Genomic DNA, 130648 nt, shown 5'->3' on the forward strand with positions numbered 1-130648 from the left:
CCACACGGATGCTGTAACTTAACAATCAACAGGTGTTTACTGGAGGAGGGTAGTCTCAAGACTGGGGTACAGAGGCATGCTCAAGGCTTATATACAGGTGTGGTCACTGCCGGTACTACAGTATACAGGAGCTGTAAAAGTAGTTCTCTCTTAAAGGTACATACACTACAATTCCTCCCCTTTTAGATTAGTAGTACCCATAATATTCAAATAACAATTAACACTTTAACATGTACATTAAACAACAACAGTCCATTTATAGATTCAGTCTTTGGGGCGGCTTCCTGATCCTTTCGGGATAGCGCCTTTCCTGAGGTTCTTGTTCTTGGTGCGGAGGCGATTCTGGCCCCTTTTCATCGGTTAGTTCATCGGGTTCCACTGCTACTGGTTCGGAGGTTGTCGGGTTCATCCCCAGGTACACAAGACATGGGGTTGACTCATTCCTGTGACGCTAAGATCTGATCAACGTGGCGTCTCACAATGTTCTCCCCGACATCCACTGTGTACATTAATGGCCCCTGCCTTGTGCATATCATTCCAGGTTGCCATTTCTCTGTTCGGTAGTCACGGGCCAAGACTGGTTGTCCTACGTTGAAGCTCCTTGTCGGCTTCTCATTGATGTGCTGGAATTGTTTATCCTCAACATTTCTTCACACATTTGGTCTGAGCAAGTCCAGACGAGATCTCAACCTTCGGTTAAAGAACATCATGGCTGGGGTCTGGTTGGTAACTGCATGTGTCGCGTTTCGGTAGGCTAATAAGAAATTGTCCACCTTATGCTGTAGTGGAATTTCATCGTCGCACATGGCCTTTATCGCCTTCTTAAAGGTTTGTACGAACCTCTCAGCCAATCCATTTTAGGTATTTCCTGGCCTTTATATATCACTTTCACCCTTATTTTTCCTTTGGGGTAGACTTTTTGCCCCGTGTACGTCTTCAAGACAATCTCTGTAGCTTTCAAGGGTATATGTGAAAATAGCCGCTTGTAGTCCCTTTGGTTTATGACTGTTAGGGCTGATCCTGTGTCCAATTCCATTTTCACTTGGACTCCGTCTATCTTGAGTGTAACCCAGATAGTCTGGTGATCCTCCATTTTGGTTACATTATGTAGTTTCAGACAACCCAGCTCCTTGCTTCCGGAGTCTGTGTCACTTTTCTGTTCGTCTGAACTACTGTCCATCACCTTGTGTACCTTTTTGTACTTCTCCTGTAGAGATTTCTTACTGTTGGTTTTCTTCCCAGACCTGCAGACTCTTGCTATGTGTCCTGCTTTTCCACACTGTCTGCACACTTGGTCCTTGAACCAACAATCCTTCTGGTCATGTGTTGTTCTGCCGCAGCGATAGCACTTCCCTGTTCCATAGGACATTTCATTGGTGCCATATTCTTGCGGTCTCCGTTGTATCTCTGCAGCGCCCCTTGCGGCTGCTTCGTGTGATACTGCCATACTGAAAGCCTTGTCCAGCGTAAGATCCTTTTCTGATAGAAGCCGTTTCTGGGTTCCTTCACTTTGCAGCCCACACACAAACTTGTCCCTTAACGTATCTGCTCGTCCTGCTCCAAACTGGCAGTGTTTTGATAGCTTGCGCAGTTCCGTTAGGTACTCAGCATTGCTTTCGTCTTTGTGTTGGTTCCTTTTATGGAACTTAAATCGTTCTGCTATCAGCAGCGGTGTGGGGTTTAAGTGGTCCTGTAGAATTTCTACTATGCTTTCGAAATTCTTGTTCACCGGCTTCTCTGGGGTTATTAGGTTTCGCAGTAACCCATAAGTTTTTGCACCCATGGAATTTAACAAAACCAGTGCTTTCCTAGCATCTGGCACTTCATTCGCCCTGCAGTACACCTCAATACGTTCCACATATGTCGCCCAATCTTCGACTTCATTGTCGAACGTAGAGATACTGCCACTCTTCGGCATCCCTGGGTGTGATTTAACTGTCAAAAATGGCATCTCCCGCGCTTCCCCTTCTTCTCCGCTGGCACAAAATGGCGTCTCCCGCACTTTCCTTCCTTCCCGCGCTCGCCCTTCTTCTCCGCTGCGGCTTCTAAAAATGGCATCTCCCGCGCTCTTCCTTCTTCTCCGCGGCTCAATGGCATCTCCCGCGCTCTCCCTTCTTCTCCCCGCGGACACTGTTCAGCCCTTGAGCCCTGGCTGTGCTCTGCACGTTCTTTTTTTTTGTGTGCCTTTCCCGTTTCCGCCGCTCGGCCCTGAACCCGGCTGTTGCTTTACCCTCTCTCTCTCCGTTTTGTTTTTCCTCGACGCCGCTCGGTTTTCAACCCCCGGCTGCACCCTGTGCGCTTCACCCTCTGTCTTACCCCGTCGACGCGACTCGGCTTTCTCTCCGCCGTCGGTCGGCTCCAACCGCCGCTGTCCGGGAAGGGTCTGCGCTGTACCTGTCATCAGTCTATTGCTGATCGTCGTGGCTGGGGAACCAAGCCCGGCTCTCCACAGCCTCCCCTGCGATGTTCACTCTCTGCCGGACGACTGGGCGGTTGCTCGTGGTCGACGCCCATGTTTCTGGCCTCGACTTTCTTCCACCGCCCTCCCGGAGCAAATCCTCGAAGGGAAATGCAGAGTTGCAGGTAGATTCGAATCGACACTCGTCGTCACTGTTAGATCCGTGATTCTGAGAGTATGATGTTTTTCAATAACCACACGGATGCTGTAACTTAACAATCAACAGGTGTTTACTGGAGGAGGGTAGTCTCAAGGCTGGGGTACAGAGGCATGCTCAAGGCTTATATACAAGTGTGGTCACTGCCGGTACTACAGTATACAGGAGCTGTAAAAGTAGTTCTCTCTTAATAAAGGTACATACACTACAATTGGGAGCAGGCAGGGAAGTGGACGTGAGTCTAGGTTCGGATCAGCCATGATCCTATTGAATGGCGGAGCAGGCCCAAGGGGTCGTATGGCCTACTCCTGCTCCTACTTCTTATGTTCTTATGAATGGGCAGAGAAGGAGAGATTAGGAGAGAGGGATGGAAGGAGAGAGGGATAAGAGAGGGAGGGGAAGAAAGGAATGGGGAGATTGTGTACAACCATGAATGTTTTTCGATGCTTTAGCAACATAAGATGTACCTTGTCATGCCAATAAAGCGATTTGAATTGAATTGAATTGATTAGGAGGGGTGGGAGGAAAAAGGGGGAGAGCGAAAGAGACCTCATCTGGAATCCTTCAACATCATGAGGCTCTGGTCATGCACAGAATATTCAAAAAAGCCCCACTAATATTGAACAGTCTACAGATGGGCCAGGCTGACTGGCTTTGACCAGGCTGGCACTCTCTGCCCAAAGCCCCTTGTGTCATTTTAAATGAAGGGACGGTGGACGGGGAGCGGCTCCTGCTCTAACCCGGGGCCCAGGACAGCACTCCCCTCCCGGCTCGGCTCTACCGGCCGCCTCGGGAACTGCCTTCACTCCGCAGACTGCAATAAATCGGGTTAAAGTGCGGGCCCGGCCTCAGTCAGCGTCACAACTACCCGAGCCCGCAGGCCCGAGCTTTCCCTCCGCGGACGATGCGCTTCGTGTTGCTGAGGCGGCTGCAGCCCCGGGCCGGACATCTCCCCGCCCGCCGGTACCACGGAGCCCAGGCCCAGCCGCCCCGGGACCCGGTACGCACCGTCGACCTGCGCAGCGACACCGTCAGCAGGCCGGGCCCGGCGATGAGAGCCGCTATGGCGAATGCCAGGGTCGGGGACGATGCGTACGGGGAGGACCCGACTGTGAATGGTAAGGAAAGGCCGAGCTCCGGGAGGGGCCTTAGTAACCGTGGCAGAGGAGGCAATAGTAACCGGGGCAGAGGGGGCAATGGCAGGTGAAGAGGGGAAACCATAGGTGTGAGAGGGATGTGCAAAGGAGAAACCAGAGGTGGGAGGAACTTTTTTTCCACCAATAACTCCCTGAAATGGCACTGCTAACTAGAGCAGTGCTGGTGACTATTGGATTGCCCTGATAACCAACTGTAGTACAATAACTCACTGATATCCTACTTGTAACTAGGAGTAATCCTATAAAATGTAGTTGGCCATGCATGAGATAAATCTTATATGACCACAGTCCCACACTGTTAATCTAGATCAGTGCTGGTAAAGATCAACCAATATAAGTATATCCCCTGTCCTTGCAAACTACCGCCCCATCTCCAACCTCTCTTTCCTCTCCAAAGTCCTTCAGCGTGTTGTTGCCTCCCAAATCTGTGTCCATCTTTCCCGCAACTCCATCTTTGAACCCCTCCAATCAAATTTCCGCCCTGCCACAGCATTGAAACAGCCCTTATCAAAGTCACAAATGACATCCTATGTGACTGTGGCCGTGGTAAACTTCCTTTTTCATCCTCCTCGACCTGTCTGCAGCCTTTGACATGGTTGACCAAGCCATCCTCCTCCATCGCCTCTCCTCCGTTGTCCAGCTGGGTGGGACTGCCCTCGCCTATCTATCTATCTAGTCATAGCCAGAGAATCACCTGCAATGGCTTTTCTTCCCGCTCCTGCACCTTCCTATTTCTCATCTACATGCTGCCCCTCAGTGACATATCCAAAAGCACATCAGGTTCCACATGCACGCTGACGACACCCAGCTCTACCTCACCACCACCCCTCTCGACCCCTTCACTCTCTCTGATTTTTCATGCTGCTTGTCTGAGATCTAGTATTGGATGAGCAGAAATTTCCTCCAATGAAGTATTACATAGAAACATAGAAGATAGGAGCAGGAGTAGGCCATTCGGCCCTGCTCCGCCATTCAACGAGATCATGGCTGATCATCCAAATCCTAGCACCCAGTCCCTACACCGACAGCCATCCCACCCAAGCCCTATCCCCGTAACCCCATGTATTTAATCCCCCCTAACGCTAAGGGCCAATTTTTATCATGGCCAATCAACCTAACCCGCACATCTTTGGACTGTGGGAGGAAACCGGAGCACCCGGACGAAACCCACGCAAACACGGGGAGAATGTGCAAACTCCACACAGACAGTTTTGGGAAGACCGAAACCATTGTCTTCGGTGCCCGCCACAAACTCCCTATCCACCGACTCCATCCCTCTCCCTGGCCACTGTCTGAGGCTGAACCACACAGTTTGCAACCCTGGTATCCTATTTGACCCTCTAGCTGAGCTTCAGCCCTCCTATTTCTCTCCATCACCAAGACTGCCTACTTCCATCTCCGTAACATCGCTCCTTAAAACCTACCTCTTTGACCAAGTTTTTGGTCACCTGTCCTAATATCTCCTTATGTGACTCGGTGTCAAATTTTGTTTGATAATCTCTCCTGTGAATCGCCTTGGGACATTTTACTATGTTAAAGGCGCCATATAAATGCAAGTTGTTATTTTAAGCACTTAACCTCCGCCACTACAACCCTACAAAGATCTCTGCGCTCCTCCAATTCTGGCCTCTTGCGCATCCCCGATTTTAATCACTCCACTATTGCCGGCTGTGCTTTCAGCTGCCTAGGGCCTGAGCTCTGGAATTCCCTCCCTAAATCTCTCCGCCTCTCTCTCTCTCTCCTCCTTTAAGACGCTCCTTGAAACCTGTGTGGCTTGGTGTTAAATTTTGTTTGCTAATGCTCCTGTGAAGCATCTTGGGACATTTTACTATGTTAAGGACGCTAAATAAATGCAAGTTCTTATTTTAAACACTTAGCAACATGAGCACCATTTACTGTTAAGTGAGGTTGAAGGAAGTTGTGGTTGGATACCTAAAATTTGACTCTGTTGCTCAGTAGAACCTTGTAGAGCGGCTAGCTGTAGGGCAGAGGAAGACAAGTACCTGTACTTGGGTTAGGACTAACCTAATACAACTATTTAAATAAAAGACAACAAATCAGTACCTCAAAAAATGATGGGGGATCATTAAGACTGCATTTAAGATGGTTAATGGCTCCTTTAAGTACAGGATGGTAATACAGAGATAGTCCCCAAATGTTAGTAGCAGTCCCCAAATTAGTAGCAAAAGGAGTTAATGTGTCGTAGACGCGTACAAAAGGGTTTAAGTGGTTACAGTAAGAGGACTTCGAGGTTTTGTTTCCTTAGAAGAGAATCTACAAGTGTATTTTGTGAACTCCGCTTACAGTTTTGTTACAGGGTACTTCCAGGAAAGAACATGGGCACGCTGGGGTAATCTGTACAGTTACACACATGCTGAGAGCATCGCGCTGCTTGGGGTCAGGTTAATTTGATAGATAGTCCCTGAGATCAGTTGGCTGAGGCCCTGACTACATAGTGAAGGCTTTGCAAAATTGGATCGTTCCCCTTTGTGGAGCACTGGCGAGGGCGGGTGGGGGTGGTGGTGGAGAGGGGGCTGTTAGTTGTGACCCCATTCTGACCTCCTTGGGGACAACAGGGTACTGGATGTGATTGTGGGAGGTTTCTGGGACAAATGACCATTCAGGAATGGACTTCAGACTGCCTGGTACTTCTCGAGTTCCAAGCAGAGTCTGAAAATTATACTCTCCCGTTTCGTCCAAGATTGTTGTGGTGAGGTTGCACTTGGCATTGTAGGGAATGGAATCTATTGCAGCCAGCGGTAGCAATTGTTCAAGCCTTAACTGGACCAGCCACATGAATACTGTGGCTACAAGAGCAGGTCAGAGACTGGGTATTCTGTGGCGAGTGTCTCACCTCCTGACTCCCCAAAGCCTTTCCACCACCTACAAGGCACAAATCAGGTGTGTGATGGAATAATCTCTGCTTGTCTGGATGAGTACAGCTCCAACAACACTCAAGAAGCTCGACACCATCCAGGACAAAGCAGCCCGCTTGATTGGCAATCAATCCACCACCTTAAACATTCACTCCCTCCACCACCGGTGTACCGTGGCTGCAGTGTGTACCACCTACAAGATGCACTGCAGCAACTCATCAAAGTTTCTTCGACAGCACCTCGCAAACCCGCAACCTCTACCACCTAGAAGGACAAGGACAGCAGGCGCATGGGAACACCACCACCTCCAAGTTCCCCTCCAAGTCACACACCATCCTGACTTGGAAATATATCGCTGTTTTTTCATTGTTGCTGGGTCAAAATCCTGGAACTCCCTCCCTAACAGCACTGTGGGAGTACCTTCACCACATGGACCACCTTCTCAAGGGCAATTAGGGTTGGGCAATAAATGCTGGCTTTCCCAGCGACGCCCACATCCCAGGAACGAATATAAAAAACCCTGTGTGCTGCAAGCACTTGCTCTCCTGTAGGTAGATCCAACAATTATACCTGTAGGGTGTATGAGGTCCATTATCTTCTGGCCTCCTGTGCAGAATGTTTGAATGTGGGGCATGAGCAGGTCACGTGTAGCTGTGTACCCCTCTGCTACAGTGCTTTCTACATTCATCACCCAGAGGGAGGGAAAAGGCTTCTTGTACGCAGATTTTACAAATTTTATATCTATCTATATCTCCCCTCCCCTCCCATCCCATCCCATCCCATACGTCCCCTGTTTCCAGGGACAGTCTCCGGATGTGGTACTGCGTCCCCGGAAGTGTCCCCAATTCACGAAACTCATCCCCAAATAGACTAGAGCCATATTCATTGGAATATATGCATATCGTACCGTTAGACAGAATCACAGCTTCAGGTCAATGGACTGAACAATGTTACTGTATTATTTATAAACAGTTTCTGAATGCGCCTCAATAGTGTGACGTCACATCCGCGGTAATTATATACACTACAGATGCTATGCATATGTGCAACTGGTAAAAATATAGGCTGCTAAAAGTTGCCCTGCTATGCTGCGCAACCTATATTTTCCGTCCTTGCTACTTTGCTGTGCTTGTGTGTCCCTGGATTCAGTTTAGAAAATATGGTCACCCTATTATAAAACAACCTGCCATCCAACATTCTACAAGCAGTTTTATTGATTGAATTGATTTAAATGTGCGTGCAATGCTTGTCTGTCACACCACAGGTCACCTGTTTGCTTGTAACATTGGCGGATTTGACAAAGTATTGCCAAGGGGCAGTTTCAGGCTTTAACCGTGGTTGTGATTTTTAGCTGCTAACCTGGCCTGTGCCTTTAAGGCTACTACTTTAACTAGGTAAATCCTGGCAATGGACCGCAGCAGTTTATAAGCAGTTACCTGGATTTTCCTATTTAGACCATTTCCCCATACAGAGAACTCACACAGTGGCCTTAAAGGGACAAGCCAGCTAAACATCATGATCGTGCTCGAGACCACTGATTATCAGTGAGCAACACCACAAGTGATCTACTAATAGTTTTAAAAAAAACTCTTGTGGTGGAAACGTGAAATGTGCGTCTTTTTCAGTGCAGAACATTTTATGTGAAACCATAATAAACCTCTTAGCACGGGACAAAAATGACAAGTTTATCAGTAGCTCATGCAGTGGAAGCCTGTATTCTTCACAGAAAGTGAGCACTTCGCAAAGGACAAGTGATAGTGTAACTGCAGAGGGGAGCAGTAAGAGACATCATGGAGAAGGCCATCTTGCACTACGTTGACTTGACACCACAGGGCCCATACCGAGTTTTAAGTGTGTTCAGGGCTTCTTTAAACTTTCTGTCAACTTTATAGATCAAGACAGAACTTATTTAAATGTTTTGAGAAAGGGATTCCTCCCACCTATTTGCTCAAATGCACAGAAAATTTACCAGCTGTGATGAGTATCTGTGCCTGGGTATAAGCACATAGCTGTGCAGATTTGTATTTGCAGTGAAGCAATATAAATAAGTGCCGCCAACTGCAAATCAGTACAGTAACATCTGATCTGAGATTGGTAGCCACTGGCCAACAGTGCCTGAAAAGAGAAGTTATAAATGCTGGGAATCAAACGTAAAACCAGGAAATGCACAGCAGGTCCGTCAGCATTTAAAAACAGAAAGGGCAAAATACTGCGGATGCTGGAAATCCGAAATAACAACCGAAAACGCTGGAAAAAGTCAGCAGGCCAGGGCAGCATCCGTGGAGAGAGAAACAGAGTTAACGTTTCAGGTCGAAGACCTTTCGTCAGAACCCACTTGTGGTGTTGCTCACTGATAATCAGTGGTCTGACGAAAGGCCTTCGACCTGAAATGTTAACTCTGTTTCTCCACGGATGCTGCCCTGGCCTGCTGACTTTTTCCAGCGTTGTCTGTTGTTATTAAGGGCAAGTTAATGTTTTAGATGGGACTCTTTTATCAGAATTACTGAATGATTCTGGGAAGGATCAGGAGCACAACGCTAACCTGACTTTCTTTCACAGGCTCACTAACCTGCCTGTGTGTTTCTGGAATGTTCTGCTCTTTATTTTGGATAAACTACGTGTTGATGAGTAAACCAGATAGGCTGGCTTTTATCCTCCTGCTGTTTTGAATGGGAGGGGTATGGATGCAGTGCCTCTTTTTTGTTTATTCATTCATGTGGGTGTCACTGGCAAGGCCAGCATTTATTGAGAAGCTGGTGGTGAGCCGCCTTACACATCTGAGTAGCCTTGCGAGGCCATTTCAGAGGGCAGTCAACCAAAGAGTCAACCACATTGCTGTGGGTCTGGAGTCACATATAGGCCAGACTGGGTATGGACAGCAGATTTCCTTACCTCAGTGAACATTAGTGGGTTTTCACAACAATCCGATAGTTCCATGGTCACCATTACTGATGCTAGCGTTTTATTCCGGATTTATTTAATTAACTGAATTTAAATTCCTCAGCTGCCGTGGTGGGATTTGAACTCATGTCCCTGGATCATTAGTCCAGGTCACTGGATTGCTAGTCCGGTAACATAAGCACTGTGCTACCGTACCCAAAGTCAAGGTCTGAAACATCCTGCGTGGGCGGTAGGAAAGCTCTGTTGGTGGTAACTACGCACAAACCACCAGAGTTACCACAGAGCTCTAAGAATGCACAGTTTTGCACCTGTGTGTGGTAATCTATTGCCGGGGTAAGATAGCACAGTGAGGTGACAGTTCAGTGGAATTGTGCAAATTAATTAGCAGCCAGCAATGAACACGTTGACCTATGCTTTTTTTTAAATTTGTTCATGGGATGTGGATGTCGCTGGCAAGGCCAGCATTTATTGCCCATCCCTAGTTGCCCTTGAGAAGGTGGTGGTGAGCCGCCTTCTTGAACTGCTGCAGTCCGTGTGGTGAAGGTACTCCCACAGTGCTGTTAGGGAGGGAGTTCCAGGATTTTGACCCAGCGACGTTTAAGCAATAGTGATATATTTCCAAGTCAGGATGGTGTGTGACTTGGAGGGGAACTTGGAGGTGGTGGTGTTCCCACGCGCCCGCTGCCCTTGTCCTTCTAGTTGGAAGAGGTTGCGCGGGTTTGGGAGGTCTGCTGAAGAAGCCTTGACGAGTTGCTGCAGTGCATCTTGTAGATGGTACACACTGCAGCCACGGTGTGCTGGTGGTGGAGGGAGTGAATGTGTGCAGTGAATTGTACACTGCTGGTAGAACAAGGGAAATGGCATCGGGACCCAAACTTAATTAAAAAAGCATTTTATGTTCCGACTTTCTCCCCTCCTTGCTGGAGTATAGTTCCATGGATGCTGGTTTCTCTCAGGTACTTTGCTTTAAGTGTCCATGATTCATGTGCAAGTGCTGGCAGGCTCTTCGACCATGGGAGCGACTGTCGCTTGCCAGGTCCATTGCTTCCCCTTCTCCGTATGCACATGTACAGCATGGTATGCGGGTAGTAATCAGAAAGAAGAACCTAAACAATGTTTTAACCCAGGAGTGCTGAGCTCAATTGCAGCAGTTCTACTGCCACTCCAGCTGAGATCAGATAACTGAACACAGATAAGGAACTGAACCCTGTGAACTTCTTGCTCTGTGTGCTTATTTTAAGAAAAGACATAATGTGCTTCCCTAAACAATTGCCTACAATGCTGGGTGTCATCCACTGTGCTAAGATAGCTGAAATCAGCTACACATCCCAAACTATAGGAGCCTTGTATGAACAACCCATCATCACGTTTCCACTTCTCCCTTTCTCCAACTTCCCTCATTGTCTCCTGAAAGCATAGACTTCAGTACCTCTTGCAATTTGCCGTTATTCATGTGTGATTGTCAACTAGAGGGGCATCACAATTCAGTTTGATTGCACCTTACTCGACATCCACACACTGCGCTTCAACAGGATTAACCTGATAATCAGGACATGAAAACTGGCCATTTTTGTTTCATCTACCCTAAGCCAGGGTCGTTGAGGCTGTCCTGTCCTGTTCCCTAGCTAGGATCAGGTAATTCAGCATGCGCTGCGGTTTCCACCTCTATAATTCAATTGCGCACTGGATCAACTTGCTGAGCAATTGTGAAAGCCCCAGGGTTGTATCTTGCATTGTTGGAGAACTGATGTTTAGAAGGATAACACAGCTGGTGGGTGTGGGGGGGGTGGGAGTGGAAGGCGAATGAAAATAGGAGGACATCACATCATTTGCAGCAAGCTTCTAAGGGTTTCTTTTGCAAAGAGTGAGAGCAACTAAACATCAGTCATGGGAGTCTCGGTGATGGTCACGATGGAGAGTTTTGCTAACACCATGCACAATACGTAAATTTTAAGCCATTTAATGGGTCTGGTTCAAATTTTATTTAAGAGCTTTGGAGACACAAGATAGGAGGGATGTTAAATTGAACAGCAGGTTTAAACCGTAGGATTTAGATTCATGGGCTTATTGAGTTAGATGGAAACAAAGATTTAAAGAATTTATTAGAAGCCAGTATAGCTGAGAAAAGGGCTTAACTGTGTATGTGTGTGGGGTGGGGTGAGGGCATAATGAAAGAAAGAGAAAATGAGAGGGGTTAAAAAAAATTTCAGCAAAGAAAAGGAAAGCTGAGCTGAAGAGTGGGACCTGGTCTTACGAATGGAGGAGTGTAGGCAGCTGCTGGAAGTTGTGTGACAGCAAATTAGGCACGAGTCTCCCTCCGTGTGGTGAAGACCCTGGTTCCATTTTGCGTCTTGGCATAACAACAATATGGAAAAAAAAAATGTATTCGCTTATGGGATCTGGGCGTTGCTGGCAAGACCAGCATTTATTGCCCATCCCTACATCTGTAAATGTTCCCTGGTGCAGAGGTTGTGAGCCTTTCTCCAGATGTTCCCTGGTGCAGGGGTTGCACGCCTATCTCCAGATGTTCCCTGGTGCAGTGTGTCAGAATATTCAGTAGCACACAGAATATATGGTGAAGACCTGTGGGCCATGTTTTCCATCCCATAAGTGAGCTAGCCAATTACTCGCAAAGAAGTAAACCATCTCTTAGATACAAATTATATCCCATAAGTCTTTATGAGGTAGTTTATTCTTGTCATGTCAAAAATTGATCTGTTCAAGAAGTAGATAGAAGTTAAAAGTAAATATCGGTTTTAACCCTTACAGTGCTGTAAATGCGTTTTCTCAGCAAGCAGCCGTATAGAGCTACGATAGATTGGCATTACAACAACTGGTAAGTTTAACAGAATCTGGCAACTTGCAATTTACCTGAAGCTATCGATTAAGTTATAGCCTTGTAGCACACTTCAGACCGGTATATCATTGTAGTATAAAAATATAATACATTTTTCTTGTATTCTAGTTCTATGGTGTGTTTGTAACCCAGTAATGGTCATTATTTGTTTGTAAAAGTACGTATGTATATATATTTTTTTTCCATCACATGATAATGTCCATATTGTGGTCCAGAAATCATAGCTGTAGCAACCATATTTTCACGACTTGTATCATTTTGATGATTATATAACTGCTGTGCCTATCGTGTGGTGTTTTAAAAAAGAAAGACTTGCATTTATAGAGCGCCTTTCACGACCACCGGACGTCCCAAAGCGCTTTACAGCCAATGAAGTACTTTTTGAAGCATGGTCACTGTTGTAACGTGGGAAATGTGGCAGCCAATTTACGCACAGCAAGCTCCCACAAACAGCAATGTGATAATGACCAGGTAATCTGTTTTAGTGATGTTGATTGAGGGATAAATATTGGCCAGGACACCGGGGATAACCCCCCTGCACTTCTTTGAAATAGTGCCATAGGATCTTTTACATCCACCTGAGAGAGCAGACTGGGCCTCGGTTTAATATCTCATGCAAAAGACGGCACCTCCGACAGTGCAGCACTCCCTCAATACTGGAGTGTCAGCCTAGATTTTTGTGCTCAAGTCTTTGGAGTGGGCCTTGAACCTTCTGACTTGGAGGCAGGAGTACTACCAACTGAACCACTGCTGACACAGGTAGGATAAGAACAACAGTGCTCGAGTTTACTGTCTGTGTTACAGAAGTTGCACTGACCTTGGTGTTTAGCAGAATAGGATCATCCAGCTGAGCCATGGCTGACAATGCAACTTAAGTGCAAAATTAGAAAATTAAAGAAAACAATGATAGTTTTAATCTGAGGTAGTGAGAATCCAGGGTAGGGTTTGAAGGATAAAAAGAGCTGGGGATTAAATCTAATTAAGTAATTTCCTATCCAAAAATAGAAATCCCTGAGTTCATCCCTTTTAATAACACTATGAAGATCCTTTCTCACAGGAGTATAATGTATTTTGCTTTGGGCATGATGAGGAATACGTTGTCTTGTAGTGATGTGTGGAGTCATTTTAACAAAGTGTTTTGCAAAAGATTTCTCTTGTAACCAATCAGAGTAAGATCTGCAGCTGCCCTCCTATGGAAATTCAGTACCTTTAAACATAGAAAAATATTTTCCACTGTTCTGTGTATTCAGCTTTCACAGCTTGTAGCTAACATTATTTGGTTTTCCTGTTCTATTTTGGTATTTCTAACAATACTTGTAATGAAATGTATTTTTTTGCACTTCTTCATGCAGATGTGCTCTAAGCACCTCCACCCCCTCAGCTTTGGTTACTTGAAGCACAAAGTACTGATGCTATCAGTTTTCCATAAATCGTGAGCTCTTCAGTTTTTTCCACACAATCTTGTTCTCATGAGCGTGTTTCTATTTACAGGTACATGCATTGTGTAAACCATCTGTCAGCATTGTTGAGAGGTTTGCCTTTGTGGGCCACTTAGGCACGCACCATGGAGTCTCGCAGACTACATTACCAAGATTAACTGGATGTTCCCGGTACTTTGAATACATATCAAGTAGTGGCGAGTAACAGTACAAGTTTAGCGTTGTTGAGAAGCGGTTTCAACTTTGCACCAACACCAAACTTGTGGAGTGTAAATTGTTAATGTCCAGAGTGAGACCACCTCCAGGGCTCTCACTTAGATCAGGCCCTGACTCTGGATTCAGGCTGCATTTGCACTATAACTGCAGCATTGGTGTAAAGCAAAACTGCTTCTCACCAGCACTGCAGTTACCGTGTGAATGCACCCTTACAGATTTCAGTGTTCTGATTTAGAATTAATTCACCACTGAGGAAATTGCCCTAAGATAACAATTCTTGCTAAACCTCCAGGCCCACAAAATTCCAATAGAATAAACAAGTGAGTAAGAAATGCAAGCACAAATAGAACTTGAGTTGCGTAGGCTTCATGGGTTGCATATGTCTATGGGCTATAATTTGAATTTGGAGACGATGGTAGTGATTTTCTATATCAAAAAGTTAAAAATGCATTTAGTTTAGTGACATATTCAATTAAGTTTTGTCTTTGTCATTCTGCCAGTGTTATTGAACAGCGCTGGACATTTACAGAATATGTAATTTTTTAAAGATGCTTCTATGGGTAACGCACAGTTATTATGCATAGAACCTTAGAAAGGACAGCATACAGAGGAGGCCTTTGGGTCTTTCGCAGTCCTAGGTCTTCACCTAGAGCTATCTACTCTTAGTCCTGTTTCCCTGCCCTTTGCCCAGTACTCAAAAGTTAATTCGTTTGTGCAGCATATTTAATTCTTACTGCTGCACAGGGTGCCAAAACTTTTACATGGTTACAAAAATGTGAAAAATCCTTTGAAACTACTTTTTAATTTAATGTTGGATAAAATTGCTAAGCGATGTGTTCATTTTGCAATCAACAAAAGGGAGAAGTTGGAAAGAATTTCCAAGAAACCTAATTTTTATATGATTCATGGCTTCAGTAACCCGGTTTCAGCCTGTTCGGTTTTTATTAGGAATTTGTACTGTGCCAATTGCATGAAGGTGTGCAGGTTATAGGTGGTGTGAGTGACGGGCAGCATTGGATTTCTTCCAGGAACTCGAGAGTTCCATGTACAAATCAGTCTAGATTAATGGAGTGTAACAACATGAGAAACCTTTGCTGCAATTTCAAAACTGAGATTGATAGGTTTTTGTTAGGCATTGGTATTGAGGATTACAGAACCAAAGTGGGTAGATGGAGTTGGGGTATAGATTAGCCATCATCTAATTGAATGGCGGAACAGGCTCGAGGGCTAAATGGCCTACTCCTGTTCCTATGTTAAAACCTGGTGCCAACGTTGATGCAACTTTGAAACCTTGTGCCATGCATTTCAAAACTGTTTCTTTTTATTTCCCACCTCCTCCTCTTATCCTCATTTTTACTTTAACATGACTTTTATTTTTAACAAATATACGCTATGTCAACTGTTCTGTAATTATTTATTTTTCTAAATGGGCTGCAATTGTTTTTCAATCAATTGATGCCCAGGAGTGTAAAGTTTGGACTGACTGTGACACGACCACATCAGCTTTTGATGTCTGTTCTGAATTGTCATAAATCACTACCACTCCTCAAGTTATTTTGTTTGTCCCCATTTAATGTTCCAATAAGATGCTGTGGTGACATCCTGCTGTGGCTCATGCTTCCAACCTATTTGGAGTTTTCAGTACATTAACTGATGAAATCGATGCTTTCTGTTGATGGTACATAGGATTTAGCAGTCTGTTTAAACCTTTGCTGGAATTTCCAAAAACGGCAGTAACATCATCCGAATATGCGTTAATGTTCAGACCACCATTTATGTGTGGCGGCAGATCGCAACAAAAATGGCAGTTAGTTAGAAAATGATTCCCAGTGCTTCTGGAAGACTTTTAGGTACCATTCAACTTGGCTGCAGCAAACTTAGTTCATTAAAAGTGATTAAATAATGCTAGGCTCAGTATTACAAGCAAGTTACTCTCCACTTGCCTGGATGAGTGCAACTCCAACAACACTCAAGAAGCTCGACACCATCCATCAGCCCACTTGATTGGTACCCCATCCACCACCTTAAACATTCACTCCCTCCACCACCGGCGCACCGTGGCTGCAGTGTGTACCATCTACAAGATGCACTGCAACAACTTGCCAAGGCTTCGGCAGCACCTCCCAAACCTGCGACCTCTTCCACCTAGAAGGACAAGGGCAGCAGGCACATGGGAACACCACCACCTCCAAATTCCCCTCCAAGTTACACACCATCCTGACTTGGAAGTATATCGCCGATCCTTCACCGTCACTGGGTCAAAATCCTGGAACTCCCTCCCTAACAGCACTGTGGGCGCACCTTCACCACACGGACTGCAGCGGTTCAAGAAGGCAGCTCACCACCACCTTCTCGAGGGCAACTAGAGATGGGCAATAAAATGCTGGCATTGCCAGCGATGCCCACACCCCATGAACAAATTTTTTTTAAAGTTGCACCTGTAATATAAAAAAGGGGAATTTTTTTTATTTTAATTACTTTTTAAAGGGCTTAACCCTTTAAAGGGCCAGTCAAATTCATGCATTTTTTTTTAAGTGTCAGGCCTTGACACAATCCAAACAATTCAGTACAATACAGCAGAACCTCAAAGACATGTTGAAAACTTTAAATCTGAGAGGTAAGCATATAACCAATGATCCCTCTAATTTTTTTGGGGGGTCCACGGCCCCTTTAACAGGCTACGCGGCCCATTCAAATTTCTCCGCATGTGCGGCTGCGCGGGACCTCCAGACCGCCGCGGGCTTAACGGGAACATTGCATATGACTCTTTTTTCATAGAACTGAGACTGCCAATTTTCCGGTGACTAAATAATAATGCAGTCTTTAATTGTTTAAGTACTGTGGAGACTTTGACCCACTCAGCACACTCTGATTGCTGAGACTACAAAAGGCTTCCAGGTTTTAAATGCGATTCTTGCATTTGTGATGTGCCCACACCAGTCTTTAGAATCTGGACTAATTAGATGTAGAGAAGATGTTTCCACTTGTGGGGGAATCCAAAACTAGGGGTCATAAATATAAGACCGTCACTAATAAATCCAATAGGGAATTCAGGAGAAACCTCTTTACCCAGAGAGTGGTTAGAGCGTGGAACTCGCTACCACAAGGAGTAGTAGAGGGGCATAGCACAGATGCATTTAAGGGGAAGCTAGATAAGTACATGAGGGAGAAAGGAATGGAAGGATATGCAGATGGGGTGAGATGAGAAGGGGCTCATGTGGATCATAAATACTGGCATAGACTAGTTGAGCCGAATGGCCTGGTGTTCTGTGCTGTAAATTCTATGTAAAAACTGGAAACACAAAACAGGCCCATTAGCCTCTATTGGGCTTACACACTCCTGGTAGGGGGAGGGGTGGTAAAATCAGCCTAGGATCCTGCGCCTGATTGCTGTTCGTACTGACGGGACACCTGCAGAAATCAAATTGTTAGATCGGGTAATTAATTTCAGTGGACCACACTGATCTGAGGTCAACACACTAAAATAAAAGTTTGCGAATCCGGTGGTAAGTTTTAAATAGTCGATTTATTGCATCACTTGATTTACACTGTTTGACTTCCTTCATCCGACTAACATCATATTCAAAATGGCTGGTTTTTATACAGCAGCAGATGTACCCACCCCCTTTATTACCATTGGCTCAGCAGCATGCATGCAGAGCTATGGTTGGTTCAACTACATCACACTGATTGGATCTCTAATACATCAATCATTCCTTTGTTCTCTAGTTAAGCAGAATCATCACTTTCAGTCTTAAGCTAAGATCAGCACTTTCACAGTTTAAGCTAAATCAGCATTTTCATTGTTCTCAGTTTTTAAGTCAGCCGATGTGACGTTACCAGCTGTGATTGGATCTGATACATCACACCATCCTTTGGCATGTGGTCAGCTTAAGCATAATCTGATTTCTTTAAATCATTAGATTTTAATCATATTAAAATCTATGTTCTTAAAATATATATATATATATATATATATATATTCCCTAACACTCCTCCCTTTGATTCTTTCAAAAATTGAATCATAAAAATAAAGAGTCAGATTAAAAATATAATCAATCATTGCTGTGTTTTGCCACTGTCCGGATCAGTGGCTTTTGCACAAATTTACATCAACCAGGATTTTATGTGGCCACAGTAAAAGCCTGGTTTTAATAAGTTAATTGATTTCATGATCTTAAATTAATTAGTGCATCTTAAAAAGTGGGAGGAGCTTCCCTCAGCTTATGGCTTTGAAAAATACATTCAGGTAAAAATTAAAAAGTAAAAAGGTACAAAACAATCTAGCAACTAAATATAACATGCCCCTTTAAGATGTAAAAACGGTCTGCGGCGACCTGCAAGGCGTCTTGGCCGCGGGGCAGCAGCCGCCTGGTGGCAAACACATTTAATCAACAGAAACACACAATTTGATCCCCATCCTATTGTACAAGGCCTCCCTCTTATCTTTCTGAGGAGTGTTTTGTCAAGATTCTTCAATGGCATTTTATGGCTTCGTGGCTCCTTGTTATCTAGCAGGTGCTATCCTCCCTGTTTCCTTGCATTTTACCATTCCCTTATCATTTCTATATTTGTCTTTTGATGCTTGATATTCGACCTTGCTGGCATATATGCTATCTTTTTCCGCTTGCCTGTTGTCAGTCCCTGGTCTAAGAATTAAAACCCATCTTTGAATCTAACAGCTATTTCTTACAATTCCCTTCTTTGAGAAGGAAATATCCTTATTGATTTCTCACAATTGGCTCTTGACTAATCTAGCTAGCTCTTATTGCACTCTCAACTTGGGCGTTAGTTAGTAGGGAGTCTTAAAGATTTCTCCCTTCCTTACAGTCCATTCCTTTGAGGGGGAGGAGCAACCTCTGACCCCTTACTCAAATTCAATTCACTGTTCCGGTGTTCCAATTCTGCCCCGCCTGGGTAATCCTCTGTTTCTTCTATCTTTCCTGATGTTACCCCGCCTGGGGTCTCCTCTACATTACTTCGGATCTTCTCTTTCGGTGTGCTCAATTAATTTGTTAGTGCTTGTCAGTCATGGGCATGAGTACCCAATTGGCTTATGTATCAAAGTCTTACTACACACGTTACATATATCAAATACACGATTATTACAAGTTGGATAGCTACCAGAGCATGTGAAATAATACGAACCTAAGGGTGTGCTGATGTATTAAGCCCAATATCCCACCAATGTGAGTTGTCCCCTATGCTGTCAATTTCAATATCTATTCTCGTGTTGTCTTGCTCCAAAACATAAAAATGCTTTAGGGAGGAGTTCAGTCACATCATGAGCTCACTGAAACCCACAAACAACAGGGGAATGTCGTATCCGAGTATCCGAATTGTGCCACATAATTGTGTAGCTCATACTTAAAAACATGTTGATTGATGGGACAGGTCCTGTTAGACCCGTAAAGCATGGTAATTGCAGTAGTAGTGACACAGGAGACACCACTAAAATCACCTCATACTGGATTCGTACTGGTTTTTCCCACGCTCTGTTCCCTACAAAACACAATTATTACAGTCACAGTTAAATTCAGTCTTACAATCATTTCAAGCGACATTACAGTTTAAAATCTAATCAACATATCATGGATTTAAAAGATTCTCCAGATCTCTTTTACTCGTATCCATCTTGTGGATAATTCTTACTAAACATGATTTCTCCTTGGCCCTCAATTGTCCCAATCCAGATTCCATGTAACTCTCCGCTTCAACTTCAATTTCAATCCCTCTAACAGGTACCAGTGTGTTTAAATCTATTCTGATTGTTTCATCAATTAGATAGTTTCTCGATGGAGTATGTGTCAATGCTTTAAAAGTTGTCTCGCTCTCCTGAGCCACATTAACCATTTCATGTTTTGCTGTTGTCAAGTAACTGAGCATGTCTGAGACCCGTTCTTCAGTGTAAACTCACCATACATTCCTGGATGGTAATTACTTCATACGTAACAAATCACATTTGCACACTCATACCGGTATCTCACTATCATGTCACCCATGCCATCCGATACAAGCCTTTCTCGGGCTTTCAGGTATCTTATCGAAAGATTGTAGTCGTCTAATGGCTGAATACTTCTTCAAGGTCTTACTTGCTGCTATTTAAGCTTTGACCCGAGCTCTTGGCCCTCTGCCTGTAATCTGGCCACTTCAGCCTGCTTGATTTCAAGCTGATTTTTAGCAGTAACTAGCTCTACATTAATCTCTTCCATTTCTTTCTCCTGAAGTGCTCTTTCCTGTAGTTGAGCTTTCACTAATGCAGATTTCTCTGCTATTAAGCTCTCTAAAAGCATAATCTGTTGCTTAAAGTTATTCTCAAGATTCAACTTTTCTTTTTCCACGGTCTCTATTGTTGCCTGACTTTTCTCAATGTTTTCCGAAAACTGCTTTAACCTGTCAACTTTTTCAAGTAAAGCATCTTCCTTCTCAGCTAGAAGGGAGGCAAGAGAATTTTCATTCTGCTTTGACTTCATTAATTAGTTTACAAGATAACTTCCATTTATCAAATCATAATTTTCCTTCTATCACTGTGGGGAAATATTAACTTAAAATTAAGAAACTTAAATTTAATAATGTCCCATATCTTTAAATTTCATACTAAAGTTGTTGCTTGGTGAACTTAAACAGCTGTCAGTGGAAAGGATTAACTCCTTTGCAGGTTTTTAAGAAGGTGGAGTAAAACATTATCCGGCGTAATTGCGTCACTTCACGTAAATTAAAAAAAACTTTCCTGATCGAAAAAGACAGTTGTGTTTTCACACTTAGACGAACAGAATAGATAAAACAAAACAGCACATTCTTGCAGAAAACAGTAAATTACGTCATATTTCTTATTGTCCTTTCTTCAAATGTCTTTCCAAAATACTGTAAAAACATAACTGGAGAAAAATTAGTTTTTCACATTTAAACAAATCAAATCAAACTGCTTTAGAAGATTTCACCATAGCAACCGGGACTCCAAGGTTAAATCTTAGACTGAAACTTAATGTAACATTGTACAGTTTGCACTGCAAGTACAAAAATCTATCGCAATCTTTTGTTAAGCAAACTTTTTGTTGCTCTTCTCAGTTTTTACACACCAGCTTAACTTAAATTATTTCAAAGGTTTTTTTTTTCAATTCTTGGGGCACAATCTTATTCGCACATTCTTAAAATTTCAAAATCCAAGACCAGACAAAAGATTTAAACGCTTTTAACACAGAGAAGTGGGTGGAGCTAAAACACACATAACAGAATCTTTCTTTTAAAGAACATCTAATCAGACAAAAGAAATACTGTAACTTCTTAAACATTCATAGTCATTTTTCAAGGTTCCTTTCACTCAGCAAATCTTGTGTTTTATTTGTCTCAGCACAGATGTTAATAACTTCCATGTCAGTAAAACTTTAAGTTTCTCTTTTTTTTCCCCTCTTTTTCCATCGGTGTCTCAGCATTTCCTGGCTTTCCAAATCCCTGTTTTTTTTCTTCCTTTGCTGAGTTTTCAGATTGGTTAGCCTGCAAATTAGCTCTTTTTCCTTCTTTATCTCTCCTGTGTTCAGCCCTGAGTGTTCCAACCAGTTAGTTTTAAATCGCCCGTCGTACTCTAACACTTCCTCCGTCCCTTTCTGTTGACAGGCTATGATCTTTCCCCAATTGAAAAAAAACATTGAGAAAAGTCAGGCAACAATAGAGACCGTGGAAAAAGAAAAGTTGAATCTTGAGAATAACTTTAAGCAACAGATTATGCTTTTAGAGAGCCTAATAGCTGAGAAAACCGCATTAGTGAAAGCTCAACTACATGAAATGGTTAATGTGGCTCAGGAGAGCGAGACAACCTTTAAAGCATTGACACATACTCCATCGAGAAACTATCTAATTGATGAAACAATCAGAATAGATTTAAACACACTGGTACCTGTTAGAGGGATTGAAATTGAAGTTGAAGCGGAGAGTTACATGGAATCTGGATTGGGACAATTGAGGGCCAAGGAGAAATCATGTTTAGTAAGAATTATCCACAAGATGGATACGAGTAAAAGAGATCTGGAGAATCTTTTAAATCCATGATATGTTGATTAGATTTTAAACTGTAATGTCGCTTGAAATGATTGTAAGACTGAATTTAACTGTGACTGTAATAATTGTGTTTTGTAGGTAATAGAGTGTGGGAAAAACCAGTACGAATCCAGTATGAGGTGATTTTGGTGGTGCCTCCTGTGTCACTACTACTGCAATTACCATGCTTTACGGGTCTAACAGGACCTGTCCCATCAACCAACATGTTTTTAAGTATGAGCTACACAATTATGTGGCACAATTCGGATACTCAGATACAACACAGGTGGACACAAGTTTGGGCTTGGCTGTGATGCCCTACTCAGTGGAATAACCTGCGTTGATACTCATTTAGGCTGCCGCATAAAGAATAGCCACTTGGCAAGTATTCAGAGATTGGTGCCCATGGAACTGCCTGCAGCAGAGGAGATGGGGGGGAAAATTGACTGAAAAAAAGTGGGGGGGAATGAAATTGTCTCCTGTTCGAGAAGGAAGACTTCTTTGTAGGGCAGAACTCAAGTTGTATGTCTGCGCAGCAGTTTAGGAAAAGGGTGCGGGGGGGGAGAAGTTATGTAAGGAAAACTCTGCTCATCCCCTGCCCCTCCCGACTTTCTCTCTCACCACCCCCACCCAAATCTGGCCTGTGTGTTGTATCTGAGCCAGGTGGTTAGTGCTCTTTATCTGCTGGACACACAGTCTCAGAGGTTAACACATCTGAATCTTCAATGAAAGTGTTTTTATATGCAAATAATGAGCTTACCACTGCCAGTAGAAAATAATTCTGGTGGTAACAATTGTCCTCAAGCAGTAAACCTATATTGACCACCAAATAGAAAATCCCGGTTATGGCTGTCTACAATCTCTTCAGGGTTTGCTGTTTTTTTTTCCCTCATTCTTCACTCTGCTCCTCAGTACTATGTTAGTAATTTCAGACTGATTTTAAGATAAGTTTTGAATTCTCTGGAGTACAGCTGCGTTTTATCACTCAAAACGATACTAATGAGGACTTTCACTTACCACTCAAACTGCAGGTTTATATCTTGAGCAGGCTATTAATAACCACTGGCATTTAGACAGCGCATTCGATGTAGCAAAAAGCCCCAAGGTGCTTCACAGAAATACAAGGGTAAAAAAGAAACACCAAGCCCAAGTAGGAGGGATGGCCAAAAGCAGTCTCGAAGAGGTGAGTTATAAGGAGGGCCTTAAAGGACAAGAGAGAAGTGGAGGCGTAGAGTGAGGGAATTCATGAGTGGGGCTGAGGCAGTTCAATCCGTAAAAAGAAAGACAGACTTGCATTTCTATGGCGCCTTTCACGACCACCGGACGTCTCAAAGTGCTTTACAGCCTATGAAGTATTTTTGAAGTGGAGCCACTGTTGTAATGTGGGAAACGCGGCAGCCAATTTGCGCACAGCAAGCTCCCACAAACAGCAATGTGATAATGGCCAGATCATCTGTTTTAGTGATGCTAGTTGAGGAATATATATTGGCCCAGGACACCGGGGATAACTCCCCTGCTCTTCTTCGAAGATGTGCCATGGGATCTTTTACGTCCACCTGAGAGAGCAGACGGGGCCTCGGTTTAACGTCTCATCTGAAAGATGACACCTTCCAACAGTGCAGCACTCCCTCAGCACTGCAGTGGAGTGTCAGCCTAGCTTTATGTGCTCAAATCCCTGGAGTAGGACTTGAACCCACAACCTTCTGACTCAGAGACGAGTGTGCTACCAACTGAGCGACAGCTGACACTGGCCATGGCTGATAATAGTGGAGCGAAGATAGAAGGGATGCACAAAGGGCCAGAGAGGAATTATTTTCTGCTGCCAGTGGTAAGCCCATTATTTGCATATAAATAATATTCATTGAAGATTCAATTGTGTTAACCTCTGAAACTGTGGGTGCAATCTTGCCAACCTTGGGGAGGTGGGACTGCCGGGAAAATGGCAGAATTTGGGGGCGGGTGCTTAACGGGCAGAAAATAGGATTATCCCCTTTTTGCCCTCACAAATGCGGGCTTCCCGAAGGCTCCGAAACCTGCCAGGTCAGCAAGGCAAGTAAGGGGTCTGTAGGGGTCCAAAAGTGTGCTGTGAAGGTAAGTGATGGGTGCAAGTGTAGAGAGGTGAGTATCTGAGGTAAGTGCAAAGTGTTAGAAAATGTTTACTTACCTTTGTTTCTTCCTGCAGGCTTCAGTCGGTGTGTATGCGGAGAGTCTCTGACCTCTGCGTTGGAGATGACAGATGGCCGTTGCATTCTCCAATGCAACAACCATCTAATTTCTGCAAAAGAAAGAAGTTTGATGAGGTCTTGAATTCTTGAAACTACAGAGAATGTCACTGCTTGACAGCTTCACAGAGCTGTCAAATGATGACAGTTCTGACAGATGAAACGTCATACGTTGACGTCCTTGCAACCGGCTTTCCCTTAATTGGCCTGCTAAGCCCGCCCAGCGGGCTTAACAAGGTCAATCAAGGGAAAATTGTGTGGGTTGGCCAGAAGTTGATGGAGGCGGAACTGAAACTCGACAAGTGGGAGTCCCGCCTCCAAAAGTTCCCCATTGAGAAAATCACCCCCCATGTGTCCAGCAGATAAAGAGCACTAACCACCTCGCTCAGATATAACACACACACCAGATTTGGGTGGGGGTGGTGAGAGAGAAAGTCAGGCGGGAGGAGCAGAGTTTCCTTAAATAACTCCACTCACCCCCCACCCCCTTTTCCTAAACCACTGAGAAAGGGTTACAGAGGGGTGAGGCCAGGTAGGGATTTAAACATGAGGATGAGAACTTTAAATTTGAGGCGTTGGGTAACTTAGAGCCAATGTAGGCCAGCAAGGACAGGGGTGAGGCCAGCGAGACTCGGTGCAGGATAGGATACGGGCAGCAGAGTTTTGGATTAGCTGAGGTTTACAGACGGTGGAGGATTGGAGGCCGACTAGGAGAGCACTGGAGCAATCCAGTCTGACGGTGACGGAGGCATGGATGAAGGTTTCAGCAGCAAATCGGCTGAGAAAGGTGGAGACAGGCAATAATACGGAGGTGGAAGTAGTAGATCTTGGTGATGAAGAGGGTATGGAATCAGATCCTCCGCTCAGGATCAGATAGTTGCTTGAACCTGAGCCAGTGTCCACGTAGGGAGATGGACTCGGTGGCGAGCGTACGAAATTTGAGGCACGGCTGAAGACCACGGGTCCACTGCATCTGTGCTGTCAGAGTGCTTGCCTGACATGTAGTCTTTGATGAGCCACAATTTCCTCCAGCTAAACATTGGGAAGGCTGAAGCCATCGTCCTTGGCTCCCTTCACAAACTACTTTTTCCAATGACTGCATTTTTCACCCCAGCTACTGAACCAGACTGTTCGCAACCAAGGCTTCCTATTTGACCCTAAACTTCTAACCACATATCCTCTATATCACAAAGACTGCTTACTTTCGCCTCAATAACATCACCCACTTTAGGGAACAGCAGCGTAGTGGTAATGTCACTGGACAAGTAATCCAGAGACCTGGACGTGAGTTCAAATCCCACCACGGCAGCTGGGGAATTTAAATTCAGTTAATTAAATAAATCTGGATTAAAAAGCTAGTCTCGGTAATGGTAACCATGAAACTATCGGATTGTCGTAAAAACCCATCTGGTTCACTAATGTCCTTTAGGGAAGGAAATCAGCCGTCCTTAACTGGTCTGGCCGATATGTGACTCCAGACCCACAGCAATGTGGTTGACTCTTAACTGCCCTCTGAAATGGCCTAGCAAGTCACTCAGTTGTAACAAACCGCTACGAAACATAATAAGAATGAAACCGAATGGACCACCCAGCATTGACCTCGGCACCGGCTACGGACACGGCAACGGCACACCCAGCCCAGTCAATCCTGCAAAGTCCTTCTCACCAACATCTGGGGACTTGTGCCAAAATTGGGAGAGCTGTCCCACAGACTAGTCAAGCAACAGCCTGACATAGTCATACTCACAGAATCATACCTTTCAGCCAATGTCCCAAACTCCTCCCATCACCATCCCTGGGTATGTCCTGTCCCACCGGCAGGACAGACCCACCAGGGGTGGTGGCACAGTGGTATACAGTCGGAAAGGAGTGGCCCTGGGAGTCCTCAACATTGACTCCGGACCCCATGAAGTCTCATGGCTTCAGGTCAAGCATGGGCAAGGAAACCTCCTGCTGATTACCACCTACTGCCCTCCCTCAGCTGATCAATCAGTACTGCTCCATGTTGAACACCACTTGGAAGAAGCACTGAGAGTAGCAAGGGCACAGAATGTACTCTGGGTGGGGGACTTCAATGTCCATCACCAAGAGTGGCTCGGTAGCACCGCTACTGATGGAGCTGGCCGAGTCTGGAAGGACATAGCTGCCAGTCTGGGCCTGCGACAGGTGGTGAGCGAACCAACACAAGGGGAAAAACCTACTTGACCTCATCCTCGCCACTCTACCTGTCGCAGATGCATCTGTCCATGACAGCATTGGTAGCAGTGACCACCGCTCAGTCCTTGTGGAGACGAAGTTCCGTCTTCACACTGAGGACACCCTCCATCGTGTTGTGTGGCACTACCACCGTGCTAAATGGGATAGATTCAGAACAGATCTAGCAGCTCAAAACTAGGCATCCATGAGGTGCTGTGGGCCATCAGCCGCAGCAGAATTGTATTCCACCACAATCTGTAACCTCATGGCCCGGCATATCCCTCACTCTACCATTACCACCAAGCCAGGGGACCAACTCTGGTTCAATAAGGAGTGTAGAAGAGCATGCCAGGAGCAGCACCAGGCATACCTAAAAATGTGGTGCCAACCTGGGGAAGCTGCAACACAGGACTACATGCATGCTAAAAAGCGGAAGCAGCATGCTATAGATCGGGCTAAGCGATCCCACAATCAACAGATCAGATCAAAGCTCTGCAGTCCTGCCACATCCAGTCGTGAATGGTGGTGGACCATTAAACAACTAACGGGAGGAGGAGGCTCCATGAATATCACCATCCTCAATGATGGTGGAGCCCAGCACGTGAGTGCAAAAGACAGGACTGAAGCATTTGCAACCATCTTCAGCCAGAAGTGCCGAGTGGATGATCCATATGGACCTACTCCTGAGGTCCCCACCATCACAGAAGCCAGTCTTCAGCCAATTCGATTTACTCTGATATCAAGAAATGGCTGAGCGCACTGGATACAGCAAAGGCTATGGGCCTCGACAACATCCCGGCTATTGTGCTGAAGACTTGTGCTCCAGAACTAGCTGCGCCTCTAGCCAAGCTGTTCCAGTACAGCTACAACACTGGCATCTATCTGACAATGTGGAAAACTGCCCAGGTATGTCCTGTCCACAAAAAGCAGAACAAATCCAACCCGGCCAATGACCGCCCCATCAGTCTACTCTTAAATCATCAGTAAAGTGATGGAAGGTGTCATCAACAGTGCTATCAAGCGGCAGTTACTCACCAATAGCCTGCTCACTGATGCCCAGTTTGGGTTCTGCCAGGACCACACTGCTCCCGACCTCATTACAGCCTTGGTCCACACATGGACAAAGGAGCTGAATTCCAGAGGTGAGCTGAGAGTGACTGCCCTTGACATCAAGGCAGCATTTGACCAAGTGTGGCATCAAGGAGCCCTAGTAAAACTGAAGTCAATGGGAATCTGGGAAAACGCTCCACTGGCTGGAGTCATACCTAGCACAAACTAAGATGGTTGTGGTGATTGACGATCAGTCATCACATCCCCAAGACATCGCTGCATGTGTTTCTCAGGGCAGTGTCCTAGGCACAACCATCTTCAGCTGCTTCATCAATGACCTTCCCTCCAACATAAGCTCAGAAATGGGGATGTTCGCTGATGATTGCACAGTGATCAGTGCCATTCACAACTCCTCCGATAATGAAGCAGTCCATGTCCGCATGCAACAAGACCTGGACGATGTTCAGGCTTGGGCTGATAAGTGTCAAGTAACATTCACGCCACACAAGTGCCAAGCAATGACTATCTCCAACAAGCGAGAGTCTAACTACCTCCCCTTGACATTCAACGGCATTACCATCGCCGAATCCCCTACCTTCAACATCCTGGAGGTCACCATTGACCAGAAACTTAGCTGGACCAGCCACATAAATACTGTGGTAACAAGAGCAGTTCAGAGGCTAGGTATTCTGCACCTCCTGACTCCCCAAAACCTTTCCACCATCTATAAGGCACAAGTAAGGAGTGTGATGGAATACTCTCCACTTGCCTGGATGAGTGCAGCTGCAACAACACTCAAGAAGCTCGACACCATCCAGGACAAAGCAGCCTGTTTGATTAGCACCCCATCCGCCACCTTAAACATTCACTCCCTCCACCACCGGTATACCGTGGCTGCAGTGTGTACCTTCTACAAGATGCACTGCAGCAACTCACCAAGGTTTCTTCGGCAGCACCTCCCAAACCCACGACCTCTTCCACCTAGATGGACAAGGGCAGCAAGCATATGGGAACACCACCACCTCCAAGTTCCCCTCCAAGTCGCACACTGTCCTGACTTAGAAGTATATCGCCGTTCCTTCATTGTCGCTGGGTCAAAATCCTGGAACTCCCTCCCTAACAGCACTATGGGAGTACCTTCACCACACGGACTGCAGCGGTTCAAGAAGGCGGCGCACGACCGCCTTCTCAAGGGCAACTAGGGATGGGCAATAAATGCCGGCCTTGCCAGTGACACCCACATCGCATAAGTGAATATTAAAAAAAAAACTTCCACACATACCTCAGCCAATCTGTCACTGATGCTCTCATCCATACCTTTGTTACATCTAGATTCGATTAATCTCATCTCGCCAGGGCAGCCTCCCATCCTCCAGCCTTCAGCTTATCCTAAACTCTGCTGCTCATGTTCTATCTTGCACCAAATCCTGCTAACCATCACCCCCTGTCTTTGCTGACCAATGTTGGTTCCCATTCTGTCAACATCTGAAATTTAATATTCTCATCATTGTGTTTGAATCCCTTTGTAGCCTTGCCTGCCTCTAGCTTTGTAACCTCTTCTAGCCCTACAATCCCCTCCCAAACTACGTTTTGCTTGACGCTGGCTTCTTTGTGCATTCCCACCCCACTATTGGTGATTGTGTCCCCATGCTCTACACTTTCCTCCTTAAGCCTCTCTACCTCCCTCTCCCCCTGGAAACACCAGTTTCTGAGCACATCCTTTGGCCCACAGATGGTGGAAGCATGCTGGGGGAGGGAGGGGGGTTGGGAAGAGTAGTGAGACGAAATCCATTCCATAGAAGTAACCCTTCCGTTGGTCAGTTAATGAACAGCGACGAGAGCTGTCACTGACCTGTGAATCAGCTGTCCCATTCTGCCAGCTGAGCGAAGAACACTAGTAGTGCGGTGTGCACAGCAGGGTGATCTCGAGGGGGGGGGGGGGGCGGAATAGAGAATGGTCTTAAAAATATAACGGGAAGAATGGATTCCACATCAGAAAAAGCGTACGATCATTTTAAGAATGTGTATGTCTTCCCTCTTCCTCCCATTTTGTCTTGAAGTGCAGAGGGAAGATGAGAGGTTTTTTTTCCCCCCCACAAGGATGTTTTAACTTAAGATTTTTAAAAAAACCTTTAGGGAAATAATATTGCTCGTTTGGTGTGCAGTGTATCTAATACTTTGAAAGGCTTCACAGAGTAGTGTTTTGTTCCTTGTAGGCTAGCCCTGAAACTCTGTGTGGTAACGTTGCATTTTCTTATCTTGTATTTTCTAGGTAACTCCATTCGAACATAGATCTAATCAAGATTGATCTAGATAGCAGAGTTCGCCTTTAATAAACCAAGCTAACAATGTGTGTAACCTTTGAAGCGGTAGCACAAATGTGCACAACTGCTGAATGAGACATTGTCTTTTGCTCTATCAACATATTTTAAAACAACCCCCTCCCAACCCATCCATGAACTTATATTAGCCTGAATAAATCCACACGGTCCTGGAAGAACAAAAATGAATACAAGATTTCCCCCCCCCCCCCCCCATCTGCTGTGGTTGGCTTCCTTGAGGGCCTGCAACCCTCCAGTAACTATTCTAAGTGTCTCTCTTCGGGACTAAGCGTTGGCTGTGAATGTTGGCCGCTTATTTGGCCATGGGAGACATCACCCGCAAGCCTGACCCCGTCCTCGCCCACACGCTTCCATTCTCCGCCATCACCCTGACCAGTGCGTTGTTAAAGATCAGCTGAGCCAGCACAGACCAGGGCTTGAACCTGGGACCTTTCTTGTCCTAATGGCTCAGCACCACATCAACGTGTATTTACCCATTGAAACATCAGATGGAGTGGATGTAAGATTTTTGTGTCCCAGTTCTCTGATCTTTTGCAGTAATACTGTCAGGGTGCTTCGCAATGAGGGTGGCTGTCTCTTTAAGAACATTGCACAATATTTTTTTAAAAAGAAACAACGTGGGCAAAGCAAAAGATGCAAAACATGTTGGCCTCTTGAATGGAATGCCCAAGGCCAATCCTGCACCACTCCCTTACTACGTAAACAGAGCTGACACTTGTGGGTTTCTTCCAGGGAATGAATTTACACCTCCCAGATGGATCAGCTGAAGAGGGAGAGTTGGGGAGGGAGGGTTGGCGGGGGGGGTGGGGAGGTCACCAAGTGGTGCCAATGATGGGGCTGTGTGCAGAAGTCCGCAGCTGGACCACTTCGCTCTCCTGACTAAGTTGTGGATTCAGGACTTTTAACACAGAGCGAAAAACAATGTACAAAGAAAGCGGAAACTTTTCCACCCTCCGTGCTGCTAATAACTCTTTAAAAGATCATTACTCATTTCACCATTGATGTGTGTAAAAAAAACAAACAATGCAAGTAAAAAGAAAAGATGAGTATCTATCGTGGGCTGAATTACATTCCTGACTTGTGGCTCAGCTATTATTTGGTACTTTGAAGTCCCATTCTCACAGGGAGCAAATGACAGGACAACAATCTTAATGTCTGAGACTTCTGATGACATCTGGTAAACTATAGCCCTGTCAGATAACAAGAAACTGGTAGCTGGTGAAGGCAGTGAATTGCAGATTTGTATCGTCCTGAAAAGTCCTGTGCTCAGGCAGTTGCCCTTACCGGGAGTGCTACAATTGATCTCTGCCTCTGGATTAGGGAGGGGGATATTGGCCAAGATTCCTCTTGCCGATCGCTATCCAGAAACCCCTGCCAGAAGAACACAGGGTGAGGACATGATTCTTCCTGTAGCTGAATAGCCTGCAAACACTCACTGTGAAAGAACACACAAATAATAGCTACTTAGATATGATACCAGAGGGAAATCCTTACTTGTAAAAACATACCGCAGTAAGGGCCTTCAGGAGAGAAGGCGGGGGGGTGGGTGCAGATTGGATGTGGGTAGATCCCACAATTGGGTGTCAGCAGCTACTTCTGTGTGATAGTTTGAACTGCTTTAGAGCCAGTGGATTGAAAAGTATAGATATCGCACAAAGGACTTCAGTGCAGTAAAAAAAAACACTCGTGGTGAACTCAGGCACAGTACTGTTGGAGGTGCCGCCTTTCAGATGAGTTGTTAAATCGAGAACCTGTCTGTCCTCTCTCGGGGGGGGGGGATGTAAGTACCCGAGGTGCTATTTGAAGAAGAGCAAGGTAGTTATCCAGGTGTCCTGGTCAACATTTATTCCTCAAACAATACCACTAAAACACATTATCTGGTCATTTATCTCTGCTGTTTGTGGAACCTTGCTGTGCACAAATTGGCTGCTGCGTTTGCCTATGTTACAATGGTGACTACACTTCAAAAGTAGTTAATTGGCTGTGAGGCGCTTTGGGACATCCTGAGGACATGAAAGGTGTATATATCCCAAGTTTGTTAATCTGAAACATTGCATAAACTTAATAGCTGTATATCTACTTGTTTTAATGACATGTTGGATGTCAAGTCTTGGTGGTATCTCCACTGTGGTGAGTGATGTATCTCTGTTTGCTCCCTCTGCATTAGGCTGGGTGGATGCCGGTGACACCAAGTGTATTTTCATTATCTGGAGCAGAGAGGCTGGGCGCATCTGCAGGTTCGCCTGTTTTCAGAAACCCTAGTTGGTATCAGAACTACCAACTACCGGTTTGTGAGCGAACATCAGGCACTCATCTCTGCACATGTTTTGGGACAGTGACTGCTTACCGCTTTTACACATTATTACTGTACACTACACATCAGGAGTTAGTCTCTGTAGGTCCTGCGTGTAATAAAAGTCCCAGAGTCATAACCCGTGGACCTGGATCCGTACATTTACTTCACTGATAACAATGGTCTTAACCAGGCAGCACACTCATAGACCCCCATTTTTGTGGGTCAGTGATATTTTTGGCACCTTAAACCTCCATTCATTTATTCTTCGGCGTGCAGCCAATGGCCGGTTTTCCCCTTCCTCGCCCAGTGGCATAGAGATCACTTTCCACCTCTGCTCACCATAGACCAGGGGTCAATTGCAAGACTCTTTTGTACTGCACAGATCAACTATTTACTGCTTTAACCAGCTGACCAGTTTCTTGTTATCTGACAGGGCTACAGTAATAGTAAGTAACACAGTAATATTGGGAACAAGGAGTAGGCCATTCAGTCCCTTGGGCCTGCTCCACCATTCAATTAGATCATGGTTGGTCTGCACCTCTACTCCAACTTTCCACCTTTGCTCCATACCCCTTACCTAACACAAATCTATCGATCTCCGTCTTGAAAGCTCCAATTGACCTAGTATCCACAGCCTTTTGGAGGAGAGAGTTCCAAATTTTCACTACCCTTTCTGTAAAAAAGTGCTTCCTGATTTCACTCCTGAACGGCCTAGCTCTAATTTTAAGATAATGTCCCCTCGTACTTGTTGTGTATGTAATATGTGTGCTACTTTGAACCTATGGACAGGACTGCACTACTTGTAGGGCGTAGTGATACGCAGTACCACTCCTGGCCATAGGGGTATAAATAGTACTGTGGGTACTGATCTCCCCTCAGTTCCCGCCTGTGGGCATGAAGTAAAGACCTACGTGCAGTCCCTACCTCCAACCAGTAAAGACCTGTTTGAGTTATACGTTTAAGTCTTTGTGTTAATTGTTCAATACAATACACATACTTAACATTGGCGACGAGTCGGTTCGAACCCTGCGGCAGTTATTCCACGGCGGCTTCGTCCAAAGACAGGACGTTGAAGAGAGGTTTCAATCCTCAACACCCCACTGAAAACTGAAGTGCAGCAGAAATCCTGACAGCTTCCAGCGACTGGAAGCGACAGGCACTAGGACCCTGAAGCCTCCATAACCTCGTGGGTAAGCCGAGCAGCGTTGGCTGCAAAGACAGGGCCACCGATCGGGAGATAAGGGCGATCGCAATCCCTGATAAGAGCCGCGGTGAAACGCGCGAGCGGGTAAGCCAGAGCCCGGGAGGGAGCGAGCGAGCAAGAGCCGCGCGAGCGGGTGAGCCAGAGGCCGGGAGCCGCTTCAAGCGGGAGGCGCTTAGCGGGCCAGCGATCGCACCGGTGATAAGGGCTGAGAACCGCTTCGGGCGGGCGGCGCACCAGCGATCGCACAGGAGATAAGGGCCGCAGTCGGGCTGAAAGTCAGCGACGAGAAGCGTGGGAAAACCGCCATTGAAGTGGGCGGGGAGAGCGAGAAGCGCGGGAAAGCCGCCATTTTTCGCGGGAAAACCGCTGGGGAAGAAGGCAGAAGCGGGAAACCGCCATCTTAGAAAATTAATAAGAATTTTCAGAAACAAGAAATAAGTGAAGCAATACTTGTGTTGTCCTCGAGAAGAGAAGAAGATGCCTAAACACGGGAATATTAGCACCTTTGATAGTGACCTCGAAGATTGGGCCATATATGTTGAAAGAGTAAAAAATTATTGTAAGGCCAATAAAATTCGTGACCAAGATAAAGCTCTAACATTATTAAATTTAATGGGTGCGAAGACATACGGGCAATTGAAACACCTGTTATCACCAGATGAACCGGCAGATAAGACGTTCGATGAGATTGTTACTGTCCTGAAAGATCATCTAAACCCCACGCCGCTGATGATAGCGGAACGATTTAAATTTTACGACAGAAGGCAGCTACAGCATGAAAGCAATGCTGAATATTTGCTGGAATTGCGTAAATTAGCGAAATATTGCCAGTTTGGAACGGGACTGACAGATGCACTACGAGACAAATTTGTGTGTGGTTTATTTAAACAGGATACACAAAAGCGACTGCTCGAGGAGAATGAGCTGACGCTTGAGAAGGCGGTCACTATGGCAGCAGCACACGAAGCCGCAGCGAGAGGCACGGCAGTAATGCAGCTACGGTCACCGGAGCTCAGCGCACACAAATTGGGTGTGAGTTCTGGCAAATGTTATCGTTGTGGAAAGACAACGCATGATCAGAACCAGTGTTGGTTTAAAAACCAAGAATGTAGAACTTGTGGTAGGCTTGGACATATAGCTAGAGTATGCAGGTCAGGGAAGAAGACCAGCAACAAGAAGCCACCGCAAGGAAAATACGCAAAGGTACACAAGGTGACCGAACAGGAGTCCGATTCAGACGCTAGCAGTAATGAACTGGCTAGCTTAAGAGTACTCAACGCTGGTAAGGGTGCAGACCTCCAGACAATTTGGGTCACTCTTCAGATAGAAGGAGTCCAAGTAAAACTGGAATTGGACACTGGATCGGTATTGACGGTCATAAATAAGAAAGATTACGGAAAGTTATTCCAACATATTCCCCTACAGGATACGGGGATTATATTGAAAACATACACGGGGCAAAGAGTGTACCCCATCGGGAAAATTGAGGTCACAGTGGTCCACAAGGGCGAAGACAGTCAAATAATGGACTTATATGTGATATCTGAAGGAGGTCCTCCACTACTAGGACGGGAGTAGATTAGGAAAATGAATATGGACTGGCATTTCCTACAAACAATAACGAGTGAGAACTCGGTGAACATAATCAACCCAGACTCTGGAACTGATGATGGTAAGAACAACCCATGTGCAAAAGACAAAGTTTCAGCACAGAATTCCACTGAGATAGAGAATTCTGAGTCTGTCCAGTCTACTGACATGCACATTTCTGAGGGACACCGGGCTCGAACTCAACTCCATTTCAAACTGCAACAGCAATTAGAACAAATGATTCGCCGTTTTGAGCAAGAGATGAATGCGACGAAAGAGTTCTTTGATATAGAGTGGGAACATCTGGAAAGACAACAGAAGCAGCTGCTGGAGCAAATGGAGCAGGAGCACACAAAACGTCTGATGTCAGAGGAGTTAACGGTCAGCCAACTCCTGCATATGCTGAAGGACAGGACTCTGAAATGGGAAAAACTTGAACACGAACTTCAATATTCAAACGAAAGGGGTTCGGAGCTCTCAAAGGTTATTGGAAGAGCTGAGGTGGCAACACAGACTGAGATGACTGCAACAGAGCAGCCCTTGGATGCCAAAAGTACGCTGACTCCCGTCAACGTAGAACAACAGACCGCTGAAACAGCTGCTCCGGTAGAGGGATTGAATAGTCCGATCAATCAATCTCCAAAAGAAGTTGAAGTAGTAAAATCTCAAATGAGGTCATTAGTAAACGACTTGCTGAAAGCCCAGAAAAAGCTGGATGAAGAGGTACGCATGAAGAAGTCTCTTCAGGAAAGATGTCTGGACTTGGAACAAAAGCTGGCTAACGCCCAGCTGGGTATGGAGGAAATAGAAGACCCTCTCGCTGGCCTAGATCAGGACGACACCGAATATTACTGTCCTGTCCTGCCCAACTTGTAACTTCGACTCCCACCATACAGAAATCATGGAGGAGCACCGAAAGTCTACGGAACATCGGGAGAAGGTGGCTCTACTACGGAAAAAGGAGGAAGAGAAGGAGGAACTGCGCATGCAGCTGGCAGCTGACAGTGGAGCCCAGAGAGTCTCCAAGAAGCAGAAAAGGAAAAGTCGAAACAGAAGATGACCCATCTGAACCATTATTACCTCTACCAGATCACACACGTGGTCCCTCCGAACGGAGCCAATTCAGTTCGGAAGTTCAAACTGTTAAATCCATGGAAGGACTGTTGAATGAGTCACTCCAGCAACGTGAACCGACTACACCACAGAGATTGAATCTGTGAACTGTTTTCCGCAGAGACTGAATCTGTGATCTGTTTTGACATGAAGTTATCTATGTATCTATGTTATTCTGTTATGTAAACCTGAAGTTATATATGTATATATGTTATTACGTTATGTTAAATGGGGAGATGACTGTAAAGCTAAGAAGGGAGGAATGTTGTGTATGTAATATGTGTGCTACTTTGAACCTATGGACAGGACTGCACTACTTGTAGGGCGTAGTGATACGCAGTACCACTCCTGGCCATAGGGGTATAAATAGTACTGTGGGTACTGATCTCCCCTCAGTTCCCGCCTGTGGGCATGAAGTAAAGACCTACGTGCAGTCCCTACCTCCAACCAGTAAAGACCTGTTTGAGTTATACGTTTAAGTCTTTGTGTTAATTGTTCAATACAATACACATACTTAACAGTACTTGATTCCCCCACCAGAGGAAATAACGGAGAAAAGAAGCCGGAAGCTATAGACATTTGCAGCATTATCCTAAAGTAGTGCATGGTTTTCGCAGAGGAGTGAGGTCCAGTGGAGCTTGATGTGATCGATCTTGGGAACTCTGGTGTGGGAGTCCAGAACAAGGGGGCATGGTTTTAAAATTAGAGCTAGGTCATTCAGGGGTGGAGTCAGGAAGCACTTCTTCACACACACGGGAGTAGGAGTCTAGAACTCCCTTCCCCCAAAAAAGCTGTTGCGGTTTGGTCAATTGAAAATGTCAAAACCCCATCGTTTTGCTCTGCTGTGCAAGATGCAACAGGAAGCAAAGCATTAGGAATTCTCAGTACTGCTGTACTGTCAATGACTCCCCAATGTTTGCCAGTGGCTGTACTCTTATTGTGTAAAAATGCTGGTAGGTAACTGCTTGTTCCTCTTTTGCTGCTCATCAGGCTAATTCATGCAGGCCCTCACAAGTTTGTGTTAGCTTTCATGAACATCATTTCCAGTCAGTCCACCTTTTTTCTGCGATAGCAAAATACTGCAGATGCTGGAAATCCGAAATAACAACAGAAAATGCTGGAAAAACTCAGCAGGCCAGGCAACATCCGTGGAGAGAAAATAGAGTCAACGTTTCTGGTCAAACCCTTTGTCAAGACTAAAGAAGCACAGGAAATGAAATAGATTAAGAGGCCAGGCTGGGAGAGAACAAAAGAGAAGTGAAGAGACATTAAGAGGTATTCAAAACGAGACGAGAGGGCGATAGGACTAGTGGAGACAAAAGACAGCTCTAGATTAGGTGTGAAATGCGCTGGCAGAATGGGAGACAGCTGCCATGTGGGAGAGAGGAAAAAAAAAGGAAAGGAGGGGAGGGAACCAAAACAAAGGTGTGGATAAAAAATATAAGTAAAAATGTAATAGGGGCCGAGGTTATGATCTGAATTTGTTGAACTCGATATTGAGTCCGGAAGGCTGCAGAGTGCCCAATCGGAAGATGAGGTGCTGTTCCTCGAGTTTACGGTGAGCTTCCGTGGAACAATGCAAGAGGCCGAGGACAGTGAGGTCTGAGTGGGAATGGGGCGGTGAATTAAAACGACAGGCGACCGGAAGCTCGGGGTCACCCTTACGGACTGAATGGAGGTGTTCCGCAAAGCGGTCACCCAATCTGCGTTTGGTCTCCCCAATGTAGAGGAGACCTTTTTTTCTGCTGCTGTTTCCAGTTCTGCAGATGTGGGATCTTGCATCAAGTTGATTGGAGTCAGGTTTTTTGGTTACTTGTAACTGACTGTTTACTGCCTTAATCTTGGTGAACTTCTAGCAATGAGTTGTAGATCGAACTGGTGAAACAGACCTTGTTGGAATGGATTATTTGGCTAAGAGCCCAATTTTGAGGGTTTGCATTTGAATTCAGCAATTTATTTGCATTGTGTGTATTAGCATAGTGCACACAATTGGTTACCATTACTGAATTCCCACGACTGCATATCTCTATCAATATTATCACTGCTATAAGTGAGAGTCATTCATAAAATCTAAATCTCAACCAACCAGGAATGAACTGAACATAATTTTTCAGGGGGAAAAGAGTTGATTTTCAGATCTCTGTCTTAAACTAGGCATCTTCTTATCGTTAGTCTATATTATTTTCTCATACTATATCTACAAATGAATGGTTCACACACAGAATAATTCAAAGGTAATCCTTCGGGTCCCTTTATTTCAGTACGTCCTTGTACTTTTAGGGATTTATGTTCAGTGATTGATTTTGTTTGATGGGGCAATTGGTCGTGATCTGTTTTTGTTCCTCTTTGTGTTTTTTGCTGTTTCTTTCTGGACCCTAGTTCTGCAAAATTTGTATCATTTGTGTTTAATAAATTAGGCTTGTATCAGTGCTGGTGAATATTCGAATCTGAAAGTACCAAACGATTTATCTTGTGGTGTTTCTCATTTCTCCACCCCTGCTCAAATTAACACAACCTGTTATTTTTGTGGTTGATTTGGTGTAAAGAAAACACCAAAATGAACACCGAGTGGATAATTAGAAAGGAAATGGGCCGAAAGATGACTATCTAAACCGTGGGGCGTCTGAGTAACTGAACATGGCTTAATTTGTGCTTAAAAGACATCTATGAACCAGCTCACTGTTTTTCAGTGAGTGAAAACCACATGAACGAGTGTTACTGGACAGTCAGACATTACCAGTCCTTGTGGAATCTTTGTGGTGTTGTTTTATCGATGACTTATACCTGACTGTCTTGTCTTTTAAGCACAGCGGTGAGAGTAAACCTCAACATTCCACATCGATTTGATGTGTGCCAGCGACCTTTTGACCACATGTCCAAGGTAACCAGCCTATTAGTTCCTTATTCCAATAAGGTCTGTTACTGATAATTACACAGCAAATAGTATTTGACCAGAGATTAAGGGGCTTGTTTTACTGGTTGTTAGTAAATCCAGCTGAAGAAGGTTTTTTTTTTGGACAGGTTTGCGTTTTGAACAACAACAACTTGCATTGATCTAGCACCTTTAACACAGTAAAACTGAAAGTAATTAGTATTAGTAAAAAAAGAAATAGTACTGGAGAAATGAATGGGACTGAAAGCCGATAAATCCCCTGGACCTGATGGCCTACATCCTAGGGTTTTGAAAGAGTTGGCTATAGAGATATTGGATGCATTGGTTGTCATTTTCCAAAATTCCATAGATTCTAGAACGGTTCCCGCAGATTGGAAGGTAGCAAATGTAACCCCACTATTTAAGAAAGGAGGGAAGAGAGAAAACGGGGAACTACAGACCAGTTAGCCTGACATCAGTAGTAGGGAAAATGCTAGAATCTATTATTAAGGACGTGGTAACAGGGCACTTAGAAAATAATAATAGGATTGGGCAGAGTCAGCACGGATTTATGAAAGGGAAATCGTGTTTGACGAATCTGCTAGAGTTTTTTGAGGTTGTAACTGGCAGAATAAATAAGGGGGAACCAGTGGATGTGGTATATTTGGATTTTCAGAAGGTATTCAATAAGGTGCCACACAAGAGGTTATTAAACAAAATTGGGGCTCATGGGATTGGGGTAATATACTTATATATAATAATTAAAAAGAGCGAGAGCCGGAGCGGAGAACAGTTTAAAAAGAGCGAGAGCCGGAGCGGAGAGCAGTTTAAAAAGAGCGAGAGCCGGAGCGGAGAGCAGTTTAAAAAGAGCGAGAGCCGGAGCGGAGAGCAGTTTAAAAAGAGCGAGAGCCGGAGCGGAGAACAGTTTAAAAAGAGCGAGAGCCGGAGCGGAGAGCAGTTTAAAAAGAGCGAGAGCCGGAGCGGAGAGCAGTTTAAAAAGAGCGAGAGCCGGAGCGGAGAGCAGTTTAAAAAGAGCGAGAGCCGGAGCGGAGAGCAGTTTAAAAAGAGCGAGAGCCGGAGCGGAGAGCAGTTTAAAAAGAGCGAGAGCTGGAGCGGAGAGCAGTTTACTGGGACAGGAGAGAGCTGTTCGGTTGGGACGGACTTCACTGCCAGTGCTGGGACTAGAGTCCTGGCAAATTGAATAACTAGGGCTGTAGAGAGGACTTTAAACTAATTAATGGGGGGAGGCCCCGGGCCGTCGGACCGTGGAGCCGGCGACGGTGAGGTGGAGGCTGCGGCAACTGGAGGATGTGTTCGGCGAGTCGGGTGGAGGCAGCGCAGTGCATCGAGCAGCAGCCGCGATGACTCGCAGTCCAACTGGGAGGAGGGGAGCCGGGAATGGTGGCCAGAGGGCGAGCGGGAGAAGCAGGCCACCACACGTGGAGCCGAGCCGGCAACAGTGAGGAGGAGGCTGCGGTGACGAGGAGTACGGAGCGGCTGAGGGACATCGTGCTCCCACTGCCACTGGATGTCAAAGAATTGACTTTCTGAACACGGCGCTGTAAGAATAGCTGACGTGTCCCTACGGGGAGTAAGCATTCCATTGTACTTGTACCATATGGCAAATAAAATTGAATTGAATTGAATATACTATCATGGCTTGAGGATTGGTTAACGGGCAGAGAGTAGGAATAAATGGGTCATTTTCGGGTTGGCAGGCTGTAACTAGCAGGGTACCGCAAGGATCAGTGCTTGGGCCTCAGCTATTCACAATCTAAACCAAAGATTAGGATGAGGGGACCAAATGTAATATATCCAAGTTTGCTGATGATACAAAGCTGGATGGGGATGTAAGTTGTGAGGAGGATGCAAAGAGGCTTCAAGGGGATACAGACAAGCTAAGTGAGTGGACAAGAACATGGCAAATGTAATATAATGGGGAGAAATGTGAAGTTATCCATTTTGGTAGGAAAAATAAAACAGCAGAGTATTTTTTAAATGGGGAGAGATTGGGAAATGTTGGTGTTCAGAGGGACCTGGGTGTCCTTGTACACGAATCACTGAAAGTTAACATGCAGGTACAGCAAGCAATTAGGAAAGCAAATGGTATGTTGGCCTTTATTACAAGAGGATTTGAGTATAAGAGTAAAGATCTCTTACTATAATTATATAGGGCCCTGGTGAGACCACAACTGGGGTATTTTGTACGGTTTTGGTCTCCTTACCTAAGGAAGGATATACTTGCCATAGAGGGAGTGCAACGAAGGTTCACCAGACTGATTCCTGGGATGGGGGGATTGTCTTCTGAAGAGAGATTGATTAGACTAGGCCAATATTCTCTAGAGTTTAGAAGAATGAGAGGTGATCTCATTGAAACATACACAATTCTTACAGGGCTTGGCAGGGAGGATGTTCCCCTGGCTGGGGAGTCTAGAACCAGCGGTCACAGTCTCAGAATAAGGGGTCGGCCAATTAGGACTGAGATGAGGAGACATTTCTTCACTCAGAGGGTGGTGAATCTTTGGAATGCTCTACCCCAGAGGGCTGTGGAGGCTCAGTCGTTGAGTATATTCAAGACAGAGAGCGATAGATTTTTGGATATTAAGAGAATCAAGGGATATGTGGGGGTGCTACCGGTGAATTTTGGGTGCGGGGGTGCTAACTTTTTTGGGGCGCTTAGAGTAGCTCCCCGGCGAAGTTAGCGCCCCAAAAGGGAGCGCGATCCAATTTTTCCCCCTTAGTGTTTTGGGTTCTCTTTTTCAGATGCTGACCAGTCCGGCCTATTGTCCATTTCGAGCACTTTCTCTGTTTGTATTTCAGACTTTCAACATTGGCTATTCTGTAAAACATTTTTGACAAGTGGGAACCCAAGCCCTACAACCCTCCAAAATGTCTGCTCTCTTCCAATTCTGGCCTCTTGCGCATCTCACATGTTAATCACGCCACCATTGGCGGTCGTCCTTTCAGCTGCCGAGGCCATAAGCACTGGAATTTCCTCCCTAAACCTCTCTACCTCTCCTCCTTTTAAGATGCTCCTTCAAACTTACCTTTCTGACCAAGCTTTTGGTCATCTGGCCTAATATCTCCTTATGTGGCTCGGTGTCAAATTTTGTTTGATAATCGCAACTGTGAAGCACCTTAGGATGTTTTACAGCAAGTTGCTGCTGTTGTCTCAGTCATTCAACAGGCCTGCATCCTGGCTTGGTCTGTATTAAAACAAAGAATTTTCCAGTATACGATTCTGGCACTTGGGGAGCAGCCGAATTTAAAAACATGATACGATTCTGTAATTTGGTCCATTTTATTTCCTTACATTAATAACTGCACCCCCCCCCCCCCCCCAAAGCTGCTGATTTTGTAATGAATATGTTGAAGTGAGTGGGCACTGTAGTGTATGTACCCGTCTACCTTTAAGGGAACTATTGAATGTAACCGTTCACCTTTAAGAGAACTACTTTAGGTGTGGCACTATTTGTTTGGCTTCTGTATACTGTAATACCGATAGTGACCACACCAGTATATAAGTGTTGTGGCAGGATTGCTGGGGCAGATTCGCCCGGACCTTCGAATAGTAAAGACCTGTTTTGTTTGTTACTTCTGAAGTCTGTGTATTTATTAACTGCACAACCCACAGACTTTACAGTGGCGACGAGTCCGATCGTACCCTGCGGCAAGATTACCAAAGCAAGAAGAGCGTCGAAGAGAGGCAACCGCCCTCGTCGTGCTGCTGGAAGAAAACACGAGGCTGCAGCAGGAGAAAGGTGGAAGACTTTAGCAACAAAAGCTTCCATTAGCAACAGGCACTGACTACCCTTCTACCACGGTGCGGAGTGAGCCGATCAGCAGGGAACAAGGCGGCCGAAGAAACTGAGTAGGGGAAGGTGTAGAAGTATCTGGAGGATAAGGGCAGAGCACTCGACCTCGGTCGAGGGGGAGCTGTGCCGGCCAAAAGTCGGGTCCAACGGCGTCGGGTGACAGCCGGACCGCGATCGGCGGGAAAAATCCGGGCAGCGACCGCAGCCACGAAGCGCTGAGCCTGCGAGTAGGCGCGGGAAGAGAAACCCAGCTGCAGCCGGGGAGGGAAACACCGGTCTGCGAGAGGGCTGGGGAGGCGAACGGGAACCGTGCGGGTGAGAGCCGGGTGCGGAGAGAGAGACTGCGAGGAGCCAGTCCAGCGGCTGAGCTATTCTCCACCAACGGGGTACTCGGAGCCGGCAAAACCGAACGTGCGGGAGTGGGTGAGAGACACAGCCGAAAACGGGGTGAGAGACTGCGCGAGAGCCAGTCCAGCGGCTGAACTGTTCTCCACCAACGGGGTACCCAGGGCCGGTAGCACCGAACGTGCGGGTGAGAGAGCGACAGAGCCGGGTACGGAGCGAGAGACTGCGCGAGAGCCAGTCCAGCGGCTGAGCTGTCCTCCGTTAACGGGGTGTACCCAGCGCCGGTAGAGCCGTGCGGGCGGGAGGAAAAGACATAGCCGAGTAAGGGGAGTTGTGCGGTAGCCAGCCAGCGGCTGAACCTGTCTGCTGTGGGGGAAGCGTACCCCTTCCACCGGGAAGAAACGTGGGAAGCCGCCATTAGGCGGAGAAGACGCCAGAAGCGGGAAACTGCCATTGAAGTGGGCGGGGCGAGAAAGGAAGAGCGGGAAACCGCCATTTTCGCGGGAAAACCGCCATCTTGATTGACATACCGCCATTGAAGCGGGCGGGGAGAGAAGGAAAGAGCGGGAAACCGCCGATTTCGCGGGAAAACCGCCATCTTAGAAACAAACAAATAAATAAGAATACTTAAAGAAATACTGGTGCTGCTCCAAGGGAAGAAAAATGCCTAAGCGAGGGAATATTAACGACTTTAATTCTGAAATAGAAGACTGGGCCACGTACGTGGAACGCATCGAGATCTATTGTGAAGCCAACAAAATAGAGGAAGACGACAAGGCGATAACATTGTTAAACTCGATGGGCGCAAAGACATACGGGCTCTTGAAGGATTTACTAGCACCAGCTAAACCGGCGGATCAGTCTTTCGAAGAGATTGTGGTTGTTCTGAAGGACCACTTGAACCCCACACCGTTGATGTTGGCTGAACGATTCAAATTCTATGCAAGAACGCAACGGAAAGACGAAAACAACGCAGAATACTTGGTCGAACTGCGTAGGCTAGCGAAATACTGCCAGTTCGGAGGGAATCTGACAGAGGCACTGCGAGACAAGTTCGTAGGCGGATTGTCCAAGGAAGGGACGCAAAAGCGCCTACTAGAAGAGAACGACCTTACACTTGACAGGGCTGTCCTTATAGCCGCATCACACGAAGCCGCAGCGAAAGGAACGGCGGAAATGCAACTAAAGGCGGCGGCGCTCGGGGTGGACCAAATTACCTCGAGTACAACAAAATGCTATCGTTGTGGGAAGACAACACACGACCAGAATCAATGCTGGTTTAAGAACCAAGAATGTAGGAAATGTGGCAAACTGGGTAACATCGCTAAGGTATGCCGGTCAGGGAAGAAGACCAACAACCAAAGGAAGCCATCACAAGAAAAGTATAACAAGGTATACAAGGGGGCTGAGAAGAGTTCAGACGAACAGAATCCAGACTCCGATCCAAACGGCCAGGAGCTGGGTAGTCTGAGTATCCACCATGTGAGTAAGGAAGCTGACCTACAAACTATCTGGGTCATGCTAAAAATAGCTGGAGTCCAAGTGAAAATGGAGTTGGACACTGGATCAGCTGTATCAGTCATAAATCGAGGGGATTACCACCGGCTATTCTCACACATACCCTTAAGAGATACCAAGTTCGTATTGCAGACATACACGGGCCATAAAGTATACCCCATGGGAAAAATAAGAGTCAAGGTGAGAGATAGGGGTAAAGAACACCCAAGAATGAACTTGTATGTACTACATGAGGGAGGACCACCACTTCTAGGACGGGAGTGGATCAAGAGAATAGACATGGAATGGCACTACCAACAAGCAATGACGAGTGAGGACTCGGTGCAGACAAGCAGCTCAGACTCTGAGCCGGAAGACGATAAGTCCAGCCCACGTATGAAAAACAAGGTTAACATGAACTCACTGACTAAGGTTGGAAAAACGATGGCGTGCATAAAGACAGAGAATTCTGAGTCTGTTCAAGTCACAGACATATGCATTACGGAGGAACACCGAGCTCGAACTCAACGTTATTTCAAAGTACGACAACAATTCGAACAATTAAGTTACCGTCTCGTACAGGAGATGAACACAATGAAAAAGTTCTATGACACCGAATGGGAGAGTCTGGAAAGACAACAGAACCTGCTGGCTCAAGCAGAGAGCGACCATAGAGCCATCGTGACCAATTACCGATCACACCTCCCTTATGATGTTCAGGAGTTAGAATATTTGCATGATCTAGAGATACAGCATAAAGGCAAACCACGCTACACTGAGGATTTTGTTCTGCAATTGGAGACGGAGCTAGTGCAGGCAAGGTTAAGAGAAGCTGAATCGCAGTGTGCACTTAAAGAGATGCAGAAAAAAATCTTGGACATGGAAAAGAGAAACGCTTCTTTACCTGATGTGAATAATGTGGCCATGTTGCAAGAGGAGCTTATCACTCAGTTAAATGAAAATAAAGGGAAAATGACTGAGATAGACTGCAAGAATAAAGAAGATTTGATGGCAGTGAGACTTCAAGAGGCAGATAGCATAGCAGCCTTGGCTGAACTCCAACAGGAAATTGCGAAAGAAGCAAATGAAGAGGAATCTTCAGGAAGCCGGGATTTTATTCCAGTTCTTCTCTACGACTCCTTACAAGCAGAGTGTGAGAAGTGGAAAGAACAGTATGAACAGGCCCAGGCTACAATTCTGGAGGGGATTAACTCGGCAACCTCCGAAAAGCTAGTTTCAGTAGAAGCATATGAACAACTAAAGGTTGAACATGAGCAAGAAGTCCAAAGGCTGCAGGAAATTCTTGATGAGCTCAAGGCCAAGACAGACTCATCGGTAGAAGTTCCATCCATAGATGAGAATTTAGCGGTGAAAGACATGGCAGAACATGAAAGACAAGATGTCCAAGAACTCATTAAAAATATTGGAGGAAACCCAAGACAAATATGAGGCGGCAATGACCGAGGTTCAACGACTTGAAGAGCAGAGTCAACTGGGAATCCTTTCAGTGGAAGGGAAGGAAACTGTAAGAAACACAGAGACTGTAAGAATGGGCTCTGAACATGAGCTTGGGAGCATCAAGGCGCAACTTCTTCGAGCGCTTGAAACCAAAGTACAAGAGGAAAGGAAGGTGAAAGCATTGGAGGGAAAGGTGGATGAAATGGTGAAGACTCTGATCCACAGAGTCCCCGCGGAAGAGTTAACGGTCAGCCAACTCCTTCACATGCTGAGAGACAAGACTCCACAATGGGAACACGAGCTTCAATCTGCAAAGGGAAGGAATTCGGAGCTCCCAAAAGTTATGAGGTGGCAACACAGATTTTGTGTTACAGTTTACTCTATGAAGAGTTCGTTGAATCACGTCAATGTGAACAGAAGAATGTTGAAACAGCTGCTTCAGTAGAAGGATTAAATAGCCTGATACCGCAATCCCCGGTGGAAGGGAAGGTATTGAACTCACAAATGAGGTCAGTAGTGAAGGAATGGCAGACAACCCAGGAAGAGCGGGATGAATATGAATGCATGAAGAAGTCTTTTCAAGAAAGATGTCTAGGGAAGGAACCACCGTCAGCTAACGTCCAGACGGGTGAGGAGGAAGAAGAAGGCTCTCTCGCTGGCCTAACTCAGGACGAACCCGAATATTACCATGACCTGTTGAGTGACACTGAATATTACGAGGATGTGGTCTGCCCAGCTTGTGATGAAAACTCCCAAAGTGCTGAAATCCGGAGGAAGCACTTAAGGTCTAAGGAACATAGAGAGTTGGTAGCGCTACAGCTGGCAGCCGAGAAAGGAGCTCCGAGAGTTTCAAAAAGGCAGAAAAGAAAAAGAAGAAGCAGAAGATAATAACTGTCTAAAATATTAGCACTTCTACCATCTCAGGCGGAACACTACGAAAGGAGCTAAATTAGTTGAAAAACTGGAAAATGTCAAGACAGCCAGTTGGTTGTAAAAGTCCGCACTGCTGGTTCAACGGGACGAAAGTTCAAGCTGTTACGTCAAGAAAAAGGCTATGGAGGAGTCACGCTAGCCAGGTGAACCGGCTACACCAAAGAAATGTTGTTCGGAACGAGTCAAGATCAGAGACTGAATCTATGAACTGTTTCCGCAGAGACTGAACCTGTGAACTGTTCCCACCGAGATTATATCTGTAAATTGTTTTATATGACATTGACTCCACCGAGATTATATCTGTAATTGTTTATAGGAAGTTGAAGATATGTATGTTTAACGGAGACTCTGTAAGTAATAAGCTAAAAAGGGAGGATTGTAGTGTATGTACCCGTCTACCTTTTAAGGGAACTATTGAATGTAACCGTTCACCTTTAAGAGAACTACTTTAGGTGTGGCACTATTTGTTTGGCTTCTGTATACTGTAATACCGATAGTGACCACACCAGTATATAAGTGTTGTGGCAGGATTGCTGGGGCAGATTCGCCCGGACCTTCGAATAGTAAAGACCTGTTTTGTTTGTTACTTCTGAAGTCTGTGTATTTATTAACTGCACAACCCACAGACTTTACAGGCACTTTGACAGAGGAGGAGCCACATTCTGACTATGTTTTGCAATGTAGTATCTTGCAAATCCTCAACGTTCTTGTGAAATTACTGTATGGCAAACCCTTGGAAGTTTTCACAACGTGTTGTCTCCAGCAAAGTGTGATTTAAAGTAAGATGATTACAGTTTTTCCCAGCTCAATGGGCTCTAGGCCATTAACAATAGACAGAGCCACTCTAGGATGCTGTGTAACACATGTCACTGGAGCAGGTTAGGAGACTTGAAATAGTGGTTTGCTAAGGTGCTAAATATTGTTCCTAATAAGCAAAGGCTATTGTGATTTTTGTTACAGACACCATTGGCGGCCTAGGCCCTAAGCTCTGGAATTTCCTCCTTTAGACATAGTCCAGGACCTTGATAGGCTCATCATCCTGTAGCACAGCAAGGCAGGTGCCTTTGTAACCTGGATAAACAGCCAGGGTCACTTCTTTCACATTGCCTGTGGGTGGTCTGGCGTGACACATCGGTCTGTCGCTTTGGAAATGTAGCCAGGGCTGCAGGACGAACATGCACAACTCAGCAGGTCAGGCAGCATCTGTGGAGAGAGGATGGTAGGGTTAACGCTTCAGGTCGATGACCTTCTGTCAGAACCCGTACAAATGGCAACCAGTCTTCACACACAATGGCGGCCTTGGTGGAGAATGTTACTCAACTTTTCATATAAAAATATATATATTTTTTTTAAGTCGTGGTATTGCAGTTTCTGTTGTTTCTCCCGTCAACAGTGCCTATGACAGGCATCCGTTCTTCAACATTGAAAAAAACCCCATCTTGTTAATGCTGTAGATATAAACTGTCCCATTTGTCTTGTGCAATATGCCAGCCCATACCACACCACAGCAAACTGTTTAAACAGCCCGTAGTATTTTGAAACAATAGATAACATCTGCTCAGCAGCACTTTGTGTGAAATACATACAGAGAATGCCACATAGTGTTAATCACCCTATCCTTCTGGTATAGTGACTCATTAAGGGCCCGAAGGCATGGCTTGCCAGGAAGGAGAAATCCTGTTTCTCTTAATATGTGGGAAAGAGATGTGAACTGTCCTTCCCAGCAAGTATTACACACTTATGCAAACTTGCTGGAAGTACAATGAGTAAAACAGCAAATGTCATCACTTGTGAAATGAATGCTCCAGGAGCGGTTCCTCCAATGTCCTGGTGTATTCACCATCTGTAAAAAGCATTCTGCACCTGCCCATCAATCCATTGAAGGCAGTGCCAAGTGTGGGGGTGCTTGGATCTGAGGCTCAGCAAAGAAATACCACAATTTCACAGCCTAAATTTAAAGTGCCATATTTTTTGGGTTGCAGTAAAATGACTCAAAACAAAAGATAAATCACACCTGTGTAGAGTTGCCAACTCTCAGGTGTTTTCCTAGAGTTTTGATCACGTCATCTAATCATGTGACATCTGATCACATGACCCTTGTCTGCAGTTTGGAGAAAATACCAGCGGTACAAGGGAACCTAAAAATAAGTCAAGGGGAAGCACTCAGTAGATTTAATATAAATGTAAAAAAAATGGTAGTGGAGAAAATAATGTGACTTAAGATAGATAAACCTCCAGGACCTGATGGTTCCCACCCCAGAGTATTAAAATAAATAAATGAGGAAATTGCAGCAGCGGGAGCAGCGGCTGTAGGTGAAAATAAAGGTTGGTGATTTTCAGGCCCAGTCGAGCAGCGGGAGCAGCGGCAGAATTCGAGAGTGACGTCACAGTACAGAAAGTGACGCCAGCGCAGGGGAAGCAGCTGTTTGGGTGAGTACGGCCAGGTGAGTATTTATACTACTCTATAGTTTGACAGTTAAGGTTAATAGTTTATAAAGTTTAAAAGGTCTTAATTTCGTGGTTTATAGTTGCTAAGGTCTCTGGTGTAGCAGGGATTGCTAGGAAACAAGAACCCTTCAGTATATCATTTAATTGTAGTGTAATTAGTGGTATTGATTTGATTTAATTTAATTTGAATTAATTAAAGGGTAAGTCATGGCAGGACAGCTCGGTTCCATGGCATGCTCCACCTGCACTATGTGGGAAATCAGGGACACTTCCTGTGTCCCTGAAGACCATGTGTGCGGGAAGTGTATCCAGCTGCAGCTACTGGCAGACCGCATTGCGGTGCTGGAGCTGCGAATGCATACATACTGGAGCATTCGCGATGCTGAGGACGTTGTGGCTATCACGTTTAATCAGTTGGTCACACCGCAGGTAAAGGCTGTACAGGCAGGAAGGGAATGGGTGACCGCCAGGCAGAGTAGTAGGCACAGGCAGGTAGTGCAGGGGTCCCCTGTGGCCATCCCCCTCTCAAACAGATATACTGCTTTGGATATTGTTGAGGGAGATGGCTTATCAGGGGAAGGCAGCAGCAGCCATCTTCCTGGCACCGTGGGTGGTTCTGCTGCACGGGACGGGAGGAAAAAGAGTGGGAGAGCTATAGTAATAGGGGATTCAATTGTAAGGGGAATAGATAAGCGTTTCTGCGGCCGCAAACGAGACTCCAGGATGGTATGTTGCCTCCCTGGTGCAAGGGTCAAGGATGTCTCGGAGCGGTTGCAGGGCATTCTGGGGGGGGGAGGAGGTTGAACAGCCAGTTGTCGTGGTGCATATAGGTACCAACGATATAGGTAAAAACCGGGATGAGGTCCTAAAAGCTGAATATAGGAGTTAGGAGGTAAATTAAAAAATAGGACCTCAAAGGTAGTAATCTCAGGATTGCTACCAGTGCCATGTGCTAGTCAGAGTAGAAATAGAAGGATATTTCAAATGAATACATAGCTAGATGAATGGTGCAAGGGGGAGGGATTCAAATTCCTGGGACATTGGAACCGGTTTTGGGGGAGGTGGGACCAGTACATAGAAATATAGAAACATAGAAGATAGGAGCAGGAGTAGGCCATTCGGCCCCTCAAGCCTACTCCGCCATTCAATGCGATCATGGCTGATCATCCAAATTCAGTACCCGGTCCCTGCTTTCTCCCCATACCCCTTGATCCCTTTAGCCTTGAGAAATATATCCAACTCCTTCTTGAATATATTTAATGAATTGGCCTCTACTGCCTTCTGTGGTAGAGAATTCCACAGGTTCACCACTCTCTGGGTGAAGAAATTCCTCCTCATTTTTGTCCTAAATGGCCTATCCCTTATCCTTAGACTGTGACCCCTGGTTCTGGACTCCCTGACCATCGGGAACATTCTTCCTGCATCTAGTCTGTCCAGTCCTGTCAGAATTTTATAAGTTTCAATGAGATCCCCTCTCATTCTTCTAAACTCCAGCGAGTACAAGCCCAATCAACCCAATCTCTCCTCATACATCATTCCTGCCATCCCAGGTATCAGCCTGGTGAATCTTCTGGACTGTTTGCACCTGGGCAGGACCGGGACCGATGTCCTTGGGGGAGTGTTTGCTAGTGCTGTTGGTGAGGGTTTAAACTAAAATGGCAGGGGGTTGGGAACCTGTGCAGGGAGACAGAGGAAAGGGAAACAAGAATAGAAGCAAAAGACAGGAAGGAGAAAAGCAAAAGTGGCAGTCAGGGAAAGCAAGGGTTTAAATCAAACATGGCCACAGTAAATAATTCTAAAAGGTCTAAGAGTGTTAAAAAAACAAGCCTGAAGGCCTTGTGTCTTAATGCGAAGAGCATTCATAATAAGTTGGATGAATTAGCTGCGCAAATAGATGTAAACGGATATGATATGATTGGGATTACGGAAACATGGCTCCAGGGTGACCAAGGCTGGGAACTCAACATCCAGGGGTATTCAATATTCAGGAAAGACAGGCAAAAAGGAAAAGGAGGTGGGGTAGCATTGCTGGTTAAAGAGGAGATTAACACAATAGTAAGGATATTGGCTCTGATGATGCGGAATCTGTATGGGTAGAGCTGAGAAATACCATGGGGCAGAAAACGTTAGTGGGAGTTGTATACAGACCCCCAAACAGTAATGCTGAGGTTTGGGATGGCATTAAACGGGAAATTAGAGACGCATGCAATAAGGGCACAGCAGTTATCATGGGTGACTTTAATCTACATATAGATTGGGCTAACCAAATTAGTAACAATACTGTGGAGGGGGAATTCCTGGAGTGTATACGGGATGGTTTCCTGGACCAATATGTTGAGGAACCAACTAGAGATCAGGCCATCTTAGACTGGGTATTCTGTAATGAGAAAGGATTAATTAGCAATCTTGTTGTGCGAGGCCCCTTGGGGCGGGGCGATCATTATATGATAGAATTCTTCATTAAGATGGAGAGTGAAGTATTTGACTCCGAGACTAGGGTCCTCAATTTAAATAAAGGAAACTACGATAGTATGAGGCATGAGTTGGGTAGGATGGATTGGGGAACGTTACTTAAAGGGTTCACGATGGATAGGCAATGGCAAACATTTAAAGATCGCATGGATGAACTACAGAATATGTTCATCCCTGCTTGGCCTAAAAATAAAACAAAAAAGGTGATTCAACCGTGGCTAACAACGGAAATTAGGGATAGCATAAGATCCAAGGAGAGGATATATAAATTGGCCAGAAAAAGCAGCAAGCCTGAGGATTGGGAGCAGTTTAGGATTCAGCAAAGGAGGACAAAGGGATTAATTAAGAGGGGGGAAATAGAGTATGAGAGTAAGCTTGCAGGGAACATAAAAACTGACTGTAAAAGCTTCTATAGATATGTGAAGAGAAAAAGATTGGTGAAGTCAAGCGTAGGTCCCTTGCAGTCAGAATCAGGGGAATTTATAATGAGGAACAAAGAAATGGCAGACCAATTAAATACATACTTTGGTTCTGTTTTCACAAAGGAGGACACAAATAACCTCCCAGAGATGTCGGGGAACATAGGGTCTAATGAGAGGGAGGAACTGAATGGAAATGGTGTTAGGGAAATTGATGGGATTGAAGGCTGATAAATCCCCAGGGCCTGATAATCTACATCCTAGGGTACTTAAGGAAGTGGCCCTAGAAATAGTAGATGCATTGCTGGTCATCTTCCAAAATTCTATAGACTCTGGAACAGTTCCCATGGATTGGAGGGCAGCTAATGTTACACCACTATTCAAAAAAGGTGGTAGAGAAAAAACGGGGAATTATAGAACGGTAAGCCTGACATCGGTTGTGGGGAAAATGCTAGAGTCCATTATAAAAGATGTAATAGCACAGCACTTGGAAAACAGTGACAGGATCGAACAAAGTCAGCATGGATTTACAAAAGGTAAATCGTGCTTGACTAATCCTACTGGAATTTTTTGAGGATGTAACTGGTAGAATAGATAAAGGAGAACCAGTGGATGTGGTATATTTGGACATTCAGAAGGCTTTCGATAAGGTCCCGCATAAGAGATTAGCATGTAAAGTTAAAGCATAAGGGATTGGGGGCAAGGTACTGACTTGGATAGAGAACTGGTTGGCAGACAGGAAACAAAGAGTTGGAATAAACGGGTCTTTTTCCGAGTGGCAGGCAGTGACGAGTGGGGTACCGCAGGGATTGATGCTATGACCCCAGCTATTCACAATATATATAAATGATCTAGATGAGGGAACTAGATGTAATACCTCCAAGTTTGCAGAGGACACAAACCTGGGTGGGCGTGTGTGCTGTGAGGAGGATGCCGAGAAACTCCAGTATGATTTGGACAGGTTGGGTGATTGGGCAGATGCAGTATAATGTGGATAAATGTGAGGTTATCCACTTTGGTGGCAAAAACAGGAAGGCAGATTATTACCTGAACGGCAATAGATTAGGAGAAGGGGAAGTGCAACGAGACCTGGGTGTCCTGGTGCACCAGTCGCTGAAGGTAGGCATGCAGGTGCAGCAGGTGGTTAAGAAGGCAAATGGTATGTTGGCCTTCGTAGCGAGAGGATTCGAGTACAGGAACAAGGATGTCTTGCTGCAGTTGTGCAGGGCCTTGGTGAGACCACACCTTGAGTATTGTGTGTAGTTTTGGTCGCCTTATCTGAGGAAGGATGTTCTTGCCATGGAGGGAGTGCAGTGAAGATTCACCAGACTGATACCTGGGATGGCAGGAATGACGTATGAGGAGAGATTGGGTCGATTGGGCTTCTACTCGCTGGAGTTTAGAAGAATGAGAGGGGATCTCATTGAAACTTATAAAATTCTAACAGGACTAGACAGACTAAATGCAGGAAGGATGTTCCTGATGGTGGGGAAGTCCAGAACCAGAGGTCACAGTCTAAAGATAAGGGGTAAGCCATTTAGGACAGAGATGAGGAGGAATTTCTTCACCCAGAGAGTGGTGAATCTGTGGAATTCTCTACCACAGAAGGCAGTTCAGGCCAATTCATTAAATATATTCAAGAAGGAGTTAGATATATTTGTTAAGGCTAAAGTGATCAAGGGATATGGGGAGAAGGCTGGGACAGGGTACTGAGTTTGGATGATCAGCCATGATCTCATTGAATGGCGGAGCAGGCTCGAGGGGCCAAATGGCCTACTCCTGCTCCTATCTTCTGTGTTTCTATGTGTTCGTCAGAATTTTCCAAAGCGCTCTAGATTCAGGAATTGTGCCCTTCAATTGGAAAATTGCCAATGTTACTCCATTATTTAAGAAGGGAAGGTGGGAGAAAGCAGGTAACTACAGACCCATCAGTTTAACATCAGTTGTGGGAAAGTTACTGGAATCTGTCATTAGAGACAGAGGGGTCGATTTTCCTGGAGCTGTCAGGCGGGGTTTCAGGCATGTGGGGGGGGAAAACCCCGAATTCGGGGGGTCCCGACACCATCCCGCCCAAAACCTGCCTCCACGTAAGTTTTACAGGAGGCGGGTACCCGCCCCGCACTGGGACCCGCCTGCCCAAGTCGGGAAGGGATTAGTGCCAATTAACTGCCTGTTAACAGGTAATTAACAGGCAGTTTTTAGCCTAATCCCTATTTTGAGGGGTGTCATGTGGGATTCCCGACGACTCCAAACCACGCCAGGTTAGAGCAGGCGGGCCATCAGGTTGAAGGACTTGGAGGGGTCGCGATGTCAGTGTTCAGGTGAGTGATGGGTGTATGAGTGCAAAGGTAAGTGTGTTTGGTGTGTCTAAAGTGTGTAAAGAAGTTTAAATTACCTGTACTTACCTTAACAGCCTTTCTTCCTCTAGGTTTCGGGAGTCCATCACTCAGCCGGCACTGAAAGCAAAATGGCTGCGAGCTGTCAAAAGTGACAGCCTTCAGCTTTCATTGCCGGTGACAGTTCTAACTGAGTCTGTGTAGAAGGACTCCGATTAGAAGTCAGACTGTCAGTGTTTGACAGCTTCAAACAGCTGTGAAACACTGATATTTCATCTGTCAAGACCTCTTGACAGATGAAATTTCAGTCTGTGACGTCACCTGTTGCCAGGTGGCCCTTAATTGGCCTGCTGAGCCCACTGGGCGGGCTCAACAAGGTCACTCAAGGGAAAATCGCGTGGATTGGCCGGACGTCGATGTAGGCGGGACTAAAACCCAAAAGTTGTAGTCCCGCCTCCTTCCCGACAGCTTAATGAAAATCGACCCCAGAGTCACTGAGGAGGTCACTAGCATGGATGTTGCCTATGTGTACTTCTAGAAGGCATTTTATAAGGTTCCCCAAAGAGATTATTAGTAGATCAGAACATTTCTGATGAAACGTCATTGACCTAAATGTTAACTCTGTTTCTCTCTCCACAGATGCTGCCTGACCTGCTGAGTATTTCCAGCATTTTCGTTTTTTATTTCAGATTTCCAGTGCCCACAGTATTCTGCTTTTGACCAGTTAATCTGTTTGGTTATACCCAATCTACTGCTCATCCCCAACAGCTGTGATAGCAATATGTTCTTTAGCATTAGATTGGATGGCCATTTCTATTCTGGCAGTTTTAAGAAAGGCAGGAATGTAAAGAAGAAAGTTGGAGTGAATGGTATATGAATAATAAGATTATTCGAGGCCATGAAACAAGATTTTTAAGGGGTGGTCTCAAAGTTTCTCGCTGCAGTCCTGAATATACAGTGCTTAACGCAAGTCTCCCCTCTAGATTTAAGCTGGTCTCTATGCAATCATAACTGACTCTAGAATCTATAATGTATTTGGAAGTCAGTTATGCACGTGTTACCGCCAGGATACCTGGAGCAGCTGCAGTGCACTTTAGAATGCAACAGAAATGAATAAGAAAATAGGTGTCACTGGTTAACATTTGTAGGTGTGTAAATACAGTGCCTGTCCTGAGGCCAAAGGAGTGGCTCACTTATTCCCAATGTTCAAAGAGAAAAGGATTGAGGACATGATTCAGTATATTGTACAGCAATTAGTCTAACATCTTAAGTGTGGGAAATCAACGATTGTAATTTTCCAGGATATTTTCAGTGGTTGGTCTAAAGGCGATGGAAGCAATAGATGGGTCATAACCAGAGTCAAACCAATCCTGCTGTAAAAACAGAAAATACTGGAAACATTCAGCAGGTCAGACTGCATTTTTAGAGAGAACAGCTGAGCTAATGTTCTGGGTGTGGTGTTAACCCTTTGTCAAAACTCAGTGATTTTCAGTGTTCTTCTAACCACTGCCCTCGCTGCGTACCCTCTCCACCACAAACCGCCACATGCATACTCTCTACCTCAGCAGCACTGACTCACAAATGATCCGTCCTCTGCTCCATTCCCCTATACCACCACCTCAAGAAATCCCAAGCTCGTTATAATTCTGAGCTCTTCTTCTGCCGTCTTTGCCTCCGTGCCTACTTTTCTGGACAGGAGGCTTCCCCCTGCACATCTGACCCTTTCTCCTATCTTCAGCCTTCCCTCTTCCCCCTCTTTCCCCCCCCCCCCCCCCCAATTCATCTGGACACTTTCCTCTCACCCCCTACGCTTTCTTGATCTTTTTTATCAAGAACTGCCAGTGTGATATTGGTCGTGCCAGTTTCTCCATTCTCCTCTCTTGCTTTAATCTATCTCCCTCTGAAGGGAGCACTCCGTTCTCTCGGGTTCATTCCCTGTGAGCCCTTCACTTCTTCCTCAACCAGTCCCCATCCACCACCACCCTCCTCCAGCTGGCTGAACTTGTCCTCACATTGAACAGCTTTTCCTTTAACTCTATTCATGTTCTCCAGATAAAAGGTGTCACCCTGGGAATCTGCATGGGTCCAATGCTTGTCTTTTTGTATTGAACACTCTTTGTTCCAATCCTACTCCCTGACCTCTCATTCCATTACATTGATGAATTTGTTGGTGCTACTTCCTGCCTTGATCTAGAGAATTTCATTAATTTTACTTCAAGGCTCCACCCCTCCCTTACTTTTGCATGGTTCATCTCTCACTCTTCCCTTCCCTTACTGGATTTCTCTCTCTCTCTCTCTCTCTCTCTAGGGATGTGCTTAATACAAAAAAAAAACAAAAGGTCTACAAGCAAAGCATGAACTCACCTGTTCTCTCCGCAGATGCTGCCTGACCTGCGGAGTGCTTCCAGCATTTTCTGTGTTTGTTTCTGATCTGCAGTTTCTTGTTCTTTGTCCAGTCCACAGTAGACCAACATGCATTTCTAGTAGAGGTCACTGGATAGCAATCAGGACTGGGAGTCTGAGCTCATTTTACTTACCCTTCCTAACCTGAGGATCCTAAAGCTAATTGTGGCCACTACACTGCCAGAGATCAGCAAAGATGGCCATGTCTGTACAGATCAGTATGATATCAATAACAACTATGCAAGGATTTTAAAGCTGGTTCAGTTGGTAGCAACGTTTGCCTTAGAGTCAGAAGGTAGTGGGTTCAAGTCCATTCCAGCCCATTGAGCACAGAATATAGTTTGAGACTTCAATGCAGCACTAAAGGGGTGCTGCATTTTTGGAGCTGCCATCTTTTGGATGAGACATTAAATGCGGAACCTGTGTCTATTCAGGTGGGTATAAAAGATCACAGGGCACTCTTTTGAAAAGAGCATCGGCTTCTCCTGGTGTCCAGGCCAATGTTCCTCCAATTACAGAGCATGATTACAAAACTTGTTGATACCAGGCTGTGTACCCAAATGACGGGTGTAGAGCAGAACGAGAGAATTAAAAGGGAAAGGAGTCTGCACAAATGATCTAAATGGCCGAAGGCATGTCAGATAGATAACATGAAGACGCATACAGTAACACGCACTGATACATGAGACACTGGCAAAGGTTGCTTAACTTAAGCTATGACTCAGTGGCTGAGTGCAGAATTGGCAAACGTCAGCTGAGATTAGAAGACGTGTTTTCCTCCACAATGTGATAGCTAGAAGCAGTGTGACTATCTAGTTATGCCAGTGTGTTGAAGGTTTTAGTGATGATTCTAGGTGTGGATTATCAAACTCTGTGGAATGTTTTAGGTCCTGCCTTGTTGGGACAGTTTGAATATGGTACCTAGAGTGTTCGCTTGATTCCCTTAGGGGACAGAGAAATTTTAGTTCTTTTTCCTTGCCTTCCCGCAGGATATGTAATTAGGGTTTGGACGAGTCCATGATTTTACAAAATGTACACGGTTCCTTTGGAAAAGGACCAAGCTGGACAAATTCCCTTGTTCTGTACTTTCCTAGGTTTGAAAGAAACAGACGGTGTGTAATGGGTCTCTGTGGTAGCGTGAAGTCAATGGAAAAGAAAATCGTGTGAAATGTAAAATGGGTTGCTGATTTGCCATCACCCGTTTTGCTCTACCGCTGAAGACCAATTTCACCCCCAAAGAGTAAGAATTAAACTGTGGGGGTGAAGGATACACTTGTGCTCCTCAGTGCTGGAGAAACCGCTGTATGAAGTTTAGTCATTTCAGCGGCGCAGAGGGCTATGGGCAACCCCGCCCCCTCCTTGCAGAATCTGTCCCTGTCCTGGAAGTTGAGCACAGGTGGAAACAAGTGCCAAGAATCAACACAGACTCTGAAGAGAAGGAAGGATTTGGGGAGCAGTCAAAAATCGAGAGGAAGAAGCAGTAGAGAGACTGGACTAGAACCGTCAGTCCTACTTCTGGTTTTTTGCTCTAAAGTTAGAGTTCGGGACACACTAGTTTGATTCTTGTACAAAGCCCTGGTTAGACCATACCTGGAGTATTGTGTTCAGTTCTGGGCACCACACATTCGGAAGGATATACTGGCCTTGGAGGGAGTGCAGCGTAGATTTCCTAGAATGATACCTGGACTCCAAGGGTTAGGTTACGAGGAGAGATTACACAAACTAGGGTTGTATTCCCTGGAATTTAGAAGATTAAGGGGTGGTTTGATCCAAGTTTTCAAGATATTAAGGGGAACAGATAGTTTCTCTCTATCTACTCTATTTCCACTGGTTACAGAGTCTAGGACTAAGCGACATAGCCTAAAAATTAGAGCCAGGCCTTTCAGGAGTGAAGTTAGGAAACACTTCTACACAAAAAGAGTGATAGAAGTTAGAAATTCTCTTCCGCAAATAGCAGTTGATGCTGCGTCAATTCTTAGTTTTAAATCTGAGATTGATCGATTTCTGTTAACCAAAGGTATTGAGGGATGTGGGGCAAAGGGTATATGGAGTTAGGTCACAGATCAGCCATGATCTCATTGAATGGCGGAACGGGTATGAGGGGCTAAAAGGCCTACTCCTATTCCTATGTTTATCGATGCGATTTGTTTAATGTGACCTTTATTTTGTGTGGGATGGTGTTAATGAGGAAAAAAATATTCATAATACTCTTGGAATAGAAGGGCCAAATTTGTCTGTACAAACCCTAAAGAGAAAGGTCCCTTGACCAAATGCTAGGATTTACTGTTCAAATGAGACCCATCCCTAAGTGTTCCACCACCCCCCAAATTTAAATTGCTCCATTTCATCTTTTAAAAGTGAAAAGTAAGACTTACATTTATGTAGCACCCCGTCATGCCACAGAAATGTCTCAGAAGTGTTTGACGTGCAACTATTGTATAGGCTAACATGGTAGTCATTCGGTAAACAGGAAGATCTCACTAGTTAATCTGGCTTGTTGGATGAGCAAGGAGCCAGGACACACGGGAGAACGCCATTTTTTGAACACTGCTATGAGCTCTTTTCACATCCAACAAAAGAGACAGACAGAGCTTTCATCTGAAGGAAAGCACCTCCAACAATCCCGAGCTCCCTCAATACTGAACTGCACTGTTAGTTCTCATTGGGCCAGATCTTGCTGAAAAAAATAATGGCGTGTTAACGACGCATGCCGTTATTAATGTGCAAATCAGGGGGATTAAGAGATCCCCCTGATTTGCACATTTGCGAATTGGCCCATTGAGTTCAGATGCTTGATATGGGGCGCAAACCCATAAGCTGCAACGGCAAAACAAAAAAGACTGCTAAGCTTGCTTTTATAGGCCTGATTATTGCATTGAATCTAGCCTGGAAGTTGGGATGGGTCAGCAGCAACGTTCCTGCTAAGCCGCGCGGCCGCACAGCTGTCTGGAGGTCCTGCGCGGCCTGGTGACCGGATTTTCAAATGGGAGCTTCCGCGCGTGCACAAAATTTTGAAAGGGCCGCGCAGCCCGCTCTAGGGACCGCACACCGAAAAAAAACATTGGGGCTCATTGGTCATCAGTTCTTCTTGCTACACACGCGAGGCTTTTAAAAAAAAAAAAAAAAAAAGTACGGTATGTGAGGCCAAAAGGAAGAAAAATAATCCAAAAAATGAATGAAATAACTCGGTGATAAGGGGCTTTGTAACAATTCTCAATTCTAACAAATTGATACTTATGCTTCCCCCCCCACAGAACTTCAGAGACAAGCTGCTAAGCTGTTTGGGATGGAGGATGCCTTGTTTGTACCCACTGGAACAATGGGGAACCTAATTTCAGGTCAGTGTAACAGCAGTAAGACACCACACCATAGCTTTTAAACCTACTTCTAATCACAATGAACTAGTGCAACCATAGATCAGGATCAGCAAACAGTACGGTGCTGGTGTCAGCCGTGGCTCAGTGGGTAGCCATCTCACCTCTGAGTCGCAAGGTTGTGGGTTCAAGTCCCACTCCAGGGACTTGACCGCGTAACCTAGGCCGATACTCCCAGTGCAGTACTGAGGGAGTGCTGCACTGTCAGAGGTGGCGTCTTTCGAATGAGACGTTAAACTTTGGTGGACGTTGTGATGAAATATTCCATTCATCACTGCCTGTGACTGTGGTTGGTTTCAGGTTTCCCCTCACCATTGTATTGCCTGTGACTGTGGTTGGTTTCAGGTTTCTCCTCACCATTGTATTATATATTGGAATGTATGGAATGTGTTGTGTGTAGGGCTCCGCCCATACCTGGCCTCTATGTAAGCCAGCTCAGTCTGGCCTCATATCCAGTACTGCAGAGCTCCAGATGGAAGATACCTCTCTCCACTGCGTGTTATCTTCTAAGTTAATAAAAGCCTTGTTTTGTTCCGCTAACATCGAGTCTCGGGATTATTGAGGCACATCAGACGTAAAAGATCCCATGGCACTATTTCGAAGAAGCGCAGGGAAGTTCCCACCGGTGTCCTGGCCAATATTTATCCCTCAATCAACATCACTAAAATAGATTATCTGGCCATTATCACATTGCTGTTTGTGGGACCTTGCTGTGAGCAAATTGGCTGCTTAATTTCCTACATTACAACAGTGACCACACTTCAAAGGTAAAGTGCTTTGGGAAGTGCGTGAAAGGCACTATGTAAATGCAAGTCTCTCTTTCTGGTACCGTAGAGTGAGTTGCCCTCCGCCATATTTCAATTTCACTCATCATAGAATCATAGAAAGTTACAGCACGGAAGGAGGCCATTTCGGCCCATCGTGTCCGCACCGGCCAACAAAGAGCTATCCAACCTAATCCCACTTCCCAGCTCTTGGTCCGTAGCCTTGCAGGTTAGAGCATCCCAAGTGCATATCCAAGTACTTTTTAAATGTGGTTAGGGTTTCTGCCTCTACCACCCTTTCAGGCAGTGAGTTCCAGACCCCCACAACCCTCTGGGTGAAGAAATTTCCCCTCAAATCCCCTCTAAACCTTCCCCCAATTACTTTAAATCTGTGCCCCCTGGTTTTTGACCCCTCTGCTAAGGGAAATAGGTCCTTTCTATCCACTTTATCTATGCCCCTCATAATTTTATACACCTCAATAAGGTCTCCCCTCAGCCTCCTCTGTTCCAAGGAAAACAGACCCAGTCTTTCCTCATAGCTGAGATTCTCTACTCCTGGCAACATCCTTGTAAATCTCCTCTGTACCCTCTCTAGTGCAATCACATCTTTCCTGTAATGTGGTGACCAGAACTGCATGCAGTACTCTAGCTGAGGCCTAATTAGTGTTTTATACAGTTGAAGCGTAACCCCCCTGCTCTTGTATTCTGTGCCACGGCTAATAAAGGCAAGCATTCCGTATGCCTTCTTAATCACCTTATCTATTTGTTCTACCATTTAATGTGTATTCCCTTTCCTTGTTAGCCCTCCCCAAATGCGTTACCTCACACTTCTCCGGATTTAATTCCATTTGCCACTGTTCTGCCCACCTGACCAATTTATTGATATCTTCCTGCAGTCTACAGTTTCCTTCTTCAATATCAACCAAACAGCCGATTTTAGTATCATCTGCAAACTTCTTAATCATACCCCCATATTCAAGTCAAGATCATTGATATATACCACAAAAAGCAAGGGACCTAGTACTGAGCCCTGCGGAACCCCACTGGAAACAGCCTTCCAGTCACAAAAACACTCATCAACCATTACCCTCTGCTTCCTGTCTCCGAGCCAGTTTTGAATCCAACTTGACACTTTGCCCTGGATCCCATGGGCTTTTAACTTCATGACCAGTCTGCCATGTGGAACCTTATCAAAAGCCTTGCTAAAGTCCATATACACTACATCAAACGCACTACCCTCATCTACCCTCAAGAAATTCAATCAAGTTTGTCAGACACAACCTTCCCTTAACAAATCCGTGCTGACTATCCTTGATTAATCCGTGTCTTTCTAAATGAAGATTTATCCTGTCCTTCAGAATTCTTTCAAATAATTTTCCCACCACCGAGGTTAGGCTGACTGACCTATAATTACTTGGTCTATCCTTTTCTCCCTTTTTAAACAAGGGTACCACATTAGCAGTCCTCCAGTCCTCCGGCGCCACACCTGAAGCCAGAGGATTGAAAACTGATGGTCAGGGTCTCTGCTATTTCCCCTTTTGCTTCGCTTAACAGCCTGGGATACATTTCATCCGTGCCTGGGGATTTATCCACTTTAAAGCTGCTAAACCCCTTAATACTTCCTCTCTCACTATGTTTATTTCATCTAATATTCCACACTCCACCACCCCCCCCCCCCCCCCGATTGCAATGTTTGCTTTGCCCCTCTCCTTTGTGAAAACTGACGCAAAGTATTCATTAAAAACCCTACCGATGTCTCCCGCCTCCACACACAGATTACCCTCAAGATCTCTAATAGGCCCTACCTTTTCTTTAGTTATTCTCTTACTCTTAATATATTTATAAAACATCTTTGGGTTTTCCTTGATTTTACTTGCCAAGAATTTTTCATGCTCTCTCTTTGCTTTCCTAATATAATTTTTAATTGCACCCCTGCACTTTCTGTACTCCTCTAAAGATTCTGGAGTATTTAGCCCTCGGTATCTGTCATACGCCTCCCTTTTTTTCTTTATCATGGTGTAATCCTATTCATACAGTGGGTGTGCAAGTACAATCTTGCATTGAGTTGACACTGTTGTGTACCACTCAGGAATATTCTGCAATTAGCAAAGGTCTCTGACCATCCAACAAGTAGGGGAATGTGGTCATGGTGCTATTTGGGAGGGTGGCCAAAGAGATCATGGTGTGGGGTAGAGCCAGTAGATGAGAACATTGCGATGGAGGGAGTTAGGGTGGTTGTCACTTTCCTTCTCCTTTGGATTGTGTTAGCTAGTTTTACAATGGGGGTCTGCTGTCTGACGGGGAGGAGGCTTTCCCAGCTCCAGATTAGTCTATTATCCATTTAGATTTGCAAATTTCCCTCCGAGATAATTTGTTAGGGGCTGGGTTCCACCATCTTAAAGGGATGTACCTTTTCCACAATGAATCGTAAAAACTGTATTAGCCTATATGCTACAGGAAGGCCCATGTGTCTCTCAGGGACAGTTATCTGATATACGTGATGCTAGTTGCTATCTCTATCATACAGCAGATTTTAATATGTTGCATAAGCTATTCATTCCTTCATATTGTCTTCAAGATGCCAAAGGCTCCAAGAGGGAAGATTTGCTCCGAGTGCTGCATGTCACAGTCAGAAACCAGTTTACAAAGAATGCATTTACTATTTTGCACCATGGGAATCTCCCATCCCCTCCTCTCCCCTCAATATTTAAAGTTGCGTTATTAACACAAAAGTTGGGATTGTAGCTGTGCAACCAAGAGTTATCCTACGCGGCATGGATTAGGAACGTGGTGTAAGGACTCAACCCTGATGATGGATGGGTGCTCGATCAGAGACTTTCCTATCACTTGCCTGAGTCTAATGCAAGAATCAAACAATCCTATTTGGATCCTCGCATGAAGACCTTGCTGCACTTGGACAGGTGTCCCACCCAGTTGTTTTAAAGTACTTTTGGATTCTGTTCTGGCAAGTTGTCATAATCAAAACGGGCAATATTCCCGAGATTGGTGCACAATGGAGAAAGGGAACGCACCCATCTGCCTAATGGCTCTCTTCCTGATTATAGGAACCTAAGGATGCACAAGATCAGTAGAGACTTTATAAAGGGCTGTGCCTAAGAAGAAGGTTAGGCCACAACTGGAGTATTGCGTCTATCCTCGTAGCCCTGCAAGTTTATTTCCCTCAAGTGCCTATCCAGTCTCCCCTTGAAAACATTCCACCACATCCAAGTATATATTAATGATCTAGACGAGGGAACTAGATGTAATATCTCCAAGTTTGCAGATGACACAAAGCTGGGTGGGCGTGTGTGCTATGAGGAGGATGCCGAGAAACTCCAGTATGATTTGGACAGGTTGGGTGATTGGGCAGATGCATGGCAGATGCAGTATAATGTGGATAAACAGGAAGGCAGATTATTATCTGAACAGCAATAGATTGGGAGAAGGAGAAGTGCAACGAGACCTGGGTGTCCTTGTGCACCAGTCGCTGAAGGTAAGCATGCAGGTACAGCAGGCGGTTAAGAAGGCAACTGGTATGTTGGCCTTCATAGCGAGAGGATTCGAGTACAGGAGCAAGGATGTCTTGCTGCAGTTGTACAGGGCCTTGGTGAGACCACACCTTGAGTATTGTGTGCAGTTTTGGTCGCCTTATCTGAGGAAGGATGTTCTTGCCATGGAGGGAGTGCAGCGAAGATTCACCAGACTGATACCTGGGATGGCAGGAATGACGTATGAGGAGAGATTGGGTCAATTGGGCTTATATTCGCTGGAGTTTAGAAGAATGAGAGGGGATCTCATTGAAACTTATAAAATTCTAACAGGACTAGACAGACTAGATGCAGGAAGAATGGTCCCAATGGCAGGGGAGTCCAGAACCAAGGGTCACAGTCTAAAGATAAGGGGTAAGCCTTTTAGGACAGAGATGAGGAGGAATTTCTTCACCCAGAGAGTGATGAACCTGTGGAATTCTCTACCACAAAAGGCAGTTCAGGCCAATTCATTAAATATATTCAAGAAGGCGTTAGATATATTTCTTAAGGCTAAAGAGATCAAGGGATATGGGGAGAAAGCAGGGACAGGGTACTGAATTTGGATGATCAGCCATGATCTCATTAAATGGCGGAGCAGGCTCAAGGGGAGACTGGATAGGCACTTGAGGGAAATAAACTTGCAGGGCTAAGGGGGTAGAGCAGGGGAATGGGACTGACTGGATTACTCTGCAGAGAGCCAGCACAGATTCGATGGGCCGCATGGCTTCCTTCTGTGCCATTATGACTCCGAGACCACTGCAGTTCTTCTGGCCAGTCTAAAATGTGAAAAATACCATGGAGTCCTGTCTCCTGTATCTATCATCCCCCTTGAGTGTTTTCAGTCAAAAAACAATCCAGTTTCCTCTTGACTTTGCCAGCACTATCCACCTCCATTGCCCCTACATATATAAATCTATATTCTCTGTTCACCTTCCCATCATCTGACCGTAAGTCTCTACCCCAACAACAAATTTATGTTCCTCAGGAAAACCTTGTAAAAGAACTCATAGTTCTGGCATGTGCTGAATAGTTCCATTGGTACTTGAATTCCCAGTAGAATGTACTCGGAGGAAAATGCTAAGAAGTGTAGACTTGCGTTTGCGCTTTGAGGCTGATGCCCATCAAGTGATGGAACAGTAAGTCTTTGTGCATCAGAGCTTGTTTATTGGTCCAGGAGATTTGGGCTGTATTTGTACAATTCAAATAATGCACTCAATGTACTGGGCTTCAGTTCAGGATGAATGTGGGAAGTTTTCTTTATTCATTCTCCAGATGTAGGCATTTGTTTATTGCCCATCCCTAGTTGCCCTGAGTTTTGATACAACCGAGTGATTTGCTAGGCCACTCCGGAAGGGCAGCTAAGAGTCAACTATGTTGGTGTGGTACTGGAGTCACATATAGGCCAGACCGGATAAGGACAGCAGGTTTCCTTCCCTAAAGAACATCATTAGTGAACCAATTTGGGTTTTTACCAGAATCCGACAGCTTCATGGTCACTTTTACCGATGCCAGCTTTTTATTTCCAGATTTTAAACTGAATTCAGATTCTCAAACTGCCATGGTGGGATTTGAACTCGCTTTCATCTGGATTATTCATCCAGGCCTCTGGATTACTAGTCCAGTAACATAACCACTACACTGCCATTCCCACTGCATTTACATACATTCTGCACGTATATTAAACCAGGAATTGTGCACACTAAAGGTCCACTCCTGGAATTTCCGCAGGGTTTCTTCTGATCGTCTACCGTAACTTTGGCAGAAGCTCGGGAGAAACGGCGTAAACGGCTGCTGTTTCTTCGGCTTTCTGCCGAAGTTACGGTGAGAGATCAGAGAATCCGCATCGGAATTCGACCACCCTCCCCCACCGCCTGGTTTTTAATCAGTGACTGAGATTTTTATTGTGATTTCTGAACTAGCAAAAAGAAAGTTGCTCATACAAAACATTTAACATGGTTGGAAGTTTGTGGGGATTCCAGTACATGGCAACTCCTCAGGAATTTCTCATTAATAGAAGAGACTGTACCACAAACAGAAGAGCAGACTATTGAAGTGCAAGACAAAATGTCTCTGACCTATCTCCCTTTGCTGAGCGACCTCCCAAACAGTGGGAAACGTTCCAACTATTGTTTTGCACTGTCGGACTACCTCTCAGACATTAAGTCCTGGATGACTACTTCCAGCTAAAAGATCGCAGCCATCCTGTTCAGTTTGACAAAACTCTGCCCTTTGTTCGAATGTGGTTTGTGTTTTTAAAGTGGCTTTGCAGGATTTGTTCTTCACCATTTACAAAGAAGAGATTGCTCGAGATTACAAAGAAATTGAGTAATGTTTTATCTCGTTTTATATTGTTGCGAGAGTTGTGCGCTGAATTATGAGAAGATAACCTGTTAGTCTGAGTTCTTCACAGGTGTGAGTTGTTGTATCAGAATGTTTCTTCAAGGCATGCTGCATCCTGCCTAGTTCTTAGAACGGCAGCGCAAATAGACTACATTATTTCTTAGACTTGCTTTTTTAAGGAACGTGTGTAGCTTGCTGAGTCTAAGAGGAAAAAACACAGGAAGCTGGGCTGTGTAGAGTTCAGAACTATATGTAGATTTGGAATGGTCTTCCTGTGCTGTGTGCAGCTAGTGCAATCCGCTCCTTCAATCTGATAGCGTTTATGAGAATTGACCACAAAGGAAGAGAGAGTGCACTGCAACCTTGAAATGACGCATTGCTGCATTGTTTTTATAGAGAAAATAAAATTAACTGAGTAGAATCACTACAAACTCTTTAAAACTTCCATAATACTGGGCAGTTGAAATACTTGACAGTGATTGTGACAGGTTGCACATGATTACCGTTTTTAACCTATACTTTGAAGGTTTATCGAAGGAAATCATGCCCTACTTGATAGGATTTTTAAATGAACTCTCTGGTACATACACAAGAAAGCAGTGCAGATAATTTTAGCTCTGTGCTATTGGAGGGGATACTTTAGCATTAAGATTACATTTCAACACTTCAAATACTTCTTAATTGCAGGGTTCCAAATGTAATGACATTTTTCCAATGCCAAAATAAAACAGCTGAAGGACATTCTCCTGCCTTCCAGTGTCACCGTTATGAAGATATTTATGTCTTTATAGCAGAATTCAACTGCGAGAAAACTGAAATAAAAGTGCCAGCAAAAAATTGTAGCACTTCGGCAAGTAATTTCATCCAAATTGACCTCACAGTATCTAACCAAATTTATCTGTGTGAGGCACTCATTGAAAATATTGTCTGCCATTTTCCAGACATTGTACATCAGGCGAGAATATCCATGAACTCTACCTTGACGTGGTTGAATGGAGATTTCTACTGTTTGTGCTTCCTTAACTGGATGTCCATTCTGTACTCCGTATCTATAATAATAATAATAATAATTCAACTTTATTGTCATTGTACAATGCACAAGTACATGAACAACGAAATGTGATCTTGCAAGCTCCCATGAGTCCAGTACAAATAACATTAACATTAACGTAAATAGCACCGTCCTGGGAGAAGCAAAGCCGCTGCGTCTGTGCGCGCCGCCATTCCATTTCCACCATTCCTCCTGTCCGACACTCTTCAGCCCAACGCCCGGGCCTGCTCACCAGCCACCCCTCCCGGGGCTCCTTCCGTGACCTTCTCACCAACCGCCCCTCCTCGGGGCTCCTTCCGTGACCTTCTGCACCTGGTCTTCCCTGGTGGTCACCCCTCCAGGTACTAATCCAGGCCTGGCTCTGCTTAGCTTCCAAGCCTTGCCAGTGACCCTGTCCCTAGTCCCAGGAACAGGATCATTAGTGGTCATCAACCATGTGATCTCGCTCAGCTTCAAGCTATGCTGTGGTACTCGACAGAGATGCCTACTGATCCCTGTCTGTTTGACCAGCAACTGACACCCTAGACTTTAAACCAAGAGGTTGGGGGATAGCAAGAATCTTACTCTAGTTTCTGTCCTTGGCTCACTCAGATTACTCCTAAACAGACTACAACAGTTGGAAAATATGGTGTCTTCTTGATGCAAGGTCAACTAAAACTGAGGCAAGGAACTTGGGGTAGAATCTCACTACAACCTTAAAGATACTTTTCCCCAATCCCCCATCCTAGCTAGAAACCTTCGGAATTTAAATTTGCATAGTCCTGAATCTAACAAGATCCCCAAGTATCTTCAAATATATGCATGAGGACACAACCCATGGAAAATGGCTAACTCTATGTTTATTTTTTTTAAAACACATTTCATTGTCGTGTAACTAACCCAGACATGGTTCAGAGGAAAATGTGTTAAACTGTCTCAACCGCTCGGCTGGTCTCCAGGGACTCCGTTGTACCAAGTAAATCTAGATTAGGCAGCAGCTATAAGAGCAACACAGCGTCAAACCCCATTGGACAAACTAATAAGTGCTCAAATGGCGCAAATATATTCTGTCTTTCTGCATCCAACTTGAACGGCTCCGTAAAGAGTTGTTTAAATGTAAAGCTCGCTGTGTAGCCGCCCAAATACTATAAAGAAACTCGAGCAGCCCGGCAGGTGTAACTGCAGCCTTCCAATTTCAAATACGTTGTCTAGGGTTTTGGCTTTCCCTGCCTGCCAGAAGAGTTTTGGAAAGTTAATGAGAATTTACACCAACTGCTCAGGCATCCTGCTGACTATGCCCAGTATCAGTGTTGCATTAAATGCTATTCAATAATATCTCAATAATTCAAAAGGGAATTGGATAAATACTTGAAGGAGAAAAAATTGCAGGGATATGGGGAAAGAGCCGGGGAGGGAGTGGGACTGATTGGATTGCTCTTCGAAAGAGCCGGCGCAGACTTGATGGGCGAATGGCCTCCTTCTGTGCTGGACTATTCTATGATTTTATGATATGGCCAACATAAGTGTAGGTGCTGATCTATTCAGAAATAGTGGGTGAATGCAGTCACATGGTGTCATACTGAGCCATACAGACTAGGAAGGTCCCAGGTTGGTTCCCAGTTCTGCCCTGACTTAGCTGGGCAGTCTTGAGGTACTAAATTATCCTGTTTTCCTTTTCAGAGCCCTGGAAAATGAGCAGTTGGAGTTCCTACTCCTGCTGTAAAGCGGATACTGGTGAGGACAGGATTAAGCTTGATTGTGATGCTCTTTGCAGTCTAGTGGCCTGCCAACACTCACTCATACAATAGCAAAATACTGCAGATGCTGGAAATCTGAAATAACAACAGAAAGTGCTGGAAATACTCATCAGGTCAGGCAGCATCAAGGAGAGAGAAACCGAGTCAACGTTGCGGGTCAAACCCTGACGAAGGGTCATCGACCTGAAACGTTGACTCTGTGTCTTTCTCCTCGATGCTGCCTGACCTGCTGAGCGTTTCCAGCACGTTCTGTTGTTATGCCAACACTCACTGTCTAGCTTCACCATAAGAGAGAAAGAACTTGCCTTTATGTGAAGAATGTCCACTTGGGGGAAGGATAAGAGGGTTGCCAACACCCAAAGAACCAGCAAGGGTCAGCACCCTTGGGAGAGGAGGGGAGAAACTAGGGAATAAAATGGTAACATAATGATTTCAACCAAGCCTAAAAGAACATAAGAAATAGGAGCAGGAATAGGCCACTTGGCCCCTCGCGCCTGCTACGCCATTCAATAAGATCATGGCTGATCTTGGGCTCAAAGCCACTTCCCTACCCACTCCCCATAACCCTTCACCTGCTTATCAGTGCCTTCATCTCATCAAACACTGAATTGCTTTTAAGTTAGCATGGTGACATACTTTCTGTGGGTGTATATGTGACGTGTTTGTGTGTATGTGCAGTTCTTGAGTGTATTCACACTCGAACATATGAACATAGGAAGAAGGACAGGAAAAGATCAGCTAATCCATCAAGCCCATGTTGTCCCATCCCATCAAGCCCATGTTGTCCCATCCCAACATGGGTGCAACCTACACACTCTCTATAAACTCCCCCCTCCACCCCACCCCCCCCCCCCCTCACGTAATCTCTTGGGAGAGGCAAAAGACCAGAGCAGAAACCTTAGGCCAATTTAGGAACAACGCTGGCAAATTCCTCTCACCCCACCCGAAGGTGAGCAAGCCAGCTCCAGGTGACCACAGTGCCTGATAACACTAAACACAGTTAACCCACCTTAAAAGCAGGCACCAACAAGTCCATATCAAAAAGTCTAAAATTCTTCAGAAGCATTATACCCTACCTCGAATGTACTGTACCTTGTATCACATATCTTCAGTGCACTGAAAGTGGTACTAAATCACTTATTTTGTTCATGTCTGCTCCGTGTCAGTGATTTGCTGATTGTGCATGGCAGCATTAAATCTGTCATTAAGTAATAACTAACTGCAGAAAATGAGAGTTAGTGTAGTGACACACACAAAAGGGTTAAGACCAAAATACCTCTCCATTATAAAGTCACTAATCTCATAACAGACGTTCCACCCTGGAATTCTTGATCCTATAATTATTGCCATGAATTTGGAAATGTAGGGGGTCCGCAGTCATTACATTGATGCAACATTGTGGAGTCTACCAGTAATTGCCAGATCGAATCGGTGCACTAGTTATTTGTAGCCAGCACATATCGTGTGTAGTCAGGTCAAAGAACCACAAGTTTCTGAACCCTGAACTGAGTTCAGATGGCCATATCTGTACCAGAAATATGCTTACGTACTGAGTAGCATGGAAGGAGTTGTAACAGAAAATATCACATATTATTTGCTACAGCGAAACCACTTTATGCTCTTTTCCAGTCTGCCGGGCACTGAGTGGCAGAGGACAGCATTACACTTGGGTATGAGGCTCACTCTCACAGAATGGACTTCCCTGGTTTTCTGAAAAAATGTCAGTGAGGTAATTCTTCCTGTGCAGTGATTAGCCATTGCTTATTTCTGCAGTATTGTGACGATGTTTATGCCATTGTTCAGGTTTCTAGAACCTTTTGATAGGATTTTTACCGTATTATTTCCAACTCGGGGAAACACCAACAGCTGTAACGTAACACACAGGTGCTACAAACACAACTGAACAAGCTTGTGCCCACTCCTCTCCCCCTCTCCTTCCCCACTCCTCTCCCCTGCTCGTCCCCTCCCCAGAGTGTCGAATATAAATACAACTAGCTTGTGCACACGCTCTCTCCCCCTCTCCTCTCCCCTGCTCGTCCCCTCCCCAGAGTGTCAAATATAAATACAACTAGCTTGTGCACACGCTCTCTCCCCCTCTCCTCCCCCACTCCTCTGCCCTGCTTGTCCCCTCCCCAGAATGTCAAATATAAATACAAATGACTACAACTAGCTTGATAAAAACATTAATGGAGTTTTTCCATCTTTTAAAAATCAAACAATGACAAAAGAATTCTGATTGAAGTTTATCATGATGCTAACTGGCTGGGAGGCTGATGGAGGTAAATGAACAACCTGAGTTGAAATGACCTGCTTGTTGAGGCGACCTGGGTTAATACCCGTTGATGTTAATCAGGTCTCAAATCCAGGTCAGCCAACATTGTGGTCAGCTCTTGCTGTCTTAAACAGAAAATATTCTGCAAAAGTAAGCAGAAAGGTACAAGTATGTATAAAGGTAACAGTCAGAGACTGAGACACGTTGTGGCTCATGTATCATTCTGTTCACTGATATCAACATTAAGGGGCCGATTGTCCTCTCCCGGTGATGTCCCGGAGCCGTTGGTGCGGAGCTCCCTTGGAGGTGCACTCCATCAGGTCCCAGAGCTCAGCGCCTGAACTTGCTCTCGGACCTAATTAAAATAAAGGAGGCACACTTTGGGCAGTATTGGCCCTAGCCGAGAAGAGGGAGTCTGGGTGCTTTCTAGGTCTCTGCGCGCCTCCAGTTCTGGCCTCTTGTGCATCCCCTATTTTAATTACTCCACCATTGGTGGCCGTGCCTTCAGCTGCCCAGGCCCTAAGCTTTGGAATTCAATCCCGAAACCTCTCCGCCTCTCTACCTCTCTCATGCCTTTAAGTCGCTCCTTAAAACTTATCTCTTTAACCAAGCTTTTGGTCACCTGTCCTAATATCTCTTTATGTGGCTCGGTGTCAAATTTTGTTTGATAACGCTCCTGTGAAGCACCTTGGCACGTTTTACTACGTTAAAGGCGCTATATAAATACAAGTTGCTGTTCCTGTTCGGAGAGCTGGGAGGTAATTTCATGTGTCCAGAGGGAGCAGAATGGAGCAGAGTTCCTAGAAATTGACATAAGTACGCAGTTGAAAAACTGAACTGATAAAGAACATTGCTTTAGATTAGTTGTGTTTTTAATGTCATGTTTGGTACTTTTGGATTCTTTAAAGCAGAGTTGACCAATTTGAGCCCTGAGAATTTAGCCCGCAAAGCCCAGGCAACTCGTGGCTGTTTGTACTTTGCCAGTTTGTGGCTTGAAGGTTTGGAAAGGGGCTGTTTTTGGTGCTGTTGCCTCATTTGTGGATCAATCCTAAATCAGAATACCGAGATCTACTCATATCAGCAACTTGAAATAAGTGGAGATTGATGGGAAGTTGAATTTATATGTGGCCCCTAAGATGCTACGGTCTGGCTCACAAAATGCCTGGCTAGTGATCGCAAGCTCAGATCTAAGAGTCTCTTTGGTCCCAGTAGCTCCATTTATTCTACAAAGTACAAATTCATGTCAGTGATGCTCGTTAAATTCATTAAGTTACACACGGCGGAGTAACTCACTGCACCATGTTTTACTCCGAGGAAAGCGTTTCTTTCTGGATACTATCAGGTCATTTGGTTCAAGCGTTGGTAGATGCGAAAACCACCATTGCCATTAGGAACTAGATGGTGACTGCTCGGAATGATGCAAGAAATACTATGAAGCAGTAAAAAAATTCAAGAATAGGAGAAGCAGGGAGACTAAATGGAGCAATGTGATGTGCACAATGAGGGTTAGAAAAATTATATTGCTATTCTTAAATGTGTGAGAATACATCAATCCTGAGAACTTATAGCGTGAGAATATACAGCGATTGACTGGAAAATCAAGAAGATCTATCATGACACAGGCACAGGGAGCTGTATTTGGAATGGGGAACCAGTTAAGGGCCATATATGTTGCCTGTCTGAGTAAGTGAAGTTGTATCCTAGAAATAGGACTTGGGTTGAAAGAGGTAGAATTAAATGTGCACTTGGTTGCGCCCTGTTTAGAAAAACAGCTCTACGCTATATTTGGAAAGCCCTGAACGTGCAGACACCCGTGCTAGAAATGCAATAGAAAACTTCATATAAAGGACATGCAGGGAAGAGATGCCAAATAATCAAAATTCTGACTTATAACCAGCCCGTACTAATTGCTTCCACACTCCATATTGAATATATTAAATATAACAGATTGCAGTAAAGTTGGCATGTTCTAACTCTAAAGTTACACGCAAAGATTTAGTGTCAGACTATAAACTGATTTCCATGCCACAGTATTCATGCCAGATAGCAAGGTCTCCGCATTGTCTCAAGTTCTAGTCACACAAGTTTAGTGACATTTTACAGTTTCCACTTCATCGGAAGAATGAAAGTAATCTTGATTCTTTTCTCCAGAAGCAGTAATTGGTTCTGTTCTGTAATCAAGGCCGTGCAGAATGCTAATGACCTCTTCTCTCTATCTTTTCTGTTGGAATAAACGGGTCTTTTTCCGAGTGGCGGGCAGTGACTAGTGGGGTACCACAGGGATCGGTCCTAGGACCCCAGCTATTCACAATATTTATTAATGATCTAGACAAGGGAACTAGATGTAATGGCCCAGAAATTTGGGTACGCACGGGGTACTCACTGTGATGAAATATTCCATTCATCACTGCCTGTGACTGTGGTTGGTTTCAGGTTTCACCTCACCATTGTATTGTATATCATCACTGCCTGTGACTGTGGTTGGTTTCAGGTTTCTCCTCACCATTGTATTGTATATTGGAATGTATGGAATGTACTGTGTGTAGGGCTCCGCCCATACTTGGCCTCTATGTAAGCAAGCAGTCTGGCCTCATATCCAGTACTGCTGACCTCCAGATGGAAGACACCTCTCTCCACTGCGTGTTATCTTCTAAGTTAATAAAAGCCTTGTTTTGTTTCGCTAACATCGAGTCTCGGGATTATTGAGGCACATCAATTTTATTAACTTATTTTTCAACACAATGGATCAACTCCTGAAACCCGAACGTTTGGATTTGGATCAGCATGCTCCGGACGCATCAGCACGCTTCGGACACTGGTTTATGTGTATGGAATTCTTCCTGGACAATTCCGCAGCCGTCAAAGACGCTACGGACGCTGCGAGTATGAAACTCGGAATTCTGCGGAATTGGGTAAGCCACCGGGTTTACCCCCTCATCCAAGACGCCGACACGTACCTGGCCGCCTGCGACATCTTAAAGGCGCATTACCAGCAGCCTACGAATGAGGTGTATGCTAGGCATCTGCTCGCCACTCGCGCACAGCGACCTGGGGAATCGGTGGAGGAGTTCCTAGGCACCCTGAAAATGCTTGGCAAAGACTGCAAGTGCCGAGATGTAAAAGCCACAGTGTACACCGACGAGCTTGTTCGCGATGCCTTTATCACAGGCCTCAGCTCCACTTACATCCGGCAAAGACTGCTGGAAAAAACGGGATTGGACCTGAAACAGGCTGCGGACACCGCGCGATCCCTGGATGTGGCCCAGAGAAACTCGGACGCCTACTCTTCAGCCCGCGCCGTCCACGCCGCCACGTGTGCACCAAGGGCGCCGCCATCTTGGAAGGCATCTTCCCCGCCCGGCAGCCCGACACCGTCGGGGCCCCGCTCTCCCCCCAGAAGCCCTACGACAGCCGCGACGCGTCGGGGACCCAACTGCTACTTCTGCGGGCAGCCAAAGCACACCAGAAACCTGTGCCCGGCGAAAGGCACCACCTGCTTTAAGTGCGGTAAGAAGGGGCACTTCGGGAAGGTGTGCAGAGGGAACCCCGCCGGAAAACCAAAACCCGCCACCGCCGCGTGTGCGCCGTGGGAGCGGCCATCTTGGACGCCATCTTGCCCGACCTCGTGGGGTCCGCCATCTTGTGAGCAGACAGCGTGGACGCCATCTTGTCTCGATCAGGGCCCTACAGTGGCATCGGTCACAGTGGACCAGACCAGGCCCCACCCGCTATCCAAATCAATGGTGGACATTGAGGTAAACGGGTGCCGGGTTAAATGTTTAATTGACAGTGGAAGCACGGAGAGTTTTATCCACCCTGAACTGGCACAACAACTCTCCCTAAAGGTGGTCCCTACTCGGGGTACCATCTCTATGGCTGATAAAACCCAGACATCGACCATTCTGGGTTACTGCACGGTACAATTGTCCGTTAACGGGACTGTATACGATAATTTTAAAGTATTAATCATGAAGAATCTATGCGCGAGCGTGATCTTGGGCCTGGATTTCCAGTGCAACCACCAAAGCATCACGCTCAAGTACGGTGGGTCCCAGCCGCCCCTCACAGTGTGCGGCCTGGCTACCCTGAAGGTAAAGCCGCCTTCGCTATTCGCGAACCTTACCCCTAACTGCCGGCCAATAGCGACCAAAAGCAGGAGGTACAGCTGGGAGGACAGGCGGTTTATCGTGACTGAGGTAGACAGGCTCCTGAAAGAGCGCATTATTGAATGCAGCAATAGCCCGTGGCGCGCCCAAGTGGTGGTGGTAAGGGGTAGCGAGAAGAAACGGATGGTGATCGACTATAGCCAAACGATCAACAGGTACACCCAACTAGACGCCTACCCGCTACCCCGCATATCAGAAATGGTGAACCAAATCGCCCAATACCGGGTGTTCTCCACCATCGACCTCAAGTCAGCGTACCACCAGCTCCCTATCAGACCAGAGGACCGCCCGTACACCGCCTTCGAGGCGAACGGACGCCTCTACCAATTCCTCAGAGTCCCCTTTGGGGTGACGAATGGGGTCTCGGTCTTCCAGAGGGAGATGGATCGCATGGTCGATGACCACCACTTGCAGGCAACCTTCCCCTACCTCGACAACGTCACCATCTGCGGTCACAACCAGCAGGATCACGACTCGAACCTCGAGAGGTTCCTGAAAACCGCACAAAAACTCAACCTCACCTACAACGAGGACAAGTGCGTTTTCAACACCACGCGCCTCTGCATACTAGGCAGCGTGGTGGAGAATGGGGAAATCGGACCAGACCCCGACCGATTGCGCCCCCTACAGGAGCTGCCCCTGCCCAACACTCCCTAAGCCCTGAAAAGGTGCCGGGGTTATTTTCTTATTATTCCCAATGGGTCCCCAACTACTCCGACAAAGCCCGCCCCCTCTTGAAAGCATCCTCTTTTCCGCTCTCTGCTGAGGCCCACGCCGCCTTCAAAAGCATTAAGCAGGATATTGAGCGGGCCACGCAACAGGCAGTGGACGAGAACACTCCATTTCAAGTGGAAAGTGATGCGTCTGACTTTGCCTTGGCGGCCACCCTCAACCAGGCGGGGCGGCCCGTAGCTTTCTTCTCGAGGACCCTCCAAGGGCCCGAGATCAGACACTCCTCCGTGGAAAAGGAGGCCCAAGCCATCGTGGAGGCAGTGCGCCACTGGCGCCACTACCTAGCCGGCAAACGCTTCACCCTACTTACCGACCAGCGGTCGGTAGCGTTTATGTTCAATAATAAACAGAGGGGGAAGATCAAAAATGATAAGATTCTTAGGTGGCGGATCGAGCTCTCCACCTTCGAGTATGACATCATTTACCGGCCAGGGGCCCTTAACGAATCCCCAGATGCCCTTTCACGAGGGATGTGTGCCAGCGCCACCGGGGATCGGCTACAGACCCTCCACAACGACCTCTGCCACCCAGGGGTCACGCGGCTGTTCCACTTCATAAAGTCCCGCAACTTACCCTACTCGATTGAGGAAGTTCAGTCTCTGACCAGGAACTGCCGCACTTGCGCTGAGTGCAAGCCTCGGTTCTACCACCCTGATAGAGCCCACTTAATCAAAGCTACACGGCCCTTTGAGCGGCTCAGCTTAGATTTCAAGGGCCCCCTCCCGTCCGTCGACCGCAATGTTTACTTCCTGAACATTGTGGACGAATACTCCCGGTTCCCATTCGCCTTCCCCTGCCCAGACATGACCAGCGCCACGGTCATTAAATGCCTCAACAGCCTGTTCTGCCTGTTCGGTATGCCGAGCTACATCCACACGGATAGGGGGGTGTCCTTCATGAGTGAAGAGCTACGCCAGTACATGCTGTCCAGGGGTATCGCCACGAGCCGTACCACCAGCTACAACCCCCGGGGTAACGGTCAAGTGGAGCGAGAGAACGGGACAGTATGGAAAGCAGTCACTCTAGCTCTAAGGACCAAGGGCCTCCCTATCTCCCACTGGCAGGAAGTCCTCTCAGATGTGCTCCATTCGATACGGTCGCTATTGTGTACTGCCACTAATGCCACGCCTCATGAACGAATGTTTAGCTTCCCCCGGAAATCCACCTCAGGCGTATCCATGCCGTCATGGCTCTCCACCCCGGGTCCGGTATTCGTGCGAAGGCATGTGAGGGGCCATAAGACGGACCCTCTCGTGGAGCCAGTGCACCTACTCCACGCCAACCCCCAATACGCATATGTCCGGCACGCCGACGGAAGGGAGGACACCGTGTCAATAAAAGACGTCGCCCCAGCCGGTAACGACAACAACCACGGCAATAGCAGCAACAACGACCACAGCAACTCTTACCCACCCACTACTCTTTCATCACCCCCGGAAGAACATCGACCAACGGCACCCCCACCAACTACCCCTTCAACAACCCTGGCGGCACCCCCGGCAGAGACCCAGGAGGCCACCGGGGACACCCAGCCGACACCCGCGACACCACAACAGCCACGTCGGTCGCAGAGGACTACCAAACCCCCGAACAGACTAAATCTATAGAAGGGGTGAATGTGATGAAATATTCCATTCATCACTGCCTGTGACTGTGGTTGGTTTCAGGTTCCCCCTCACCATTGTATTGTATATCATCACTGCCTGTGACTGTGGTTGGTTTCAGGTTTCTCCTCACCATTGTATTGTATATTGGAATGTATGGCATGTACTGTGTGTAGGGCTCCGCCCATACCTGGCCTCTATGTAAGCAAGCAGTCTGGCCTCATATCCAGTACTGCTGACCTCCAGATGGAAGACACCTCTCCACTGCGTGTTATCTTCTAAGTTAATAAAAGCCTTGTTTTGTTTCGCTAACATCGAGTCTCGGGATTATTGAGGCACATCACTCACCCGTAAGCCCAATGGAAGTGCCAGTTTCCTGCATGCACTGCGCTTGCGCGGGAAACCGGCACTTCCGTTCCCCTGAAAGCAGGGGTTCAGAGGTCGAACGCGTGCGCGGGGGTGGGGGGCTGCGCGTGCGCATCGAACTTCGTTTTTTTTTACAGGTTTTCCCAGGAGGGTAAGTCTCCAAAAGTTAGACATTTAAAAAGCAGGCGTAAGGCCTGCTTTTTACAAGGTAAGTGGTGAATTAATTAAAATTAAAACATTTTTTCCACGGGTTTATTGTTTTTAAATACTTTAAAGCAAGGTAAGTTTCTTTTTAGCCCTGTTAGAAAATAAAATTATTTTTTTCAAAAATTTAAATTATTGTTTAAAATAGTTATTTCATGTAATTTATAGTTTATTTTAAAAATGTGATTTAAAAAAAAATGTATTTGAAGATTTAGTGATGTTTTGTAAGAAGAAGGGGCCTGTAGTATTTCTAAGTTTGACAGCACTTCCTGTCAGACTTATGAATGGAGCATTCCCTGCTCCGATTGGCTCTCCATGGCCCACGTGATCCCAGGGGATGCATCAAATTAACTGCGCCCCTGGGATACGCAAGCACTACGCGCCGGCAGCTGGTCCAGGCCCAGGATCGGAATTCCACGTGGGCCCACAGCTCAACGGCCGGCGCGCGAGGTAAGTGCAGGTCGGAGGATTGCACCCGTGGGAAGCCCCCGACCCGAATTTCTGGGCCAATATCTCCAAGTTTGCAGACGACACAAAGCTGGGTGGGCGTGTGTGCTGTGAGGAGGATGCCGAGAAACTCCAGTATGATTTGGACAGGTTGGGTGATTGGGCAGATGCATGGCAGATGCAGTATAATGTGGATAAATGTGAGGTTATCCACTTTGGTGGCAAAAACAGGAAGGCAGATTATTATCTGAATGGCAATAGATTGGAAGAAGGGGAAGTGCAACGAGACCTAGGTGTCCTTGTGCACCAGTAGCTGAAGGTAAGCATGCAGGTGCAGCAGGCGGTTAAGAAGGCAAATGGTATGTTGGCCTTCGTAGCGAGAGGGTTTGAGTACAGGAACAAGGGTGTCTTGCTGCAGTTGTACAGGGCCTTGGCGAGACCACACCTTGAGTATTGTGTGCAGTTTTGGTCGCCTTATCTGAGGAAGGATGTTCTTGCCATGGAGGGAGTGCAGCGAAGATTCACCAGACTGACACCTGGGATGGCAGGAATGACGTATGAAGAGAGATTGGGTCCATTGGGCTTATACTTGCTGGAGTTTAGAAGAATGAGAGGGGATCTCATTGAAACTTATAAAATTCTAACAGGACTAGACAGACTTGATGCAGGAAGGATGTTCCCGATGGCCGGGGAGTCCAGAACCAGGGGTCACAGTCTAAGGATAAAGGGTAAGCCATTTGGGATAGAGATGAGGAGGAATTTCTTCACCCAGAGAGTGGTGAACCTGTGGAATTCTCTACCACAGAAGGCAGTTGAGGCCAATTCATTAAATATATTCAAGAAGGAGTTATATATATTTGTTAAGGCTAAAGGGATCAAGGGATATGGGGAGAAAGCAGGGACAGGGTACTGAAATTGGATGATCAGCCATGATCTCATTGAATGGCGGAGCAGGCCCGAGGGGCCGAATGGCCTACTCCTGCTCCTATCTTCTGTGTTTCTATGAGAGTGTCCCTTTGTGCAACAATCCAAGGAGTGGTAAAATACTTTGAAAGCTGTCTTTGTTGTGCAGCTGTTTGGAGATAGAACAGGTAGACATGACATTGGATGATGAGATTAGTAATAAGATAAGTGCATTTAAAAAAAGGGAGATATATTAAATAAATTAATCAAACTCAAAGAGGATAAAACCCCTGGTCCGGTTGGATTGCATCCATGCATTTTAAAAGAATCTAGGGAAGAGATAGCAGAGGCATTACTATGCATATTTAATAATTCGTTAGAAAAAGGTGTCGTGCCAGAGGACTGGCGGATAGCTAACGTAATACTGATTATTTAAGAAGGGGGATAGAAAATGTCCAGGGAATTATTGACCAGTCAGCTTAACATCGGTGGTAGGAAAAATAATGGAATCCCTACTAAAGAAGAAAATAGAAGAACATCTAGAAACCAAAAATATAATAATGAGTAGTTAACATGGATTTCAAAAGGGAAAGTCTTGCTTGACCAACCTTATTGAATTATTTGAAGAGGTAACAGAGAGAGTAGACAATGCTAATGCAGTAGATGTAATTTATCTGGATTTTCAAAAGGCCTTCGATAAGGTACCCCATAATAGACTGATGAACAAGGTCAGAGAATGCGGAGTCAGGGGACAAGTAGCAGAATTAATTGCTGGCTGGCTTCAGGACAGAAAGCAGAGAGTGGGAGTAAACGGCAGCTATTCACAGTGGCAGAAGGTGGGTAGTGGTGTTCCACAAGGATCAGTGCTGGGACCACTGCTGTTCACAATTTACATTAACGATTTAGACTTGGGAATCAAAAATACAATTTCTAAATTTGCGGATGACACCAAATTGGGGGGATAGTCAATATATAGAAAAATAGGAGCAGGAGTAGGCCATTCGAGCCTGCTCCTCCATTCAATATGATCATGGCTGACCCTCTATCTCAATACCATGTTCCCGCTCTCTCCCCATACCCCTTGATGCCTTTTGTGTCTAGAAATCTATCTATCTCCTTAAATATATTCAGTGACTTGACCTCCACAGCCTTCTGTGGTAGAGAATTCCACAGGTTCATTACCCTCTGAGTGAAGACATTTCTCCTCATCTCAGTCTTAAATGTCCTACCCCGTATCCTGAGACTGTGACCCCTCGTTCTAGACCCCCCAGCCAGGGGAAACATCCTCCCTGCATCCAGTCTGTCTAGCCCTGTCAGAATTTTATACGTTTCAATGAGATCCCCTCTCATTCTTCTAAACTCTAGTGAATACAGGCCTAGCCAACCCAATCTCTCCTCATACAACAGTCCTGCCATCCCAGGAATCAGTCTGGTGAACCTTCGCTGCACTCCCTCTATGGCAAGTATCTTTCTTGGGTAAGGAGACCAAAACTGCACACAGTACTCCAGGTGTGGTCTCACCAAGGCCCTGTATAACTGTAGTAAGACATCCTTGCTCCTGTAATCAAATCCTCTTGCAACATATCATTTGCCTTCTTAACTGCTTGCTGCACCTGCATGTTTGCTTTCAGTGACTGGTGTACAAGGACATCCAAGTCCCTCTGTACATCAACATTTCCCAATCTATCACCATTTGAATAATACTCTGCCTTTCTGTTTTTCCTACCGAAGTGGATAACTTCACATTTATCCATGTTATACTGCATCTGCCATGATTTGCCCAATACTGAGGAGGACTGCAGCAAGTTACAGGAGGACATTAATAAACTTGCAGAATGGGCATATAATTGGCAAATGAAGTTCAACACAGATAAATGTGAGGTATAGGGAGGTTACTTATCACTTGGAGGGTGTGAGCCTGGGTGGGGTAGAGGAACAAAGGGATCTCGGAGTACAAATACACAAATCACTAAAAGTTGCGGCGCAGGTTAGCAAGGACATAAAAAAGCAAACCAAGCACTAGGGTTTATTTCTAGAAGGATAGAATTGAAAAGTAGGGAAGTTATGCTAAACCTATATCGAACCTTGGTTAGACCACACTTGGAGTACTGCTGGAGTTCTTTGAGGATGTAACGAGCAGGGTGGATAAGAGTGAGCCAGTGGATGTGGTGTATTTGGATTTCCAGAAGGCATTCGATAATGTGCCACATTAAAGGTTACTGCATAAGATAAGAGCTCATGGAGTTGGGGGTAATATATTAGCATGGATAGAGAATTGGCTAACTAACAGAAAGCAGAGAGTCGGGATAAATGGGTCATTTTTCGGTTGGCAAACGGTAACTAGTGGAGTGCCACAGGGATCGGTGCTGGGACCTCAACTATTTACAATCTACCTTAATGACTAGGGTGAAGGGACCGAGTGCAATGTAGCCAAGTTTGTGGATGATACAAAAATGGGTGGGAAAGCAAGTTGTGCAGAGGACTCAAAGAAGCTGCAAAACGATATAGACAGGCTAAGTGAGTGGGCAAACATTTGGCAGATGGAGTATAATGTGGGAAAGTGCGAGGTTATCCACTTTGGCAGGAAAAATAAAAAAGCAAATTATTATTTAAATGGAGAGAGATTACAAAATGCTACAGTTCAGAGGGACCTGGGGGTCCTTGTGCATGAAACACAAAAAGTTATCATGCAGGTACAGCAAGTAATCAAAAAGGCAAATGGAATGTTGGCCTTTATTGCAAGGGGGTTGGAGTATAAAAGCAGGGAAGTCCTGCTACAACTATACAGGGTATTGGTGAGACCACACCTCGAGTACTGCATACAGTTTTAGTCTCCTTATTTAAGGAAGGATATACTTGCATTGGAGGCAGTTCAGAGACGATTCACTCGGTTGATTCCTGAGATGAGCAGGTTGACTTATGAAGAAAGGTTGAGCAGGTTGGGCCTATACTCATTGGAATTTAGAAGAATGAGAGGTGATCTTATTGAAACATATAAGATACTGAGGGGGCTCAACAAGGTAGATGCAGAAAGGCTGTCTCCCCTCGTGGGGAAATCTAGAACTCGGGGGCATAGTTTCAGAATAAAGGGTCGCCCTTTTAGAACTGAGATGAGGAGGAATTTCTTCTCTTGAGGGTCGTAAATCTGTGGAATTCTGGTCGCCATATAAAAAGGATATAGAGGCACTGGAGAGGGTGCAGAGAAGATTTACAAGGATGATACCAGAAATGCGAGCGTATACATATCGGGAAAGGATTAACAGGTTGCATCTCTTTTCTCTTGAAAAAAGAAGGCTGAGGGGTGACCTAATAGAGGTTTTTAAAATTATGAAAAATTTTGATAGAGTGGGTACTGAGACAATGTTTACACTTGTGGGGAAGAGCATAACTAGAGGCCATCAATACAAGATAGTCACCAAGAAATACCTCTATCTGCACTGTGGGGTTTCTGTGATCTGTGAAATCCAATAGGGAATTCAGAAGAAACTTCTTTACCCAGAGAGTGGTGAGAATGTGGAACTCGCTACCACAGGGAGTGGCTGAAGCGAATAGTATAGATGCATTTAAGGGGAGGCTAGATGAGGGAGAAGGGAATAGAGGGTTATGCTGAGAGAGATAGATGAGGAAAGATGGGAAGAGGCTCGAGTGGAGCATAAAGGCAGGCATGGACTGGTTGGGCCGAATGGCCTGTTTCTGTGCCGTATATCTGATGTAATCCTATGTATTTCCCAGTCGTTCTCCGGTTACCAGTAGATAATTTGCTGGTGTGTTTTGTCAATGCTGCAGGTATAGTTGTTAGTGGGTGCTGGTTGGTCACCATCCAATGCTGGACAGTATGTATTCTGGAATGCTATTACAGGGTACTGAGATAAATCAATTAAGAAAGCCTATTAGCATATATCCATGGTTCTGCAGCAATAGATTGGAGCCTGAGGAGGCACTGAGCTATTATTAGGAGCATGCGGGACCAGGATAGACTCTGCAGTCCATCAGGGCACCCTCACAAACAAATACTTCAATCACCCACTGTCTCAAATATCTATCCAATTCTCCCTCAACTTGTTGCACACTATCTGCCCTGCACAACTTTCCCTCCTCTAAACTTTGAGCCCGTTCCCAGTTCTAGAGTTTGTTGTACTCTCAAGCATGCTATCTGTATTCGATTCATTGCTTCCCTTCAGTGTCTTCAGTATTTGAATAATATCTCCTGTTCTCCAGAATAAGCAGCCCTCTTCAAGCTCTCCTAGCTGAGGTGTTTTAAGATAGATATCCGTTTGGTTTCCCTTTTCCGCACAGTCTCTAGTGCCTGGCTGTAATGTGGCAACCTGGGCCTTGTACAGATTCATTATCACCTCCTGAGACGTGTGCTCCATCCCGCTGGGTACACATCCCAAAAATCCGTCTAGCTTTCCTTAACGGTGCTGCACACGGTTCTGGTGGCTTCCATGGGCTGCCCACCAATATCTCCAGATCCCTCTCTTGTGTGTGAAGTTATTTAGTTTACATTCCCACCGTTTACTTCTCTTCCCAGCACTCATTACCTTGTATTTGTCCCTAGTAAATACCATCTGCCTACTCACCAAACCAACTTCTCAACCCCACCCTTCAGTTTGATGTCATCTATAAACTTAGACAGCTTTGCCTCTGCCCTCAGCTGCAACCCAACCTTACCTACCAAAAATCGATCAACCTCAGTCTTCAAAGTTTCAATTGACCCCGCCTTCACAGCCTTATGGGGGCGAGAGTTCTAGATTTCCACTCCCCTTTGTGTGAGAAAGTTCTTCCTGAACGGCCTGGCTCTAATAAGATTTGGCACTGACACAATGGGCTGAATGGCTTCCTGCTGTGCTGTAAATTTCTGATTCTATGGTTATGCTCCCTTGTTCTGGATTCCCCCACCAGAGGAAATAGTTTCTCTTTATCTACCTTATCGAATCATTTTATAATTTTACACACCTCGATTAGATCACCCCTCAATCTTCTATACGCAAGGGAATACAAGCCATGTTTGTTATTCACCTACATCTTGGAGGCGATGTGCAAATTCTCCCGATCATCGCTTTCTCTGGGCCTCTGACGGAGAATATGGCTGGGTACAGTATACAAGCGTGAACACCATTGAGAGGTTTGTTTGGGGGTCACATAGCAGGTGAGCAAAGCTCATGAGAGCCCCATTAACAGGCATTGTAACTGTTTAGAATCAGTTAACAGCTGTGCAGCAGGATGGCTCATTTACCCACTTAATCGATAACTCAATTGCAGCTGAACTATTGCAACAAGCTATTGTGATAGAAAGAGAATGATTAAGTAAAGAAGAATCTGGGACACATATTGCCCTCATGTTCTGTATGGTTTCCCCACGTGTAGTGACATCCAACAGCCTAAGATGACAAATTGTTGGCATAAGTTTACACTTGAGAGCATCACCCGTGCCTTGTGGTTGCGGTTAGTGCGTAAATAAACAAGATTTTAATAACTCTAGTTGCAAACTCGATTGCCTAATAGCAGAATCATCTGGTTTATCTGCATGTGTTGAACAGTGACCAACTTTATAAAGACTGACGTGCATGTAGTGTCACGCAGGATGGATCAGCAGGGTTTGTGTAGGAGGTTAGGCATTCTATATGGTCTTATAGCAACATAACCTGGGTACGTATCAGATTTAGAAAGAAGGAGCCATCATGCTCGCTGAGAATATCCGTTTCTGTTCTGCCACACTCAACAAAGCAAGTTTCAGATCATGTTGTAACACAAAAATACCCCGATAAATATGTTTTTCTTATTCATTCTTGGGATGTGGGCATCACTGGCAAGGCCCCATTTATTGCCCATCCCTCGTTGCCCTGAGAAGGAGGTGGTGGGCTTTCTGAACCACTGCAGTCCTCACCTTGATGGTGCTCCCATGATGGTGATAGGGAAGGAATTCAAGGATATTGACCCAGCGACGATGAAAGAATGGCTATATCTACATAATATGTTAAAAAGGGAATGATTGTGTGCACCTCCTGTCTGACGTGTCTCCGTCACACTTGGTGATGAGCAAATTTTTCTGTCACACTTAGACTTGATTGGCTGAAATTACACATAACAGAATGACACACGTGGTTGTTATGCAAATTACATTTTTATGCAAATATTTTACTTCTGATTCAGTCAGTGACGTAGCTGGCCATCATCACTGACACAGGGGTCCCTCGGATAGGGGGCAGGGGGTGAGACATTACCCCATCTCCCTACCCCACACCCCACATCCCAGGCCAGACTTCTTTTGCAGGCGAAAGGCATTTTTATTCCTCCTTAAATGTGAAGGTTTCCATGTTGTGGTCTCGGCTGGTCAAAGGTAACTGAAGACAGATGCGCTAGGTAGAGAAGTCACGCGATCAAATGATGTCATGTACTTTTAAAGTGACGTGTCTTCAATAAGCTCCCCATACAGCAATTCCTGATGGCCAAATCACTTCCCATAACTGCACAAGACCACTCCTTTAACTCTGGCTGTTACAGTAAATATGGTTCATATTTAGGGTGGGCCGCTCGGGGACTGGCAGTATCGTTGGAGACGCACTATATTTCCAAACTTTATGTTTGTTTAAAAATGAGCATCAGCTTAACTGGATCCCACGAGACAACATTTACTAAGGTTTACTGGGAAATCTCTCAGCTTTAAATAATGAAATGCGATAGCAAAATACTGCGGATGCTGGAAATCCGAAATAACAACAGAAAACGCTGGAAAAACTCAGCAGGCCAGGCAGCATCCATGGAGAGAGAAACAGAGTCGACGTTTCAGGTCGAAGACCCTTCGTCAGAACTGAGAAAAAAGCAGGAAATGAAACAGATTAAGAAGCAAGTTTGGGGGCTGGGAAATGGGGAGGGGATGAAGGTCTGGGAGGGGTGAAGAGACATTAAGAGATATTCAAGGCGAGACGAGATGGTAATAGGACAAGTAAAGAGACAAAGGATGGCTCTAGATGAAGTGTGAAATGCACTGGCAGAGTGAGAGACAGCTGCCGTGTGGGAGAGAAAAAAATAATGAATGTCTGTATCTCTCTCCTTTTGCAGTCATGTGTCATTGCCGGGAGAGGGGAGCAGAACTGATTGTCGGTGATCAGGCTCACATCTATATCTATGAACAGGGAGGCAGCGCTCAGGTACAGCAGCACGCCAGCTCATTCTGCACCTCGCGTTCGGAGCCAGAGCGTAAGAGACCGTGACACTTGAGCGTTTCCTCTTCATTAAGCCTGTCAGTAAATAGCACACTGTGTCCCTGCCTCTGTGTTTTGTGGTAAACCTCATAACACCGTTAACTAAATTTGGGTTTGTTGTTGGCAGAGTTGGGGGGGTGGGGAAGGGGGAGTTGTAAGTGCTTGGTCCTGTATTACGGGAAGTCAAAGTTAAACCTGTTGAGTCTGTGAGTACTGCTGGGCCTTCTCCGCTTTCGACACGGTTTGCAAACCAAACACATCTGCAAACTTTTCTCTGTTTGCAGTGCTAATTGCCAAGTAGTAAAGCTACCTACTAAACCACCAAAGATATCTTTTATAAACGACAAAAGGCCCATGGCAGTGTATTGACTAAAACCCAGTACAGCCTAGGTCCCAACAGTAGCTGTTCACAATCCCGAACCCTAACCCCGTAATCCCAGTGCTAGGAGAAGGAATGCTGTACCACAGTTCCCTAAAGAGTCTCTCTCTTTTTAAGTTTCATCCAGCTGTTCCATAATTAGCACAGTCAGACACTTTTATTTCTTTTTGGGCTTTGAGGTTTTTCTTAGTGGATTTTCCTGCTCATCGATGTAGAGGAGGTGCTGGGTTTTTTTTCCATCCATCGTCACTCCCAGATGCAGAGCATAAGAACACAAGAAATAGGAGCAGGAATAGGCCACTCGGCCCCTCGAGCCTGCTCCGCCATTCAATACGATCATGGCTGATCTTGGGCTCAAAGCCACTTCCCAGCCTGCTCCCCATAACCCTTCACTCCCTTATCTTGCAAAAATCTGTCTATCTCCACCTTAAATGTATTTAATGACCCAGCCTTCACGGCTCTCTGGGGCAGAGAATTCCACAGATTTACGACCCTCTGAGAGAAGAAGTTCCTCCTCCTCTCAGTTCTAAAAGGGTGACCCTTTATTCTGAAACTATGCCCCCGAGTTCTGGATTTCCCCACGAGGGGAAATGTCCTCTCTGCATCTACCTTGTCGAGCCCCCTCAGTATCTTGTATGTTTCAATAAGATCACCTCTCATTCTTCTAAATTCCAATGAGTATAGGCTCAACCTTTCAACCCCCTCATCTCGGGAATCAACTGAGTGAATCGTCTCTGAACTGCCTCCAATGCAAGTATATTCAAGTTTGCTGATGACACTACCGTTGTAGGCCTGATCACAGATGGCAACGAGACAGGCTACAGGGAGGAGGTAAGAGCCCTAGCAGAATGGTGCAAGTACAACAACCTCTCCCTCAACATCAGCAAAACAAAGGAGATGATCATGGACTACAGGAAGCGGCAGGGGGAGGGACACACCCCAATCTACATCGAAGGGGCTGAGGTGGAGAGGGTTAGCAGCTTCAAATTCCTGGGTGTATTCATTACGGAGGACTTAATGTGGTCCAATCACATCGACGTCGGAACTAAGAAGGCATGCCAACACCTGTTCTTCCTCAGGAGACTGAAGAAATTTGGAATGGCCCCCCAGATTCTCACCAACTTCTACCGGTGCACCATCGAGAGTATCCTGTCCGGCTGCATCACTACCTGGTATGGCAACTGCACCGCCATAGACCGCAAGGCTCTACAGATGGTGATGAAAGCTGCACAACATACTATAGGAATTAAACTACCTGCTGTGCAGGATATCTACCCCGAGAGGTGCCGGGGGAAGGCCCTGAGAATCATCAAAGACGAGAGCCACCCCAGCCACAACCTCTTCGCCCTGCTCCCGTCCGGGAAGAGATATCGAAGCATACGGTCTCGTACCAGCAGGTTTCGAAACAGCTTCTACCCCCAGGCCATAAGACTCATGAATGAATAATTTATTATTATTTATTACTGTTGTTTTATTTATTACTAGCTGGGGGAGCCCGGCTTTGCCAGGGCTGTTTTGGGCCGGGCGGTTTAAATCGAGTCCCAGGCTTTGGGGCCTCTCTGTGTCCCTCTGTGAATCTGGTGCCCGGCAACATTTTAAATCGAGTCCCAGGCTTTTGGGCCCTGTCTCTGTGTCCCTCTCTCAATCTGCTGCCGGGCAACATTTCTACCTTTTAATACCTTGAAAGATGAAAGTGAAAGTACTTATAAAATGCTTTTGGTAAATCTTTTAAAAATAACATAAGAGATACTAACTTTTTCGAAGCTGCATCAGCAGATTTTGAGCTGGAAGGAGTTGAAGCAGCAATGGGGTTTTTAGCTTGAGGCAATGGATGCCACATCCCTGAGATGAAAACGATTAGTCCCGCCCACACACACACACACCGATTGGCCAACCATCAGGGGACTGTACTGTAGGATTAGTCAATCGTGACGGCACAGGATTGGTCGAACCTTGACGTCAGTCAATCAATGCTAAGTAGCAGATAATGAGTTTAATTTTGAAGGTTTTTTGCATAAGGCGCGAACAATTTTCGTCCGACCGAAAAGTAAATACGCTTACGACCGTCCCGGAAGCGTAAGCTTTCTTTGGAGGTAACGCGCGTGTAGGTACGCTCTATAACTTTCGAGCGCATAGCCGGACAGACGCACACGTGAGGACAGACAGACAGAAGGACAGACAGATGACAGATCGATTCCTTTATATATATATAGATATAGATTACTGTATTTCTATTAGTATTTTTATCATTGCTATGCCATATTTATTCCAATGTTGGGAGGACTCGTAAAAATCAACATTTCATTGTGCAGTACACACGTTTGCTGCATATATGACAAATAAAATTGATTTGAATTGAATTGATTCTTCCTTAAATAAGGAGACCAAAACTTTACGCAGTACTTGAGGTTTGGTCTCACCAATACCCTGTACAGTTGTAGCAGGACTTCCCTGCTTTTATACTCCAACCCCCTTGTAATAAAGGCCAACATTCCATTTGCCTTTTTGATTACTTGCTGCACCTGCATGATAACTTTTTGCGTTTCATGCACAAGGACCCTCAGGTCCCTCTGAACTGTAGCATTTTATAATCTCTCTCTATTTAAATAATAATTTGCATTTTTATTTTTCCTGCCAAAGTGGATAACCTTGCACTTTCCCACATTATACTCCATCTGCCAAATGTTTGCCCACTCAAAGCTCCCTGTGGTCTGCAGAACTGTGTGTATCCGTGCCCCAAACTCAAGGTTTCCCACTCCTAGTACTTCCCCCAGCAGCCACCTTTCTGCAGGTTAGAAAAAAGAAAGAAAAGAAAGACTTACATTTATTTAGCAACTTTCACGACCACCGGACGTCTCAAAGTGCTTTACAGCCAATTAAGTACTTTTTGAAGTGGAGACATAAGAAATAGGAGCAGGTGTAGGCCATTCGGTCATTCGAGCCTGCTCCGCCATTCAATGAGATCATGGCTGATCTTCTGCCTCAACTCCATTCACCGGCCCTATCGCCATATCCCTTGATGCCCTTACTAGTCAGAAATCTATCGACTTTTGTTTTGAATATACCCAACGGCTGAGCCTCCACAGCCCTCTGGGGTAGAGAATTCCAAAGATTCACCACCCTCTGTGTGAAGAAATTTCTTCTCATCTCAGTCCTGAATGGCCTGCCCTTTATCCTGAGGCTGTGGCCCCTGGTTCTAGACTCCCCGGCCAAGGGAAACATTCTCCCAGCATCCACCCTATCAAGCCCTGTAATAATTTTGTATGCTTCAATGAGATCCCCTCTCATTCTTCTGAATTCAAGAGAATACAGACCTAGTTTACTCAATCTCTTCTCATACGACAGTCCCGCCATCCCAGGAATCAATCTTGTGAACCTTCGTTGCACTCCCTCTATGGCAAGTATATCCTTCCTTAGGTAAGGAGACCAAAATTGTACACAGTACTCCAGGTGTGGTCTCACCAAGGCCCTATATAATTGGAGTAAGACTTCTTTACTCCTGTACTCAAATCCTCTTGTAATGAAGGCCAGCATACCATTTGCCTTCCTAATGGCTTGCTGCACCTGCACATTCACTTTCAGTGACTCATGTACAAGGACACCCAGGTTCCTTTGAGCATCTGCATTCCCCAATCTTTCTCTATTTAGGAAATTCTCTGCCTTTCTGTTTTTTCTACCAAAGTGGATAACTTCACATTTATCCACATTATATTCCATCTGCCATGTTCTCGCCCACTCACTGAGCCCGTCGAGATCCCCTTGAAGCCTCTTCACATCCTCTTCACAACTGCCACTGCCACCTAGCTTTGTATCATCAGCAAATTTGGAAATGTTAAATTTAGCCCCCTCATCCAAATCATTGATGTAGATTGTGAATAGCTGGGGTCCAAGCACTGATCCTTGCGGTACCCCACTAGTCACAGCCTGCCATCCTGAAAAAGACCCGTTTATCCCTACTCTTTGTTTCTGTCTGTTAACCAATTCTTAATCCATGCTAGTATATTACCCACAATTCCATGTGCCCTAATTTTGTTCACCAACCTCTTGTGTGAGACCTTATCAAAGGTCTTCTGAAAATCCAAATACGCCACATCTACCAGTTCCCCTTTGTCTACTCCACTAGTTACATCCTCAAAGAACTCAGTAGGTTTGTTAAACAGGATTTCCCTTTCATAAATCCATGTTGACTCTGCCCAATCTTACTATTAGTTTCTAAGGCCTAGAAATTCAGTGGGCTGCGCCACCCATTAGCGCCCAAAGAGGGCACTTAGTGGGTTTTACGCCACTGGCCACGCCTCCCGCTAAATTTAGCGGGATGCTAATGGCGGCGCTAGCCGTTAGCGCTGCGCCACTACCGATGACGTCATCGGTGTGCGCAGCACCCCGCTACCGCCCCGATCGCGAAATTTGGTAGCGCCCCCTGCTTTAACGCCGGTCGCAATTTGCGACCGGTTCAGGGGGGCCTACCTGCGGCGGTAGAGGCGCTGAGGTGTGGGGCGGCCATTTTTTTTGCTGGCCGCCTGCCAGCACCTCTCCGTGCCGCCGTCCCCGGCCTCCTGAGCCCCCCACGTTGTGCCGGCTGTGTCCCAAGAGCCTGGCACTTCTCCTCGGTGCCGGGCTCTTTTGCCAGCACTCACGCTCTTTGAGCGCGTTGCAGCAGGCCCCTCCCCTTTAAGAAGGGGAGGAAGGCCTGCAGTACCGCACGCTGCGGCACGTTGCGCTGCGATTTTCAGTTGCAGCGCCCCAAGAAGGATGCGGGGCGCCAGTGAATTTCTAGGCCTAAGTGCCCAGTTATTGTAACCTTTATAACAGATTCCAGCATTTTCCCAACTACTGATGTGAGGCTAACAGGTCTGTAGTTCCCCATTTTCTCTCTCCTTTCTTAAATAGCGGGGTTACATTTGCTATCCTCCAATCTGCAGGAACCGTTCCAGAATCTATAGAATTTTGGAAGATGACAACCAATGCGTCCACTATCTCAATGGCCACCTCTTTCAAAACCCTAGGATGTAGGTCATCCGGTCCTTGAGATTTATCGACTTTTAGTCCCATTAATTTTGCTAGTACTGTTTTTTTTACTAATAATAATTTCTTTAAGTTCCTCATTCTCGCCACACCTTTGGTTTTCTCGTATTTCTGGGAGGTTTTTTGTGTCTTCCTCCGTAAAGACAGAAACAAAGTATTTATTTAATATCTCTGCCATTTCCTCATTCCCCATTATAAATTCTCCCGTCTCTGACTGTAAAGGACCTACATTTACCTTTGCCAGTCTTTTCCTTTTCACATACCTATAGAAGCTTTTACAATCTGTTTTTATATTTTTTGCTAGTTTGTGCTCCTATTCCATTTTCCCTTTCTTTATCAATTTCTTGGTCCCCCTTTGCTGATTTCTAAAATGATCCCAATCCTCGGGCTGACCGCTTTTTCTGGCAACTTTATAAGCACCCTCCTTTGACTTAATACTAGCTTTAATTTCTTTTGCTAGCCATGGTTGGATCACTTTTCCTTTTGGGTTTTTATGCCCTAGAGGAGTTTGTTGCAAATTATGCATTATTTCCTTGAATGTTAGCCATTGTATGTCCACCTCATACCTTTTTAGTGTAGTCTCCCAATCTACCATGGCCAACTTGTCCCTCATACTCTTGTAGTTTCCTCTGTTTAGATTGAAGACCTTAGTTTCAGATTGAACTACATCACTCTCAAACTTAATGTAAAATTCAATCATATTATGGTCACTTGTCCCTAAAGGCCCCTTTACCTCAATTATTGATTAGCCCTTTCTCATTATACAGTACCAGATCCAGAATAGCCTGTTCCCTGGTTGGTTCCTCCACATACTGATCCACGCATGCATTCCAAGAATTCGTCCTCCACACCATTAGTGGTAATTTGATTTGCCCAGTCAATATGTAGATTAAAGTCCCCCATGATTACCGTATTGCCCTTGTTACATGCACTTCTAACCTCTTGATTGATACTGTGCCCCACATTACTATTACTGTTTGGTGGCCTATACATAACTCCCACCAATGTTTTCCGCCCTTTGCTGTTTCTTAGTTCCACCCAAACTAATTCCAGTTCTACATCACGATCTGCCGAGCCAAGATCTTTGATCTCTACCATACCAATCTCATCCTTTATTAACAGTGCTACGCCACCTCCTTTTCCTTTTTGTCTGTCCTTCCTAATTGTTGTGTACCCTGGAACATTCAGTTCCCAGCTTTGGTTACCCTGCAACCATGTCTCTGTAATGGCAATTACATCATACCTATTTACTTCTATTAGTGCCATTAATTCATCCACCTTGTTGCGAACGCTACATGCATTTAGATAAAGTGCCTTCAACTTTGCCTGTTTAATATTTTTCCGCACTTTGACCCTCTTTACTGTTGGCCTTTGTTTCTGCTCCCTACTAGTTTTGCTGACTACTTTTCTAACTTGCACTTCCAGCTTTGTTTCTCTCCATTCTGGGCCCACACTTAGGTTCCCAGCCCCCTGACAAACTAGTTTAAATCCTTCCCAACAGCACTAACAAACCCCCCTGTGAGGATATTGGTCCCGGTTCTGCCGAGGTGTAATCTGTCCAGCTTGTACAGGTCCCACCTTCCCCAGAATCGGTCCCAATGCCTCAGGAATTTAAATCCCTCCCTCCTACACCATCTCTCCAGCCACGCATTCATCTGGTCTATTCTCCTATTTCTGCTCTCGCTAGCACGTGGCACTGGAAGTAATCCTGAGATTACTACCTTTGAGGTCCTGCTTTTTAATTTATTTTCTAGCTCCCTATATTCTGCTTGCAGGACCTCGTCCCTCTTTCTACCTCTGTCGTTGGTGCCGATATGGACCACGACCTCTGGCTGTTCACCCTCCCCCTTCAGAATGTCCTGCAGCCGCTCAGTGATGTTAAGTCCGTGAATGATTGAGACACGGACTAGCAGGAGAGAAACAAACAAGTCTTTACTGGTGAAAGGCATAAACGAAACTAACCAACAGAGGCTCTCTAGCGCCTTTTATACAGGGGTGGTCACTGCCGGTATTGCAGTCTGAGACCAGTTATTCTCTTAAAGGTACATACACAACAATTCCTCCCCTTTTAGATAAAAAGTACATAACATTCATTTAACACTAATGATAACGAATTACAATCACAATTACTGTTGCTAGATACATTGGTTAAGTTTAAGCAATTATAAGTTCAGTCTTTGAGGAGGCTTCCTGATTCTGTCTGGATAACGCCTCTTTGGAGTGTCAGTTTCTTCTGGCAATGTTGAGTCGAAATCAATGTCGTTTAGTTCATCTGCTTCCAATATTACCGGTTCTGCGGTAGCTGCAATTGGAACGTCGATTTCATTACCAGGTGTATCAGATCGTGGTGTGGAGTTGACGTTTTCCAGTGACTCTAGAATCTGGTCAGCATGGCGTCTTACAATGCTCTCCCCAACGTCCACGGTATACATGAGAGGTCCTTGTGTACAAATCGTTCCTGGCTGCCATTTCTCAGTGCGGTAGTCCCGGGCCAAAACTGGTTGACCTATCTTAAAACTCCTGGTCGGCCTTTCATTCATATTCTGAAACTGCCTGTTCTCCACATCTCTTCGGACGTTTGGCTTAACCAAATCCAAGCGGCATCGTAGTCTTCGATTGAAGAACATCATGGCTGGAGTTTGGTTGGTAACCGCATGTGTCGCATTCCGGTAGGCAAACAAGAAGTTGTCCACCTTGTGTTGTAGGGGTATATCTTCATTACACATTGCCTTGATAGCCTTCTTGAATGTTTGGACAAACCTCTCGGCCAATCCATTAGTGGCTGGATGATATGGGGCAGATGTGTAATGCTTAACACCATTGTTCTTTAAGAACCTCCGGAACTCTTCAGACACAAACTGTGGTCCATTGTCAGAGCAAATCTGTTCAGGCAGCCCATTCCTGGCGAATGTGGTTCGTAAAACTGTGATAGTTTTTTCCGTGGTGGTTGAGGACATTTTTATTACCTCTGGCCACTTTGAATGTGCATCCACCGCAATTAAAAACATCGAGTCCATGAAGGGACCAGCAAAATCAATGTGCACCCTTTGCCATGGAGATGAGGGCCACTCCCATGGATGCAGAGGAGCTTGTGGTGGGGCGTTTTGGACCTTCTGGCATCCTGCACAGCTCTTGGTCATCTCTTCGATTTCTCTATCGATTCCCGGCCACCACACAAACGCTCTGGCTAAGCTCTTCATTTTTACCCCACCCAGATGACCCTCATGAAGCTCATTGAGCACTCTATCCGTCAACTTAGGTGGAATTAGTACTCTGGATCCACACATCAAGGTTCCTCTGCACACTGACAGCTGTTCTCTTCTTGACGAAAATGCTGGCAGCAGTGGTTCGCCATGTGCTGGCCATCCCTTCACCGTTAAATCATAGACCCGTGATAGTGTCGGGTCACTCCGTGTTTCCTTTTCTATGTTTGCATTCGTCACAGGGAGACATTCGACTATGGTCGAGTGGAATAACTCCATTGGATCCACTGCAAGGTCTTCTTCCACCGTCGGCAACGGTAGACGTGACAATCCATCAGCATTTCCATGCTGTTTAGTTCCCCTGTACTCGATGTCATATTGGTGTGCCCCTAGGAAAAGGGACCATCTCTGCAGCCGTTGTGCTGTCATTATCGGTACGCCCTTCTGAGGGTTGAAAATGGAGACGAGGTTGATGATCGGTTAGTAGAGTAAATTTTTGACTGTGCAGATAGTGATTGAACTTCTTCACCCCCCACACTAGGCTGAGGGCCTCTCTGTCAATCTGGGCATAGTTACGCTCGGCAGAAGTTAACGAGCGTGACGCAAAAGCTATCGGCCTCTCCAAACCATTAAGGAATTTATGTGACAGTACCGCCCCAATGCCGTAGGGAGACGCATCACACGCCAGCCTGATTGGCAGTGCTGGGTTGTAGTGAGCCAATACTTCCTTCGAAGTGATTAAGTCCTTACTCTTCTGAAAAGCACGTTTACAATCATCGCTCCATTTCCATGCTACCCCCGTTCGTAGCAGGGCGTTCAGTGGATGCAGAATTGTCGACAAATTCGGCAAAAACTTATGATAGTAATTCACCAACCCGAGGAATGACCTCAGTTGCGACACATTTTCAGGCGCTGGGGCCTTAACAACCGCTTCAATTTTGTCAGGGGACTTATGTAACCCCTCTTCATCAATCACGTGGCCACAATACAATATCTGTTTCTTAAAAAATTCGCACTTGGGGCGGTTGGCTCGCAGCCCATGTTCCCGTAGTCTAGTGAGCACCTGTTCTAGGTTGTTAAGGTGTTCACTGTCATCTTCACCTGTTACAAGGATGTCGTCCAAGTAACATTGAGTCCCCGGAATCCCTTGCAGGACTTGTTCCATCGCTCTTTGCCATATCGCCGGAGCTGATGCTACTCCGAATACCAATCGATGATATTGGTAAAGACCTTTGTGAGTGTTTATCGTGAGATACTTCCTAGAGGACTCTTCAACCTCCATCTGCAAATATGCTTGTGCTAGGTCAATTTTTGTAAAACGCTTCCCTCCAGACAGTGAGGCGAAGATGTCTTCTATCCTTGGAAGAGGATATTGTACTGTGTGAAGGACAGGGTTCACCGTCACCTTGAAATCCCCACAGATGCGAATCTTCCTTGGCTCTCCGGACTTATTGCTTAATGTTTTTTTCATGACAGGAACGATGGGTGTTGCCCACTCGCTCCAGTCGACCTTAGACAACACGCCCGCCTTCTCCAGCTCTGCCTCGACGGCTGGACGAATTGCATATGGTACCGGTCTCGCTTTGAAAAACTTGGGAACTGCATTCTCTTCTATTTTTAACGAGGCGGTTACACCTTTAAGCGTGCCCAGTTCTTGTTGAAATACCTCTTTGGCGTTAGCTAAGATTGTTGACAATCGTCCAGGAGTGACGTCTTCATCTTTTTTACCGTCCACCGTCATTGCATGAATGGAATGCCAATCTAAGTTTATCTTCCTGATCCATTCCCGTCCCAATAACGGTGGTCCACCATTTGGCAGTATGTAGAGATACAATTTCCGTATTTTCTTGCCATTGTATTCGACAGGCACCCTTATTTTTCCTCTGGGGTATACTTTTTGCCCCGTATACGTCGTCAAGACGATGGATGTCTCTCTCAAGGGTATGTGTGAAAATAGCCGCTCATAGTCTCGTCGATTCATGACGGTTAGCGCTGATCCTGTATCCAATTCCATTTTAACTTGGGACCCTGCTATCGTGAGGGTGACCCAAATGGTTCGGTGATCCTCTTTTGCGATTACATTGTGAAGTTTGAGACAGCTTAATCTCCTGTTCTCGGATTCACTATCGCTCATCTGGTCTTCGGAACTACTGTCTGTCATCTTTTGTACTTTCTTGTACGGTTCCTTAGTAGCCTTTTTGTTGTCGCTGGTCTTCTTCCCAGACCTACAAACTCGTGCAATGTGTCCAATCTTCCCGCATTGTCTGCATATTTTGTCTTTGGACCAGCAGTCCTTCTGGTCATGGTTAGTTCTGCCGCAGTGATAACATTTTGCAAATCCCCGTGTCATTTCGTGGGTGCTGTATTCCTGTGGTTTTTGTTGAATTTCTGCAGCTCCCCTGGCTGCTGCTTCATACGATACTGCCACGCTGAAAGCCTTATCTAGCGTCAGCTCTTTTTCTGCGAGTAACTTCTTCTGTGTTCCTTAACTCAGGAGTCCACAGACAAATTTGTCCCGTAGGGTATCTGCCAGTCCTGCTCCGAACTGGCAGTGCTTTGATAGCTTGCGTAGTTCCGTAAGATACTCAGCATTGCTCTCATCTTTGTGCTGAGTTCTCCTGTGGAATTTAAATCTTTCTGCTATCAACAGCGGTGCAGGGTTTAAGTGCTCCTGTAGAACAGCAACAATTTCGTTAAAACTCTTCGCCTTCGGTTTGGCTGGAGTAATCAGATCCCGCAATAGGCCGTACGTTCTAGCGCCCATTACGTTTAGCAATATTGATGCCTTTTTCCCCTCCGCTATTTCATTTGCCTCGAAATATACCTCGACTCTTTCCACATACGTGGTCCAGTCCTCTAATGTATTATCAAAAGCAGTGATACAGCCAGTCTTCGGCATCTTGCAAATCTAAAATGGCGCCTCCCGCGCTTTGCCTTCTTCTCTGATTTAACAAAATGGCGCCTCCCGCGCTTTTCCTCCTTCCCTGCTGTTGTTAGCGCTGCTTCCCACGGTTTCTTGCGCGTATTCTTTTTCTTTTATTATTTTCCCGTCGTGGAGCGGACCCTCTGGAACACTTCCCTCCCTCTTCTGAGGTCCGAACGCTGCCCAGCTTCGAAACACCGGCCGCGCCCTGTATGCTCCACCCTCTCTCTCTCTCCTTGCTTCCCGACTCGCTGCCCGGCCCCGTTGCAGCCCAGGAAGGATCAGAGCACTACCTGCCACCAGCCCGATTAGCTGGGAAACCACGGACCGAGGAACCCAGCCTGGCTCTGGAACGTCGCTCCTGCAAAGCCTTGAACCCGATGATTGACGGTCGACGCCCGTTCCTCGAGTTTCAATGGACTTTTTTTTTTTCTTCCGACCTTCAACGTCGTCGGAGCTGCTGCTGAGTTCTTTCTAACTCGTCGCCAGTGTTAAGTCCGTGAATGATTGAGACACGGACTAGCAGGAGAGAAACAAACAAGTCTTTACTGGTGAAAGGCATAAACGAAACTAACCAACAGAGGCTCTCTAGCGCCTTTTATACAGGGGTGGTCACTGCCGGTATTGCAGTCTGAGACCAGTTATTCTCTTAAAGGTACATACACAACAAGTGACATCCTTGACCCTGGCACCAGGGAGGCAACATACCATCCTGGAGTCACGTCTGCGGCCACAGAAACGTCTACCTGTTCCCCTTACGATAGAATCTCCTATCACTATTGCTCTCCCACTCTTTTCCCTCCCCTCCTGTGCAGCTGAGCCACTCGTAGTGCCACGGACTTGGCTCTTGCTGCATTCCCCTGAGAAACCATCTCCCCCCATCAGTATCCAAAACGGAAAATCTGTTGGATATGTTGTAATGTGGGAAACACGGCAGCCAATTTGCGCACAGCAAGGTCCCACAAACAGCAATGTGATAATGACCAGATAATCTGTTTTTGTTATGTTGGTTGAGGGATAAATATTGGCCAAGACACCGGGGAATAACTCCCCTGCACACTGAGAATGTGGACTTTGTTCTGAATCTGCACCTCTACTTCCTTGCAGCTAATACTCAGTCCCTGTAATCGCCCCCGGCATCGACTTTGACGTTCTGACACCGAGAGAGAGATTGCATTGTAGAATTTTGAGCATTTTCTTAGTAAAGCCCAAAGAAGTGCCAGTCTTGGCTCAGTGGTGCCCCCTCTTGAGTAAGAGGGTCATGGGTCAAGCCCCACTGCAGAGACCTGAGCCCAATAATCCAGGCTGACAATTCAGTGCAGTACTGAGGGAGTGTTGCACTGTCGGTGGTGCCGTCTTTCGGATGAGACGTTAAACCGAGGCCCCTTGTCAAAGAAAGATCTTGCATTTGTATAGTGTCTTTCACCACCTCAGGACATCCCAAAGCGCTTTTCAGCCAATTCAGTACTTTGGAAGTGAATCACTGTCGTAATGTAGGAAAAGTGACAGCCAATTTGCGCACAGCAAGCTCCCACAAACAGCAATGACCAGAGTGAAATTCCGCAGACCTGGAGCTGAGTGACCAGAAACTCGAGGAACTGCAGACAGCCTGGTACAAGAATCTCTGGTGTCCCGTGTTGTATTTTTGCTTTCATCAATGTTTTGCTAAGCACAAAACGAGTACAGATGAGCAAGGCCATTCAGCCCAGTTTAGCTCACCTGTCCCGATAGTCGAACCGACAGTCTCCTCCTTACAGCATCCAAACCACAACTCGCATGGCTCGAGGCCTGACTTTGTTTTATAACTCTGTTAAAAGTATGAAACACCCGTGAATCCTACTTTGATTGGGCTGATGGCTCCCATCCATGTGTGAATCCAGCACCTTCTCGAGTTGTGGCCGGTGACCATGAGATAGCAGCTTGCTACACCGTGACATTTACCCAAACAGTCCCGTGCCATGTCTTTAGACCAGTAAAATGATTATGTTAACCTGGAACGTAAAATAAAATTAATAAATAGACCTAATATGACAAAATTCTGTGTCAGCGGATTCCTGCCACACTGGCCCAGCTTCGTTCAAGTATTCCTATTGCTGTGTGGTTGCTGCCCTCTAGTGGTGTTTTGTTTAATTTCAGGTTAGGGTTGCATGCCCTGACTGCAGAACTTATGAAAATTAAATTTAAAAGTTGTAAGTTAAATTAGTATTGCTTGTCTGCTTCCCTACTGTTTGTCTTTCTCTCCAGTTTGTGTCTCCCTTTCTCTCCCTCTCGCTCCTGTTCGTCTCCAGACAGGAATCCTCCAAATTTACAAGATTAGAATCATAGAGTGATGCAGCACAGGAGGAGGCCATTCGGCCCATCAGGCCTCTGCCGGCCCTTTCCAAGAGCTAGCCAATGAAGTGGCTCATTAAAGCACCAACACTGATCACTGTTGTATCTTCTTTTTCAGATTGCAGGAATTCATTCACGCCTTGTAAAGAATCTTCCAGATGGGACTTTTGATTTGGATGAAGTAGAATCAAAAATCCGCCAGGGTTTCCCAGACCCACACTACCCCAGGACTGGCGTCATTTGCCTCGAGAACACACACAGTGTGCAAGGAGGACGGGTTCTACCACTCTCCTTTCTCCGGGAGGTGAGTCAACACCTGTTTAAAACTATTAAGATGATTTGAAGTCAAGCTTTTATCCAGACTAGGTACTGGCAGTGCTGTGCCCCAGCAACAGCCAGTACCATCAGGAGAGGAGGTGGGTGGAAGTAGGCCCTTTTTGTTTGGGTGTGATCCATTGCCTCTCAGACTGGTGCAGGGACTTCCCCTTCTTTTCCATGATCTCTGAATGAAGACTGACCAGCACAGACTCACTGCTGCCACCAGGGGGAGCACGAGTACAGCATTGATCCTCAATCAACAACAGCAACTTGCCTTTATATAGCGCTTTCAATGTAGTAAAATGTCCGAAGGTGCTTCACAGGAGCGTTATCAAACAAAATTTGACACCGAGCCGCATAAAGAGCTATTGGGGCAGATGATCAAAAGCTTGATCAAAGAGGTAGGTTTTAAGGCGTATCGTAAAGGCGAAGAGAGAGGCAGAGAGGTTTAGGGAGGGAATTCCAGAGCTTAGGGCCTTGGCAACTGAAAGCACAGCTGACAATTGCTGACTATAATCAGGGACGCGCAAGAGGCCAGAATTGGAGGAGTGCAGATATCTCGGAAGGTTGTCGGGCTGGATGAGGTTACAGAGATAGAGGGGCGAGGCCATGGAGGGATTTGAAAATAAGGGTGAGAATTTTAAACATCGAGGTGTTGCTTAACTGGGAGCCAATGTAGGTCAGCGAGCACAGGGGTTATGGGTGAACGGGACTTGGATCGAGTTAGGACACGGGCAGCCGAGTTTTGGATGACCTCAAGTTTGCATAGGGTAGAATGTGGGAGGCCAGCCAGGAGTGCGTTGGAATAGTCAAGCCTAGAGGTAACCAAGGCATGGATGAGGGTTTCAGCAGCAGAAGAGCTGAGGCAGGGGCAGAGTCGGGCAATGTTGCGGAGTGGCAAGGATATGTGGTCGGAAGCTCATCTCGGGGTCAAATACGACACCAAGGTTGCGAACAGTGTGGTTCAGCCTCGGACAATTGCCAGGGAGAGGGATGGAGTCAGTGGCTAGGGAACGGAGTTTGTGGCAGGGACCGAAGACAATGGCTTCGGTCTTCCCAATATTTCGTTGAAGGAAATTTCTGCTCATCCAATACTGGATGTCGGACAAGCAGTCTGACAATTTAGAGACAGTGGTGAGGTCGAGAGAAGTGATGGTGAGGTAGAGCTGGGTGTTCGGACAAGCAGTCTGACAATTTAGAGACAGTGGTGAGGTCGAGAGAGGTGGTGGTGAGGTAGAGCTGGGTGTTCGGACAAGCAGTCTGACAATTTAGAGACAGTGGTGAGGTCGAGAGAGGTGGTGGTGAGGTAGAGCTGGGTGTTGTTAGCAAAGATGTGGAAACTGACGCTGTGTTTTCGGATGATGTCGTCGAGGGCAACATGTAGATGAGAAATAGGAGGGGGCCAAGGATGGATCCTTGGGGAACACCAGAGGTAACTGTGCGGGAGCGGGAACAGAAGCCATTGCAGGTGATTCTCTGGCTACGATTAGAGAGATAAGAATGGAACCAGGCGAGTGCAGTCTCGTCGGGCCATCAAAGAACGGGACATTTTATTTAGAGCAGGAAACTTCAAGCAAATCTGGTCTGGTACGATAAGGCTCTTACATCATCAGTTCTGATTTGCTACCAGCTAAAGCGCAAAGGTTCTGGATTAGTAACCGAGAGATCATGAGTTCAAACCCCACCATGGCAAGTTGTGAAATTGAATTAAATGAATCTGGTCGTTTGAGGACAAGCACCAGAAAACGACCATGAAAGCTGCCGGTTTGTTGTAAAAATGCAACGGGTTCACTGATGCATTTCAGGGAAAGGAGCCTGCCAGCCCCGCCAGGTCTGGTCTTGCAAGTGATTCCAGTCCCACACTATGGGGTTCACTCTTAATAACCTCTGAAGCGACCAAGTGACCTAGTGACCTCTGAAGTGACCTAGTGACCTCTGAAGTGACCTAGTGAACCATTCAGGTGTAAAAAGAATCGCTAGAAGAAGGACTTTCATTTATATAGCGCCTTTTTACAACGTCAGGACATCCCAAAGCGCTTTACAGTCACTGCTGTAATGTAGGAAGCGCGGCAGCCAATTTGCGCACAGCAAGCTCCCACAAACAGCAATCTGATAGCGACCAGATGATCTAATGTCGGTTGAGGGATAAATATTGGCCAGGACATCGAAACATAGCAGATAGAAGCAGGAGCAGGCCATTCGGCCCCTCGAGCCTGCTCCGCCATTCAATGCGATCATGGCTGATCATCCAAACTCAGTACCCTGTCCCTGCTTTCTCCCCATATCTCTTGATCCCTTTACCCTTAAGAAATTTATCTAACTCCTTCTTGAATATATTTAATGAATTGGCCTCAACTGTCTTCTGTGGTAGAGAATTCCACAGGTTCACCACTCTCTGAGTGAAGAAATTCCTCCTCATCTCTGTCCGAAATGGCTTACCCCTTATCCTTAGACTGTGACCCCTGGTTCTGGACTCCCCCGCATCGGGAACAGCCTTCCTGCATCTAGTCTGTTCAGTCCTGTCAGAATTTTATAAGTTTCAATGAGATCCCCTCTCATTCTTCTAAACTCTAGCGAATATAAGCCTAATCGACCCAATCTCTCCTCATACATCATTCTTGCCATCCCAGGTATCAGTCTGGTGAATCTTCGCTGCACTCCCTCCATGGCAAGAACATCCTCCCTCAGATAAGGCGACCAAAACTGCACACAATATTCAAGGTGTAGTCTCACCAAGGCCCTGTACAACTGCAGCAAGACATCCTTGTTCCTGTACTCAAATCCTCTCGCTATGAAGGCCAGCATACCATTTCCTTCTTAACTGCCTGCTGCACCTGCATGCTTACCTTCAGCGACTGGTGCACAAGGACACCCAGGTCTCGTTGCACTTCCCCTTTTCCCAATCTATTGCCGTTCAGATAATAATCTGCCTTCCTGTTTTTGCCACCAAAGTGGATAACCTCGCATTTATCCACATTATACTGCATCTGCCATGCGTCTGCCCAATCGCCCAACCTGTCCAAATCATACTGGAGTTTCTCTGCATTCTCCTCACAGCACACACGCCCACCGGGAATAACTCCCCTGCTCTTATTTGAAATAGTGCCATGGGATCTTTTACGTCCACGTGAGCGAGCAGACGGGCCCTCAGTTTAACATCTGATCCGAAAGACGGCACCCCTGACAGTGCAGCACTCCCTCAGCACTACACTGCGAGTGTCGGCCTAGATTTATGTGCTCAAGTCTCTGGAGTGGGACTTGAACTCTCGACCTTCTGACTCTGAGGTGAGAGGGCTGCGCATTGAGCCACAAAAGCTGAGACCATCTTATCGGAGCGACTATGGGGAGGCAATGCCCCGTGAGGTGTCAGCAGAAGGCGGTGACGGTGACATTATGTGACACAATCCTCGGGAGTGCCGCTGCCAGGCACAGTGCAATACCTGGCACAGCGAAGTGCCCTGTGCCAGGGGGAGATGATGAGTGGCGACTAGGTGCTTTCCAGATGCCAAGTAGATAGCAAAATGAGTCAGCCTGCCCTGCTCTCGCTCCTCTCCTACTGTTTGAATAGATTGCGAGATGTTCAGCTCTCATATACTCAGGAGGCTGCGTCTGACCCCTGAGGCAGGACTATTGCTCCTCAGGATTGTGGTGCTGCTCTCTGAGGAGGGTGCTGATTGGTTCAGGTGACCTTATCTTGTATTATACTTCCACATGCTTGGGGCGAGTGATTTATGATCGTTCAGAATTTGACGTTTCCACTGGCCCTGAACCTTTTCATGTAAAGCTGTCCTACTCTGGCAGGGCTACCTGAGGCAGGAATGGGATCTCACCAGACTCATCGCAGAGTGTCGCACGGTTGCCAAATCGCTTGCCCAACTTCTGTGTCCCCTCCCCACTTACATACCAGCACAGTGGCATAGTGGTTAGCACTGTTGCCTCACAGCGCCAGGGACCCGGGTTCGAATCCGGCCTCGGGCGACTGTCTGTGTGGAGTTTGCACATTCTCCCCGTGTTTGCGTGGGTTTCCTCCGGGTGCTCCGGTTTCCTCCCACAGTCCAAAGATGTGCGGGTTAGGTTGATTGGCCATGATAAAAAAATTGGCCCTTAGTGTTAGGGGGGATTAAATACGTGGGGTTATGGGGTTATGGGGATAGGGCTTGGGTGGGATGGCTGTCAGTGTAGGGACCGGGTGCTAGGGTTTGGATGATCAGCCATGATCTCGTTGAATGGTGGAGCAGGCTCGAAGGGCCGAATGGCCTACTCCTGTTCCTATCTTCTATGTCTATGTCTAAACTCATAATTAAAATAAATCTTGCTAGCCACTTTAGTACTGAATGGCTTTGATTCTAGCAAGAAGCTGCTGCCTTTGGTAAGTGCTGCATGAGAGATGCTCAGGGCAGAAGCTGTGATTCCGGGGTTTCTGCCACATTGCGTGTACAAGGCAGCCGGTCCCAGAGGTTGTAAGTTAAACCTGTGGCCTCACACGTGCCGGTGAGACACTGCCAGAGTTGCCAACCCTGCTGCGATGTATTCCTGGAGGTTTTGCCACATGAGCTCCAACTGCACTGCCCCGCCTGGTCAAACAGCCCTTTTTTCCCCAGCTCCGATATCGCTACAGCAAAGTGTTCGAAGAAAGTAAAGAAAGCACACAGTTTCTGTCATGTCCCGACGATTTATCGCCTGGGTTGTTCACAGCAGTGTCCAGGAGATTAACCCTCAATTCCTGGAGACTCCAGGCCAGTACAGGAAACTTTGTGTTATCCGGAGGTTAACTGTCCGGAATGCTCGAGCCACCGGCAAAAATCAGGAGCCGTTTCGTTAGGTTTTTTTCTTGTTGCTTTTTTCTCAACAGTCAAGCTCTGCAAGGTCTCGCTGAAGCTGTTGCTAAGCTACAGAGACGCCACAGAGACGCTTGCAAGGTACGGCCGACTGTTTAGAAGCTGTTGCTAAGCAACAGGGTTTGTTGCCAGATACGGAGCTCAAAATCTCCGTATGTTTCAACATTAGCGCTGGTTTGTCCGGCAGTTTTGATGGGACGGCAACAGCTCGGTCCTGTCGGTGCCGGATAGCACAAAGTTTCCTGTACTTGGTAGCTTTAGCACCGTGAGTACGTACAGAACCATCGAGAGTCGGGGCTCCGGTAGCATTTTACACAGTCGATTCCGTTAGATGCTGTGCGACGCTTCATTGTTGACTCTCATCTTGTTGGACGCTGGAAGTGGCGACACTCACTGCCTGCGGACAATGTTCCCTCTAACTTTTTTTTGGCCGTTCAAAATTCTGCGCCGGCGCAGTTTTTCCATTTGAAACCTGGTGAGCCGGCAGCGCGGGAGCTCCAGAGCGCTGTGCAGCCACGCAGCTTAAAGGGAACATTGCCTGCGTGTACTCTTCATCCTCCTGTGTGTCACCATTCCCCTCTCTGCTCATGTTACAGGTACGAGGCCTGGCCGACACGTACAAGCTGCCTGTCCACATGGATGGAGCCCGCCTGATGAATGCGGCTGTTGCTTTGGGCGTTAAAGCCTCGGAGATCCTGCGACTCTGTGACTCTGTGTCCGTGTGCCTGTCCAAGGTATGAACCGTATAACTTGGGAGAAGGGAGACCCTGCAGGAGACTGGGTGGAGAGAAGTACAGTCCAGGTAGTTGTGCGAGTCAGTGGGCTTGTAACAGATGTCGGTGGGCAGCCTATCCCCAGGGATAGAGACGGAGAAGTTCAGGAAGTGGAGGGAAGTGTCCAAGATGGACCACGCGAAGGTAAGGGACGGGTGGCCGTGTTTTCCCCATAGATACTAAGTGACCTGGTAAGAATCTTGAAAAATTGGGGCCTAGAAAACGGCAGCCGGTGCTCTTTTACCAGCTGGTGGTGGGTCCCGTGGCAGTCTCTAACACCCATGGGTGTTGTGGGTGATTGTTCTCAGTCTACAGCACCCCTGGGTGCTGCATGTGATTGTTCTCAGCCTCTAACACCCATGGGTGCTGAGTGTGATTGGTCTCTGTCTCCAGCACCCCTGGGTGCTGTGGGTGATCACTCCTTCATGCTGCGTGCAGTCGTGCTGTTTGCCTTGTCTGTTATCTTCCTCACTCACAGATATCTAAAGTTGTTGCTGTTTTCAAACTGAATAAATGATTTAGTGGGAAAACAGCCCGAAGCTGCTCTTTCTCCAATGACCCTTGGCACCTCTCACTTTCAGCCTTTGCTGGCATTGAGAAGCTTTGCATTCAGACAAGAGGGACTGGATGGCCAGAGTACTGTCATAGAATCATTGAATCACAGAGATTTACGGCACAGGAGGAGGCCATTCGGCCCATCGTGTCCATGCCAGCCAAGAAAGAGCAATCTGGCCTAATCCCACTTCCCAGCTCTTGGTCCGTAGCCTTGTCGGTTGCGGCACTTCAAGTGCATTTCCAAGTACTTTTTAAATGCGATGAGGGTTTCTGCCTCTACCACCCTTTCAGGCAGTGAGTTCCAGACCCCCCCCACCCTCTGGGTGAAAAGGGTCCTCCTCAACTGCTCTCTATTCCATCTACCAATTACTTTAAATCTATGCCCCCTGGTTATTGACCCCTCTGCTAGGGGAAATAGGTCCTTCTTATCCACTCTATCTAGGCCGCTCATAATTTTATACACCTCAATCAGGTCTCCCCTCAGCCTCCTCTGTTCCAAAGAAAACAACCCCAGCCTATCCAATCTTTCCTCGTAGCTAAAATTCTCCAGTCCTTTCACTCCTGGGATCAGGGCCTGCATATAAATCAGACAAATAGGGGGAATGTCTCCACTAAATAGGTGTCCCGTTCGGTAGCTGTGGCCAATCATGATCCATAACTCAATGAACAGGCACTGACCACAGGCTAAATCACCATTTCAGAGATGCCACAAAAGCCACTTGTCCTGCGGAATGAGCTCCAGACTGAGCCACAATCCCCATCCCCTCAGCAGCAGCCAGGATTGGGAGATTTACCGCTGTTTGTACTTTGCGGTGTCCCTCTCCCGCTGTAATCTGCCCCCCGCCAGCAGTAACTGGCGCTGGGACGCAGCATGGTTTCGAAAGCGGCAGCAGCGGTGTTCACTGAAAACGCGGTCTGGACTTGCTCGGGGGAGGACGGTCAGTCTCTTTCTGTTTGGGTACGGAGCAGTCCCGCCTCACTGCACGCACTGTGTTTCTGGATCGCGCAGGGTTTAGGAGCCCCGGTCGGATCTCTCATCGGCGGCCGGAAAGAGTTCATCGAGCAGGCCCTGCGGTTGCGGAAAGTGCTCGGAGGGGGCATGAGGCAGGCGGGGGTGCTGGCTGCAGCGGGACTCATCTCCATATCAGATATGGTCGAAAGACTCCAGGACGATCACAGAAACACCAGGAAATTTGCCCAAGGTACCTACCATTTGTAGATGTTTCACAACACCTCCTTTACATTTAAAATGTGTCTTAACATGGACTGTTACACTTCCTCCCCATTTCCAACTTATTCAACCCTATACGTTGCCTATTTTCTTACATGCAAGCAAGAAAATATACAACAGTAAAGTGGCCCAGGGCAATGAATTGCCGAGGGTTCAGTTCCTCCGCCCAGCGGTGCATTCACTGTGTGAGCAACCTTGCCCGTATGTTGGAGTTATAGGAAGCGGCCTTCACCTGGTGGTGCTTGATCCGTGGGATGGTTCACGTGTCGAAGAGAAGGCACGTGGAGCTCCTGTCTGCTGCTCTGTGTAGCACGGCAATACGGGCGCAATCCCCACACGGCTGAGTCATAAGAACATAAGAAATAGGAGCAGGAGTAGGCCAATCGGCCCCTCGAGCCTGTTCCGCCATTCAATAAGATCATGGCTGATCTGATCCTAACCGCCAATCCACTATCACAGAACCATCTCCTGAATCTAACAGAATTAGACACACGAAATAGGAGCAGGATCAGGCTACATGGCCCCTGGGCCCGCTCCGCTACCCACAGGGCCATGACCGATCCGAACCTAGACTTATGTCCAAATTCCTGCCCGCTCCCCGTAACCCTTAATTCCCTTTACTTCTAGGAAACTGTCTATTTCTGTTTTAAATTTATGTAATGATGTAGCTTCTACAGCTTTTTGGGGCAGCATATTCCATGGACCTACCACCCTCTGAGTGAAGTAGTTCCTCCTCATCTCAGTTTTGAAAGAGCAGCCCCTTATTCTAAGACTATGCCCCCTAGTTCTAGTTTCACCCATCATCGGGAACATCTTCCCCGCATCCACCCGATCCAACCCCTTCACAATCTTATATGTTTCAATAAGATCGCCTCTCATTCTTCTGAACTCCAATGAGTAGAGTCCCAATCTACTCAACCTCTCCTCATATGTCCATCCCCTCATCCCCGGGATTAACCGAGTGAACCTTCTTTGTACTGACTCGAGAGCAAGTATGTCCTTTCTTAAGTATGGACACCAAAACTGTATGCAGTATTCCAGGTGCGGTCTCACCAATACCTTGTACAACTGAAGCAATACCTCCCTATTTTTATATTCTATCCCCCTAGCAATGAAAGCCAACATTCCATTGGCCTTCTTAATCACTTGCTGCACCTGCATACTAACCTTTTGAGTTTCGTGCACCAGGACCCCCAGATCCCTTTGTACTTCAGTACTTTCCAGTTTCTTGCCATTAAGATAATAACTTGCTCTATGATTTTTCCTGCCAAAGTGCATAACCTCACACTTTCCAGTATTGTATTCCATCTGCCAAATCTCTGCCCACTTACTTAGCCTGTCTATGTCCCCTTGCAGGTTTTTTATGTCCTCCTCACTCACTACTTTCCCTCGTCAGACTGAGGCGTCAATGGCAGCCCGATGAATAAAATGGAGACCCAAGGCATCAAATTTAGGCCCGGGGCATAAAATGGAGGCCCGATGAGTCAAAAGGAGGCCCAAGGCGCCACATGGAGGTCTAAGGTGTGCCCACAAGAGTGGGTCAGTGTGAATCAATTGTCAGACAGCCTTTGTTACCTCTAGACTTGACTATTCCAACGCACTCCTGGCCAGCCTCCCACATTCTACCCTCTGTAAACTTGAGGTCACCCAAAACTCGGCTGCTCGTGTCTGCACTCGCACCAAGTCTTGTTCACCCATCACCCCTGTGCTCGCTGACCTACAATGGAATGGCTCCCGGTTAAGCAACGTCTCGATTTTAAAATTCTCATCCTTGTTTTCAAATCCCTCCATGGCGTCGCTTCTCCCTATCTCTGTAATTTCCTCCAGCTCCACAACCCCCCGAGATATCGGTGCTCCTCTAATTCTGGCTTGTTGCGCATCCCTGATTTATAATCGCTCCACCACTGGTGACTGTGTCTTCTGTTGCCTAGGCTCAAAGCTCTGGAATTCCTTCTCTAAACCTCTCCGCCTCTACCTCGCTCTCCTCCTTTAAGACGCTCCATAAAACCTACCTCGTCTGCCCTAATATCTCCCTATGAGGCTCGGTGTTTAATTTTGTTTGATAACGCTCCTGTGCAGCGCCTTGAGATGTATAATACGTTAAAGGCGCTATATAAATACAAGTTGTTGTTGTTGTTCTTTGATCACAGTGTGGGTCACATTTGGACAAGGAGACCAGCAAATGGAATAAATCGAAGAGTCTGATCTTTAGATAATAAGAAAAAGATTTGCACAAGTATAAACCGATGACTATATTTTTATAACCCTGCAGCTAAGCTAAGTTGTTGAATTTAAATAGCTTCTTTAACCATGTAAGCCACAGGTCATCACAGGGTTGGGATTTTTACAGCTAATTGTCACAGTTCTGGATTAAAACTGAGGCCCTCAGTGATGGCATTGCCTGGTATTACAAATCTAAACACCAAGTGGAAGAGACTGACCGGGATAGCCGACTCTCTGATTGTTCCTCATCCATCAGGACTTGTTGTCACGGTGACTTGTTTTTTGCGGGGTGGGGGGGGGGGTGGCGGGGGTGTTGAGGGTACCGCTGCATTGATCTGATCAATGTCCAGTTCTGACTGAGAGCCTCTGCACAGTGAGTCTTTTATCAGCTGAGGCACTGACCTGTTCGGCAGACGGTCGGGTCAGTACGTCCACTGGGCCACTGATGGAACAAGGAAGTGAATCGAGCCAAGCAGGCCTCACTGAGTGATGGCCCCCTTCTACCAGCGATATGATTGATAACTTCTGCGTGTTTATAATCAAATATCGCACGACTGGCGAGTTGCTGTGGAATTATCATTAAACACTGGGAGTGATCAAAGAGCAATTTAAAAATTAAGATCTCAGGCGAAGCTGCTCCAGTGGCTCAAGATTTGCCCCCACCACTTCTGGGATGTGACACCGGAAGTGACGCCGGATGTGCCGTATATGGATGGGGATATTGTGATGCTAAATAATTCACAGAACTACGTAACCTGAGGTGTATTCCACTGTGTGTGCCATAGCAACACCGTGCCTAAGGGCCGTCCAGTCTCCCCTGGTGGCCAGTGTCGCCAGTGGTGGTGGAGGGGCCTTTAAGGTTTAAATTGGCCAAAAAAGCTAATCGCCAGATGCAAAGCTCAAAACCATTTTACTGAAAATTAATGGGCTCCTGGTGGCAGATAGGCAAGATGAGTGATGTCAACAGGTACAAAATACAAGGCCGAGTGATGTAAGTATGACATCAAGTGAGGAAGGTATTACATAATCGATTGCGTGGGTTTGTGTTGCTGTTCTGATTAACCAGCTATTTACTATGATGTCTGCACCTATATTGGTGTAGATGTCACTATTTTCTTTTTTGCCGGCCACTGCTATAAAAGGATATGGAGCCAAGGCAGGTGGATGGAGTTAAGATACAGGTCAGCCATGATCTCATTGAATGGCGGAGCAGGCTCGAGGGGCAGAATAGCCGACTCCTGTTCCCGTGTTCTATCATTAAATCATATTTCTACACTACAGTGACTGATTTGGCAAATCTTGTTCGCAGGCATTCGGACGCATGCTTCCCCCGTGTGTGACACCAATATCGATGCCGTGGAAACAAATATCCTAATGTTTACTGTGAATGACCCGAGAATCTCACCCGAGGAATTCTGTGACGAGATGGCGGCGGTGACCGAGGAGGAAGTGGCTGCGATGGGACATGGGGTGCGAGTGTTAATGTTCCCGATGTACGGACGCACAGTACGAGCTGTTTGGCACCTGGATGTATCGGAGGAGGACACTGACTTAGCCTTACAGAAACTGCAGTTTGTGATACAGAAAGTAAAGCAAACATAGCCATGGATCAACCAAACCCTGCGACCCTTCAAATACAATAAACGTGGCTTGTATGAGAATGGAAAATTCTCAGGGGAGAGTGAGTGAGATATTTTTGATCCGATTGCCATGTCTGGGGGCAGTGTTCTCATGGGTTTGCAGTGTTTGTTGTTGGGAGTCACTGTCTTGTGTGAACGATGTATTTTCCTGCTGGTTATCCTGCGAGTTGTGTGAAACATGCAAATGTCATTAAATTCACTGGTCTAGTCAGCACACTAAATGACTGCTCTGTTAAACCATCAATTTTCAAACTGGGGTCAGCGGACTGTAGAGAGACAACCAGTACTTTTAGGGGTCCCTCAGACAGTGTCAGTATTCTCAGGGGGGTTCCCTGACAGTGTCAGTATTCTCAGGGGTTCAATATTTTTCAAGGGTCCTTCAGATTGTCTATATTCTTGGGGATTCCCAGGGAATGTGTCAATATAATCGGGGTTCTGGAAGTGTGTCGATATTTGCAAGGGCTCCCACACACACCACAAGATGGCACCACCAGAAAGAGCTCGAGTAAATGAAGAAACGTTTTCATAGCAAGAGTTTATTATGGAACTTCTAAAAGCAGTGTGTCATGTCACACAGGTTCCACAGGGAAGCACTCTCATTCTCTTAACCACTAGCAGAAACAACCCAGAATATCAGTGGCCCTGGTAGCAACTGAACTGTTTTCGAACAGATACTGAGTGTGTTATCTGCTGGTTATAACCTGGAGATTGTCACTCGGTACACTGGCAGTGATTCTATCCATTATTTAATTTTTATAAAATTCATTCTCGGGCAGTGGGCGTCGCAGGCAATGCTGGCATTTATTGCCCATCCTTTGCTGCCCTGAGAAGGGGTTGGTGGGCCTTCTGTATCTATGTCACCTCAGATCGTCTAAACAATGTGCATTCACCGTTGCTGTACCATCACCGCGAGTGCAGGAAAGCAGCCCATAACTGTGGTAGTTTATGTTATTAAAAGCAACCTGTGCAGGTGAGTGATGCCACGGTCTGTAATGTGATGATTCAATCATATTTATGCTTCACTCTCAGACAATGGTAATGCAGTAGATATAATTTATCTGGATTTTCAAAAGGCCTTTGATAAGGTACCCCATAATAGATTAATGAATAAGGTCAGAGAATGCAGAGTCAGGGGACAAGTAGCAGAATGGATTGCTAGCTGGCTTCAGGACAGAAAGCAGAGAGTGGGAGTAAACATAAGAATATAAGAACATAAGAAGTAGGAGCAGGAGTAGGCCATACGGCCCCTCGGGCCTGCTCCGCCATTCAACAGGATCATGGCTGATCCAAATCTAGACTCACGTCCACTTCCCTGCCCTCTCCCCGTAACCCCTAATTCCCTTATCTGCTAGGAAACTGTCTATCTCCATTTAAAATTTATTTAATGTTGCAGCTTCCGCAGCTCTCTGGGGTAGCAAATTCCATAGATTTACTACCCTCTGAGTGAAGAAGTTTCTCCTCATCTCAGCTTTGAAAGGGCAGCCCCTTATTCTTAGATTATGCCCCCTAGTTCTAGTCTCACCCATCAGTGGAAACATCCTCCCCGCATCCACCCGATCAAGCCCCCTCACAATCTTATATGTTTCGATAAGATCGCCTCTCATTCTTCTGAACTCCAATGAGTAGAGTCCCAACCTACTCAACCTTTCCTCATACGTCAACCCCCTCATCTACGGAATCAACCGAGTGAACCTTCTCTGAACTGCCTCGAGAGCAAGTATATCTTTTCTTAAATATGGAAACTAAAACTGCACGCAGTATTCCAGGTGTGGCCTCACCAATACCCTGTATAACTGCAGCAAGACTTCCCTGTTTTTATACTCCATCCCACTATTTAAATAAAGGAAACTACGATGGTCTGAGGAGCGAGTTGGGTAGGATTGATTGGGGAATGGCACTCAAAGGGTTGACGGTGGATAGGCAATGGCAAACATTCAAAGACCGAATGGATGAGCTACAGAATTTGTTCATCCCAGTTTGGCATAAAAATAAAACAAAAAAGGTGACTCAACTGTGGCTAACAAGGGAAATTAGGGATAGCATAAGATCCAAGGAGACGACATATAAATTGGCCAGAAAAAGCAATAATCCTGAGGATTGGGAGCAGTTTAGGATTCAACAAAGGAGGACAAAGGGATTAATTAAGAAAGGGAAAATAGAATATGAGAGTAAGCTTTCAGGGAACATAAAAACTGACTGTAAAAGCTTTTATAGATATGTGAAGAGAAAAAGATTGGTGAAGTCAAGCGTAGGTCCCTTGCAGTCAGAATCACGGGAATTTATAATGGAAAACAAAGAAATGGCAGACCAACTAAATTCATACTTTGGTTCTGTCTTCACAAAGGAGGACACAAATAACCTCCCAGAGATGCCAGGGAACATAGGGCCTGATGAAAGGGTGGAACTGAAAGAAATCAGTATTTGTAGGGAAATGGTGTTAGGAAAATTGATGGGACTGAAGGCGGATAAATCCCCAGGGCCTGATAATCTACATCCCAGGGTACTTAAGGAAGTGGCCCTAGAAATAGTAGGTGCATTGCTGGTCATCTTCCAGAACTCAATAGACTCTGGAACAGTACCCATGGATTGGAGGGTAGCTAATGTTACCCCACTATTCAAAAAAGGTGGTAGAGAAAAAGCGGGGAATTATAGACCGGTAAGCCTGACATTGGTAATGGGGAAAATGCTAGAGTCTGGTATTATAAAATATGTAATAGCAGAGCACTTGGAAAGCAGTGACAGGATCGGACAAAGTCAACATGGATTTACAAAAGGTAAATCATGCTTGACTAATCTACTGGAATTTTTTGAGGATGTAACTGGTAAAATAGATAAGGGAGAACCAGTGGATGTGGTGTATTTGGACTTTCAGAAGGCATTCGATAAGGTCCCACATAAGAGATTAGCGTGCAAAATTAAGGCACATGGGATTGGGGGCAAGGTATTGACTTGGATAGAGAACTGGTTGGCGGACAGAAGGCAGAGAGTTGGAATAAACGGGTCGTTTTCCGAGTGGCAGGTAGTGACTAGTGGGGTACCGCAAGGATCGGTCCTAGGACCCCAGCTGTTCATAATATATATTAATGATCTGGACGAGGGAATTGGATGTAATATCTCAAAATTTGCAGATGACACAAAGCTGGGAGGGAGGGTAAGCTGTGAGGAGGATGTCGAGAAACTCCAGTACGATTTGGACAGATTGGGTGATTGGGCAGAAACATGGCAAATGCACTATAATGTGGATAAATGTGAGGTTATCCACTTTGGTGGCAAAAACAGGATGGCAGATTATTATTTGAATGGCAATAGATTGGGAGAAGGGGAAGTGCAAAGAGATCTGGGTGTTCTTGTGCACCAGTCGCTGAAGGTAAGCATGCAGGTGCAGCAGGGGGTTAAGAAGGCAAATGGTATGTTGGCCTTCGTAGCAAGAGGGTTCGAGTACAGGAACAAGGATGTCTTGCTACAGCTGTACAGGGCCTTGGTGAGACCGCACCTTGAGTATTGTGTGCAGTTTTGGTTGCCTTACCTGAGGAAGGACGTTCTTGCCATGGAAGGAGTACAGCGAAGATTCACCAGGCTGATACCTGGGATGGCAGGAATGACGTATGAGGAGAGATTGTGTTGATTGGGCTTATACTCACTGGAGTTTAGAAGATTGAGAGGGGATCTCATCGAAACCTATAAAATTCTGTCAGGCCTGGACAGACTAGATGCAGGAAGGATGTTTATGATGGCCGGGGAGTCCAGAACCAGGGGTCATAGTCTAAGGATAAGGGGTAAGCCATTTAGGACTGAAATGAGGAGGAATTTCTTCACCCAGAGAGTGGTGAACCTGTGGAATTCTCTGCCACAGAGGGCGATGGAGGCCAGTTCATTAAATATATTCAAAAAGGAGTTGGATATATTTCTTAAGGCTAAAGGGATCAAGGGATATGGGGAGAAGGCAGGGACAGGGTACTGAATTTGGATGATCAGCCATGATCTCATTGAATGGCGGAGCAAGCTCGAAGGGCCGAATGGCCTACTCCTGCTCCTATCTTCTATGTTTCTATTCACAGCTATTCACAGTGGCAGAAGCTGGGTAGTGGTGTTCCACAAGGATCAGTGCTGGGACCACTGCTGTTCACAATTTACATTAACAATTTAGACTTTAGAATCAAAAACACAATTTCTAAATCTTGCGGATGACACCAAATTGAGGAGGATAGTCAATACTGAGGAGGATTGCAACAAGTTACAGGAGGACATTAATAAACTTGCAGAATGGGCATATAATTGGCAAATGAAGTTCAATACAGATAAATGTGAGATTACATTTTGGTAGGAAGAATAGGGAGGTCACTTATCACTTGGAGGGTGTGAGCCTGGGTGGGGTAGAGGAACAAAGGGATCTCCGAGTACAAATACACAAATCACTAAAAGTTGCGATGCAGGTTAGCAAGGACATAAAAAAGCAAACCAAGCACTAGTGTTTATTTCTAGAGGTATAGAATTGAAAAGTAGGGAAGTTATGCTAAACCTGTATCGAACCTTGGTTAGACCACACTTGGAGTACTGCGTGCAGTTCTGGTCGCCATATTATAAAAAGGATATAGAGGCACTGGACAGGGTGCAGAGAAGATTTACAAGGATGATACCAAAAATGCGAGGGTATACATATCAGGAAAGGATGAACAGGCTGGGTCTCTCTTTTGAAAAAAGAAGGCTGAGGGGTGACCTAATAAAGGTGACTGAAATTATGAAAGGTTTTGATAGAGTGGATACAGAGAGAATGTTTCCACTTGTGGGGAAGAGCATAACTAGAGGCCATCAATATAAGATAGTCACCAAGAAATGCAATAGGGAATTCAAAAGAAACCTCTTTACCCAAAGAGTGGTGAGAATGTGGAACTCGCTACCACAGGGAGTGGTTGAATGGAATAGTATAGATGCATTTAAGGGGAGGCTGGACAAGCCTATGAGGGAGAAGGGAATAGAGGGTTATGCTGTTAGAGTTAGATGAGGAAAGACGGGAGGAGGCTCGAGTGGAGCATAAACACCGGCATGGACTGGTTGGGCCGAATGGCCTGTTTCTGTGCCGTATATCCTATGGAATCCTATGTAATTTATAACATCACCTGATTCCTCTGAGAGATTGCTGTGTGCTAACCATTACCGGGATCCATTTCCTGTATCGAATTTGACACTGATTTGTAAGATTAATTTTAGTTTAAAGGATTGTTTGGTGGCCAATATTTTTTTTTAAAGAAAATTAAAAAATCTTTGCTATGGAGTCAGGCAAACCGCTCGATATCAATTTCAACAACAACTTGCATTTCTATAACGCATTTAACATAGTAAAATGTCCCAAGGCGCTTGACAAGACCATTATCAATCGAGGTTTTGACACTGAGCCACAGGAGATATCAGGACAGATGACCAAAAGCTTCGTCAAAGAGGTAGGTTTGTGGCGTATCTTAAAGGAGGAGAGAGATGTAGAGTGGTGGAAGGGTTTAGGGAGGGAATTCCAGAGCTTAGGGCCACAGCAGCTGAAAGCACGGCCGCCAATGGTGGAGCGATTAAAATCAGGGATGTGCAAGATGCTGGAATTGGAGAAATGCAGAGATCACGGAGGGTTGTAGGGCTGGAGAAGGTTACAGATAAGAACATAAATAGGAGCAGGAGTAGGCCATTCGGCCCCTCGAACCTGCTCCACCATTCAATAAGATCATGGCCTCAACTCCACTTTTCTGCCCATTCCCCGTAACCCTTGACTCCCCTGTAGTTCAAATATAAGAACATAAGAAGTAGGAGCAGCAGTAGGCCATACGGCCCCTCGGGCCTGCTCCACCATTCAATAGGATCATGGCTGATCCGAATCTAGACTCACGTCCACTTCCCTGCCCTCTCCCCGTAACCCCTAATTCCCTTATCTGCTAGGAAAATGTCTATCTCCATTTTAAATTTATTTAATGTTGCAGCTTCCACAGCTCTCTGGGGTAGCAAATTCCATAGATTTACTACCCTCTGAGTGAAGAAGTTTCTCCTCATCTCAGTTTTGAAAGCGCAGCCCCTTATTCTTAGATTATGCCCCCTAGTTCTAGTCTCACCCATCAGTGGAAACATCCTCCCCGCATCCACCCGATCAAGCCCCCTCACAATCTTATATGTTTCGATAAGATCGCCTCTCATTCTTCTGAACTCCAATGAGTAGAGTCCCAACCTACTCAACCTTTCCTCATACGTCAACCCCCTCATCTCCGGAATCAACCGAGTGAACCTTCTCTGAACCGCCTCGAGAGCAAGTATATCTTTTCTTAAATATGGAAACTAAAACTGCACGCAGTATTCCAGGTGTGGCCTCACCAATACCCTGTATAACTGCAGCAAGACTTCCCTGTTTTTATACTCCATCCCCCTTGCAATAAAAGCCAAGATTCCATTGGCCTTCCTGATCACCTGCTGCATCTGCATACTAACTTTTTGTGTTTCATGCACCAGGACCCCCAGATCCCTTTGTACTGTAGCACTTTGCAGTTTCTCTCCATTTAGATAATAACTTGCTCTTTGATTTTTTCTGCCGAAGTGCATAACCTCACACTTTCCAACATTATATTGCATCTGCCAAATCTCTGGCCACTCACTTAGCCTGTCTATGTCCTTTTGCAGGTTTTTTATGTCCTCCTCACTCACTGCTTTCCCTCCCATCTTTGTATCGTCGGCAAACTTGGATATGTTGCACTCGGTCCCTTCCTCCAAATCGTTAATATAGATTGTAAAGAGTTGGGGTCCCAGCACTGACCCCTGCGGAACACCACTAGTTACTGATTGCCAGACCGAGAATGAACCATTTATCCCAACTTTTTGTTTTCTGTTAGATAGCCAATCTTCCACCCATGCCAGTATATTACCCCCAATCCCATGATTTCTTATCTTGATCAGTAATCTTTTGTGTGGAACCTTGTCAAATGCCTTTTGGAAGTCCAAATACACTACATCCACTGGTTCCCCTTTATCCACCCTGTATGTTACATCCTCAAAGAATTCAAGCAAATTTGTCAAACATGACATCCCCTTCATGCTGACTCTGTCCTATTAAATTATGTTTATCCAAATGCTCTGTTACTGTTTCCTTAATAATGGACTCCAACATTTTGCCAACCACAGATGTTAGGCTAACTGGTCTATAGTTTCCAGCTTTTTGTCTACTTCCCTTCTTAAATAAGGGTGTTACATTAGCAGTTTTCCAATCTGCCGGGATCTTTCCTGAGTCCAGGGAGTTCTGGAAAATAATCACCAATGCATCCACAATCCCTACCGCCACTTCTCTCAAGACCCTAGGATGCAGGCCATCAGGTCCGGGGGATTTATCCGCCTTAAGTCCCATTATTTTACTGAGTACCATCTCCTTAGTGATTTTAATCGTCTTTAGCTCCTCCCACCCCCCATTGCCCCCTGTTTGTCCAGTGTTGGGATATTTTTAGTGTCCTCTACTGTAAAGACTGATACAAAATATTTGTTCAGCGTCTTTGCCATCTCCATGTTCCCCACCACTAGTTTCCCGGTCCTATCCTCTAAGGGACCAACGTTCACTTTAGCCACCCTTTTTCTTTTTATATAGCTGTAGAAACTCTTGCTATCTGTTTTTATATTTACTAGTTTACTTTCATAATCTATCTTCCCTTTCTTAATGAATCTTTTAGTTATAGTTTGCTGGCTTTTAAATGCTTCCCAATCTTCTATCCTCCCACTAGATTTGGCTACTTTATATGCCCTTGTTTTCAGTTGGCTACTATCCTTTATTACTTTACTAAGCCACGGATGGCTGTCTTTTCTTTTACTCCCCTTTTTCCTCAGTGGAATATATTTATCTTGAAAGATGTGAAATATCTCCTTGAATGTAGACCACTGCTCTTGTACCATCTTACACTTTAATCTGTTTTCCCAGTCCACTTTAGTCAATTCTACTCTCATACCTTCATAGTCTCCTTTATTTAAGCTTAGTATGCTGGTTTGAGATCCAACTCTCTCACCCTCAAACTGAATTTGGAATTTAACCATATTATGGTCACTCATTCCAAGGGGATCCTTTACTAGGACATTTTTTATTAATCCTGTTTCATTACACAGGACCAGATCTAAGATTGCCTGCCCCCTGGTTGGTTCAGTTACATACTGCTCAAGGAACCCATCCCTAATACACTCTATGAACTCTTCCTCAAGGCTGCCATGCCCAATTTGATTAGTCCAGTCAATATGAAAGTTAAAATCCCCCATGATTATAGCTGTTCCCTTATTACAAGCCCCAACTATTTCTTGATTTATACTCCAACCAACAGAGTTGCCACTGTTAGGAGGCCTATAGACTACGCCCACTAGTGACTTTTTCCCCTTCTTATTCCTTATCTCCACCCAAACTATTTCACTATCCTGATCCTTTGACCCAATATCATTTCTGACTATTGCAGTGATTCCATCCTTGATTAACATAGCAACCCCACCTCCCTTTCCTTCCTGTCTGTCCTTCCTAATTGTCAAATACCCTTGTATGTTTAGTTCCCAGTCATGATTATCTTGTAGCCATGTTTCCGTAATGGCCACCAGATCATACCCATGTGTAGTTATTGTGGTAAACCACTGTTTGTATTCCTGTTTGTCCTGTTTGTATTCCACTGTGTACATGCCTGGACATGCCTCGGCTGACTCCTCCCACAGGTCCTAGTATAAAGGTGACTGCTCCCCAGCCCTTAGTATCATGGACCGGTCGACCACGCGAGGCAGACCTCCATTCTGTTGTTAATAAAAGCCTTTAGTTACTCTTCTAACTCTCAGTCTTTTATGAGTAATTGATAGCGCATCAATTTTATTAACAACATTTTTATAATGGAGAAGATCCTCACACCAGCATGCCTGGACTTAGATCATCGGGAGGCGGACTCATCCACCAAGTTTACTCACTGGCTTAAGTGTTTCGAAAAATTCCTGACCGCCTCCGAAGCAATCAAATCGGACGAGGACAAACTGGATGTCCTGACCTCCAAAGTGAACCACCGAGTGTACTCGGTCATCCAAGATGCGACCTCGTACGCGGACGCTATCAAGCTCCTCAAGGACCAGTACACGCGCCCAGTGAACGAAGTGTACGCCAGGCACCTCCTGGGGAGTCGTAAACAACAACCTGGGGAATCGACCGTGGAATACCTTCAGGCACTGTCTGTGCTTGGCTGGGCCTGTGGTTGTAAGGATGTAAAGGCCGCCGTGTACACAGAGGAACTTATCCGGGACGCTTTTGTAGCGGGCCACAGATCCAATTACACCCGACAGCGACTGTTGGAGCAGAGTAACCTCGACCTCAACAAGGCCTCTGAACTCGCACTATCGTTGGATGCAGCCTACCAGGGCATGGATGCCTACTCCTCTGCACCGTGGACGCCGCGGGGAATGACAGCCTGGGACACGGTAGGACCGCCTCATAGCGCCGTGCCACCCCAGCCACACCCCAACAACGGCCCAACTACCGCAGCAGTGTCCCAAGGCCAGACAGCAGTGCCCCAAGGCCAGAAATGCTACTTCTGTGGCCAGGCAAAACACCCCAGAGCGCGCTGCCCGGCGAAAAACGCGATCTGCTCGGGCTGCGGGAAGAAGGGACACTACGCTAGCGTCTGCAGGGCCAAAGCCACCCCGAACTCCAGCAGCGCCGCATGCGGGCTGCCATCTTGGACCTCCCCGGCCATGTGCGAATCACCGGTACAGCAGCCATTTTGGACGCCTCCAGCCACATGGGGATCATGGACGCCGCCATCTTGGACGACAGCCGGGATGCAGCAGGCCCCCGACACCGCCTCATCTGATACCCGCAGCGACACACCGACCCCTACGCTGGCATCCGTTACACTGGACCAAGCGAGACCGCACCAACTGGCCAGTTCCACAATGGACATTAAGGTAAATGGTCACGATACAATCTGCCTTTTTGACTCTGGGAGCACGGAGAGCTTCATCCACCCCGACACGGTGCGGCGTTGCTCTCTCCCAGTCCTGCCTGCGCAACAGCGGATCTCTATGGCCTCCGAGTCCCAGTCGGCGGACATCGGCGGCTACTGCGTGGTGACACTCGTAGTAGACGGGACCGCGTACGATCATTTTAAACTTCTGGTCCTGCCTGACCTCTGCGCTGCCGTCCTGCTGGGGTTAGATTTTCAGTGCCACCTTAAAAGTGTTACGATGGCGTACGGTGGACCCCTACCCCCACTCACAGTCCGCAGCCAGCAGCTTCCAAACTGCCCGCCGCGCACCAGGTGCAACCTCTCCACACTCAGAGTCACCCCCCCCCAACTGTTTGCTAACCTCACCCCCGACTGTAAGCCCATCGCCACAAAGAGCAGGCGATACAGTGCCGGGGACAGGGTTTTCATTAAAACCAAAGTGGAGCGGCTCCTGAAAGAAGGGATTATTGAGGGCAGCACCAGCCCCTGGCGAGCCCAGGTTGTGGTCGTTAAGACCGGCGAGAAGCAGCGCCTGGTCATCGACTACAGCCAGACAATAAATCGCTACACCCTGCTGGACGCCTACCCACTCCCCCGTATAGCTGATATGGTCAACCAGATCGCGCAGTACCGCGTCTTCTCGACCATTGACCTGAAATCAGCGTACCACCAGCTCCCCATCCGCCCTGAGGACCGCCAGTACACTGCCTTTGAGGCAAACGGCCGCCTCTATCACTTCCTTAGGGTTCCCTTTGGCGTCACCAACGGGGTCTCCGTCTTCCAAAGGGAGATGGACCGGATGGTAGATCAAAATGCGTTGCAGGCCACTTTCCCTTATCTGGACAATGTGACCATCTGCGGCCGTGACTTGCAGGACCATGACGCAAACCTCGAAAAATTCCTCCGCACCGTCCAACTCCTAAACCTGACATATAACAAGGAGAAGTGCATATTCCGCACAAACCGCCTCGCCATCCTTGGCTGTGTTGTGGAACACGGAGTCATCGGCCCCGACCCCGACCGGATGCGTCCCCTTATGGAACTTCCACTGCCCCACTGCCTCAAGGCCCTGAAGAGGTGCCTAGGGTTTTTCTCCTATTACGCCCAGTGGGTCCCCTACTATGCGGACAAGGCCCGTCCGCTGATCAAGTCCACCTCTTTTCCCTTGACGGCAGAGGCCCGCTTAGCCTTCCACCGTATCAAGGAGGACATTGCCAAAGCCACCATGCACGCAGTGGACGAATCCATCCCCTTCCAGGTGGAAAGCGACGCGTCTGACTTTGCCCTGGCCGCTACCCTCAATCAGGCGGGGAGACCCGTGGCCTTCTTTTCACGAACCCTCCAAGGCCCGGAGACCAGACACTCCGCTGTTGAGAAGGAGGCCCAGGCGATTGTGGAGGCTGTGCGTCATTGGAGGCACTACCTGGCCGGAAAACGATTTACCCTGCTCACTGACCAGCGTTCAGTTGCTTTTATGTTTAACAACAAGCAGAGGGGCAAAATCAAAAATGACAAGATCTTGAGGTGGAGAATCGAACTTTCCACCTACAACTACGAGATCTTGTACCGGCCCGGGAAGCTAAATGAACCCCCGGATGCGCTATCGCGTGGCACCTGCGCCAGCGCGCAGATCGATAGACTGCGGGCCCTCCACAATGACCTCTGCCACCCGGGGGTCACCAGGTTCTTCCACTTCATCAAGGCCCGCAACCTGCCTTACTCTATTGAGGAGGTCAGGACCATGACCAGGAACTGCCAAGTCTGCGCTGAGTGCAAACCGCACTTTTATAGACCAGACAGGGCCCACCTGATAAAAGCCACTCGCCCCTTCGAGCGCCTGAGCGTCGATTTTAAAGGGCCTCTCCCCTCCTCCGACCGCAATGTGTACTTCCTCAATATTATTGATGAGTACTCCCGTTTCCCGTTCGCCTTCCCCTGCCCGGACATGACCAGTGCCACGGTCATTAAATGTCTGAACAACCTCTTCACCCTGTTCGGCTTCCCCAGCTATATCCATAGCGACCGGGGCTCATCGTTTATGAGCGACGAACTCCGTCAGTACCTGCTAACTAGGGGTATTGCCACAAGCAGGACCACCAGTTACAACCCCCGGGGGAACGGACAGGTGGAAAGAGAAAATGCGACAGTTTGGAAGGCCGTCCTGCTAGCCTTAAAGTCTAGGGGCCTTCCAACCTCCCGCTGGCAGGATGTGCTCCCCGATGCGCTCCACTCTATTCGGTCACTGCTCTGCACTGCCACTAACGCCACCCCTCATGAGAAAATGTTTGTCTTCCCAAGGAAGTCCACATCGGGGACATCGCTACCGCCATGGCTGACGTCCCCAGGGCCGGTCCTACTGAGAAGACACGTGAGGACCCATAAAACGGACCCCCTGGTCGAGAGGGTCGACCTCCTCCACGCCAACCCCCAGTATGCTTACATCGCATACCCGGACGGGCGGGAGGACACAGTCTCCATAAGAGACCTTGCACCCTCGGGGGCCGCAGTAACCCACTACCCACTACCACCCCCCCCCACGATCCGATATCCAGCCCCAGCAGACGGCAGGCCTGGGCCCCGCGACCCGCTCGACATCTACGAGGACGACACGCCTGTGCCACAGCCTACGCTGGACTCGACGCCGGAAACTTCACTACCCCTGCCGTCGCCACGCAGATCACAGCGGCAGACAAGACCTCCGGAGAGACTCCAATACACTAACTTTTAATACACTTCACCCCGCCGGACTCAATTTTAAACAAGGGGTGAATGTGGTAAACCACTGTTTGTATTCCTGTTTGTCCTGTTTGTATTCCACTGTGTACATGCCTGGACATGCCTCGGCTGACTCCTCCCACAGGTCCTAGTATAAAGGTGACTGCTCCCCAGCCCTTAGTATCATGGACCGGTCGACCACACGAGGCAGACCTCCATTCTGTTGTTAATAAAAGCCTTTAGTTACTCTTCTAACTCTTCAGTCTTTTATGAGTAATTGATAGCGCATCAGTTATTTGTACCGTCAACTCGTCAATTTTGTTACGAATGCTGCGTGCATTCAGATAAAGAACTTTCAAATATGTTTTCTGACAATTTATTCCTGCTTTTACCCCTTTTACTACTTTACCTTTATCATTATACATTCTGTCCCTTCCTGACACGCTCTGGTTTTTAATTCCCCCACTGCTACCTTGCTCTATTGCCTTCTCCGCTGTCATTTTTATTTTTCGCTCTCTTAAAATCTCCCCCCACTAATTAGTTTAAAGCCCTCTCTACAGCCCTAGTTATTCGATTCGCCAGGACTCTAGTTCCAGCACTGGCCAAGTGAAGTCCGTCCCAACGGAACAGCTCTCTCCTGTCCCAGTACTGATGCCAGTGTCCCAGGAAGCAAAACCCATTTCTCCCACACCAGGCTTTGAGCCACGTATTTAACTCTCTAATTTTATTTACCCTAGCCAAATTTGCACGTGGCTCAGGTAGTAATCCAGAGATTATTACCCTTGTGGTTCTGCTTTTTAATTTGACCCCTAGCTGCTCAAACTCCCTCAGCAGAACCTCCTTCCTTGTCCTATCTATGTCGTTGGTACCAACATGGACCATGACAACTGGATCCTCCCCCTCCCACTCCAAGTTTCTCTCCAGCCCAGAGGAGATGTCCTTAACCCTGGCACCGGGCAGGCAACACAGCCTTCGGGACTCTCGCTCTCGGTTATCTATCCCCCTAACGATACTATCCCCTACCACTACAACATTTCTTTTATCTCCCCCCACTTGAATGGCCCCCCACTCCACGGTGCTGTGGCCAGGTTGCTCATCCTCCCCGCAGTCCCCGTTCCCATCCTCACAGGGAGTAAGAGCCTCAAACCTGTTGGACAAGAGCAAGGGCTGCGGCTCCTCCAACACTCCCTCCTGGATCTCCGTACCTGCCTCACTTCTAGTCACACCATCCTGACCCTGGCCACGGACTACATCTGAATTAATTAATCTAATTGGTGTGACTACCTCCTGATACACAGAGTCTGTCTCGGCCTTGAATGTATTCAATGACTCAGCCTGCACAGCTCTCTGGGGTTGAGAATTCCAAAGATTCACGACCCTCTGAGAGATGTAAGCAGGTGTGAGGCCATGGAGGGATTTGAAAACAAGGATGAGGATTTTAAAATTGAGGAGCCAGTGTCGGTCAGCAAGCACAGGGGTGATGGGTGAAGGGGACTTGATGTGTGCCCAAATAATAATGAGGCCTGAGGCCCAGTTTTGGGTCAGCCTTGGGCCTCCTGGTTGGGGGGCACACTCCGAGGCCTGAAATCGGGCCTCAAGGAATTTCGACCCCCCCAACAGTGAGTTGTGTGAAGGTGCTTGGATTGGGTGCATTCTGCCATCATAGATCTGTTACTGGCTACAGGCACGGCTGGCTTTTCATTCACCGCCATTCTTCAATCTTATGAATGTTGTCATGGTGATCCCACAGACCAGCAGAAGCCATGGATACTAAACTGATTAACTCCTTGAAAAGAGCTGGACAGATAATGGAGTAGGAATGGAACTGAAAGTAAGAGGGTTAAGGATAAAGACTGATGGTTATGAGTATTTAAGGAAACGCAAAGACTCTGTTGCAACCGTGGAAATGTCACCCGTGAAACGCAGTCGGCCAGGGCTGAATAATGGAGATTGTACGGGTGGACACGCATTCTGAAGCCATCAAAAATAAATTCTGAAGATCAGGCGATCAAATAAATTGGGCAGCGTAAATGATTGGACAGATTGGACATGGTCTATGGAAGGGATGGGTTTGATGGGTCGAATCACCTGATCCTTTTTCAGTGCTTTCTTACACAATGGGGACTTGGCATGTTCAGTTTGGTGTCCCATTTGCTGCATTGCAAAGTTTAAAGTTCGCCAATAAGCAATTAGTCTTCATATGACAGTGCAGTGAATTCGGGCCCAATATTTTGCTTATGACCGACCGACTGCTAGATCAACGCCTGTCCAATACCAAGCCCCAGGGAATGATGAAATGAAGGACATTTATTACAAATGTCAGAAGACAATGAAGCTGAAAATTGAGAATTGTTGGGTGATTCAGAAAAGGACGAAAATGAAGTGCTAAAAATCTGATTTAAAATGTGGAGCACGATATTAATGTTCTGGTAATGAACTTCCAATTAGAGGAATATTCAGCACAACTCAGTACAGTGAGAGGCAGCTTCCAGTTATACTGGTGGTCGAATTCAACTGAACAAACTGCTTGTGTCAAAGCTTTTAGGTACCTGGGGTTGTACTTTGCACATGAGGGAGTTGCTATTCTACCTTTTGGGGGGAAAATTGTGTATCGGTCATTTTAGAGTGCTAATATCAGCCGGGTACAAAGTTTAGTGCCCGGCGCTAATTATCACCTCCGACCGCAAAATTCGCCTCTATCGCCCCTGGAGGTGATTTAAGCGCTACACACCTCTCAAGGTGCTAATATCGGGGAGCGAGATGCTACCGAAGCTCAGGCGATGTCGTTACCATGGAAGCCAGACAGACTGGCGCCGTCCAGTTCTTAAAGGGGAGGGGCCATCTTGCTGGCCAGCCAAACCTGCTCATTGCAGCCTTGAATCTCGGCCTGGAGAGACCTCTAAAGCAAATGTGTTGGAAGCACTAATGGATAGGCCCAGGGAGAGAGCTCGATGCTTCAGCGACCAGGCATTGGTGGCTCTGATTGGTGCTGTTGAATGGAGATTGGCAGTGCTGTTCCCTGAGAGTGGCAGGAGGTCATTGCCCCGGGAGTTCCGAAGGATGTGGAGGGAGGTGGCTCAGCACGTCTCCTCAAGGAGCCTGGTGCCAAGGACCCACGCTCAATGTCGCAAGAAGTTCAATGACCTCACTTGGGTGGTCAGGGTGAGTGGCTGCTTTTCAATACCCCTACATCCCACCATCTCAACTTCACTCTGTGCCCAGATGGTTTAAAAAGCCAACTGCCCAACACTCATCCAAGAGCTATGGCCATCTCATAAAACTCACATGCACATCCCACACCTTGCACACATTAACAGCTATTCAACTATGGTAGGCACATCTGCCAAACACATGGCTGCACACTCACTTACACGCTGTCCTTTTTCTTGCAGGCCAAGCAGTCACATAACAGAGCAACAATGCACGGGAGGAGGACAGGCAGACCTACACCCCCTGAATGAGTTGGAGGACAGAGTCTACAGGCTCATTGCCAGCCAGGTCATAGGTGCCGTGGCCGGTGGAGAGGTCGACCCCCTTGAAGACAGCAATGGTATGTTCATCAGCTTTCTCTCCTCTCTCATACTGTTATGTCCGTGTATCTTAATGTTGTGTCCTTCAATAATCAGACAACAGACTGCAGGGAACGATTCAACAGGTGTTTACTGAATGAGGGTTACTCTAGAACTAACTGTACAGATCACTACTCGGGGTTTATATACAGGTGTGGTCACTGCCGGTACTACAGTATACAGGAGCTGTAAAAAGTAGTTCTCCCCTTAAAGGTACATACATTACACATACCACTTCCCCCTCACAACACCAGCCTTTTACACTTTCAATCCAACTAACTGTCTCCAGTCCTTGCTCCCTTCCTGCCCTCATGCTAAAGCCACTCTTATGCCTTCCTGCTTTCAGATAGTGAACCACCAGCTGACCAGCCTGTACCTCAGCCTGCCAGTGGCAGCGACGCGCCAGAGGAGGGGGAAGAGGCAGCTGGAGCCTCACCGCCTGCGTGTCCTGAGGGTGACACATCCGACACTGGGGCCACGCGTTCCCTGAAGGGGAGCAGGGAGTTAGTGTCTGATGAGGGTGAAGCTCCTGGACCCAGCGGGCTGCAGCAACGCCATGGGGGAAGGGAAGCTCGGGGGCCATCTCCCCAGAGGGTGAGTAGGCACACGAGTTCTGCTGCTCAGGACTCGGATGAGGACCTCAACATCGCGGCCATGAATACGCAGACCTTGAGCATGCACACTGAGCTCATGGGTGCAATGGCAAGGATGCCTGACAGCATGGAAGTACTTGCTAGGAGAGTGGAGGAGTCCACCGCTAGCACAGCTGTCATCTGTGCGCAAACCCTTGAACTCATCCTTGCCTCATTGCAGAGGATGGTTGAATTGCAGGGAGACCGTGGGGAACCAGAGCCCATGCCGTGTGTAATGGGTGAGGTGGCAGGATCTATTGCAGCACAGGCCGACGCAACGCAACGGCTTAGTGCTGCAATCAAGTCATTGGTTGGTGCCATCCAGTCTCAGACTGCTCTCATGCAGTCTCAGATTGATGTCACGCAAGCGCTGACTGCTGTCATCCTCGCTGGGTCGCCCACAGTCCACCGGGGATCTTACGGTACCGCAGCAGACCAGCAATCTGTGCTTGAGCAGATTGCTCCGGATACTGAGGTACTGCCCCATGGAAGTGGCAGTGTGTCGGTCAGTCAGGAAGGTGCCATCCT

The 130648-nt window shown here is 46.4% G+C and overlaps 1 protein-coding gene across 1 annotated transcript; it reads left to right on the plus strand.

The window, feature by feature from the left end:
- The first annotated feature begins 3519 nt into the window (after positions 1–3519).
- Positions 3520–113334, plus strand: tha1 (threonine aldolase 1). The gene is made up of 7 exons (XM_085963773.1): positions 3520–3733; positions 60361–60444; positions 87658–87746; positions 101780–101965; positions 107414–107551; positions 109155–109347; positions 112909–113334. Exons 1-7 carry the CDS (start codon positions 3520–3522, stop codon positions 113199–113201), a joined length of 1197 nt encoding a protein of 398 aa, XP_085819899.1. The 3' UTR covers positions 113202–113334.
- Positions 113335–130648: the final 17314 nt, after the last annotated feature.

Source organism: Somniosus microcephalus, chromosome 21 (genome assembly GCF_052327205.1).
Source record: "Somniosus microcephalus isolate GS21.2 chromosome 21, FLI_Smic_1.0, whole genome shotgun sequence".
NCBI classification, from domain to species: domain Eukaryota; kingdom Metazoa; phylum Chordata; class Chondrichthyes; order Squaliformes; family Somniosidae; genus Somniosus; species Somniosus microcephalus.

Bases quoted from the DNA above. Each gene is read 5' to 3' on its own strand.
- tha1 (XM_085963773.1), top strand. From the start codon at position 3,520: ATGCGCTTCGTGTTGCTGAGGCGGCTGCAGCCCCGGGCCGGACATCTC. The intron at 60,445-87,657 runs GTCAGTGTAACA...CTCCTTTTGCAG, and splicing joins AATGGGGAACCTAATTTCAG to TCATGTGTCATTGCCGGGAG. The intron at 87,747-101,779 runs GTACAGCAGCAC...CTTCTTTTTCAG, and splicing joins AACAGGGAGGCAGCGCTCAG to ATTGCAGGAATTCATTCACG.